Source organism: Equus przewalskii, chromosome 4 (assembly GCF_037783145.1).
Source record: "Equus przewalskii isolate Varuska chromosome 4, EquPr2, whole genome shotgun sequence".
NCBI classification, from domain to species: domain Eukaryota; kingdom Metazoa; phylum Chordata; class Mammalia; order Perissodactyla; family Equidae; genus Equus; species Equus przewalskii.
Genome location: NC_091834.1, coordinates 85,945,240 through 86,089,418, shown reverse-complemented (window position 1 = coordinate 86,089,418; position 144,179 = coordinate 85,945,240). Strand labels below are relative to the sequence as shown.

Below are 144,179 nucleotides of genomic sequence, written 5' to 3'. Positions count from 1 at the left end.
GGGAGCGAGAGAAATTGAATCTAGAGACATCACATGGATCATCTTAGCAGCATCTCCTATATTAAAAAGAAAGAAAGAAAAAAAAAACACCCCATCAAAGAGGCAGGGGCCAAATTAATTGTTTTTCTGATTAACAAAACACAATTAAGCCCCAAATGCTGCCGCTCGGGGGAAGGTTATCCACGGTTTTTTCTGGGGACCATTCAGGCCACGGAGTGATGACAGCTTCATTCTGACCCCTGTGAGAGCAGCCGAGAGAGAAATAACGCCACGGACTCATTACAGCCACGCTGTCTAATTTCTCTCCAGGGGAGTCAGACCCAGACCCAGCCTCAGCCAGAGGGACACAAAAGCAGAGGGGAGCACTGTCACTGGGCAGCAGAGACAGCAGTCAAGGGGCAGCCAGCGAGTGGCATCCCCACGAGGGGATGAGGTTGGTGACTCTTGGAGGACAGGGATCCTGAAAGTCAAATGGCCTAGAACTGCTTCCATGGAAACTAGCCTCTCAGTGAACACTTGCTCAATAGGGAAGGATAGGAGGAAGGGAGGGAGCAAGGGAGGAAGCGATGGGTGAGCCTTTGTGAAAATGCACAGTGGGGACGCTGAAGCATAATTTCCAGTTTTGAAGGTAGTAATCATCATCATCATAATACTTCTCATTTCTTGAGCACCTACTATGTGCCAGGCCCTCTGCTCGGCATCCATTGCCTCATTTCACCTTCCCAACAATCCTGCTCATTCTAAATGTAAGGAAACCTAAGTTCACAGAAGTTGAGACAACTTCTCCAAGGTAACATCTAGCAAGTAGATTTGCACCCAAATCTCTCAGACTCCAATTCCCATGTTGCCGGCCAGAGTGTTGGTGGCCATTTTCTCTGAGGCTCCCAGCCTGGGGCAGCACTACCACTCACAGGGGCATGGCTGAGGGCAGCAGATGAGGACTGCACCAGTCTCACCAGTCCCTTTCTGCTGGCCCAGGGTGTCCGCGGAGCTAAAGCACAGTGGCTGTGGAACTCCTTAGGGGACATGTCCTAAAGACACTCTCCACCCTCGTGCTGGTTTCTAATGCTGAAGGTGCTTCTCTCCCTATCGACGTGGAGCTGGTGGGATGAGAGGCAGGATGAAAGGGGGAGGTGACAGCCAAGGGCAGAGGAAAGCAAAGAAGCAATGTGAGCCAGACAGCAGACAGAGGGTGGGTTTTTTCATCAGCAGGCCCAGAACATGCCACCCAATCCTGCCACACCACATCCCCTCCAGCCTGGGCTCCAATCCCTTTGGTAGGAGGACCCAGTGGACAATATTGTCCCCGTGTGCTCCTCACCAATCCAGGGCTCACGTATCCAAAGTCCTCAGCCACACAGTGAACCTCTGAGAGCCAGATTTGGAGCAGGAAAAGCCTCAGGGAGGGAACTATGGAGGTTGAAATAGGCGATGACATGAAGCTAAGAGCTCCAGACTCCCAGCTGGAGCCTCATTTCAACAGTGAAGAAGCATCTTAAGTCACTTGACTTCATCTTAGTTCTTCAGATATTTTATGCATTAAATAACAGCTAGATCTTAATGAAAGCTAGTTACATAAATTTGGGGAAAACAGCAACAAAAGCACTTCTTATAACACAAGACATCGGCTCCTTTATTGTTTCATTGCTGTTGGCAGGAAAGCAAGTTACTGAGAGGAGGTACTTCAGAGGGATACATAAATTTGGTATTTTTCACCTCACTGTCAGGGGCCCTGACTACAAAGATCATTTACCACCAGTAAAGAACAGTCCATTTCCGATAACCCTTTCCTCCCCAGTCTCCTTTTTCACTGATTTGACACCCATCAGCTGCCAGGACGCATTTCTCACCTCTATCCACAGTTCTGGAAAACACACGCGCTGCAAAAATTCCTTGGGCCACCAGACTCTAGACTCATGAAAGTACCACTTAGAAAGTCATACGAGGCTTTGTACAAATTCCATCATAATGAAGTCCAAAAAGATGCACTAACATGCGGGGGTGGGGGGAGCAGTACAGCGTTACGACTAAAATCCATGATCTGGAATTGGACTGCTGGGCCTCAAACCCTGGTTCTGTCACTTACTGGTTGAGTTTGAACAGTAAAAAGCTTCTTAAGCCACTTGACTTCATCCCAGCTCTTCAGATATTTTATGCATCAGGGAACAGCCAGGTCTTAATGAGAGCTGTGAACCTGGGGCAAGCATCTTAACCCAAGCCTCAGTTTCCTCATCCACAAAGTGGGGAGAATGACGGGATCTACCTGAAGGAAGTGCACGGACATTAAATGAACCAACCACGGTGAAGTACTAGGCACAGACACCACTTGATTAAAGCAAGTCATCGTCACTAGATTTTGTTACAATAAAGACATTGAAAATAATTGGGATAATCAGTTAGGATTGCGCATGTTTCTTGTTACAATGAAATCTATGGCCGTGGTCAGTGGATAGGCATTGTCAAGAAGGTTGTAAAACTGACTTCTGCACCTAAGCCTCCCGTGACATCACCCAGAGTTGCCTCAATCACTCTCTCACTCCGGGCCCAGCTCTGTCCCTTCTCTGTGAGTGGATTAGACCACACGCTCTCGGAGGTCCCTTCCAGCTCTGACACGGCATCCACATGCGGGGAAGAATGACTCAGGGAGGATCTACGCCGTCTGCACTTTCTTGGGAGAGGGGAAAAGCTCTGCTCGTGCTTGGTCATCTTGCCCCTGCCTGGCCAGTTTTGCTCTGACTCACATTCTTCCCTCGTGCATGAGGCTGCCCAGCTCTCCTTGGTGGGATGTGAGGAGCTGGGATGATGGGGTGGGGACCCCATTGCCCCTTCACACACATGCACACACACATGTGCACAATGCACACACCTCCTCTTGTGCCCGATGCCTCCGTTGCCCAGGGCAGGATGATTTAAGTCTCCTCTGGGGGCAGGGTCTGCACCAGCTGGTGCATCCAGTGGAAGATGCTGTTAACCCTCCCGCAAATTGCCTGGAAATGGAGAACAGCTGGATTCCTGGCAGGACGAAGAAGAAGAAGGAAAGAGAAAGCAGATCTACTCCACCCCACCCCCACGCCAGTGGACCAATTCTCTTCTCAGCTTCCTCTCACCCAGGCACTCAGGCCAAATTCAGGCTGATGCTTGGGCCCAGCTGAATGGAGGCAGGCAGTGTGGGGCACAAGGGCCTCTGACCTCGGAAGCCCTATTCAGCCTTGTCGCCCTGAAGCAGAAGAAAATCCAAGAAGAGCTGCTCACTCAGGAAGGCAGGGAGAGTTGAGGGAATGTGCTTGGTGGCTGAGTCTTGACCTTGGGCTCACTATCATTTCAGCCAGCCTCTCTGAGCCTCGGTTTCCCTGGTTGGGCTTCACCCTGGCTGCTCAGGCCCTCCCACTGGGTGGTTAGGATTGAGATAACATCTGTGAAGTGTAAAGACAGTTTAGAGAACCAATCCCAAACCTCAAGATGAGATCGGGACCTGCCATTTCAGAACAGTAGCACTGGGGCTAATCCACCACATTCCGTTACAGGATTGGAAGGCAGATGCCTCCCCAAGGGACTCTGCTGGCCCTTCACTCCTCTGAGCTCCCTCAGATGGAACTTCAGAACTTCTCCACAAAGCCTACCAAGCAGCTAATGAGCATCTCCTTCTATTACAGACCTCCCAGGCCTGCATTTGCTGAATCCCCGCCCTCCCACTCCCCAACTCCCCAGGCGCTCAGCGGAGACTCAGGGGAGGGGCCTCTCCTACACAAGGTGACAAATTGCCTGGTTCTCTTCCCTCGCCTGATAAACAAGTATGGTTGGTTTGTCTCTCCGTGTCCACCGCAGCCTCTGGGAGCCCAGGGCGCTCAGAATCTCTCCCAGTCTCCAGCAACAGTGGAAGTCCGGAGCCCAGGGTTCCTGACTCTCAGGCCGCCATGTGATCTGGGGCCGATCAATTAATTCCTCTCTGCTTCAGTTTCCGCATCTGTAAACATGGACAATAATCTCTGTCCTGCCTAATTTCAAGGGGTGTTTTGAGAAGCAAAATGAAGGCACTTTGGATGGAAAGTCTTATTTAAATGTTAGCTATTTATAAAGGTTTTATAATTCTTTTCTCTTGCATTACTTTGTGCGTGATTTTTTTGGAGTGAGGAGAAGATCCCTTTGGGAGGGTCCCACTATCCTATTGGTGGAAGTTAATGAGCCAGAGAAAAGAAGTAGTAAGACTGGGGAAAACACAAAGAAAACAACAAAAGCCCCCTGGAATCCAGGGACCCAGAGTCTTCCTGCCTCCTCTTCTCTCAAATGTTACCTTCATCATAGGAGAGATGAGAAGGTATGAAGGGGAACATGCTGCCCAAATAACCCCCATAGGATCTGACCCCCACCCTGTTGTGGGACTCTGCCCACAGGTCTAGAACTTGAATAAAAAACCCAGAAAATAAGAATGTATAAAGTCAAGTCTATTTCCTCAGGTCGTAAGCATCCGACAAGAGCGCCTGGTCCCAGTTGTTGTTACAATCCTACACTCTTCTGAGTTGTGAGCCATATGTCTCTCAGTCTCAAAGGTCCTTTCAGGGAAGACATGATGGTGATGATGATGATGAGCCACTCTCACGACCATCACTTACTGAGCAGCTCATGTGTGCTGCAAACTTGACCTGTGTCAATGACAAGCTCTACAACATCCTCATAAGGCTGCTGGTGTTACTGGTTAGAGCAGCACTTCTCAGACTTAAGAATGAGCCAGAGGCACCCTGGGGGGCTTCTGAAACTCAGATTGCTGGGACCCACCTCCTGAGTTTATAATTCAGTCCATCTAGGGTAGGGCCCACGACTTTGTATTTCTAACAAATTACTAGATGGTGCTGATGTTGCTGCTCAGGAAACCACACTCAGAGAGCCACTGAGTTAATGTTCAGAAGAGATTCCATTCAAATGAAGTCATCTACCCAGGGTCATCTACCCACAGCCACACAATTTCAAAATGCGCGCGCTGAGATGCAAACCGAAGTCTGCTGATGCCAAATGTTGCATCAGTTCCTTAGGGTCCCATTGTCTCTTGGGGCTGAAGCCAGTGTGGGTGAAGTGTGCAGTGCTGGCCCTGAAGTTATCCAGTGTCTAAAGCTTTTTGAAGAAGGTCTGACGATAGAGCAAGGAAGGGAGGCAGGGCCAGAGGGGTGAAGATTGGAAGAGGCCTGGGGACCACTTGGGCCAAATTCTACAGGCAGGGAAGGTTTACAGAAGTCATCCTGGGTGCTTTATTTCTGTGCCCTGTACCACCGCTAGCCGGATGTGGTCCTCATGGACACCGTGTCTAAGATCCCAAGTTAAGCAGTCAACCAATAAATTTGCCATCAGGTCGACCTCTAAAACCCACGCCAATACTATGTGCCTGAATCCAAGCTTTAATGATGTCAGTCCAGCTGGTTGCTGTGACTCAGTGTCCTTGTTTATTAAAAAAGAGAATGATTTCTGTCACCTCAAAGTCCCAGCACCAGTGTGTAAACAAGTGGCACTTAAAAATAAATACCCAGCACTAACAGCTCTTTCACTATGGGTGTTCTATAAATACTGACCAACATCACCATGTTAGTGATGGGGCGCACTCTGTGAATTGGAAGGTCGCAAAGCACTTTCCAAATGCGCTCCTCGTTGATATTGGCAAGCACTTTAAAAGATTCTTGGATGGAAGCATTTCCTGTAGATGTTAACTCAATCCTCTCTCCTAAAAATTTGATTAAAAGAAAATAAAACAACAATTTTGCTTAGCGGTTCTCCCATTTCAATTGCTCCATCTCCTGGCCCCAGCACCCCTGTGCTGGCCACCACCAAATGCCATGTCAAGCATTCATTAAAAGCAAATTGGGTTTTTAAAAATAGTGAGACATCTGCATATAAGGTTGTTACATTGTTACAATTAGGCAAACTGGCTTCTAAAGCAAATGAAAAATCATTTCAGGAGGATTTACATTCAGCGTCAGAGAAACAGGGCAAAGCAGGCCCTTGGACACGTCCGCGCCCCCTGGCCCATCGTCCAGGAGGGCTATTGGAAAGGGAGGAGAAGGAGAACGTGACTCTGGGTGGGGTAATCCCTGGCTCTTAGAACCCAGCCTGCAGGAGATAAGATCCTTCCATCCGTATCCTTCCTGGGACCCTTCAAATCTCCCCCAACAGGGAGGCATCTATTTATCCACCTGTGGGAGGCACCAGCCCACTACCAAATCCGGGGAGGCAGGTGTCTCTCTTCATCCTGCCCCAGAGAAGCTTTCAAAACTCCAAAGGCAGTTTTCAGAGCCAATCACAGAGAAATAAGGGGAAAAGCCAGTATGCCCCTCAGTGATCCTGGTCTATAAGCACCTGATCGATGTCTCTCACACACATTGTTCCCTTAAACAGTTAATATGCCCTTACAAAGAGGCATCCTTCTTAAATCAGACAGTGGGATCTGTGTCATCCGTTCTATTCCCCTTTTTCACCATGGCTGCCAGTCATCTCAAAACTAAATCTAACATTCAATTGCAGTCACTTAAGTAGCCTAGATTTTCAGTACAATTATCTCTGCTTCTCCTTCTATGTGGTTTTGAGCTTTTATTTTCTGTCTTATTGAACACATGCCAGGCTCAGAGCTAACGGTAACCCCCCATTTAAGCAGGGGTGGAAAGGATCTTACGATGTTTTAGGGAGCTGGAAGTGGCCCGAGTTCATTAATGACTAAACCATAGACCAATATTCCTAATCAGGGTTCTTGTGTGTTAGAACTATCCTGAAAGGGGCATGAAAGAGAACTCTGATCCTGTTTACCGAGTGCCTTGTCTGTCCCAGCCACCTTAAGTATCTCATTTCATTTAACCCTCACGTGACCCTATGAAAGCGGCTCGCTCAGTCCCTATAACCCTCAGTTGCTCTTCTGTAATCTGAGAACAGATTTCTTAGGCAAGTTCCCATGGTTAATTAGGGGAGCTGAGATTAGACACGAAACGTCTCTGACTTCAGAGCATACAGCAGGCCACCACTAGCCTGCACAGTGCTTTTGTGTAAAACTGAGCAAGGCATACCCCCCGGGAGGAGACAGCCCTACAGCGACAGGGACAGAGGCCTCATGTAACCCATGCATAAGCCATAGCAAGGGCACGGTTACAAGCCCGTCTACTCCCTTCTCAGAAACAGCCCCAAGACAGGCAGAGGCTGCTAATTCTCACCCAGATCCTTCTCCTTCTCTGTCTGGGCCACAACTCAGGGCCAGACTCCCCAGTCCTCAGGCATCTAGTGGGGTCAAGTGACCGCTCCTGTTGAACGGAAGGAGGGCAGGCATTCCATACGTCACTTCCCGGCTTGGCCTGTGAACTCCTAACTGGGCTCTCTCCCCACCCACTGGAGGAATGGAAATGGAACACTTAGAGGGCAAGCAAAGGATGGAATCATGAGCGGCACGGAGTCTCGAGGCCCTGAAAGACTTTGTGGAGCTGAGCCCATTGCATCTCCTTCAAACTGCCTTGGGCTGGGATATGAATATAAAATAGAATTTTATTGTGTTTAGGCCCCTAAAATTTGGGGTTATTTGTTATGGAACTTGATTTACCCTAACGCAAGCCCAAACTATCTTGTTTCCTTTTAACAGGCTTGCCTGGAAAGAGTCGAATGACCTATGGTTGAAAGCAATGAGGTTCAGACTCAAGAGGGTAGAGGCTGTGGGAAGATGACTCCGTGTCCTCATTCCTCCAAGTACAATTCTCCATAAATCACTCCTCCTTAAAGCCCAATCTTCGAGGACATTTCAAGTTAATCTCACTTTCTGTTCAGAGCTTCAGTCTTCCTTATGAGTCATTGAACTGCAGGCTGTTCGAGCTGAAAGGTGCCTCTGAGATCATTATTACAAATTTTGGAGATGAGAAAACTAGGACCAAGATGTGCGGCTTGCCTGGGGTCTCGGAGCTCAGGTTAAAACCCAAGGCTGGTGGCTCCAGGGTTCTTTGCTCTCCCTGAGCGGATGGAAGCCATGCTCAAACCTCTGAACAGATGAAGGCAGCGCAGCCCTGCCCGCCTGTGAACCCTCGCTAGGACAGCAGGGAGGGCCACTGTTCACGCGGGGGCTGCTCTGGGGATGGAGGCCACTGGCGCCCTCCACCGGCTGGACAGGCTATGTCCTCCGCTGCCAGCCACGTCCAAATTGCAGGACTCCAAATAAAGAGTGATGGCGCTATGGCAACGCTCTCCAGGTGCCCATGGCCATAATCGCGCCTGTGTTAACACCCCTTTGAGATTGTGAGTTATTCCCTGGCACGTCCCCATGCTTTCCAGTCAATGGATCCTGCTTCCCATACAAATGTAATGTCACTTCGGGCAGGGACACGAGTCTACTTCTCTTTCTTGCCAAGAGTGGGGAGCACAGCTTCCCGAATCACAGCACTCGCTCTTCCTTCTTCTGGTTCACTGATGCTATGAAAATAAGGAATGTCCTCCCTCTAAGGTCTCTATCTCCTCTTTCAAAAATTTAGTCTCCAGTTCTCCATGAAATTAGCATTTGTCCTCTCTAATTGTCTTTGCAGCAGCAGCAGAATAGGAAAGAAAGGAATCCAAGAGAAAAAGAGATAATAAAAGCTTCCATCTAAATGACACCAGCGTGGAAAATGAGGAGCGGGACCGAGAGACCAGTGGGCTTGTTCTGGCCTCCTTGCGTGCTGCTGGGAACAAAAGCTTGCTGGGAACGGAGTATGGTCTGGCTGTGGCCAGCGCGCCGCACAGGGAACCAGACAGCAATTGTCATTCCATTCTCTATTCAAAAAGCAATTTTCTCTGTGACAGTGAGAAGCTTGTGCCTGACACTGAGCCTCAATTTCTCCAGCTCTATAAAGCAAATGACTAAATAATCACAGAAAGTCAGAAATGACATTTCATCTCACCAGTTCACCTTGCAGAGGAGCAAACCCAGGCCCAGAGAGGCACAGAACTGGCCTAAAATCACCCAGCTAAGAAATGCCAGGGGTAGGCTGGAGACTGGATCTCTGACCCTCCTTTTCCTTGAATAAGACATGCATCTCTGCACCTGCCTATGTGTGGTCCTGCCCATCAACAGAGGCAAAGAACAAGTGACAGTTTGGAGTACTTTAGCCACAAGGTTTTAGGAATCAGGAGTTTGCGTGTGCATTGGACACGGAGTACGAGGCTGATTCTAGATGTCTTGGCTGGGCCTGGGGCTGTGGGTCAGGGAACTTTGGATTCTAGACAACTCTACAATCAGTGCCCTTTGTGGATAATGAGCCTGGCCCACCGGCTTCATAAGATCATAATGAAGATTTGATGATATAATATCATCCAAATTTTTCTTTTACTTTATTTCCGGAGAAAGAGACTCATAGAGTTAATCTCATTCAACTCCTTTATTTTGTTTCAGAACAATTTTGGAAGTCAGAACTCAGAGAAGGTAAATGAGACGAACTTCAGAACTTGCTCCCTAAGCCAGCGCCACCCCAGGTGTGGGGGTCACACAGGAAGAGAAGCCCCACAGACTCCCCCCGACCTTGTCAGAGCAGAAAGGGGTCTCAGAGCTGAGCCGAAGGAGAGCTGGGGTAGGGGCTGCTGCCGAGAGCCACAGGTCTCCCTGTCTGCCCTTCAGCCAGGTATCTTGCACTGATTCCAACTCTAAACGACAGACATTTGGCTGAAGCTCTCGTGGTGGCCTCGCTAAGCCCTGCCACCAAGAATGGTTCCCAGACTTCCTGCTCCAGAAACACCTGGGGAGAGTTTTGCAGATTCCAAGGCTTTATACCTGACTCGCTGAATCAAATGTTCAGGAGGGAGGCCCAAGAAGTTACACATATTTATTTGTCCCAAACCAATAGCTTCCTATGCATTTAAAATAAAATCCAAATACCTTTGCACCACCTGCTGGGCCCCACGGGAGCTCCCCTCCCTCACTTCTCACCACCACCTCCGACCGCCATTGTGGACACACTGGCCTGCTTTGTTTTCCTCATGCCAAACTTATTCCTGCCTCAGGGCCTTTGCACTTATTTTTCCCTCTGCTTGGAGTAATTCTCTTCCTGATCTTCTCATGGCTGCCTCTTCTTCATGATTTATAAAACAATTATTCATTTGAGTATGATCGTCCTCATTATCTAGGTCCCAGGCAGCTCCTTTCTGGATGCCTGCCTCGATCAGCCTATCTAGTTCTGCACCCTGCCCGCCTGGTCCTCTTCTATCTTCAGAATGTCCTGGAAGACAGGATCTTTGTTTGGTTCCCTTCTGTGTCGTCAGCAATGAGAACAATGTCTAACATGTCACAGGTCCTCAATCATATCTATTGAATGACTGATGGAAGGACTTTACCCTGTTTTGTTCGAAAATTCTCTTGTTCATCTGTTTACCTGTTTATTACCTATCTCCTCCACTAGAGTGAGAGCTCCTGAGAGCAGACCCCTATCTGTCTTTTTCCCACCATGCCCTCAGTGCCTGGAATAGTATCTGACCCGTAGTAGGTGCTCAGTGAAGAGTTGTTGCATGAATGGATGAGTGAGCTAAGTTTGAGAATCCTTGAGCTGGGATCCCCATTGGGGCTGGGACAAGGTGACTATTTCACTCCACAAACATATCTCCAGTCACGTGCAAGGAGCTGGGAAAATTTTTAAAAGGCATAAGACGTGTACCTTCCCTCCAAATTGTCCAGATTGATGGAGGAGATAGAGGCACGAGCACACTATTGCAAGTGCCTCAATCAGGTGTGAGCAAGCTGTTTTAGAGGTACAAAGCAAGAAGCCACCTCTCATTCGGGCAACCAGGAAATCTTCAGAGAGAACGTGATGCTTGAATCTGGCCTTAAAGCAAAGATGAAGTAAAACCAGAGGGTGGAGAAGTGGAAAGAGACGTCCAAAGAAGGAATGGTTTGAAGGCAGATGGCACATCCAGGAAAGAGCTCAACGTGGGAAGTGGGGAGGTGAGAGGCTAGACTTGCTGGTTGAGGCAGGTCACGTTGAGAAGTGTAGTTCTGATCTATAGGCCAAGAGTTCCCAAACTGTTCAAGTGGGAACCATCTCTACTCCTTTTAAAGGCTCTTTATAAAGGAGCTGTATGAAGATCAAATATTCATTCACACGGAATAAATAAAACTTTAAAGTCCAAAACAGGGGCCAGCCCCAGTGGCCTAGTGGTTAAGTTTGGTACTCTCCACTTCAGCAGCCCGGGTTCAGTTCCCTTCCTGGGCATGGCCCTACACCACTCATCTGTTAGTGGCCATGCTGTGACAGTGGCTCACATACAAAACAAAAGGGGGAAGATTGGCAGCGGATGTTAGCTCAGGACAAATCTTCCTCAGCAAAAAAAAATAAAATAAAAATGAAGTCCAAAAAAATATGAAGTCTACGTCTTCACTCCAGAAACATGTAACAAAGATCAGCAATCACAATTTAAAAAGCAAATAATTTTTCTATGTTTCACTGGCCATCATTTGGTAAGTATATTTTTTAAGTTACTTGATTAGAAAACATAAGAAACGTGCAATTATACTACACATGCAAAGCTTTTAAACAAATTTATTTTGTGTTTTATTGATGGCAACAGCACTTGCCTGTGTTTAAAAATGACACACAAGTCAACTGGATGTACTGACAGTGCATGCAACACTTGTGGGCCACCAAGCCCAGTTCTCTGGGACGTCCTCTACAGAGCAGGAACCACTACTAAAGGTACTGGGCAGCTACAGAAGAATGGTGAGCAGGAGCTTATTTTGGTGGAATTTGGGTGTTAAGAAGTTAGCCAGCAGTTAACCTGTAGAGTGGAGAAGATGGAGACTAGAGTAGAGGGATCAGCAAGGAGGCCAAGTCATGTACGGGTGCCCCATGGTCCAGGGACAGAGATGTCCTCAGCTGCGGGAGACACGATTTTATGAACAGAGGCACAGAGCTCAGCCCCGTTCTACCTCCACACCCTGCAGGTGACAGGTAATGCCCCCTAGGTGAGGGTGATGCCCCATATATGAAGGTGAACCGAACTTCACTCTTTCATGCTGATTTTCAGCCATCAAGGCCTGACCATCAGAAAGGGAGAAATTCTTAAATGAATTACGTGCAGTCCTGCAGGCTGGACCCCACCCTCTTCCAAGCCCCTAACATTTCCTTCTAGACTTTTCCCTGGTTGCATTAGGATCACACTGCCGTGTATCTTTTTTTTACCCCTCTCTACGTTATTCATACCGTTGAGTCATAAAACATTTTTCTAAAAACACGATTTTTAGTTGTCATGTAATATTCCGCTCTGAGAATGTCCCATAATTTACCATTCTCCCTTTGTTGGGCACTTAGAGAGTTTCCAATATTTCACTATTATAAATAGCGCTGTGATGTACCTCCTTGCACATAAATCTCTGTGCACATCTCTGATTATTTCCTTGGGGCAGATTTCTAGAAGTGTGATTGCTGGAATGTTTGCCATTTTGATGGATTTCGTGTCGCACTGTCCGCCTGCCTGGTGTCCTAGTGGCAAAAGATAAATACCCATGAAGAGATGCGTGTGAAAAAAGCCGCTCTAAATGAGCACTAGCTGATGAATCCCGGTGAGAACACACGCATCCCAGGGGCCAATGTGGGTGAAAGGCCAGGCTATTTATTTATTCATGACATTTACCTGGCCCCTTCTGTCCAAAGGAGGCTGACCCAGAACAAGAAGAACTAATACATCATATGAAAATGTCAGAGGGAGTCAGGAAGAGGGTGCTGCCAACAGTGCAGACACTTAGCCACCCAGGACCCAAGGAGAATGAAAACAGGGAGAGCAAGGGGGCCTTCCCTTGTAAGTTCCCCGCCACCAGGATTGCCAGACCAAATACAAGATGCCCGGTCAAATTTGAATTTCTAATAAACAACAAATACTTATTTTAGTACAAGTGTGTGCCGTGAAATATCTGGGACATATTACAATAAAAAAATCATTGCTCTAAAATTCTCGCTTAACAGGCATGCTGGATTTTTATTTAGTAAGTTTGGTAACCTTACCCGCTGCACCATTATTGCAGAGCAGCTCTTAAGAAAAGGGCAGCAAGCACACAGTTTGAGGGGCAAGCGTGAGTTGAGAGGCCTAAACGCGGTGCCCAGGGACTTGAGAACACTGGGGAAAGGAGGCACAGCTGCGGCTTCTTGCTAACAAGGGGATTTATTTAGATTCTCAAGGATTCCAACCCTGGAGAAAGCCACAGAGAGATCCAGAGACGCTGAGGCGGCTCTGATCACAGCCTCTTCATCACCAGACGAAGAGATGGACGGAGCACACAGGCCTGTGTGAGGGAGGGCTGTACCCCCGCTGCAGTTTTTCCAGGTGCAACGTGAGCGGGACACCTGAAAACAGCTGATGCTACAGGCTCTGAAAAATGGTTCTCTCCCTGACCTCACTTCTGCCAGCAGACTGCTTTATTTAAAGAAGGAGAAGGAAAAGAAGGTTCTCTTTACACACACACACACACACACACGCACACACGCACACGCAGCATCTTGCTACGGTCGTGCCTCAGCAGTCCCTCGCACAATATGCTCTAAATTAATAGCTTCGGGGAGATAATGGTTTATAAAGCAGGAGTTTGTATGCAACCAGGGAAAATGTTCTGCTTCTTGTTATATAGCTATATATTTTTTTGCAGTCAGATTATGAGCAAACAAGGTTAAATGCACACCCAGACACACGCACGCTCAAGCAAATAGGCCTCAATTTTCTCCTCCATGACCCCCTGCCCCAAACTCCCTTCTCTGGCTTTGTTTTGACTGTTTCTCTTGCTTTTCTTTTACTCCCTGTCCTATCTTCCTCCTCTCTTTCTCCTACTCATTATGCTTCACCCTTGTTTATTTTCTCTTCCCTTTTTTCTATTTCTGTGCTGTCTGGTTTTCCTATTATGCATTCTTTGTCTTTCTCTTTGAGGAAGGAGAATGGCCCAATCAAAGATAAATTTAAAATTGGGCCGGCCCAGTGGTGTAGTGGTTAAGTTCACACGCTCTGCTTCGGCAGCCCGGGGTTCATGGGTTCAGATCCCAGGTACAGACCTAGCACGGCTCACCAAGCCATGCTATGGTAACATCCCACATACAAAATAAAGGGAGATTGGCACAGATGTTAGCTCAGGGACAATCTTCCTCGCTGAAAAATAAAATAAAACAAAATAAAATAAATTTAAAATCATAAAATGTTAGAACTGGAAGGTGCCTCAGAAATCATTTTGCAAATAAAGAGGCTGAGGCACATACAGATGAGGGAACCTGTCAAGATAACACAGTTTCCAGCACAGTTTCCAGCACCACTCCCAGTTGGGATTAGGGTCCAATTTCCTCTCTCCAAATTCAGTTCCCTTTCCACTGTTTCAAACTCCTTCTCATAAGATATGGCAGCATTTGACAGGCTGACTGACCTTCTGTTGTGGGGTGAATTGTGTCCCCCACAATGATTTGTCCATGTCCTAACTCTCCTCTGGTACCTATGAATGCGACCTTATTTGGAAATAGGGTTTTGGCAGATGTAATCAAGTTAAGAGGAGGTCATCTTGGAGTAGGGAGCGGCCTAAATCCAATGACTGGTGCCCTTATAGGAAGGCCATGTGAAGACACAGAGACACAAGAAGAAAGTGATGGAACAATGGAGGCAGAGACTGGAGCGAGGCAGCTGCAAGCCAAGCATTGCCAGCAGCCGCAGAAGCTGGGAGAGAGGCAGGGAACAGGTTCCCCTCAGAGCCTCCAGGAGGAGCCAACACTGCCCACACCTCAATGTCAGACTCCTAGGTTCCAGGGCTAGCAAAGAATACATTCCTGTTGTTTTCAGTCCCCCCGTTTGTGGTGCTTTGTCACAGCAGCTGCAGGAAACTAACAGCCCCCTTCTCACACTCACACGCTGGACCCGGCTGGAGCCTACAGTGCCGATCTGCAGATGGTCGGCTCCAGCTCGCTCCCCTCCCCCACGCAGCCTTGATCACCTAGAGACAAAGTACCGAATGGACATCCCACGTGGGTAAGAGCTTGGGCCTGAGATTTTCAAGATACAAAGCAGTAGAGAAACGGTCCCCAACTTCAAGGTGTTTCTGTAAGACTAAACTAAGGAAGGTCATGCTAAGAGATGGCTGCAGGGGTTCCAAAGAGGGGTGAGGCTGCCATTGCCCAAAATCAAAGGACTTCTCAAACTGAAGCTCCATCCGGAGGAAAAAAAAGGGCAGCTCCAGAGTACAGACGCCCCTCCGACTCTGCCTCTGAAGCGAAGCTGACTCTGCAGGGGTCGGCAGAGCACATTCCCTGTAGCCCACCATTCGGACATTTCTCCCAGCCGGCAGCAGCCCGACACCTGAAAATGCTGGCTCAGGGCTGTGTGTCCAAAGGCCCGAGGCCTGCCTTACCACCCACCCTAGGTGCCCCTGAGGAACCTGAACGCTCCCCAGAGGTGGCCTTTGCTTGACCTTGAGCAAGTGAGGAGGGTGGGAAGGGGCTTCGGGAGCCTTGAGGAAGGAGTCTCCGGGCTGGCTGAGACCCCTTCCTTGAAGGTCTCACACCCGAGCCCTGCATTTCGGCCCAGTCTCTGAGCCTTCTGGAGGTTGCTATCGGCCCCCAGAACTACCTCATGGGGGGTCTGCCTGACCTGAGCAGCGCCAAGTGGCTCCCCCAGGGCCCAGAGGGGAGCTCTCCTTCCTGGTGGGGGGAGGGGGCTCCTCCAACACTGACCATCGTGTCCCCAGAGCAGCAGAAAACAGGTGGCAGGGCCTGGAGTTCTGGAGTCCTGTTCAATTTTGACTGGATGATTTGCCTGTTCCTGGCTCCCAGAAAATTAAAATGTCCTTTATATTTATAACAGGGACAATAATCCGCCTTAGGTTTTGAAACCAAGGTGGAATAGCGTCAATTCTGCTTTCTCGCCAGATGCTAATCTGACTCACTGATAATGAAAAAAGGAGAAGGGAATCAGAGGGGAAAACCAGGTTGGTCTCGTAGTCAGAGGATTTGCAAGGGAAGGGGGGCTTTGAATTAAAATTAAATGTTAGGAGGTGGAGAAATCAAATGTGGAAAGACTGGCCTAAAACTGATACAGGAGTTAATGTAAAGAGAGACAGAGACAGAAGAAAATGACAGCTGGGCCGGCTTAGGCAGGAAAAGATTGGAAGGAACAGAATAATAATGGTGGGAGTACCTCTGAAATCAGATTATAGCTTCCCCTCCTGAATTAACTCTGGGAAAAGCGCTAAGCGGGTGGAGGCTGGTGATAACAGTGGGTTTTCCACCACCATTTATTTTTTGTTTTAGTTTCTCCTAGTTTGGTTCATGAGTTTGGGGTCTTCTGGGGGATAGGGGTAGGGGGGACATTGACAGCCTTTAAAGTTAAAAGGGAAAAGCAAGAGAAAGAATGGAAAAAAGGAAAGTTCTGCGTGTGGCTCAAGAGAAAGTTCAGAATCAGATTAGGTTACTTTGGCCTCATTTCTTGAATTAAAAGCTTAAACAAAAAAATAGTGTCTTGTTTTTCTTTTCATCCAGAAAATAAAGAGTACAAGAAAATGGTTAATTCCCGAAGTTTGAGTTTATCATGGCACGCCTCTCCCAATCAGTCCCATGGGTGTCTCTCTGTTCCTCAGGTTGGGGACGGTGCAAGTTCTTTGAGATGCTCTGGAGATTCCCCCAAAGTGAGATCCGAGGACGCCACCTCATCTACTTCAGGCAGACCATCCCAAACATGTCCTCCAAATTCAGTAAAAACTCATCTAGCTGTTTTCACATGATGTGGGGGACAAAAGAAGCTATTTATATGTATATAAAACTTGTGCCATTGTCAAATGATTCTAAATGTAAGAAAGCGATTCCTTCTGTCCACTGAACCTCAGCCAGCAGCCCTGTAACTTCCACCTGTTGAGTGTCTACTCCACCTTCGGAACAACAGCTGCTCCCAACTGGAAGGCAGCTGTCTTGCCTTATATTTTTCTGCACATTAAATGAAAATGAGTTCATTGACTCTTTGTCACTGTCCTAGTCAGCTTGGGCTGCTATAACAAACTACCATAAACTGCGTGGCTTATAAATAACAGAGATTTATTTTTCTTAGTTCTGGAGGCTGGAAGCTCAAGATCAGGGAGGCAGCGTGGTCAAGTTTGGGCGAACGCCTTCTTCCAAGCTGCAAACTGACATCTTGCTGTGTCTTCACATGATGGAAAGGGGGCAAGAGAGATCTCTGGGGTCCCTTTTATAAGGGCACTAATCTCATTCCTGTGGGCTCATGAACTAATTATTTCCCAAAGGCCCCATCTACTAACACCCTCACATTGGGGGTTAGGATTTCAACATATGAATTGGGAGGGAACACAAACATTCAGTCCGTTGCACTCATATAACGTGTTTCCCAGAGTTCTGGTCATCCCGGTCAGCTACAGTTTGTCCAGGTCCCCTTTAAAATATGGCCTCTATGACTTAATGAGAAATTAGTCTTCCTCCTTCCTTCCTCCCGTCCTCCAATCCATCCTCCACACTGCTACTAGATCAATCGTTACAAAATACACCCCATCAAGCTACTCCCCTACTGGTCAAAATCCTTCAAGGGCTCCCCACTGCCTACAAGAAAAATACTGCTTAGCACACCCTATCACCCCTACCATATCTCTGGTTACTCCAGTAGCCTCCTAGCTGGAGTCCCTGGTTCCATTCTTGTCCCTCATATTCCATGATCCATTCTCCACAACCGGGACAATAATTGTATAACCTCCATTAAATGACACCCCCTGGTTATAACTCACTAGTGAATTCGCATTGTACCCGGAATAAAATCCAAATTCCCCCCTAGATCCTACAAGTCCTGCACAGTCCAGGCCGTGCTGCCTCTTCGTCTCCTGCATCCCTCCTCCCACCCTCAGCTCTTCTTTCAGGTCCTCACACAGGTTGACCTTTTCGTTGCGCAAACTCTTCTCACTTACTGTTCCTCTGCCTGGAAGATCGTCCCTCACTCCTCACGTGGCCAGCTCCTTCTCCTTGTTCATGCATCAGCTTGGAGGCCATCTCCTCAGAGAGGACTTCCTTGACCACTAGATGGAAAGCAGTGCTCCACCCAACACACACCTACCCACATACATCCACACAGAGAGCCCTCTTTCAATCCACCGTCATTTTTCATTATAGTACTGTATCCAATTTGTAATTTGGGGGTTGGCTTCTTTCTTTGTCTATTTGTTGATTGTCTGACTCTCCCACTAGAATGTAACCTCCATGAGAATGGAAATCTTGATGGTTTGTTGATCACAGTATACCCAATGTCTACGTAATGTCTTTTACATAGAATATACCTGATAAATATTTGTTGAATCAATAAAGTTCTCAAATACTCTTAACTCCTGTCCTCCCCCTGCTCCTACTCATTCTCTAAGATCCACATCAAGAAGTCAATAAAGGTCATCCCTGACTTCGATGAACAGATGTTATCATCCCCCATGCCTTCAGGAAACAGTGAGTGGACACCCCCTGTGCCAAGCATGATGACAGGCACTGAGAACCCAAGGATAAATCCATATACATCCCTTGACCTCCAGGAGTCCAGAGCCTAGTGGAAGAGACATGCACCTAAAGAGATCATTACAACAAAATGTTGAAGAGATGTGGATGACACGGAGATGCATGGGATATCCAACAGAGCAAGACAAGGTGAGCATGCACAAGGTTTAGATAAATGAGAGCAGAGGACCAGGCAGCGGGTGCTTCCTGTCCCTCCTGTACCTTGCCAACATCACCCAGTATTAGCATTATTCATTTGCCTCTTGGTGTTCCCAGCTAGAGAGTGAGCCTCTGAGGACAGAGATGCTGTCAGGTATAGCCTTGGGTCCCCAGGACCTTCCATCACGTCCACTCCAAAGGCAGGAGTACCGTGGGAACACTCCCAGAACCTGCACTCCGCCTTAGGCTGCTTTCTGCCCTGCTGCTCTCTGACGTTTGCATACCCCTCATTCAAAAAGAAAGTCCTCCCTGGAGATAGCCTGGCTATTTATTGAGTGCCACCTGCCACATGGGTTAACCCAGCCCTAGATTTTTCCTTTACGGCCAACCCCATTTCAACCACAGCTGATGTCCTATCCGATTGTTCAGAATTGTGGAGAACTGAGGGGCAATAAATTGCTATCCCCTCGCTCAGCCCTGGCTCGCTGCCACCGCCACCGCCTCTGCCTCCACACCTCAGAAGACTTACGGGAGCCGCAGATGATGCCGAACTTCAATTAGGCCCTGCTGGCAAATTAGTCACGCAGGGTGACATTTTCCAATCACGGAACATTAGCATCCTCCCTAATTATGAAATTGTGGAACTAACACGTTTGGGAGCAAACAAGACCGGGGCCCTTAGCATCTTGAGTGTGTGTGTGCACACTCACACACACACGCACGCACGTGGGGCCACGGGACAGTGGGATTTACTTCTCCTCTAATGTTTAAAAGTTGACTTTGCATTTTGCTTAGAAGGAGAGAGGAAATCCCTAAATCTCAGGGAGCATTTCTAAGAATTTCACGGCTGAAGAGAATTGCAGAAAACAATGGCTGTAATGCCAAGATGATTACACCAGTCTGAGACAGAACTGTCTGCTCTTTCGATTCAGGCCTAGTAGCCGAGGGCACTCACTTGGTGGTGAGACACAGTGGAGTCACTTTACCACTCACGTCCTCTGTGACTTTGTGGGACTCATTGACCTGAACTTCTCTCCCTCAGCTATAATTCAGAAACACCTATTTCTCCTCGTGCCTTCATTCATTCAGCAAAGACATGGTGAGTGTCTACTCCACGCCAGGCACGGCTTGAAGGCCTGAAGACCATGGTGAACACGCAAGTGTAAATGCATCTGCCACTTTTGTCCATGGCTGACGCTCTCACAACTTTAACACAAGGATGCCCCTCATGGTGACAGGAACATTTGTTACCCAGTGACCAGCAGGTGGGGCTGCCAGAGGACCCAGGCTTGGGGTCTTCCCTGGTTGAAGAGGGAGCTCTCCCTAGGTCGAGAGTCTGTTCTTCGCAGGTCTCCCTGCTAGAACCTCCCAACAGTGGAATATTAGATACATTTTGTGTCACTAGAAAGGAATGAAGGTTTAGAGAGTGTAAAAAAATTTTTAAGTATATAAATGAGTATATATAGGGGTTTCCATATAAAAAGGAAGGGAAATAAAGAGAGCATAAATTATTTGCATGTTGTCTTATGTTATATATATAAATGTGTGTGTATGTACATATATATGTGTGTGTGTTTATATAAATATGCGTATGTGTGTTCATGTATTTCTATATCCACTTTCATATTCTGTTTGTCTCAGAGTCACTTTGAGGGATAAATCTGTATGTAAATTCCCTAGCAAAGGGTCTAGCAACACAGTGGACATCCAATAAGTATTATCTATCATTCCTCTGGCTGCCTTTGCTTTGTGACATTCTGAGTTGATGACAAGCCTGGCTCTTCCATGCTGTATCACCAGTATTGCATCTTTGAAGAACACATGTGTACTTATAGTTCTATTAAAATAAAGCCCCACCCCTACCCCACTTCTTCATAACACCACCGCCTGTTTCAGCCTGGAGATGCTACCTGTCTCTTTCACAGCAGGACCCATCATATCCCATCCTGGGGGTGCCGTGGCCGGGTCTCCATCAATAGGGCAGAAACATCCACCATCTGGCCAGCAAGCCCGGCACTGCCTTGTACCAAGCACATAAAATGTAGGTACTCATTTGGATTTACTCTGTCATGTCCGCCTTCCTCCTGTCTGACATCACTGCTCTACGCACACTGCATCAGGGCACAAGCAATTATAGGAGCTCTGCATGCTATGGAGCTGGCTCAGGCTGGGGAGCTATGTGGCATTAATCTCCTGTCTGCCCGCTCTCCATTGCTCCAAGCATGCTGGCTCTGGTTAGCAGCCAGAGGCGGGACTTCTAGGTCAGTGTTTGTTTGACTTATCACTCTCTCCCCTTCTGAGCAGCATCAGAACAAAGTATCCCAGACAGGGCTGGGCCCCCTCCCCGGGATGTGCTGCCAGTCATGAAGACATCAGTGGAATGTCTTGTCTTTTTTTTTTTTAATGCCACTCCTTGTCGCCACAGATTGATTCGCCAGTTAAATATTTAGACATGCTCATCCGCCTTTGTCATAAAACACCGCTTGACTTTGAGCGATGAGCAAGGAGGCACCGAGGCTGTAGCTATTCCCTGCCTGGGACACGGGGAGAGATGGAGGCAGTGACAAGAGGAGAACGCCACCTCCTGGGTCTGCATATCTTTGCCAAAATCCAACCAACTCAGCTTTAGCAGGTTCAGCACACCCAACCTCCAGAGCTTGAGGAGAGCTGGACAGGGGGAGCCAGTTTCTATCCTTAGATCACCAGGTTCATGGGCTCTGCTCAGTCAGACACACTGGCCTTTCCCAGCCAGTCTAGTCCTGCCCAGCCTTCCCAATTCTCAAATGGCTTTCACGTCAGTTAGCTCAAGTTATCTTCACGGTATTCCTCTAAAAGCTCAAAGCGCCAGCAACATGGCGTGACACATTATCTCATTTAATTGTTGCAATAATCCCTCGTGAGATGGGGATTATTGTCCCAATTTCCTAGTGAGGAAGCTGAGACTCACAGAGGTTAAATGAACAGTTGACCCAAGGTCACTTAGGAGAGAAAGAGGGGTCTGTGACTAGAACTCAGCTATCTCTACTCCCAAGAATGTGCTCTTTTCACCAGATATCCACAGAAGGTCCCCACCAACACAGACCCTCTGAACTCATGTTTGAACATCTCAGCCAAAAAACCTCTTTATTCCTCTGCTACTTCTGCAGATGCTCAAGATCTTTCCTGGGACATGTGGCTTGCTTCCTGATCACAGGAAGAAGTCAAAGGCCAAAGAGACTGAGCCACTCAACTCCCAGCTTGAAGGTTTAAACTAGAAGATACTTTACAGAGCAGTGGCCATCAAAGCCCTGGGACCCTGCTCTATGTGGACTGCAATAAAGTGAAGTTCAGAAGAGGGAGGGTCATTAGTAAAGCTTCCAGGGCAGTCCGGAGGGGCCTCGGGCAAGGTGGTCCCTCGGTGGGCCACAGAGAACAGCATGGTATGCAGGCTACTGAACGCCCCCGAGCCCACAGCGCCTCCAGGCCAGGATTTGCTCTGATGGCAAAAAAAGTTCGCAAAGAAACCCTTCCCTTCATTCCCTGGTTTCAGAAACAAGCAGGTGCTCTCTCATCTAAGCAGTTGGCAGGGAAGTGGCGGGCGGGGGAGGGAGGTTGGAACTATCGGAAAAGAAGGCTCAGGTGAGTACTGCCTGGGACCAAAGACTCAAAGAAGAGAAGCAGCCACTGCTGAGGGTGTTCACAGGCTCCGCCGTGGGTAGCCAGAGGGGAGGGAATGGTTACTGAATCATTCTCACTCTCACTGCTATCTCACTCTCCAGAAGGGGAAACTGAGGCTTCCAGAGACTAGTTAGTGCCTTACAGAGGGTCACACGCTTGTCAATAGTAAGAACTCAGATTTTTTTTTTAAAGATTGGCACCTGAGCCAACAGCTGTTGCCAATCTTCTTTTTTTTTCCCTTTTCCTTCTTCTTCTCCCCAAAGCCCCCCAGTACATAGTTGTATATTCTAGTTGTAGGTCCTCCTGGCTGTGCTGTGTGAGACGCCGCCTCAGCATGGCCTGACGAGTGATGCCATGTCCATGCCCAGGAGCTGAACCGGTGAAACCCTGAGCCACTGAAGCAGAGCGCGTGAACTTAACCACTCGGCCACGGGCCAGCCCAGAACTCAGATTTTCTAACTAATCCAGCTCACTTGCTCACTCACTCTCTCTCTCTGCCATCCTTTCATTTCTCAGCTCTGCCTCTCTTTGGGTTGACTTCTGTTTTCCTACTGCCTATGATCTTCTTCCATGGGCTGGCTAGGGGCCTCAGATGGCTACACAGTTAAATAACATCCACTGGTGACACTCAAGAAGGAGGAAGACATCCCTCTCCAGGCCGTAGATCAGCCTTGCTTGAGCCGCATCCACATTCATTGGCCCAATCAATGCATCCATGGTGGGGGAGGGATGCAGACACAGTAAGCAGCAGCCTCCACCAGAAAGGCAAGAAATGGAACAGAGGCAGTTTCCTAAAAGAAACGCAGTGCCACTTCCAGAAAGAAATAGAAGCAAATACAATAGATGCCCGCATATGAAGACAGCCTCGCCATCCTTATTTCATGAGACTGGTTTCAAAAAGTGAACTCAGAAGTTTCTACAGAATATTTTACATTCTAGATTCAAGGAATAGGGGATAGGAAGGCAGACCTGGGCCTCTTGTCCTAATTATTTTTCAATCATTTTTCCTAAATATTTTCTAAACGAGATTTTTCCAGAGAAGGCCCACCGTTGGAGTAATCAGGAGCTTGCCAAGCCAGTAATGAAGTGGAGCTTTCCAAGTTGACTACTGCTCGTTGTGAACAGCCTTCCTGAGTCAGGAAGCTTGGAGAAGAGCAATGGTGAAGAATAGGATTCAGAGACAACCTTCCATCCAAATCCCCCGACATTCCCTCAACCCTGCATGCCTCGCCGCCTGACAACAGCCAGTCAGCTCACTGCCCCCTGAACCAGCATTTGTAAAGTTCAAATGGAAGAGATCAAGGAGGAAACAGGGGAGAGAGAATAAAGCAGGATGGAGGCTGGCCCAGCGGCATAGTGGTTAAGTTTGTGTACTCTGCTTCGGCAGCCTGGGGTTCATGGGTTCAGATCCCAGGCGCGGACCTACGCATGGCTCATCAAGCCACACTGTGGCAGCATCCCCTATACAAAATAGAGGAAGATTGGCACAGATGTTAGCTCAAGGCCAATCTTCCTCACCAATTAAATAAATAAATAAATAAATGGAAAAAATAATAAAGCAGGATGTGCAATAAGAGAGGTTGGCACCTGCTGCCGCCTGGGAGGCAGACTTCAAAAGATGCTGACCAGAGCATTAGAGCTCTTCTCCACTGCACCTGCCTCCATGTTAGCTCCTTGGGAAGCTCCATATGGGAGATTCTCATAGACCACGGCTGATGATGTTGATGATAAGGGACAGCAGTGTCAGACCAATTGAGGCAACTATTCGTTCCATGACTTACCAGCTGAGTGACCTTGGGCAGGTTACTTAACATCTGTGATCCTCAGTTTCCTCATCAATAAAACAGAAATAGTGATCGTTACCTGTCTTACAGAGCTGTCTTGAGGAATGAATGAGATAATGTCTTTAAAATGCTTAGAACACAGTAGTCGAGATATGGCAAGCACTCAAAAAGTGTTAGGTGTGTCATTGTCATTAGCAGCCAGGTATATGCTGAGTCTATAAACTGAAGGAAAAGTATGACTCAATCGTATATGCACTATTTTTCAAGTATGCTGTTTTAATGTGTTAACTACAAACTCATTGAAAGCTGTTACTGAACACAGGGCACCTCGTAGTAATTGTATATTTTCTCAGTCAGTGAGCACTCTGAGTACAGTCACTCCCATGTTGAGTTTCTTTCTTTTTTCAATTAAAAGAATTCGCATACTCAAAAGAGATTGAGAAGCACCAATACATATCACAGTGTTGCTTTTACAGTGATTTAGATTCTGTAGCACTTACAACTCAAATCCAAAGTTTAGTCCTTGATCTCTAGCATTTTCAAAGAATGATGCTCTTTCTCTATTGTCCTTTGCCACTGTTACTTACAAAGAAATTAGGTAGAATTCACGGCATCAGCAAGCAGTAAATATCCCCATCTGTCCTGCTTACCAGAGGAGTTTTGCTCCCCTGGATTTTTCTCTCCTGCCCCTGATGGATGGCCAGGAGCCACACTGTCAGATTGACTTCCAATCCATAAATAGCTCTGCCATTTAGATGCCATGGGGATAACATTAATACCAAACACAAAGACTAAATAAAAAGCCTTTAGAAACTGAATGGCCCTTAGATTTCAGAGTTATCGATCCAGTGGAGCCTGCTAAGTTATTATGGCTACAGTTCTGCTCAGAGAACTCTGTGATCCTGAGAAAAGTTAGCAGAAGTCACAGTCACCTTTAACTACAAAGTACAGCACACGGGCTGTGGGGGCCAGGCAGCTGTCCCAACTATACTGCTGTATTCCAAGGGTGCACTCGGTCCTCCACATTCAGAGTTTGCCTGGGAATAGCTCTGTGGCTCAGTTTCTCAGACCGACAAGAGCTCGAAATTTACAGCGCATCTAACTTTTGTTTTTCATCTCACAAAAACTCTCTAGGATGGGGTAGATATTATTACACTTCTGTATAATAATGAAGACAGTAAGGTCGCGTGATCTGCCCAAGATTGGGCACTAAGTGACTGCTAGAGTTCAGGCATGAATGGCAGTCTCCCCCCAGCTGCAGAAGTCCCCAAAGTGGCTCTTGGAGCCTGCATCCCTTCCTTTGCATCATCTCCTAATCCTGCCCGGATTGAGGGCCCAGACTCCACTTGGCATCGAGAGTTGCTGTCACCTAGAATTATTTATGCCCCTTTCCCTTAATAATCCCCTCACACTCCAAGGTTTGGACCAACTTTATCATTCATACTACCCTAGCAAAAGGGTAGAGCAAAAGGCTTGGGGTGAGCACCTGCAAGCATTGATGGTGCCAGCTGGAGCTCATGGGCAGAAGGGGCTGAATTTGCACCCGTCCTCCATTCTCTATGCATCTTGCACAGAGGCATGCTGGGGTGAGGTTGCAGATTAATACAGGGAGGGATTGTGTATCAGCAGAGGGACCCCTACACCCTGGGGCTCTCCTTTTATGGGGCAAGCATGACAGTAGCCTTGAAAGTAAGGCAAAAGCCATCTGAGTTTGAGTGCCGAATGCTCGCATCTTGGGTACCAGCTATTTCCAGGAGTCTCTAGGAATGCTGGCTGTCCAGCACATGGAGAATATGGAGGCCAAGGAAGTTGAGTGCACACAGCTCCTCCTGCTGGATGAGGGTAGGGAGGCTTGGTACCAAGCTCCCTGAAGACACCTCGGGGACATTCAGTGGCCAATACTGCTTGCTCTCCACACTTGGGTTTTTGGACTGTTGGGCTCTCCCTCTGGTAGGGGGTAGTATATAGAGAAAAAAGACATGAAAAGCTTTCTAGGGCTCCAGTGAGCTTCTCTAACTGTCTCTTCTTCCCAGGAAAAGGTCTCCATTAGGTTGTGTGTTCTAGGGCATGCAATTCACCATCTAGGAAATGTAAAGAAACCACAATGGGGCAACACGCAAGGGAATGGTGACTCGCTCACAATGATTCTCCCTTCCATGGGAGCAGTCCTGAAACACGACAACTTGACCCTGCACCCTGGCCACGGCTGATGGATTTTCTTCCATCAGTCAACTGGAGATATCTTATGGGGTAGTCAGATCCCAAGCTGGGAAATGGAGAACTGAGTTGCACAGTGGCAGTGACCAGGGGTGGAGGTCCAGGTCCTTCCACTGTGGGGTCTCCAGACAGTCCCCAGTTTTTCCCCCTCTCTCAATCTTGGTTGTTTAACATGTTTCTTTGAGCCCATGAAATTCCCCAGTATCCCTCCCAGAAATTCCCCTTTTGCTTAAACCAGCCAGAATTGGTTTCTGCTATTTGAAAACAAACAAACAAACAAATTTCTTAATTACTGTGCATAGAATAACTGTTTTCAAACTCTTCTGTATTATTCTTAGATGTAAACTACTCTGGAGAACTAAAAAATTGGTTCCTTTCATAAGTCTCCAGGACAAACATTTTTTTAAAAAATCAAAGATCATTTTTACAATTTTCAGAGAGCCATGATTTTCTGTAATTTCCATTCATGTCAAAGACATGTTGGTAAAGAAGGTGAAGAAGATGGGGCTCAAGTGATTTAGTCTGCACGCTCTGCTTTGGCGGCCCCGGGTTTGCTGGTTCGGATCCTGGGCACAGACCTACACACTGCTCATCAGGCCATACTGTGGTGGCGTCCCACATAGAAGAACTAGAAGGACTTACAACTAGGATATACAACTATGTGCTGGGGCTTCAGGGAGAAAAAGAAAAAAGAAGAAGATTGGCAACAGATGTTAGCTCAGGGCCAATCTTCCTCACCAAAAAGCATACCTTAAAAAAAAAAAAAAAAGGGAAGAAGAGTTGCTCCAGAAAAGTTGTCATAAGCTCAACGACTCAGCTCAAAAACTCAGCCTTTGAGGGATTTCTCTCTCCGTTTGCAATAAGAGCGGAAGCAACCAAATGAAGGTTAGAGTAGAGCTCAGGAACAGAGCCCGTGGTTGCAGGCTGGGAGAGTAGGACTCGAATGCAAGCATTTCCCACCTCGCTTGACCTACGGGAGGCTGTGTGGGGCATGGCTCGGTCGACACTTCTCAGCTATAAGGTTCTGGGTGTCCTCGCTGGCTGGCTAGAACACATTCTGTATTTGTGCCTGCATGCCTGCGCAGTGCCTGACGTCGTCACCTGGTTAAGGACAGGTGCTGAGCCACACTGCCCACATGTGAATCCTGGCTCCGCGAGGACCTTGAGCCAGCTACTTAAACCATCTTAGCCTCAGTACCCTCATCTTTAAAAACGGAGTAACGGCAACATACCTCATGGGTATAAGAAATAAGATTAAGAATATAAAGTGCTTAGAAAAGTATTTGCCAATAAGTAAGTGCTCAAAAAAAATGTCGGCTGCTATTGTTACTACATTACATTCTAGCACCGCTCCCCGTTAGATAATTAGAGATAGGAGAGGCATTCTAGAAGCAAAACTTCTAGAATTTTTTTTGAAAAATGGTTTATTTTTGTGAAGGAGCTGTTATTATCCTCTAGAACTAATTAGAAAAGTGATGAAACACTTAACACTTTGCCTCCTCTGATAAATCCTAAGTAGGATTATTAGATGGATCAGCAGGAGAAGTTAGAAGTGATTTTCTGAAAAAACTGCATACCAGGCTAAGGGCATTTTTGACACTTGAACCACCAAAAGAAAGTTAAGTATTCTCCTTGGAGTTGAGTAGGGAGACCAAGATGAGGTTAAAGTGGTAATTAATGGCCTAAGAGGATGAGATGAAAAGGTACTTAATTTGTAGACAGACATTTTTATTTCTCTTAGTACTGTCTTAGATTGTTCCCCCTTGTTTTATCTCTTAATTAAAAACTGGTAGTTATATTGACAAAGAGTTATGCTTTCGTAGGAAAAAGTTTAAGAACCTTGATCAAACGGTACATTTCTATTTCATTCCGATAATTCATATGTGCATGATGCCAACTCTTTGGGGCGAGCTGCGCCATTCGCCTAGTGAAGGCTGATAACTTGAGATATTTTATCATTTATTTCATTTCATGCCTTATTTCACTTCATTAGTTCATTTAATATAAACAACTCTATATGGCAGGTATTGCTGTCCTCATTTTACAAGAAGTGGAGCTGCAAGAACTTGTTTCAATTTATACCAGTAGAGCAGTACTGATAATAAAAGTTAACATTTTATCGAGAGCTTTCCATGTGCTAAGCACTGTAGAAAGCATTTTTTCAAACATAATCTCTTTTCATCTTTAAAACAACATATTATTCTTATTCTTATGTTTTTCACAGAAAAGCAAAGTAAGGATTAGAGAGATTCTGTAATTTATCAACTTCACACAGAGACGCAGGGGCTGGATTGGAACGCGCCTCTTGCGTGACCTGATGCATCAGAGCAAGATCTGAGCCCAGGTCTTTAGAAAGGGACCCTGCTCCCCAGTTCCTCTGTGACTTTTAGGTCCCAACGGGAACAATCTGCCTGCATACTCTTGGTATTCAGAATGCTATTCTCCAAGTGATGGAAAACAAAGCTGTTTTCAAAGCATAGAAGCTTTCAGAGAGTTTTTTAAGCAGCTCATTCTGTTGCTTAGAGGACCTTGTGGGGCCGTGAGCAGAGCCTGGACAGCGACTGCACAAGGTCAGGGTACCGAGCATGAAGCCCAGGGTTTCCATAGCCATTGACTCCATGTATACACCCCATGGAGTTTGCACCCCATTTGCACCCCACTCACCTCGCCTGTCCAACAGCTGCAGCTGGAGCCAATCAGAGAACTCATGTAGATGTGGGCCTCAAGGAAAAGAGCTGAGACCTGTCTTTTCAGTTAACAAAAGTCTTCAAAGGAGGAATGTTGAGGCATAAGATTTATCACACTTTGAAGCTAAGACCACAGCAATACTGATGCTGATAAGGCCAGTCTAAAAGCTCAGGCTCGAGCAGAGCATTGAGTAGGGTCTCCCACCTGAGACCCCCATCCCTTCATTTGTATTTTCTCTTAACCTTGCTCATTATTCTGTCCCCTTATTGACTCTATGCCTAAACTAGCTTTATGTGACCTTCAACAAAGGAAATATGTTTTATTATCTTAATAGCATACAAATGTAAATAGAGAATTTGGAAATTGGGAGGAGGAAGCGAGCATATATTACCATGACAGCTAATGTAGGTGCTATTGTTATGCACTGGTGGGGGCTCTGAGCCTCTGAGAGCTAGAAAAGAGCCAACCTGTCACTCTGGCTGTCTCAGGCTGGAAACAGACACCCCTGAGAACTGGCTGCATGGACGGGAAGGGAAGGACCCAAGCTCCGAGCTGGCTCCAAAGAGAAGCTCTCATGTTGGGGACCTCATTCCTGCAAGGTCCTGAATGCTGGGTCCATAGCAATAGTCGTACCTCCTGGGTGGGATGGAGAGGGAGTTTTTTAAAACTTCTCACCTATCTGGCAGAAAAGTCTTTTAGCCTAAAGACCAAGGGCCAATTGTCGACTACAACTGAGGCTACCACCTACGTCCCAATAGAGCACTCAGAGCAAGAAAAATACGCCACCAAAGCTGAACAGAAGTTTACGGTGCTTCCTCCATCCTTATGCAAAAAGGCATAGGCCAATTAGTGCATCTGAAAAGGGAACTGAGCAGGGGAAGCTTGATTTTCTGGACTGGGTACTGTGTAGGTTCAGAGGACACTGAGGTGCAGAGTCAGAATTTCTCCAAGATCCTGAAAAGCCACCACTTGCAAACACAGCCTGCCCCAAAGCAAAAGCAACACATCATAGATTAGAGGGGGTGCTGACAGGTTAATGGCAGAGCTCTCCCCAGCACTCGACATACATACACCCACTCACTCTCGTCCCCTCCCCCCAGGGCCTCTTGCTAATGAGAACAGATTTATAAGGCTGCTCCTAGAAGAGAGCTGCTCAGCTGTCAACCTGGCTTTCCCCCAGGTTCTCAATGGGGCCTCCAGTTTCCAGGGCCAAGAAGCAGAGTTTGACTCACTTAACGCACAAGAAGTGCTGACAATGGCCAGATGCTGTGCAAAATTCCCGGGACACAAAGAAGGATTAGATCCAGCCCCTGGGGAGCTCACAGCCAGTGAGGAGTCAGACCTGCACATGAATAATCTTCTTACAAGTCACAGTTGACTTGCCTGCCCCAGGCAGGTCAGACTTTCCCAGGAGGCAAAGGCTATAGGTCCAAGTTCCAGGAAGGAGCGCCTCAAGATGGTACCACGTAAGCTAGCTCCACTCAACCCTTCTCTTAGCCCCAGTCAGATATGAACAATTTGTCCAGCAAGAAACTGGGAGCGCAATGTTTTATATCCGTCCCCAAAGCACGGCTTTTCAAGTTGACACTAAAGCAAAAATTATGTATCAAATAGAGACCTGGTGTAAATCATTTCAATCAATTTGAGCTAATTCAGATGGATGAGCCTCTGCTGGCACTGAAAAATGGGAGGCCTGTGTGAATGATGAAGTCAAAGCAGACTGGTTTCCATATGATTCTCCCCAGTTCTTAGACAGGAAACAAAGGATCAGAACTGGACCGTCCCTGCTTATCCCCGCTCCCCTCTCACAAACTACATTCCCCAAAGGATCTGCCCTTAGCCAGCTTCTGCTTCAGCTCCAGACTCACACTCAGTGTTGAGAGCACAAAGATTGTTCTGAGGACTGAGGCTGTGGCTTTGAGGAGAATGGAAAGAAAGGGATGATTGATGGGCGGTGTGTACATTTCCATGGGAGGTAGGGGGAAGGCACCCTGGAGCCCTCCCCAGGGCAGAGGTGGCAGGTAGAGCAGAGCGTTCAGGAAAGGCAAGCCATCAACAGAACTGACAGACAGGCCACCTGCCCGTTGGAAGGCAGATCCTCCTCCCCCGACTTCGAGCCCCACCTCGCCCAGGCCTCCCTCTACCTGTCGTGAAACCTCATCTATTCCCTGGAGACTTGTCATGCCACCCGGATCACTCACCTGCCACAGCCTTCTTCCAAATTAGGCCAATTAGTCTTCTACCCCATTATCAACTTCACAATGACTTTGCTTACATGAGCTTGTCAGGGAAGGACCACTTTCCTGAGGACATAGGTTATCTCATTTTATGGTTGCAGCCAACCTGGGAAATGGTGGGCCATGGGTAGGTTATTGTCCTCATCTGGCCGAAGGGGAAATTGAGGGACAAGGAGGTTTAAAAATAAAGCAAACAAAACAAAACAACAAAATAAAATAAAATAAAAACAACTTCATAGATGCAGGACTGGAACCTAGGTCTCCAGACTCCTAGCTTTTGTGCTGCCCGTGGCCAGCCATGCATGGCCCCTGCATGGAGATTATCTCCATTCCTTTGCCTCTGTCTTCCCCTTGCAGAACCCCAAAGACATCTGGAGATGTGCTCCATACACCCCTGTGCCAGTGCCCAGCTGTGTACGAAGACCTCCCGCTTTGTTCAAGCTTTTCACGTGGACTTGCTGATGCACGGTGGGCTATTCTGTGGGGTGAACAGACCAGAACAGAAACTAGCAGTAGAAATAGGACTCTGGGGAGAAGCCCAGATCCCAGAGGGCAGGACAGGCAAGGTCCTGAAAATGGGGCCGGGAGGGGTGTTCAACGGCACGTGTACGCCTCCAGACACACTTAGCCCTCCGGGCCAGAAGGACATTGGACAGCAGCCTGGAGGAGAGCAGTTGAGGTGGTGCAAGAGGAAGTCAGTGGTCCAGGACAGGCCCTGCCTCTTGAGTGTGTTTGTCTGCGAGCTGGGAAGCCTTTTGCCCAGAAATCCTGGGCTGATTTCTAGAAATATTTAGTTTAAACCCTCCTCTTTGATTTTAGTACCCTATTCTCCCCCAATCCTTAAATGGCCAAGCTCCCCAAGTGGGTGGATGTCATCCGTGTTGGGGGCAGAGACAGTCACTATGCGGGAGAAAAGACAGGAGAGGGAGGAGAGAGATGGACCTCATGGTGGCAACTGGCTGAGAGACCATCCTGTTCTGGCTCAAGCAGATGCCCCAGCTGGGCAGGACCAGGGTGGGATAGTAGTTTTATCTGACACTCTGGGACCAGGGATTGGGGACAGGACTGCTGTTCCCAGGAAGAAGAAGCAGGAGTCCAGGCAGGACCCCTAGCCTGAAAAGCCAGGATATCCATCAGGAGAACAGGCAGAAACTCAGCCCAGAGGCCAATGGTGGCGCTGGAAACTAGGTACAGGGAATAAGGAAAGGGTCCACTCCTGCCAGCAGAACAGAAAGTCACGTCAGGCGGACATGCTTAAATCTCTAAATTTCTGGCCCAGGCTCCTTTGGTCTCCTGGTGAGCAGCCCTGCCAATGCCGTCTCTGCACACGTCCCTCTGACCTGCCTGGGGCTCCTGGAGCCAGCTCCTGGACAGCTGCGGCCTCCTACATTTCCCTGCCGGGATCATCCTCTGGCTGCACATGCTTCTGCGACTCCTGTTGAAGCAGAAGAAGGACCAAGATTTCACGCTTTCTGAGTGACCCTCATCTGGGGGATAAACACCCCCACACCCTTGCCCTTGGGGACACAATTCCAAGGCAAGTTCCCACAGCCTCTTAGAGGGTTCCAGAGGGATCGAGCCCCAGTGGCCCACAGTGATTTTGTTGTTAGCGCTGTCGAGCTGATTGCGACTCCTAGTGACCTTGTGGACAGCAGAGCAGAACCCTGTCCAGTCTCTGCGCCATCCTCTCACCTTCCGGTGCTGTATCAGTGATATTCACCCTTCACTGTCCCCTCTCCTTCACCATTTTGGGGATCACCTCCCAAACAAACTAGTGGCACTGAGCTACTTGTCTCAGGGTGGATTTTGGACGGATTCCAAACTAAGACACCCGTTATGGATTGAATTGTGTCCCCAAAAGGGATCTGTTGAAGTCCCAACCCCCAGGAACTCAGAATGCGACGTTATTTGAAAATAGGGTCATTGCAGATGTAACTAGATAAGATGCGGTCGTAATGGAGTAGAGCGGTCCTTCGTCCAATATGAGTGGCATCCTTATAAGAAGAGGAGAGACATATACAGAGAAACAGTCATGTGATGACAGAAGAGAGATTGGAGAGAGGCATCTGCAAACCAAGGAACACTGACAAGCAGGGGATGCTAGAAGAGGCAAGGAATGGTTCTCCCCAACAGGTTTCAGAGTGAGTGTGGCCCTGCCGACACCTTGATTTTGGATGTCTGGCCTCCAGAACTGTGAGGCAAGAAATTTCTGTTGCGTGAGCCACCCAGTTTGTGGTCCTTTGTCACAGCACCCCTAGGTCACTCACACGGCACCTGATGACAGAGTTTGAGGGGAGGATCAACCTGAGTAAGGGGGTCTGTGGCTCTCACTGTGAAAGCTCAGAAGGGCATGTGAGCCCCTGAGATGGTCACCCGATCTCAGCAGCATGAGGCCAAAAGCTACATGGGCCAGCAACGAGCACCAAGAAGCAAACACAGCTGCTGCCATGGGCGGGGGGCTCTGCGGACTGTCTGCACCCCCTCCCCGCTCCCACTTTCATCCCCCTTAAACCTAATACCACAATCCCTTACTGATATTAAAAACTGACAAGGAATTTTGCCACTGGCACTGGCATTTTAATATTGAAAGGTTGTGAAATCTAATAAGAGCTACAAGGAGGTTGATGGGGGTGGCGTTATTTTTTCCCCCTTCCGAGCTTCAATAGAACTGGGATTCAATAAGCAAATGTGACAGAATGTGTAATTTCCCCTTGATCCGCCACGGCCGGGCATTTCCTGTTTAATAACCTTAAACCGGCTTTCCCCCCTTCCCGGAGCGCCCCCCTCCCCTGAGCATCGCTGCTCTCCATCTTATCAGACTAATCCTTCATTTGAACGCAGCTCAGACTGGCACTTTGGTGGCACCTTATCACCGCTTGAAGACACAAAGGGAACACGCTGAAATATTATTTTTCCCCTTTGTGGAAAGGTGTTAATGAGATCTTCCTGCCGTCGCCCCTGCCTGAGACGGCAGGAGATCCCTGATCCCAGCCCTTTCTGGTCAAATCTCAGCTTTAAAACCTGTCCATGAAAGGGGGTGTTCCTGGCCCATACCCTGCCCAGACGAGGGGAGGCCGACACAGAAACCTTCCAGGGAGAAAGTGACAAGCAGTGGGAGGAGCCCACCCCTGACCTGGGAGGCTGGGTGCTGAGCGTCGGTGTCAGATACACACGTGACAGTGACAACAAGCGCTCCCGCCTGAGCAGGAGAGGGCAGCAGAGAACTCAGGGGAGGCGTCCGGGCCGGCCGACAAGCACAGGGTGACAGACCCCAGGGGGGTGTCCAGCCTGCTGTGGCCACCTGCCCCCAGCCTCTGAGCGGGGCCCCAGCTCAGGAGAGCTGAGACAGGTGCTTTCCAAGAAGCTGAGTTTGCAGGGACAAAATGAGATCCTTGATTCCTGTTCCCGTTTTCTCTGGAGTGAGCCAGAGAGAGCTTTGCTAGTCCTCAGAAAAGAGATTTGCAGTCTGCAGAGTGAAGAGTCACTAAGGGTCTGTTATGGGCTGAATTGTGTCCCCCTCAAAATTCACATGTTGGAACACTAACCCCCAATGTGACGATCTTTGGAGACAGGGCTTCAAGAAGGTAACTAAGATTAAATGAGGTCATAAGGATGGGACCCTAATCCAATACGGCTGGTGTCTTTATATGAATAGGAAGGGACACCAGGATGCACACAGAGAAGAAAGGCCACGTGAGGACACAGTGAGAAGGCAGCCATCTGCAAGCCCAGAGAGAGGCTACAGAGAAAACGAAACCTGCCAATCCCTTGACATTTGACTTCCAACCTCCGGAACTTCAAGAAAATAAAATCCTGTTGCTCAAGTCACCCAGTGTGTGATGTTTTGCTATGGCAGCCCTAGCAAACTAATACACCATCCTTCATTCTGACCCAAATCCCCTCACTAAAGCCCAGAGAGGGTACATTACTTGTCCAAAGTCACACAGCTTGCTCATGGTAGAACCAGAATTAAAATCCAGGGCGCTGTTCTCAGTTTCATGCTAATTCTGCTACACTAGCTTCTCCACAAAAGAACAAAGAACTTGCACCCAAAAGTCAGCACTACCCATCAAATATGAATACACACACTCAAAAGCACCTTAATTTTTAATGAAGGAGTGAAACTTCCCGGATCTCCACTGCCCTGAGTTCTTTTAGGCGGGAATGACAGAGCTTCTTCATTCCCTGCTGCTCGAGCCACCGTCGGGAGGACTTGGCATTTACTCAGATGCACGGTAATCTCCCCAGAATGGCAGCCAGCCTCTGAGGGTCACCTGACTGAGAACAGTTGCAGTTGCTGTGTTACTTCAGCTCCTAATTTGCCATCATTTGTTACTCGGAGTTTCCAGAATTCCCTGCAAAGCTAACGGAGGCTGACCGAGAACCACGCTGGCACTACTGGATTCCCAGCCAGTTATGTGAGCGTCCGAGCCAGGGTCCCCAGTGCTGATGGACAGCAAACTTCCCCTAGACTTTCCTTGCTGGGTCCCTTCTCCTTGGGCCACAGGGAAAAGGACGGTAACAGGGGTTGGCGAGCCACGGAGACTACCCAGGTACGTGGAACAAGGAGGGAGGCAGACCAGCAGGCGCTCATTAAGGGTCATTAATGTTTACCATCTGTGCCAGAAATCATAGACCGCGTGGCGTCGCGGAAGAGAGCACTAGCTTTGGAGCCGAGAGACCCGGGTTTGAAAGTCCGGCTGTTTGCCTTGGGGAACTGCTGAGGCCTCTCAGAGCTCTGGTTTCCCCACCTATCAGGAGGATATGGAAGGCTGTAGGCCCAAGTGAGCTCTGAGCAGCGCCTGGGGCCTGGTGGCGCAGTGGAAACACTTGGTCCCTCTTTGGTCCTCTCTGCAGGTGTGCCTTGGATGAGGGTTTGGCCTTCAGCTCGCAGAAGGCTGGGAGTGAAAAGCTAGGAAGACAGTAACGACAGGCGAAAGCAAGAGAGAGAACCACACTGGAGTCAAGTAAAGAGAAAACAGCAGGCCACATCCTGGGAACCCCAGGCCCTGGACACTCTGCTCCCTCTGCTCCATTAAGTCATGGAAGACTCTTTTGGGGAAAAGAGTGCTCAGATAAGAGAGTAACTGCTGGCAGATACAATGACAAATCTAAGTGTGGGAGGTTGATAGAAAAGTGGCAAGGGACAAGCTGGGAGGGGCACGGGCATGCTCAGTTCCCTTGGGCACTTTAACTCCATGCCAGGTGAAATCTCAGTAGTGGCTCCTCTGGCCATGTCTTCCTCATCCATCCTCTTCTGAAAACAGCCCCAAGAAGCGAGGGGGGGCTCTAAGAGCAAGGTTGGGGATTGGCATGGAGAACCTTCTTGATCCTATCCCGCAGCTCTATAGACCAAAACTTGTACCAATGATATAAACTGGCCCAAAAAGGCTCTGTGCAATTCTGATAAAGTTGATTACACAGAGCTTTCTGGTAGGAGTCTCTATATATCCACACTCTTCTACAGAGCCTGTGGGACTTCTGGTTGTGTACGTCTGTCACAATATTTGGGAGCAAGTTCAAGGAAAAGACTCTCCTCCAAGAAGAGTGTTACATTGTTTATGAGGTTATTTACTTTAAATACTTCAGTATAAATGAGATGGGATGTCTGTAAAATGATCTTTTACATACACTTTAGACAGAATTAGCATTTGAGATGCCCTAAAATTAACACTCCAGGGTGGTCAACCAGCACAGAGAGTCCCTAATCAGAAACCCTCCCTTCAGAGGTGATCATCAGCATTTAAAACTTACAGTTTCTCAAAAATCCGCTAGGTCATTTTGCCCCATGAAGATCGGCATAAATTGGACGAGCCTAACCATCAGCGTGAGAACAATGGCCTGGACACAGGGGAACAGCCAGGTCTGCTCAAGGCGACCAGAGCAAGCCTCAGGATGCGGATGTGGCTGAGGCTGATGAAGCCTTCAGTCTAATCAACGGCTTAGCAGGAAAACTCCATGACGAAGCCATGCTCCCTCTTCGAGATTCTCCATGCAGGACCACATTTCTGTGGCTGCATCCCTCCTTCAAGGCTTCTGCCAGCACTGCCCAGGGAAGAGGGGTTCTGACCACCCCCAGGTCTTCTGGTCCGTGTGGTGGGAAGACTTGGGTAGCTGGAGATGCCATAGAGCGTGGTTGTTAGGGGCAAACCTGGCAATCGGATTGGCTGCTTTGAATTCCACCCTCCTTGTTTACTAGCTGTGGGCCCTGGGCATGTTGCTTAACCTCTCTGTGCCTCAGTTAATACAGGTAAATGGCTAGAATCCTGCTCAGCCAATAGTAAGTGCGTTATTAGTCAGCATTATTATCACCCCATAAAGGACAGTTGAGCACCAGGCCATCAGAGCTCCGAGACACCAGGTTTTATCATGATAATGAAAACTACCTTTTAATGAGAACTTCATCACCACAAGCACACTCTACAGCTCCTTTCCACACATTAGCTGCCTGAATCCTCACAACTCTTTGGGCGTAGTTATTATTATCCATATTTTGTGGATGACGCAGGTGAAGCTTGGAAAGGTGAAGTACCTTGCTCCCTGCCATGTAGCTTAAAGCAAGGGAACCAGGACATAAACTGAGGCCCGTGTGACCGCAGAGCCTGGGATCCTAACCACAGGCAAACCCACCTCTCCCTAGATTGCCACGCCACTTTCTGGGAGTGGTTGGCGCTCCATGCTGACTTTGCTACCAGAGAGAGACCTCACGGACATTGGAATGGCTCGCCCCCTTGGCAATTCTACTTCTCACTTTGTATTAATAAACCAAAGTTTGGTTTATGTGTCAGTCTCTTATGACCTGGCTTGGGGCCTTGGCGGCCCATTAGATTCACCTTTAAAATTCCCAGCGCCAAGGCCACACTGGACCAATTAAATCCCAATCTGAAGGATTGTGACCCAAGCATCTGTATTTTTTACAGCTCCCCAAGCGATGACAAAGCTCCCCAAGGTTACGAACCACCCAATAAGGGTGAACAAGCAAGGCTGCACTGAACAGACCCCTGCAACGTTCACACCTGATCCTACAACCTCTAGGGCTCCGAGTCCCATCATCACGGCCAGGCACACTCCCAGTGACAACAGCATCACCCTCCCAATTCTCAGAGGGGCAAAACTGGGATGAAATGAACACTGGGCTCAAAACCAAGGCTTTGTCTCCCTCCCAGCAGAGAAAAGAAGGGTCAGTGGGAGCCTGGGCTCTCCCTTCACAGCCCTCACATCCTCCCCAGCGCCAGTGCAAGTGCTGCTCCTCCAGGCGGCTCATAATCAGCCTCCCCAGCTCGGCCTCAGACAACACATTTGAATCTGGACATTTGGTTATTATTCTCAACATGAAAGATCAGCCTTTGCCTGGGACATAATGAGTTGAATAAAATTTTACTGGTCTCTCTGGGAAGACTGCGTGGGGGGCTGGGGGCAGTAGGGGAGAGGACAGGGGAGGGCAGATGGGTAACTGCTCCCGGGTCTCTCTCTAGGGGCAGATAGGAAGGCTAAAGCAGCATCCTCAGAAGACGCAGGCAATCAGCGACATTAGCATACAAACTGCCTGCTCCAGACATCAGCTCCTGGCAGCCAAGGACCCATCAGGGGCAGCAGGCTCTTATCCTGCAATAAATACTCGTAAAAGCTTGCTGTGCCAAACCTCTTGGGAGGCCAGTGAGGAGGAGAGAGCTGCCCGGAGCTGGTGGCTCAGGCTTTGGAAATGGTCAGAGAGGGGGTGATGGGCTGAGGGTAGAGGGTAGATGGATGGTCATGGGGGAGCTCAGGCAGATACAGGAACCACTTTAGCACCAGAGAGAACCTGGGCAAGAAGTGAAGGCACCAGCTCCCCGACTGGCATGCAGTGGGACACGGAGCCTGGTGCTATCTATATCTCTCAGGGCAGCATCTGCTCTATAGAGTCGGGGGAGAAAAGCCACTTCCCAAAAGATGCTGTAGCCATGCTCCATAGGGTCCTCACCTCCAATAGCACGTGACCAAGACAGCCTTAACGTTCCTCAACATTCCCTCAGCTGGACTAAACTTCAGACAGGTTTTTTTCCTGACCTTAGCCCCGAGCTCCCCTCTCTCTCTCCTTTTCCTTTTAGCTAACATCTGTTGCCAATCTTCCTATTTTTCTTTTTTTGCTTGAGGAAGATTAGCCCTAAGCTAACATCTGTGCCAATCTTCTTCCACTTTATATGTCAGTCGCCACCACAGCATGGCTGACAAGTGGAGTAGGTCCACACGTGGGATCAGAACCCGCAAACCCAGGCATACGGAAGCAGAGTGCACTGAACTTAACCACTGTGCCCCAGGGTGAGCTCCCTTCTCTTAAAGCAGTTACACTAGAAAACTTGCCATTGTCAAATTCTTCTCTGCCTCTTTGAAATGTAAATCTCCCATCCTCTTGCCAGTTTTACAACCAAGTATGTCTTTCTTGTGGGCCTGGGAGGCACCCCTTTGAAATGTAATCACTGAAGGAGAGAGCACCCCCTCTCCCCATGTCTGTGGGAGCGGGGAACCTACCTTCCACAAGTGACAATTAGCAAACACAGAGGCCTAACCGCATTGACCCGTCTCCCCACTAACGTCCTCCAGTTCTTCTTCACTAGTTCACTCCAGCGCTTAGAATCTCTCCTCCTTTCATCTCAGCAGAGTTGAGTTCCATCTCTCTCCTCTATTGCAATAGTCATGAATAAGGTCTTCCTTGCCTGTTTAACTCTGTCTGGTGCAGTTTTTCTTTGACGTGAAGCAAGAACTACCAAAATAGACCAGAGGCCTCCAAGGTCTGGCCAGTTAACCTCTACAGATGACCATTGGGGAAATGTGATAGGACTTGGATGTCCCTTCAGCAGGGGGATGAGTGCCAGAATATGAGCCCTGGAAGGCACCTCAGGCACCATCTGATTCAAACCCCACCTTGTTACAAAGGAGAAAGCTGGAGTTCAGAGACAGACCAGCGACATGATTTGCAGGGCCCAGGGCAAAATGAAAATATGGGTCCCCTTGTTCAAAAAGCAGGAAAAAGAATCATTTTCCTTTGTTCTACAGTCTCTTTCTCAATCTATCTTGCTGTTTTTATGTGCTATTTTATGTCACACTCCCTTGGGCATGAGACACTCACTGGATGAGCATACACACCCCCAGTGTGTGGGGTGTACACACCCAATGACAACTCTTACTGCACCTGCCAGGAGGAGAGGGCAGCAGAGGTCACTGGGCTGGAGGGGGAGCAGCCACTGAGACCCCATCCCAGGGAGGAAGTGAGAAGGTGGCAAGAGGTGGGCCTATGCATGAGCAAAGGCTCCCAGCCACCAGTGCACACTCCATTGTCCATGGATTTCACTTAGAAAACACAAATTCAAAGAGAAAATTCTTAAGGATTTCAAGAGAGTGGCCACAGAGCATTAAACTCCAAACACAGAGCCCCCTTCTGAGCACAGGGCCCTATGCTGCTACACTTGTCACTCATCCATGCAGCCAGTCCTGCAGGGACCTTCAGTAGTCCACTCGTGGTCACAAAGCTGCTTGTCAACAGAGTAAAGAATAGAACCAGGTCCCTGACTTCCAGTTCATCACTGCCAGATCCTTCCCACTGTAGCAGGCAGTACCTCACATAGTCCTGGGCAAACAGGAGCCCTTTCCCAAGACCACATGCCCAGGGAACCCCCACTCTGAAGTGACTTCCTCAACATTTTCTAAGTACCTGCCTGGTGCCTAGGACTTGTCGAGCCACCAGTGCAGCTGGCCAGGACACCCCAAGCCCAAACCAGGACCCATGTGGGCTCCCTTCCCCACTGGAGCCCTGGGACTCTTGCCTATGGGTTGTCCTCTGACCAGGCCCCGGTTCCAGGAACCTCCCATGAGGAAGGGCTGGCAAGTGGACCACTCCTGCTGACAGGGTTGGCAATTCTTTCACATGATTGTGCGAGATTAGGAAGCCAGAATGGCACTGATTTTGAGTGGACTGTCCCTCATATCACCACACAATGAGTTCAGGACTCAGGGCTACCCAGAATCTACCACCAAGCTTTGGGCTTGAGCTGCGCATGGGGTCTGTGCATCTCCAGTCTGCCCCAGTGGGATGGGGTGGCAGCAGGCATCCTTTACCCTGTGTACCCCCCGACACTGGTGAAGTCAATGGGGGACCCAGTCTGGTCCCTCCCCCTCTGCAGGCTCCACATCATGCGTCAGGCAGTCCTCAGGCAATGGCTGTGCTTATCCCCTCCCAGGGATTTCAAGAACCCTACTTTGCAATACCAACAGGCCCTTCCTAATGGAAGTACTGATATCATGCTCTGCCTGGTCAGCATTAAGCCACACCAAAGCAAGGATGGACATTCTTTGCACGAATGGGAATATGGCTAGAGGCAAACTAGGGATGGTCATGAGAAATAGGGGTTACCACGACACCAGAGCCTCAGCTTCAGCCACACAAATCCTACCACGTGGACTTAACTCTCTGCTCTTGTCAACTCTAATTTAATGAAATTGATTCTGGGTGCAGCTTACAGATTTGATCATATGACTTCATTAGCATAAATCTCTCAGGCGATTATCGTAGACTATCTTTGTCCTTGTTGAGCTTGGAGTTTTACATATCCAGGAGTTCAATATTTTATTTAAAAAATAAATACCTAGTTAGTTAAGATATTTAATGAGAAGTTGAGAGACCAATAATGATTAAAATAACAAAGTTTATTTAGCCCTTTCTATGTTCCAGTCACTGTGCTAAACACCTTACATGGATTGTCTCATTCAGTGTTTTCAACAACCCTCTGAGGAAAGTACTAACAAAATGTCTCTGTTATGGAAAAGAGGACCGAGAGAAGTTGAACAATTTGCCCAAGATCACACAATTCGGTGCTGAAGTCTAGACATGAACTCAGATAGCCTGAACACATAATCAGTACGCCCTCCCACCTCCTCACTACAATGCTTTAACGTTCCTTTCCCCTAGACTTTTGTTGGTGTTCTTTATTTTCCAGTTTTATTGAGAAATAATTGATATACATCACTGTATAATTTTAAGGCGTATAGCATGATGGTTTGATTTATATATATTGTGAAATGTGATAACCACAATAGGTTCAGCTAATATCCATCTTCTCATGTAGATACAATAACAAGAAAAGAAATAAAAAAGGAAGAAGGTTTTGATGAGAACTCATAGGACTTACTCTCTTAACCTTCCTGTACATCATACAGCAGTGTGAGCTGTAGGCTTCACGTGGTACATTACTCTCCTAGTACTTATTTATCTTATAACTAGAAGTTTATACCTTTTGATCACCTTCCTCCAGTTCCTGCTCTCCCCACCCTCCACCTCTGGTTACCACAGTCTGATCTCTTTTTCTATGAGTTGGGTTCATTGTCGTTGTTTTCAGATTCCACGTATAAGTGAGATGACGCAGTATTTGTCTTTCTCTGTCTCACTTATTTCACTTAGCATAATGCTTTCAAGGTCCATCCATGTTGTTGTAAATGGTAGGATTTCCTCTTTTTTATAGCTGGATAATACTTCATTTTATATCTCACAACTTCTTCATCCATTCATCCGTTGATGGGCACTTAGGTTGTTTCCATGTCTTAACTATTGTAAATACTGCTGCTATCAACAGGAGGTGCGGACATCTTTTCAAGTTAGTGTTTTCGTTTCTTTTGGATATATTCCCAGAAGTGGAAATGCCGGATCATATGGTAGTTCCACATTTAATTTTTTGAGGATCCTCCATACTATTTTCCATTGTGACTGCACCAATTTACAATCCCACCAACAGTGCACAAGGGCTCCCTTTTCTCCAGGTCCATGCCAACATTTTTTATCTCTTGTCTTTTTGATGATGGACATTTTAACAGGCGTGATGTGACATCTCATCATGGTTTTGATTTGCATTTCCCTAATGACTAGTGATGTTGCGCATCTTTTCATGTGCCTGTTGGTCTTTCACATATCTTCTCTGGAGAAACGTCTGTTTAGGTCCTTTGCCCACTTTTTAATTGGGTTATTTGTTTTTTTGCTATTGAGTTGTATGAGTTCTTTATATATTTTGGATATTAACCCCTTATCAGATATACAGTTTGCAAATTTTTCCCTTTCTGTAGGTTGTCTTTTCACTTTGTTGATGGTTTCTTTTGCTGTGAGAAACGTTTTAGTTTGATGTAGCCCCACTTGTTTATTTTTTATTGTGTTGCTTGTGTTTTAGGTGTCATATCCAAAAAATCATTACCAAGACCCACGTCAAGGAGATTTTTTCCTATGTTTTATTCTAGGAATTTCATGGTTTCAGGTCTTACAGTTAAGTCTTTAATCCATTTCGAGTTAATTTTTGTGAGTGGTGTAAGATAGGGGTCCAGTTTCATTCTTTTACGTGTGAATATCCAGTTGTCCCAGCACCATTTAGTGAAGATGCTGTCTCTTCTCCATTGAGTGTTCTTGGCTTCCTTGTGAAATATTAGTTGACCATTTATGCTTGAATTTATTTCTGGGCTCTTGACGTTGTTCCATTGGTCTATTTGTCTGTTTTTATGCCAGTACCATACTGTTTTGATGACCATAGCTTTATAATACAGCTCAAAATCAGGAAGTGTGATGCCTCCTGCTTTTTTCTTCTTTCTCAGGATTTCTTTGGCAATTCAGGGTCTTTTGTGGTTCCATATAAATTTTAAGAATGTTTTTCCTACTTCTGTAAAAAATGCCATTGGAACCTTCATAGGGATTGCATTGAATCTATAGATGGCTTGTGACAGTGTTGACATTTTAACAATATTAATTCTTCCAATCCATGAACATGGGATACTTTTCCATTTATTTGTGCCTTGTTTGATTTCTTTCACTAACGTCTTGTAGTTTTCAGAGTAGAGATCTTTCACCTCGTTAGTCAAATTTATTCCTAAGTGTTTTAGTGTTTTTGATGCTACTGCAAGTGAGATCAATTTCTCTATTTCTTTTTCAGGAAATTTGTTATTAGTGTCCCCTAGATTTAATTCATCTCTCAGAGTCAAAACATATCTTCTTGGGATGTTTCTGCTGAGAGAACCAGCAACATCAAAAAAATCCATTGTTTAACTGGACTCATCAAACAGCAGATCATTGGTCTGTTGCTGGCATTTTATTGATATATTATTACCACTCTAACCCAAAACATCTTATATCAACTGTTTTGCAGTACTATAGTGCCCACACGTCCTAATTTTCCGAAGTAATCTTGATTTCAATATTGTGATCTATTTTTTACATCCGTAACAATCTTTAGAGAAATTATAGTACTTTCACATCCAAAATAGATTCCCCACTTTGTTTCTTGCATCCAAAAGGATCCCAAATTCCTTTGTCAGATTTCCTTTGTCCAAATTCCTTGGGCTCTGAAAATGCAGTCATGGTATCATATTGATGAAGGACTTTAGCTCACTTCCCACTCAAGGCTGAGGCTAATTTACACTGTAGCAAAGCCATTGTGCCACATGGTGTAATCACCACAGCTGATTCAGAGCAGTTCCCAGTCACAGGCTCTGGTGTTTAATTAGCCTCCTTATACCTATTGACTGTAACCATCATCACTGAGCCAATACTTATTCACATGGACTTCTGGTAGTAGTGCTCCTATTTTCCAGTAGCCTGATTTTCTCCCCTAGAGAACAGACAGCAGATTGTCATAAAGCACTGAAGCAAGTCCATACTACTCCCCATGTCATGCTGCTGTGTCATGGCACCAAGCCCTGTACAAACCTAGCCAGGTCACACAGACTGGAGGCCTAATTGGTGCCAGGAACACATGTGGCCAGGCATTCTGTTGGTCCTGGAGTTTATAGACTGCACACAGCCTCACTCACCCACCCATGCCATACACATATGTTCACACAATCCTCCTCTGTGTCATGTCCCAGAAACATGGAAAATATCTTTGGCCAAGAGCTACAGAGACCAGTGGTTCCAAATGATTTATTCTCAATTGAAGGCAGGTGGGAAGCAGATATTTGCATCTTCTATCAATATCTGCCCTCCAGGTAACTTCTTGGCCATTGAGCCTGTAATTGATGTCACCAGCTTCCTGAAAGCTGTCTAACTCTGTTGGATGGAGCATGGTGTTCACGGCCCAAGGGTCATGGGATGTGTGCCCTTGGAGTACCAGGCTCTCTCACCACCTCTCCAATAACTCATATGTAATTTGAAATATATGAAATTACTTAGCTCTTTGCTTTTGAAGTAAAAGAAAGTTTATATTAAAATATATCAGCACATGTCAAGGTATCAAAACTCAAAGGCTCTCTGTGTTGGAGTTAGAGGAAAAGAAAAGACAAACAGGGTTCTTGCCCTCCAGAGCAAGAGCTTCAAACCTGGGGAGAGCAGGTGCAGAGCAGACAAACGGTCTGGGGAGACAACAGATTGAGGCAAACATGACTTTATTTGGCCACCGCTGATCCATCACACAATTTCAAGCAGGTCCGTCTTCTACACATCAGTTGACCTGTATGGCCGTGTAGTGGAGCAAGACCACAACAAGCTGTCAGCAAAGAGCTGGGAGTAATGAAGGAAAGACCAGAAGGTGAGCAGTGTGGTCAGAAACTCCGAAAGCAATAGCAAGATGTCAAAGCCAAGTCTGTGTGGCAGAGTGGAGTTGGGGGCATGACCATGGTTAGACACCCAGAGAGCAAAACAAGAGATGATAAACCCAGTAAGGGTATAAGAGTCAAAGCTAGCACTTCTAAGATCAGATTGTCAGGATCAGGGAGGAAGGCAAGGTATTGAGAATGAATAAAAAGGCAGTCCAAGTAAACTCCCTTGGAGTCACTATTTTGGGGGGTAGTCTCTCTCACTCCCCCATAAGCAACTACTCTAATGTATTAACATGCCTCCTTTAATTTGCATATGTTCCTGAAAAATGCATAACGTGGTTCTGTGTGCGTGCATTTTTCATTTACATAAGCATTATTGTGCTATAGATCTCATTCTCCTTTTCTTAACTCTCTTCAATCAGTACTCTGTTTTTAAGATCCTCCTGCATTACTGTGTGTATATCCAGTCCTCTCTTTCTAACCACTGCACCGTAGTCCACGGCAAGCACTCACCATCCTGTGTTATGCACTTCCTTGGTGATGGTAACCCAGATTGCCTCCAACTCTCCACCACCATGAAACGATGGAGTTACGAGCACCCTCACACATGCCACTATGGTCCTGTGAAAGAATTTCTTTGGAGTATGTGCCCAGGAGTGAAATTGCTGGGTCGTATGGAAAAAAATGCATTGGTTTTTTTAAAAATATTTTTTTTGAGAGGAAGATTCTCCCTGAGCTAACATCTGTGCAAATCTTCCTCTATTTTGTATGTGGGATGCCTCCACAGCACTCACAGCTGATGAGTGGAGTAAGTCCACACCTGGATCCAAACCTGTGAACCCGGTCCCTGCAGTGGAGCGCATGGAACTTTAACCACTCAGCCAAGGGGGCCGGCCCCTGGAAAATGCATTCTTAATTCAATTAGATAGTGTGAGATGGCTCTCTAGAACAGTTGCACGCACCCACCAGGTTTATATACAGGGTGGGCATTTGCATATCTGGGCAAAGCAAGGCAAGGCGTTTCCACATCTGAGGGTTCTCTTTTGAAGGTCTGGGGTTCTGGCTCCCTCAACTCATCTCTTTCTGTACCAGGCACCTAGCATCAGTCAGACAGAAACCCCAGAAGAGAGTAGCTCTCAACTTCTTCCAAGAGACAAGACACGTTTGCCCACCGCTGTGAGATTCTTCTCACTCCTACCTAAATATTTCCTTTTTATTATCAGGACTTCAAAGCACTAAATAGCCAATGTATATTTTTAGGCAGTGTGTTTCTAACCTGTCCCAAGCCCCTTGACCTATTGGCTCCAATTGCCAATATTAATAGACACCCATAGTAAAGTGACTGATCAAAAATCTATACTGCATTATATAGAGTTCTTAGTCCAATAAGATTCTGTGCCAAACACTGTGCTTTATATTGGCGTTTCACTCAGCATATGTTGTTGTCTCTCTTACAGTGAATTATCTTCTCCTGTCCCTCCTATTCTGCCTCTGATACTTTCCTCTTATTATTTTACTCTTCTAACTAAACATATGTCTATATGTATATGAATAATTGCAATATACATAGATTTGGCTGCAGGCCTTAAGGTATAAAACTGTCTTGAATCTCTAGTCCTGGGGCTCCCAGCTCTTTTCCTGACCTCTTTTTATTGTACCTCTCTCTGATTGCATTCCTTCCTGCCTAAAAGTGACCACCATCCTGCTAAAGATGGAGAACCAGTCAATGTTCCTTTTCATGTCTTTACTACAAATAAGCTTACTGCCGAAGCCTCTGGTTGTTCCCCAACAGCCATTCTTCCCACTCTCATAGTAATAGGACTTTTAGCAAGCACATCATAGCCCAGGTGAAGTGTCTATTTCCTAGCTTTCTTGAGGGTGGGCATAGCCCTGTGAAAAAATTCTTACTAGTGGGACGTGGATAACTTCTAGGTCACATGCTCAAAATGAAGATGCCTGTTACTGCCCTCACACTGCCTGGAAGGGGGATGTGACGATGAGAGATGGGCACCATCGTGGATCATGAGATGCACATGGCATACTGAGGGCGACAATAACCCACAGGGAAGGATCTTGGGTCTCTGATGATTGTTGAGCTAGCCTAAAAGCCCTGAAACGTTTACCTAGCCTTTCAAACAGGAAAAGTAAACTTTTCTCTTATGTAAGTCACTAATGTTACATATTAGGCTAACCAATACACATATGTGCCGGGCGCCAGCAAACTTTTTCTGTAGAGGGCCAGATAGTAAATATTTTAGACTTTGCAAGCCATCCTACCTCTGTTGCAACTGTTCACCTCTGCCTTTGTAGCACAAAAGCAGCCAGAGATAACAAATGCATGTGGCTGTGCTCCAATAAAATTTGACAAAAATAGGCATTCTTTACCTCAGATTTGGCCCACAGGCTACAGTTTGCCACCCCTGATATATAGTATCATTTTCATGATTTTAGACTTTATGTAAATAGCATCACACTGTATCTATCTTTCTGCTACTTGCTCTCTTTGCTTAACATTATGTTTTTGAGATGTATCCATTATACATGTAGACTTAGTTCAATCATTTCCATCGCCAGAAACTACAGCATTGAACGAATGTTTCATAATTTATTCATTCATTCTTCTGTTGATGATCATTCAGGTTGTTTCTATTTATATCATCTCACTAAAAATGTTACAACCCATGCTCATGTAAATGCCTCCTAACGTATATGTGAGTTTCTCTAGAATTCACACCAGGGAATGAAATTACTGTGTCCACAAGGTATGTGCGTCTTCAGCTCTTCAGCTTTACTAGATGTTTCCAAACTTTCTCTCCATGACAGTGCCAGTGAAACCCTCCATCAGTGTATGATGGTTCCCCTTGCTCCACATTCTTACTGTTACTTGCTCCTATCAGACTTTCTAAATTTTGTCAATCTGATCAGTCCAAAATGTATCTCACTGTGATTTTAATTTGCATTTGCCTGCTTACTAATGAGGTTGAGAATTTTTTCATATATTCACTGGTCATTTAGACTTCCTTTCTATAAAACTCCCTGGTCACACCCTTTGTCTCTTTTTCTGTTACATTGTTCGTATTTTTCATATTAGTTTGAAAAAAATTTTCTCATTCTGGTTACTAATTACTTACCTATTTTAAGCTTTACAAACATCTTCTCCAAGTCTATAACTTGATTTTTAACTTGTATTTTGATACATGAATATTTTTAATTTTAATATAGTCAAATCTATCAAACTTCTCATTTTGCTTATGCTTTCGTCATCTTGTTTAAGAAACCCTTCTTACTTCCAAGGTCATGAAGATATGTCCTTACACCCAATATTTTGAAGTTTTCCCTTTCACATTTAGGTCTTTAAACATCCTGGAATCTATTTTAGTAGAGGTTTGAAATAGAGATAGAACTTTCTTCCATTATGAATTACCAAGTATTCCAGTATCATTTTTAAAGTAGCCTGTGCATTGCTAACAGATTTGTAGTGTACCTTGCCACATATCAAATTCCCATATATTTTTTATTTTATCTCTGGGATTTCTTTTCTGTTCCTTTGATCTCTTTTTCTTTTTCTGTGCCAATATCAAACTGCCCTAATCATTATAGCTTTATAATAAGCCTTGATTTCTGGTAGGTCAATTCTCCCAATTCTTGTCCTTTTTCCTCAAAATTATCTCGTCTGTTCCTGGTCTTTCCTTTACTCTCCCAAATAAATCTTAGAATCAGCTTACCAGGTTCTATGGAAAACGTTGTGGTGATTTTATCTTGAACTGCATTCAATTTATGGATTCATCTGGAGATAATTGACATCTTTACAATACTGAGTCTTCCTAACCACTCTATCTCTTGCACTCCCACAGCATCAGATGGTAATAATTTGAGGCAGATTTATGGCCAATTGAACTGCTGTAACCAAAGATTGCTGATTAATGGTTCCGTGTCAATCCAGAGAAACATTTTCATTGCCTTGCTACAGGCTTCTGTCCTTGGCCCCGTCCTTTTGAAAATATGCCAGTCAGTTATTCAGATGACACTAACCTGGTGGGGAGAGTACATGCCACAGAAGACAGAATCAAAATTCAGAATGATCTCAATTCTAGAATGTATGGTCGAAGCCAAGAAGATAAAATTTAACAAGTATAAATGCACAGCCCAGCAGCAATCTCTGAAATTCACTCGCACAAATGCAGAACGGCTGCAGAGGGAGTAGTGATTTGACAGCAATTTATGTGAAAAGGATTTTGTGGCACAAGAGAGGCAGTTAGGCGGTCATTGATCACAAACCTAATATGAGGCAATAATATGATGTGGCCATTTAAGAGCTAATGCAAACTTATTAAGGTACAATTTCCAGTTCCCATGAATTACCGACTCCCTGTGCTCTGATGTAATCTGATCACATCCTCTGCACGTGCTTCACCCTCGGACGCCGCACAGCCCCATCTCAGAGCATCTAAAGAAAGATAAACAAAATGGTGAGAGGTTCTCCCTCTTCATCCAGGGTCTGGACAAAGAGGCATCCATGCTATTATCCCTCTAATGGCGAAGGAACAGCTAGCCAGCCTACATGGGAGAGAACTCTCTAGCTTCCCCTGAAGATGTCCCCGACAATGGAATAGGTGTGCAGGAAGTAGTGACTGTTCTGCTGCTAGAGTTATTCTGGCAGATGGCTTGTGGCTATCTCCTAGCCAAGGCGGAGACAGGAATCCTGCACTGGGTCCCTTTTCACTTCCGCTTCATGGTCACTGACCGTGGCTTCTAGACCACGCTCTCTCTGCCTAGCCCAAAACAAGCTTCTTCAATCACATATTTGAGGAAGAGACAACACACGTGTAAGCAAGTACAGGAACAGAGAGTAACTACAAAATCCAGTTTTTCCTAGATTAAGAGGGATTTCATTATCTTTTTTATTTAAAATAATGCGTTTATGAAATATTTCAAACATACGAAAGGCACAGGAATAATAAAACAAATACCCATGTAACCACCACAGAGAATGAACAAGTGTTAAACTTTTCCATGTTGCTTAAGATTTTTTTAAGAGAAGTAAAACATGACAGGTCTGGTTAAAGTCCTCACTCCTGCCCTCCCCCCCTTCCTGAAAGAGACAATGCTCCTGCAGTCGGTGTTCATCCTTCTCCTCTGCATATTTGAGTCTTACCACACGTTTCCATAAAACTATATAGTATTGTTTTACATGTTTTTTAAATTTATAGAAATTGTTTCATGCTATTTGTAACATTCTGCAACTATGAACCCGGCTGCAATAATCATCTTTGCAACATCTCCTTTCCTATACGTGGCTGTCTCTAGAGTCTATATACCTAGAGTGGAATTGCTGCATCACAGAGTCTGCGAATCTTAAATTTTAGTGGATATTGCCGAATCGGCTGTACTCATGAGCGTTATAAGAGAGTTCCCATTATCCCACATTCTCGCTGCTACTTGATATTATCAAACTTGAAAATTTTGCTAACCTGATAGATAAAAAAAGGCATCTCATCGTGGAATTTTTCGTGTTTTCTGGATCCTAGTATGGTTGAAGGTTTTTCATATATTTATTGGCTATTCAGGATTCCTCATCTGTGAATTGCTTCATCTTTATCCTTTGACCATTTTTAGGGGCTTGTTTATCTTTTCTTATTAATTTGTGGAATTCTTCATATGTTCTGGGTATCTATCCTTGATGGGTTATATACAGGCAAGTATCTTCTCCCCCCTATGACTTTGTTTTTGTTCCAGCTCTGCTCTGATGCTATTCTAACTCCAAACTGAGCCACTCTTCCAAAGTCACCTATAACATTTGCTGTCACTTATAAGGCATAGTTTTACCAAGCAAGTCTTCTGGTGGTTGCTTGTTTCTATCTTTTGCGTGAATCTTGCAATTCTGGTAACTTTTAGGGGGTGGCTTTGCTTATGGTGTGGACATTCAACACTTAAGTCATTGAGGGGTTTTTTTCCCCATGCCAACCAATTCTAACTCTTCAACACCAACTGGGTGTCCTACAATTCAGTTCACTTCTGGCATTAACTGCGTCGGACTCCGCAGGTTTAGGGGCTCAGTCCCACAAGACTGTCCCCGCTTCAGACACCAGTCATAAGTATCGGGTCCCCAGGATACCCACACTTCTGTCTGACTTGGCTACAAATTCAAGGGTCCCACAAAACCCCTCTCAGATTCCGTAATTTGCTAGAACAACTCACAGAACTCAGGAAAGCACTTTACTTACTATTACCAGTTTATTATAAGGGACATAATCGAGGAAAAGCCAAATGGACATGATGCACAGGGCGCAGCATGGCAGGGGGAGAGGAGCAGGGAGCTTCCTCGCCCTCTCTGGGCACATCGTCCTCCCAGCATCTCAATGTGCTCATCAACCCAGAAGTTCCCCAAACGCTGTTATTTAGGGTTTTATGGAGGCTCCATTGTGTAGGCATGATTAATTAAATCATTGGCAATTGGTGACTGAAAATTTCCAGCTCCCCTCCCCTGGAAGCCTGGTCAGGCAACCGAATGGCATGGGGGACTTAGGAATGTGCTCCCTATTCCTCCCAGGACTGGGGAATGTTGGGCCAGGCCAGCCTCATCCACGTGGCTGGTTGGCTAAGCCCACAAGGCTCTGAGTTAAATGTTTTACAAGCATTACTTGAATCTGCACAATGGAAATAAGCCATTGTTTCTCAAATGCCAGACTACAAAGGAAACTTTTCACCACCACGCTCTGTTCTCCAGCTCCTGACCCTCTCTTGAGCCAGGGCAACTGCTGCTCCCTTCTCTGTGTCCCCAACTCCTACTGTCTCTCACTCCTGGAGACCCAGGAGCAAATTTAAATTGTTCACCACTCTTCGGTGCCATTTGTTTAGGAATTGCTGTCCTGAATCACAGGTTCTGGCGAATATAACTATTTAGCCTGACCCAGATGCTGTCTTTCAGGAATGCTTGGTCCTAAGATGCAGAGCCAGGCCCAGGGGGCACAGGGGCCTCCTGGAATCATGAGGGGTGGTCCCTTCTCTACTTCTCTATTGTTATGCATTGGATGCCTTGTGTGACAGGCAGCTTTGTAATTTTTCATGGCTCTGCATATGTGTTGTTTTTACATTATTCAGACATTTTAAAAAGGTCCATGTCCTTGGAATCTTATTCAGCCTTAAAAAGGAAGGGAATTCTGGTACCTGCTCCAACATGGATGAACCTTGAGGACATTATGCTAACGAAATAAGTCAGACACAAACCGACAAATATGGTATGATTCACGTACATGAGGTGAGTAGTTGGATTTCCAAAGACAGAAAGTAGAAGGGTGGTGGCCAAGGGCTGGGGGAGGGAGCAGAGGGGAGTCGTCTGATGGGTGCAGAGTTTCAGATTTGTAAGATAAAAAAGATCTGGAGATTGGCTGCACAACAACATGGATATACTTAACATTACTGAATGGTACACTTAAAAATGGTTAAGACAGCAAATTTTATGTTATGTGTGTTTTGCTACAATTTAAAAATAAAAGGTCCATGTCTTCTATTACTTTTGTAGATTCGCAGTAATGCCTGGCACCACGCACACAAATGGCACCCCAAGTCTTCCTCAAGACATTTTTATTGGTCATTGTAGACATTTCCACAACCATTACCTTACTTAATGTCACTTAATCCTCACAGTAACCTTACGAGATAAGCATTTTAGCTCAATAAATAGATGAGGACAAGGAGGCTCACTGGCAGGAGGTGACTTGCCCACAGCTAGTTGGAAACAAAACCGGGGGAACCCAGGTCTCCAGCTCTAAGTAAGTGCTATTTCCACACTTGTACCTCAGTTTCTTTATTAACCTGGAGATCCAGAATTGGAGATCCAGAATTCCTCAGGCTCAGACTCCCAGGAGGTGTTCCAGAAGCTCCTCCAACAGCTGAGAATACATATTCATGTGTTTGGGAAGTGACTGCTTGTGTGTTCGTGGGTGTGTGTGTGCGTGTGTGTGAATATTGCCAGAAAAGAAAATGACCACTTCATGTGCAAGGAAGGAAAACCCACAAACCCTTAAACCCCAAAGAAAGTGCAAGAGTTCTCAAACACAGTCGTGACCAAGCCAGAGGATAGCCGGCCTCAGAGTCGGTTGCCATGGGCAACATAATGCAATTGTCTCCGTGTCCTTGGCGCAGATGCGGCTTGCTGTCCTCAGGCCTCCCAGCTGGAAGAATCTGAGCAAGGACCAGGGACTCAGGAAGGGAGGACAATCCCTCCTCAGGGAGCGCAGTCACCTCCTTCCTTTGAGCTCCAGGATGCAGCTGACTCTGAAGAGAAAGCTCTGGGGAGAGCCCTTCTCCAGGAAAGCAGAGGGGAGGGGTTGGGACGTGAGAGGGAAACGGTGGACGTGGGCCATCAGAACGTGCCAGGATGGGCTGGAGCAGAGGTAGAAGGGATTCTTCTATGGCAGACAATCGGGATGGGAACCCTGAGCTACTGTTGCTGACACAGAGGGTCACTCAGTCATGCTCTGGGGCTCAGGTAGGAAATCCCAAAATTCTTCATGAATGATCTCTATTTTAGCATCTTAGTTTTCTCTAAACAGACAATATGACTCACTGCCCTCCCCCTTTCTCCTGGGCTCTCTCCTCCTCACCTCCCCACTCTGACCTTCTCTCCTGTCTGCTTCCCTGACCTCCTGTTCCCTGAGAAGAAACCATGGATGTGAGCTGCAGAGGGGAAAGGATATGGGCCCCATAGAATGACAGAAGAATGAGGTTCAACTTGTCCTGGAATCTTCCAGACCTTCTCCAGAGCCTTTCTTAGATGGGAAAAAGTCAAGCAAAATCTCAAGCTTTTCAGTTTCCAGTAAAACTCGCTAACTTTATAACCCAATGCGTGTCTTCTGCTCTCTCGTTCCACAGATAAACATATAAAATTAGGAAAATGTAAGAGAATAGCAAAGCTTGAATATTCAATCAATAAGCAAGTATCTTTGAAACCCCTAGTCCAGCCATGAGGTACTTACACCAAACTTGGGTAGACAGGGCTGATGCACAGGAAATATACATTGTCTTGGTAAGCATATTATTAATGAGTTGTATCAGTCAGGATCCAACTGGTGACCTTAGGTAAGTCCCTTGACCTCTATAAGCCTCAGTTTCCCCATATATAAAATTGGAAGGGGTGTGGAAGAGGAAGAGAACACCTCTCCTCCCTCCCAGGGTCATACAAGATCACAGGCCTCTGCAAAAGCCATTGGAAAGGGCAAACGGAGACCTGTCACTTGTTTCTAAGCCCCGTTTCATCCCCATCCCACCCTCCAGGATCCCAGAACAGTGTGTGCGGGATTAGTGTTAGATGGAGAGCAGAGGGAAGGGAGGCAGGGTGGAGGGAGCCAACTAAAATGATGACAGCAACCACAGAGCAGACACCAATGAGCTCTGCGGATGCTCGAGCATGTTCTGGGTTTGTGATGAGTGCAGGGGACGTGCCATGTGTGTGTGCACCTGCCTCCTTCAGATACCAGCTCCCACCCGGTGCCTCCTGCTGCCTGCATTACATGCCTGTTCCCCTTGGCTTCCTGTCCTACACAGGACGTCCTGGGTGCCTGGCAGACAATAATAACATCATCTTTGAAGCTGATTGGAACAGACCTCAGAGGGCAGCTTTGGAGCCACGGGGCCAGCTTTGAAAAGCGCAAGCAGAAGCCTGGCTGGTGGTCCTTTGAGTTCCACAGTGGCAGTTTAGGAAGCCCCGTTTCACTGCAGACACACCTGGGGGCTATAATTTGTCCCTTCTGCTTCATCACGCTTTATTAAGGAGACTTCGACTGAACCCTCAAAAATGGCTCTAAGGCTATTATTCCATCCAGAGGCCTTGGGCTGTGTCATAAGGGACCACCCCAAGCAATTGCAAGCCGCGTGCAATCCCACGGAGCTGTCTGGGGCTAATCTGCAGGGGGTCCTTGTAATTCAGGCCAACAGTGTGTCATTTCTGTTCATCTGTCGGATAAGACTCCTACTCAAGCCCACGTTACCATGTTAGGTACCTTTTTGTAGACGACAGGGACGTCGGAGTCCCTCCCTCCTAGGGAAGGAAGGGTGTTATTTAATCACCCCTTCTCCCTGCACTTAGCTCCTTTATCATCAGAACGGCTTGGGAACTGTGGGCCTCGGCTGTCTACCTGGTGGTTTAGCAATGATCTAGAAGAAAAGCAGGTAATGCTCCTTCCCCAAAAAAGATATCCACTTGTTACCTTACCTGGTGATAATGACACCGACAGCAACTAACCCTTACACAGGCCTTTACTCCGTAACCCGCTTTCCTCCAGCTGCCTTTCTGTTTGCATATTAACTGCTTCATCCTCACCCTGGTCTTAATGAGGGTCATTTTAGAGGTGAGGAACAGCTCAGGCATATTGATATTTTAGATTTTCAGAGAGGATTCTGTGATCGAGAAGCCCATGAGAGCCAAAGGAGTAAGCAGCCAAGGGCATGGTTCCGAGCTCCTCGCTAGGTGGCCGGGGTGACATGTTTGAGGAGGGGTGGATGCAGACGCTGGGGATGAGGTTATTCCTGGGCCCCGGCTGCGTACTGTGTCGGTCCTGCCCATCCCAGGGCAACAGGACTGCAGTGCCTCCAGGAGCACGGGTTCAAGGACATTTGTGGGTTCTGTGGCAGAACCAGCCTAAATCGCCCCAGACTAGTAGCTGCCTACCTATGAAGAACCCGCTTCCAGGCCTGCGCATGACCCAAGTGAATGTATTGCTTCCTCACGTTGACCTGGAACCCACCTCTTTGGGTTGCCATTGTTCTGTGCCCAGTCAGCTAAAACAGCTAGCTACCACCTGTCTCATACAGCATACTGTACATCCAGGAGGGTGTTGCCAGCTCTAACCTACCGGCCTGTGGGTTGGCTGGAGGTGGCTGGGTCAGTGAGGTGGTTGGGCAGACAGGACAGTCACCATGAATCCAAAGAGGGAAGGAGAGTTATATTTCTAGCCGCAGGGCCCAAGGTGTGTGGACAGGACAGTATCCTGGACTAGGAGATTAATGCAGCTCTGCTCCCTGCAGCCTGTGGACATAGCAAGATGTGGTTCTTAGCTGGAGATGCGCTGACAGCAGCCTGAGGACCTCTGCTGCTGGTTTCTTCTTTTAAGCTGCAACACCAAAGGCCTGCTGTCCTGACCCTGCCTGACACAGCTGGCTGGCTGGCCAGCCCTGCGGGTTGAAAGCAGCTTGCTGGGAGAAGACCAGGAGCCATCAGGACGAGGCCCCTCAGAGGATCAGGCCCTTTGGGAACACAGGTTCTCAAACTTCCTAGGACGTTTAAACAATCCCCTTTGGTGTTTGCACTGCCCAATCCCATCCTCAGAGATTAGCATTCAGTAGGTCTGGAGAGGAGCCCAGGAATTTGCATGTTGATAAGCATCCCAGGGGATTCTGACGAAGGGAGCTGGGGACTCTGGAGGCAGCCTGGCAGTGGAGCGGAGCTCCCTCGCTCCTCAGATGTCACCGATGCACAGGAAGCATCTGCATCACCAATTCAAAAGCTCCAGCCCCACCCCAGACCTACAGAATCAGTGTCTACATTTTAGAAGGATCCCTGGGTGATTCGTAGGCACACTACAGTTTGAGAAGCTCTGCTCTGGAGTTCTCAGATGAGCATGAACCAGAATCACCTGCAGAGCCTGCTAACATACAGACTGCTTGGTCCCACCCCAGAGTTGCTGAGTCAGAAGAGTGGTGGGCGGGGGGGAGGGAGAATTTGCATTTCTCACAAGTTCCCAGGGGATGCTGGTGCTGCTGGTTCAGGGACCACCCTCTGAGGACCACTGCTCTAGCCTAGAGAAGTTTCTCTCTGCCTTGCTACACATTGTCATCACCTGGGGAACTTTAAAAGCTACTGCTGCCTGGGTCCCACCCCCAGAGGCTCTGGTTTAATTGGGCTGGGACCCAGCCTGGGCATCTGGTCATTTAGAAGCTCCCCAGGTGACTTTCACGTGCAGATGATGTTGAGAACCAATGTCCTGGAGTCAGACAACTTGGATACAAATTCCAGCTCCACCACCTACCAGCTGGTGACCTGGGAAAGTTACGTAGCCTCTTCTGCTGCCCAATCGCCCCACTCACTGGTCTGCCTGGAGAAGGGCCTCAATACTCTGTCCTTGAACCTAGTGGATGGGGATGCCACGGAGATTTAATTCACCTGCTTCAACGGGTGTCAAACAAGATGTCAGCAGGTGAGCCCTTCTCCACGTCCGTGGTTTATAAATATTTGCCACCCTGCCTTCTAAGTAGAATTACCCACTTCTGTTTCTCTCACCATATTTTAACTCTGCAGATCAAGATGAGAAAAATGGCCCTTAATTAAGTGCTCATGATGTGGCAAGTGCCTTAAGTACATCTCCATCATCTCATTTAATCTTCACAACAACTGTATAGGGTAGATATTATTATGCCCATTTTCCTGGTAAGGAAATCGAAGCTCAAAGAGGTCAAGTGACTTGCCCAAGCTAACACATCTAGAAAGTGGAGAGTCAGAACTGGAATTTCAGACAGATTCTAGAATTGTCTCTGCTAACCATTTACCACACTGCCTCCTTCTCTTGGTGGGTTTGTCCCTTCTCCACCTAGAAGCTTCTGCAAGGTGGTGTGCCTAGGGAGGTGGAGCTCACCCCAAGGGCACATCCTCCCCTCCCAGGTGAACTTGACGACATTTTGAGCACCGCCAGTCTGCTTGAAACTTGAGTTGATTTATCATCATTACCAGCCCAGAGACACAGCTCCAGACGCAAATAAGGTTCCATTTCCCGACAGATACAAATGGATTTTTTTAAAAGACATCAGAACAAAGCTGCTCGGCTAGCCCTCTACGAAGGTGCAAATTGCTAATCTGATCTGAATGTGTCACTGTTTTGCTTGGGCTTCGTCAAAAGGTTTTGATGCAAGAGTCTAGAATAATAAATAAAAGTTTCCGATATGAGTTCTACTCATATTTGAGCCTGAAATGAATTGTTAGTTGTCTGTTGTGGGAGCCAGTTTCTGTATTTTAAAACGGTGTTGGCAAGGAAGACAAGGACGAGACAGAAATGAACCAATAGAATCAAGAGCAGGGATTAATTAAGGTCCTGGAGTTTGCCGCAGAACAGGACAAAGGAAAGATGGGAATAGCACTTCCTCCAAGAAAGACAAGTTGAATTTTTTTATATATATATAAGTTTCTGGAGAAATAATTTAATTTTGACACCATCTCCACAAATTGACTGGGCTTATCTTTCTCCCACGGAGAGTGAAGATTGCCCTTTTTCTGGCCAGAGGGGAATCTCATTTCCCCTCTCCTTATCATTTATTAGAAATCAAAATATTGTTTCAAATAGATGAGTTCAATATTTCAGACTATATAATGTGTCCAGCACAAAAGGGCAACATCAGTAGGCAGATGACTAAGGGTAGACAGGAGATGAAAAGGGATCCCGAATCGCACGACCAAAGATTTCTCTCCAATCCACCCTCCTTGTTCTCCGAGGCCTGGCTTACTGGCCATCTCCTCATTCTTGAAGTTCCTCAATCCTGAAGATGGAGAATAATAGCATGAGGATCCCCTGCCTATCTTCAGCATAGATGTGGTCGAACAAGATTGATTTCAGCATCCCCTGTATAAAGCAAATTCCTTTTTCCAAGTGATTTTGGTCAGATAGAAACTAAGATATTTCCCACTGAAAACACCATTCCATAAAACAGGTTGAAAATTCTGACGACAAAAACTCAATGACCTTAGTCATGTCTATTAGCAATATGGTCCAAATTAGTGGCTTATTTTTCCTTTGTGGCCTTTTCTATATCTCAGAGGTCGCCTTTACCCTTGGCTGCCACCTTCTCTCCTGGCTAAAGATCTGACGGCACGTCACCTAGGCCTCAGCTCCCCCGTCTGTTCCTTCTGGGTATTTAAAATGCCTGACGGAGCAAACCTGCAATATTGTGCTTCACAGGCAGCTATCTCCATCGCACACCTCATGAACCCCAGTCCCCAAATACCTTTCACTCTAGACCCTGAGATAAGTAAAATGTAATTCCTCCGTGTCAGCAATTTGGCGAGTTTAAAACTTGTGTGTCAAGTTTACCTATAATGAGGGAAACCTCTACTAACACGTATGACGGGATCAACATGAGGAATAGTGACAATGCCTCTAACTCAATTACCAAGTGTTCTGAGCGTGTGAAGCGCTATGTGAATGCTAAGTAATAATGTTATGGTTTCGTCTGAAAGATGTGTGTGTCACCCAGGAGCGTCAGTAAGTCAGTAACATAATTTGCAATAAGTCATCATTAATTAACACTAAATTACTAGGCCCTTCCTGGGGAAGCAGCATATTAAACTGACATCAGTATGTGAAGAGTTCATTATGGTTAGTGTTATGAGAACACAAACTGAAGGACTTAATAGTGGATTAGAAGATGTTTATGTCCAAACACCTCAACGTGGGCTCCATGGCTGCCACACACCGGCAAAGATATTGGCTTGTTGCTAAGGAGGATGATGGGAGACTTGAAAACTTAAGAAGGGCTCTCCCAGCATGGGATAATGAGGTATTTGGAAGCACTAAAAAAAGAACAGGAGAGGGAGAGAGCTCACCCACCCCTCCTCCTCATTCTTCCTCTCTTTCACACCATTTCTACCAGAGCCTGAGAAAAAGGGATGGAAGCAATGAGCAAAGAGATGGAAGTGGCAGTTGTCACATAGGGGACAGGGAAGGATCAGATTCCCCTGGGGAACAAGGTAGGAATGGGTACAGGTGAAGGTGGGAGATGGGATATTTGGAAAGCTCCTCGGGTGAATCAGTTTTGCCCCTTACATTCTCCCCTCTCCCCTGCCCCCACCTACTGTCATACAGTGCGCCTGCCATGTTTAGTTATTGCTACAAATTTAAATGCAAAATGATCCTAACTAACGTAAATTTGTGAGGCAGATGATCCTAAATCAACATTGCCTCATCTAATATAATCACTAGTCTATACATACATTATTAGAAAATAAAACAAGGGGCCAGCCTGGTGGCATAGTGGCTAAGTGCATGTGCTCCACTTCAGTGGCCCAGGGTTTGAGGGTTTGGATCCCAGGTGTGGACCTAGAACCACTCATCAAGCCGTGCTGTGGTGGCATCCCACATAGAAAACAGAGGAAGATGGGCACAGATATTAGTTCAGGGACAATTTTCCTTGGGCAAAAAGAGGAGGTTTGGCAACAGATGTTAGCTTAGGGAAATCTTCCTCTGCAGAAAAAAGAAAGAAAGAAAGAAAAGAAAATGAAAGGTTGTACACAGCGTAAATGCTGCTTCTCCACCACCTGCACTTCAGTAGCCATAAGACTGGTTGCAGGAGAAGAGCAAGACCTCCCGAAGCACACACGGGGAATACTGCAGACTGCAGCGGCAGCCCCATGTGCCCCCTTCAGTCCCTCGAAGTGGGAGGACCTAGTGACAAGTGCACTTTATTCCCAAGTCTCTTGACTCAGTCAAGATCAGTGCTTCTTAAAAAGCAGGATCGTTTCTTCTGTTGCTAACAGAATATTTGTGTAAAGACAAGACGTTGCAAAGGCTTTGTTTGATGAGATCTATTGTTCCTCATACATTCATTCACTCAACAGATTTGCTGGGCACTATGCTAGCTTTCAAGATACAAAAACAAGGTAGACCAAAAGCCTTGCCCTATCATGCCAGTTCACGGAGTCAAGGACACAAATAGGCAAATAGTGACAAGATAATGGAGGAGTAGGGGGATTAATAGGTTGTGCAGAGTGGGTTGGAGAGAAAAGGAAGGTGGCTGGGGATGGGCTCTCAGAGAAAGACACATGTGGGCTGAGGATCCTCTGGGGAATCAAGGCTAAGGCCATTCCAAATAAAGGGAGAAACCCCAGTGGAGACACAAAGGCACAAATCCTTCTACACCCTGGAGGAAGAAGCCCTTCCTGCTGCCAGGCCTGCCCCTCCACCAGAAATAACTGGACCAGAAGTGGACACCAGTCTAAGCAATAAGCTGAGCCAATTGGTTTCCTCTTATTGGATAACCAGACTAAATGAAGTGCCCACCCTGAGCCTGAAACTCAAGTGTCAAGGCTGCCATTTGGGGCCATAGATCAGAGAGGCAAGCAGAGAAAGGGGTTTCTAGAGAGAAGCAATAGAAGGAAATCAGTACACAGAAAGAGGCAGCCCCAGGAAACTGAGTGATCCCAAAGCAAAAAGGAGAGAAAGAATGATGGCTTTCCAGCACCCAGTTCTAGACCTTCATAAGGCTCAGCTATTCCTATGGGTCTTGAATTGGGTAAATACTCTCAATTTCTTTGAATCAAGTATCCTGAATTTCAGACTGCTGGAGTGGGATTCTGGCCACAGTGTTCGTGAACAAGAGATACTGAAGAGTCTTCGGCAGAACTGGGCTATCCTGCTCTGGACCCACTCATGTCAATCATCATAATCAGAAGGAAGGCAGGGGACCGGAGACAAAGCGATTGGATTAGGGACAGAGGGGCTGAGATCACCAGAAGGTCTTCACACCTACTCACCTGCTTTTCATAAAGATAAAATCTCTGAAGCACTTGCAGCTTCTCTGGAGAAAGACGTGAGAGAAATACAAGGTATTACAAAAGGGTCTTTATTCTTTATGATAAAGCTATCGCTATAGGAAAGGAATTGCTTTCCCAGGCCACAAGGCAGCTGCAGTCCTATCTCAACAGGTAACCTTGAAAATCAGATGCAATGGCTGTCCCTCTTCTTCCCTTGCCCACCATGCCTCCGAAAGCACCCTTCTCCGTTACTCGCCTCTTTTCACACCTCCTCCTCTGCATACGGAGCATCACGCCTGCTGGCGAGGCTGGACCCTGCCCTGCTGTCAGCTCAGCCGCCATCACGGCTTGTCCCCAGACGCTGCTGAATTCTGGGTAGGAGCATGTGTCGCAGAGAAAGGGAGATTTCTTGCCTTCTCTTCCAAAAGGACCAGCCTCCCAAGCTAAAGTTTACATACAACAGCTTAAGGAATTCCACTTTTGAAAGAACAAAGGAAGAGTCCTCTCCTGTGTTGTGTGATTTCTTCACAATTCTCTCTGTGGAGACAGGATGTTTGTGTCAATAAAACTATACTTAAATATTTCAAATGCATATTGTCATTGGAATGCAACCTGTAGACCTACAAAAGGACACAGATGAAGAATAGGGAAACTTCTGGTGTAAGGCAGATGAAAGTGCCTAAGAGGAAAGAGATACATTGGTTTCGTAGAAGCTGAGGCCAAGAAGACTAGGAGGCTGGGGATGAGAACTGAAGAGCCCAGCTTGCATTTTCTTGGTATTCAAGGATGCTTAAGGAAAACCTGCCCTGGGGACAGAACCAGAAAGAAACTCTTTTCTCTGAACACATTCTCTGACCGTGAGCTTCCTCTCCAACAAAAGAACGTCCTAACAGGTCTATGGAATCTATTGGAGAATACAGGATTTTGAGTAGGCCTTTCCTGGAGACCTCCTGAAATGCCCTCTCTGTGAAATCGTTTGTCAGAGTGGAGGACTGCTTGAGCACTCTCCATGATACCAGCTCAACACAAGGTTGACATAAGGGAAGCCATACTGTAGAAAAGAGACCATATTGTAACTTTGAATGACTTCTGATTAACTAACCCTGACCGCCAGCCCCTTTGAATCCTTGCTTTAGTTTGCCTAAATAGGTAAGGGTCTGTCTCTGGGGGATTTGCAGGCTCTGTAGATGTTGTGGCCCCTCCCAGCTGTGACAAGATGATAACTTTGTTCTTTTGAATTTTTTAGGACTGTGATGACCCCCGGGCAGAGAGTCTATGCTGATAGCCATCATCAATGACAACTGAAGGATCAGGGTACAGGGCCTTCGTTCTGGTCTCTGATGCATATCCAGTAAAATAAAAAACTATCGGGAACTAAGACTAGATGTCTGGCCCCACCCAGAGACCAGCCCCCTATATACTGGCCTGTAATCTTTGTTCTGTAAGATGGTTCTTTTGGACATTAGTCAGCCGTCTTCCCCCTTGCTAACAAGCTGTCATAAAAAACCCTTTCTCTCCTACCACCTTGCCTCTTCACTATTGGCGTGTCTTGTGGTGGGCAGATAACCCCCCTTGGGCCCACTGAGCCCACTCATGCCTGCAGAGAGACTCTGAGATGTAAAAGTCTCCATGTCTGACCTTCCATCTCAGGGATGTTCCAGAAGACTGAGGCTTCTCATATGGTCCACACCAACCATATGGGCACTGGCCATAGGCGCTTGGCATCCACAGGCACATTATTCAGATTCATTGTCATTTGGAATTGAAAAAGACACTAGAATTCACCAAGCGCAACCCTTTACGCATCTCAAATATTACAGCACAGGTTGAAACATTTGGCTGTCACCCAGGTTCTCTAAAATGAAATCCTTCCAGTTTGCATTTTATACTTCTATGTTGTCACTATTAGAACATAACTTCTGTCCAGCTGGTCACATGGGAGACATGGCACGGCTGTACTTGAACTTGCCCACCGTGCTGGAGGAGACTGGTACTTTGGTCTAAACAAGTTCTCCAGAAGAGCTCCTTCGGTCACATCACCTCTTACAATTTGTTCTGAGGTAAGCCTGGGTCTTGTGCTCCAAAAACAGCATTATTTAGGGGACCATGTGTTCGTTATCTATTGCTGTATAACAAATTACCCCAAAACTTTGCTGCTTAAAACAGTATCTCACAGTTTCTGTGGATCAGGAATCCAGGCATGGCTTAGCTGGGTGTGTCCCACAGTCCACAGTCAAGGTGTCGCCAGGACTGCAGCCATCACAAGGCACAGGTGAGGAGTGTCCCCAGCTTCCGGTGTGGCTGTGGTGGGACTCACTTCCTCCAGGCTGTTGGCCGAAGTCAGTTCCTTGACACAAAGTCCTCACCACAGGACAGCTCACAACATGGCATTTTTTTCCATTAAAGCAAACAAGTGAGAGAGTAAGAGAGGGCCCAAAAGATGGAAACCACAGTCTCTTGGCAACCTAACGGGGGAGTGACATCTCAGTGAATCCTAAATCCAGCGCACACTCACTGGGAGGAGATTACACATAGACATAAATTCCAGGAGATGGGATCATTATGCAGCCATAGTAGAGGCTGCCTACCACCGACTACTTTACTTATTAGCTTCTTCATTTACATGTCTCTATTGTGGGGATTGGCAAAAACAACAACCACCTCTGTCTAGATTCTGTCTGTCCTTGCAGTAGTCAATCACCTCCTTAAGTCTGTGCTAAAGGGGCCCAGGGGGCCATGTTTTTGTATTAGACCTCCCTTCACACCACGTCTGCTAGGAAATCTGACCAGAGCTGGGCCAGTCAGATCCCTCTCCAGGGAATGAGTTGTTTAGACATACAAAGTGAAACTAAATGGTCATGCAAAAGCAAGGCCAGAGCTATCACGATGTACTGAGCAAAGTCATGCTCAAGCTGGAATGACGAGAGCAGAAACCACCTGTAAGCAGAAGGAACCAACCTTCAGAGAAGAGCCTGGGAGAGGTGTGAACAGAGAGACACGAGGACAAGCGATCCTAAGGCCTGAGACAGAGAGACAGAAACAGAAGCTGCCTCCAGCCTCGCCTCTTGTTATTTTTCCTGCTTATTCAGTCCTTTCAGTGCCCCTTACCCCCTCTATCTGAGCTAGCCTTAGTGGGTTTTGTTCCTTTGCAGCTAATCTCTGAGTCAGCCAAGTCCTCCCCAATCTGTTTCTTCTTCTGGAAAATGGTTAATATCAGTTCAATTTCACCCAGAAAGTGACCTACAAGCTGTGAAATACTTTGCAGACTCCAAGCAAAGCACATTTCTGTTCAAAGCCCAGATGTGATGCAATTCATTTCCATAGGCCTATATGGAGATAGGGTTTTCCTTGCCTCCATGAGCCAAGGGGGAAATGTAATTAAAGGAATAAGAATTTGACTTATCCTAAATCAAACTGCAGGATGGTCATTAAACTAGAACTAGAGGGCCAGTACACTTAGTCCTGTACACCCACAGTAGCTTACAACATGGAAATAGATATTACCGACTCATACAAATGTGCATTCACACACTCACATACATACGTGGCCCCAAACACACTTCACAAACTGGAAAAAGGAGGTTCCAAGCAAAGAGCAACCTCTCTTCATTTCTCTTGATGTATCACAAGACAACGTGTCCCCTTTGAGTCGACTTCGTTATGGAGTTGGTTTCCAGAGCACATTTTCTGAGCACTGATCAGTCTGTCAATAGAGAAACCAACGCATAGAGCAGTTTACAAGACTCCTCCAGGCGGTTCACGTAAATATTGCAAACAGCAAGTGTATACTGCCAGCTCACTGCACAAACTCAGAAGAATCAGATTTTACAAGTTCTCTTCCCAAGGGAAATCAGACTGAAAACACAGAGCGGTAGTAGCTGAGATGGTGCTGCCCCCTCAATAGAAGCAGCCTGAAGAAATGTCTTTTTTTTCATACAAATAATGATTATTTTTAATTACACAGGTGATATGTGTTCACTGTGGAGAATTTTGAAATTCCAAAAAGTACAGAGGAGAAAATAAAGCCACTTATAAATGCTACCACCAAGAGAACACTGAGGTTTGTGTTTGACATAGTTCCTTCTAATCTTTTTTCCTTATATAGCTATATTTGGAATAATACTTTTTGTTTTGCTTTTTTTAACCTAATATTATATTGCATGGGAGTCACGGAGAGAAACTGCTAATGGGCACAAGATTTCTTCTGGTGACATATAAATATTCTAAAGTTAGATTATGTTGATGGTTGCACAAGTCTCTAAGTATTCTAAAACTCATCGAACTACAGTCATGCACCACAGAACAATGCTTCAGTTAATGACAGACCGCATATATGACGGTGGTCCCATAGGATTAGAACCATATAGGCTAGGTGTGCAGTAGGCTGTACCATCTAGGTTTGTGCAAGTGCGCTCTGTGATGTTCACACCATGGCGAAATTGCCTAACAATGCGTTTCTCAGAACGTATCCCTGTCACCGGACCACGCACGACCGTGCACACTTTAAACAGGTGAACTTTATGGTCTGTAAATGTTACATCAATAAAGCTGTTTTTTAAAAAACGTAATGAGATACCGCTACATACCTATTAGAATAGCTAAAATTGAAAACAAAAACAAAACAACCTGATTAAAAAGAATCTGACAATTCTAAATGCTAACAAGGCTGTGAAGTAACTGGAATTCTGATGGGAATATAAACTGGTGCAGCCATTTTGGAAAAGAGTTTGGCAATTTCTTACAAAGTTAAACATACACCTACCATACAACCCTACTCCCAGGTATTCACCCAGGAGAAGCAAAACCCAACGTCCATACAAAAACCCATTCAAAACAGCTTCGTTTGTGTTAACCCAACACCAATAACAGCACAAATCTCCATCAACAGGAGAATGGATGAACAGATTGGGGATATTTATTCAATGGAACACTATGTGGCAATATAAAAGAGCTACCAATCCAGGCAACAATATAGATGAATCTTAAAACCATTATGTTGAGTGAAAAAACCTGTACAGAAAAAACAAAATACTGTATTGTTCCATTTATATGACGTCCTAGAAAAGACAAATCTAATCTGTTGAAACAGTGGTTGCCTGGGGCAAAGAGTGGAGAAAAGCAATGGAGAACAATGGAGTATAATGGAGAAAGTGGGGAAAATAAAGTGGGGAAAAGCAATGGAGGACAATGGAGTACGATGGAGCAGGAGGGCATTTTGGGGAGCATAGAAATATTCTCCGTCGTGATTGTGGTGGTGGTTAAGTGATTGTATACATTTTTCCAAACTCATCAAATTGTACACTTAAAATTGTTAAACTTTACTGTACTCTACAAATTATACCTCAATAACATGTATTTTAAAAAGTAAAGAGAAAACTCATCAAACTGTACACTTAAAGTGGATGCATTTTTCTATGTAAATTGTACCTCAATAAAGTTGAGTTTTTAAAATGGAAAAAATATATATTGTGCTCATTTTCACGGGCCATTAAATACTTTTCAAAAGTACCTTAATTTGAATATTATGCAGTTCTACTATTCAATGTTATAGATGTGCCACAACTTAATTAGCCAGTCCATTATAGCAGAATACTTAGGTTATTTTCTTTTCTTTTTGCCACTGAAAATAACATTGCAATGAATATCTGTGCATATGAAACTTTGTCTACGTCTTAGATTCTAGAGAAGGAACAATTGGGTCAAAGTGTAGGAATATTTTCAAGGTTCTCAGTGTATGTGGAACAACCTCTTAAAGCTGACTCCTTTTAACTGTGGGGACAGGAAGTCGCAGTGATGGAAAGAGGATGGTTGCTTTTTCTACAGCACCCCTATAATGAAGGGAACCGTGTGGATTCTCCGTGAGAGGGACATGGGGCTAAAGAGGCTGTGGGTCCTTGTCTTGGTCCTGTCACTTGCTGTGTAACCTTGAACCATTTTTCCCTCTTTGGATTCGGCTTTTTAATCTCCAAAATGAGAGTCATAATTTATGATAGGTAATATTTTCTAAACAGAAAAACCACTAACCATAAAATAAACAATTGATAATTGAAAATAAAAACTTGCATTTATCAAAAGACATTATTACGAGAAAAGATCAAGCATGGACTAGAAGAAGGAATCCATAAAACATACATTCAGCTGAGGACTTGTATCCAGAATTCCTAAAAACAATAGGGAAAGAAACGAAAATTTACAAAGTGGGCAAAGACTTCAATATGCACTTCACACACACACAGAGACGCAGGTATTCAAACAGCCAGAAGGCAGATGAAGAAGTGCTCAGTACCATAAGTCACATGGGAGTGCAAATTAACACCACATGAGATACCACTATACATCCCCCAAAATGGCTAAAATTTGAAAAACTGACAACACCAACGTCTAGTGAGAAGGAGGAAGAACTAGCACTCTTTTACATGGCTGGGGCGTGGGGGGAGTGTGAAATGGCACAGTCACTTTGGAAAACTGGAAGTATCTGCTAAAATTAAATTTACGTACCCTTGGACTCACAATTCCACTCCTAGGTATGTATATATTCCAGAGGAATTAGTAAAGATGTCACTAAAAGACATATACCAGAAATTTCATAGCAGTTTTATTCATAATAGCCCAAAACTTGAAAAACCCAAATGTCCATTAACAGGATAATAGATAAATCACGGCATAGCTATGTAATAGAATACTACGCAGCAAGAACAAACAAACTTCTGCTTATTGTAATAACATGGATAAATCTCTCAGATATAATGTCAAGCAAAAGAAGCCAGACTCAAAAGAACACATATTGAATGATAAGATTTGTATGAAGTTCAAGAACAGGCAGAACTAAGCTATGGTGGTAACAGGCAGAATAGTGATGACTTCTGCTGAGGATAGTGGAGGTATTGACCAAGAAGGGGCACGGGGAACCTTCTGGGGTCATGGAAATGTTCTGCATCCTGTTCTTGGTGGTTGGTACACAGGTATAGACATGTGTAAGACTTCACTGGGCTGCTACTTACGAGGTGTGCACTTTCCTGGGTGTGTGCTCTACCTCAATAAAAGTAAATAAATGGGAATTAGAGAAAATGTAATCATTGGACTAGATGACAGCTTAGGTCTTTCCAACCTTGTAGAGTCTCTTCACACACTACTTGCTTTCTCTCTTTCCTGCTGTTTTCCTCTTTCCCAAGCTCCTCTCCTCTAAAAGCTTTAATTATCCCTCCACCTGGTGTGCTCACACATCTGCGTCTCTCTAGCCCAAGCCCACTGAAGTTCATTCTGTCTGGACGTGCTCTTCCTGCACCACACCTACCCTACAACTTCTCCAAACAAAACTCACCTTCTTCCACCTCCTCTCCACCCACCAGAGTAATACCAGTCGGTGTGCTCCCTGGCACACAACGCTGTCCCCTTCTCCAGGAACAGCCCTAACACTCAGGGCTGAGCCACTGGAAAGCAAGACTGTATGTCGTGAATCTAACTCCAGCCCATCGCTGACCAGCCCAGAAGGAGGCACCCCCACCAAGCTGCACCAGATTTTCTCTCCCGTGAATTTAGAATCTGCACCAACAGATTTTATTGAGATTCATGTTGGCTTTACCATTCCATTCTTCTTTCTTTTATTTCCATCCTTTCCTTCTCTGCCAGGGTTGGCCACACCATGGAAGGATCTGTCTTTCTGCTTTATTCTGCCGATTTTTAAAAGAGTTAGTTGATGAGCCCCTGGGCGTAGGAGAACAAACCAGTCCCTCAGAACAGGTAGCAGCTGAAGTCATTGAAGGCAAAGTCACAAAAAAAGTCCACAAATTCCTTCCTCTGAAGTTTCGGAAGCTTCCCTAGGTTGTCCTGTTGGGTGTTCAGCTCTTCCTTTTAGTTTGAAGGATTCCTACTCTACATTCTTGCATTAAATATCCATTTTTACTTCAACTAGGTAGAGTCAGTTTCTGTTGCTTGCAATCAGAATAATTTAACTGTATACCCTCCCCAAGGCCAGCCCTCGTCCTCTCTACTGCTCTGTTCCCAGGATTTGTTTATGACTTTACCCTCTTCCTTTGCACCTAGTTGTCTTCAACTTGACTTCCTTCTGTTTTTATGGAATCCTGTCTGACCCACGCCTAAAACCCTTCTCAGATCAGTCTTCTCCTTTCCGACCCTCAAGACCAATGCCTGTGTTCAGATCCTGTCATCACTACTCTGAGCCACTGAAACGGGCTCCTCTTTGATCTCCCACCAAACTCTTGCCTCTCCAATTCGTCCCTCACAGTTCTGTTAGAGGGAGCTTCCTAAAGCCCAGCTCTGAGCATGCCATTTCCTGTTCATTGTCCTTGCTGGCTCACCATTGTCTACTAGACTATGAGTGTAGGCTCCTTAGTGTGGCATCAAGGCCCTCCACAATGGCCCCAACTTGCCTTTCTAGTCTCATCTCTGGCTCTGCTATTCCTCCCAAGCCACACGTGCTGCCTTCCAATTGAACTAGACAGTTCACATGCTCCCAACACACAAGCTCACACCTCAGGGCCTTTGCTAACTTTGTTCCCTTAGTTTCAATGTCCTACCCCACCCCTCCTACCCTCACATCCTCTGTGATTGTTGAAACCTCACCCATTCTTTGAGGCCCAGATAAAATGCCAGCATATGTATGAAACTTGCCCTTGTTAGAATTCATCATCAGCAGTGCTATATTCATAACTCTGTTATGAGTGTGTAATTCCTGACCTTGAGCAACAGGTATTTGCATCTGTGTATGTCTGTCTCCTCCAGTAGACTTGCTTCCTGTGACCAGAGACCAGATCCTGTTTCCTACTGTATCCCTCCTGCCCGCCACAGTCCCTGGCAGAGAGTCAGTGCTGAATAACTGGGTGTGGAATTAATTTTCTGAAATGCCATGGGAAAAAAATGAAAATGGGAGAGGAGGAACGTGGGCAGAGGGGACACAGACACCGAGGGAATGAAAGAACAAAGAGCAGAGGGAGAAAATCGTTAGGAACTGGATCTCTCCTCCAGGACAATTTTATGATCAAAAGGGACAAATGCTTCCCAACTAATCTAGCTCCACCTGGCACTGGTACTACTGGGAGATGGAACAAGGTGCAGATGCCAGGGCTGAAAACAAGAGCATGGAAGCAAAGCAAGGGACACCTGTTTCCCTGAGCCTGGTTCAGAAGCACCAGCGCCCTGTGGCTAGAAGCACGACCTCGGCTGCTAGCTGTCCCGAGGGACGGGTTCACTCTCCTATGCCCAGGGCCACATCAACCTGCTCTTTTCAAAATTAGCAGAAGAAAGCAGAAAGACAAATCGTTCCATGGTGTTGCCACCCCTGGCAGAGAAATGACGGAGATAAAAGAAAGAAAAATGGGATGATGAAGCCAGTCTGAATCTCGATAAAATGCCCATGAGCTCTACGATTTCCAGGTGATGGAGAGTCAGCCAGCGTGGCACCAATCTCCCTGGGAAAGGGGGTTACAAAGTGAGAGTAAGGAGGGGAGGGAATGACATGGCTTTTTATAGCCCCTAATATCTGTTCTGACAGCAGCTTGCACGGCTTCCACGTGCCAGGGTGCTAGGAAGATGAATAGATTTGCCTTTCTGCTAACTATCAGTACCCAGAGCACTGGGGAGAATGAAGAATGGGTTGCAGACCCATATCCCAGCTTCCATCTCTTTTCTCCTGGTTAAGAAAAAGGCTAAATAACAACTCTTATATGTCCTAACCAGCCCATCCCAACCACAGACAACATATATAACCTCAGGGGCAATAGGTAGCCCACTGAGCTACGGCGTTCACCTCCCAGCACCAATGCCCAGCACACAGCCAGTCCTGAGGAGCTGCGGTTCAAATCCAGCCCATCAGCACGGTCAGGTCCACACTAGGTCAATAACATACTTCCAGATCCATTAAGTCCCTTGCAGGAGCCTCTCATCTAAAGCCCTATAGCACTTTCCATTAAGAGGAATCACAGGCTCGCTCTTTGCCACAGGTGCAGATGATTCTGCTTGTTGCTGGGACTCGCAGGTGCTTGAGCGAGCTGAACCGTCCACACACATTGCAACAAAGGAAGAAGAAAATACAGTGAGTGGTCCCACCTCCAGCAGAGTTTACGATCAGAGTCTTGAGGTCAGTGGTTCTCAGCTTCGACTACACAATCGGACCACCTCAAGAGCTTAAGAAATCCTGGTGCCTGAGAAGAGAAAACAGTTGGAAAATGAAATGATGCAAACAGATCATCCACAGCAGCACCTCCAAAGAAAAAAAACTCTTTAGGATAGATTTAAAATAGGTGCAAGATCTGTACATTGAAAACTATAAACACTGCCGTGAGAAACGGAGAGATGTCTCACGTCAAGTAATGGAACTGATATGTGAACTTAGCAAGGCCATTAAATGCAAGGTTCATAGACAGAAACCAATGGTACTCTTTTATATCAGCAGCAACCAATTGGAAAATGAAATTTAAATTTCCATTGGAAATGAAAAATAATCCCATGTAAGTAGCACCAAAATCAAAATATTAGGAATAAATCTAGTAGTAGTTGTCTCCTCAACCCCTGCACTGAAAATTACAAAACATTGATGAAATTAATAAGACTTAAATAAATGGAGATGACCCATGTTCAGTTTGGAATGCTTAATGTTGTTAATATATCAATTCTCCCCAAACTAATCTGTAACATCAATACAATTTCAATCAAAATCCCAGCGGGCTTATTTTGTGGAAATTGACAAGCTGATTTTAAAGTCCACATGGAAATGCAAAGGATCTAAAATAGCCAAAACAATCGTGAAAAAGAAGAAGAAAGGCAGAGATTTTATGCTGACTGACTTCAAGATTTCCCAGAAGGCTCCAATAATCAAAGCAATGTTTATTAGTGTAAAGATAGATACGTGGATTGATGGACCAGAATAGCAAGTCCAGAAATAGATCCACAGCTATACGGTCAATATATTTTTTACAAAGGTAACAATATAATTCAATAGAGAAAGGGTACTCTTTTCATACGTGGTTTTGGGATAATTGGATATCCATATGAAAAAAAATAAACCTTGAACTGTCCTTCACATCATACACAGACATTGACCTGAAATTGATTATAGACCTAAACATAAAAGTTAAACTATAAAACATCTAGAAGAAAATTTAGGATAAAATCTTTGTGGTTTGGGATAGGCAAAAATTTCTTCAGTCACAAAACAATATGAATTTCAAAAGAAAAAAATTGATAAATTGAACATCATCAAGATGTTTAACTTCTGCTCTTTGAAAGACATTGTTCAGAAAATGAAAATACAGGCCACAGGAGAAAACACGTGTGTGGGGGGGGTGCGTAAGTGTAAATATAAACATGTACCAGACAAAGAATCACCAGTGATATGAAAAGAACTCTTAGAACTCAATAATAACAAAACAATTCAACTAAAAGAAAGACATGCCACAAAGGAAGATGTATAAATAGGCAATAAGCACATTAAAAGATGCTCAGTATCATTAGTCATCAGACAAACGCAAATTAAAACCAAAATGAGATACCACTACACATCCACTAGAATGGCTAAAATTAAAAAGCCTGAAAATATCAACTGTTGACAAAAATGTGGAGTAACCAGTACTCTCAGACATGACCAGTGAGAATGTAAAATGGATTGGCCACTCTGGAAAATAATTAGGCAGTTTCTTACACAGTCAAACATGCAATTTACTATATGACCTATCAATTCCATTCCAAAATATTTACCCAAGAAAATGAAAATCTATGTTTCCACAAAGTCTACAGAAATGTTTATAGGAGTATATTCATAATAGCTAAAAACTGGGGAAAGCCCCAAATGTCCAACAACGGGTAACTAGCAAACGCATTGTAATATCCCACACAGTGAATACTACTCAGCAATAAAAAGCAATGAACACAGATGAATCTCAAAAACATTTTTCTGTGCAAAAGAAATCAAAGTAAGATTTAATTTGTGTGGAATTGTAGCAAAGGCAAAACCTATCTAAGTGACAGAAAGCAGATCAGTGGCTTCCTGGGAGACGAAGAAGAGGCTGCAAAGGGGCACAAAGGAATTTTCTGGGGTGATAGAAATCTTCTTCTTCTTCTTCTTCTTCTTCTTCTTCTTCTTCTTCTTCTTCTTCCTCTTCCTCTTCCTCTTCCTCTTCCTCTTCTTCTTCTTCTTCTTCTTCTTCTTCCTCTTCCTCCTCCTCTTCCTCCTCCTCTTCCTCCTCCTCTTCCTCCTCCTCTTCCTCCTCCTCCTCCTCCTCCTCTTCCTCCTCCTCTTCTTCTTCTTCTTCTTTTTTTTGCCGAGGAAGATTGGCCATGAGCTAACATCTGCACCAATCTTCCTCTTTTTTTTTTCCTCCCCAAAGCCCCAGTACACATCATAGTTGTAAGTCCTTGTAGTTCTTCTGTGAGGATGCTGCCTCAGCGTGGCTTGATGAGTGGTGCATAGGTCTGCGCCCAGGATCCAAACTGGTGAACCCCAGGCTGCCTACATAGAGCCTGCAAACTTAATCACTCAGCCATGGAGCTGGCCCCAGAAATGTTCTTTCTTGACTACAGCAGCAATGGTTTCACAGATGTATATATTTGTCAAGACTCATCAAATCATACACTTAAAAGGGTACACTATATTGTATATAAATTATACCTCAATGAATTACATATTTAAAAATACTGCTTTGTGAGTGCCAGCCCCATAGAAACTATTTAATGGGTCTGAGATGTGTCTTAGGCAACCAAGATTTCTGAAACTTTTCCCAAAGATTCTAACATATAACCAAAGTTGAGAACCACTACTCTCGGGGTTAAGGAGAAAAATGAATGACCCAGTGTCCTGGGACACCACAGAGGGCTACGGGCTCTCTTGGTGTGAGCACGAGCCAATACTGGAAGTCACCTCTCTTTCTGTCTGTGTTTCTCTCTCTCTCTCTCTGTCTCTGCCATGTGAGAACACGGTGACAAGGTGGCCGTCTGCAAGCCGGAAGTGGAGAGCTCTCACTAGAAACTGAATCAGCCAGTACCTTAATCTTGTACTTCCCAGGCTCCAGAAGTGTGATAAATAAATGTCTGTGGTTAAAGCCACCCTGTCTGTGGCATTTTGTTCCGGAGGTCATGGCTGACTAAGACAGGCCCTAAGATGAAAGAAGGAAGAAGCTCCATCAATGGGAGGATGGCAGAAGATTACATCAGAGGTTTGCAAAGTTGACGTGATTTCACAAGTGACACACTGTTGAGTGGCAGGGCCAGGGCTCAAATCCTGGTGTGCCTGACTCGTCTCTTCCTTCCGAACTGTGGGGCTGAGGTGTGGGTCAGGGGTCAGGTCAGAGCTGCAGCTGGCAGACGTAACACAAGCCCCGAGCTGGGCTCTGCCCACGGAGGTTTGGAGGTCATGAGGACAGAGCAACCCCTTGAGAGCTGTGGGAGGCCTTGCTTACCAGGGACTCCCATGAGACCTTCAGAGCATCACACCTGGTAGCCAGGGACCCACATCCCTTGGGTAACATCCTCCAGCAGGACGGGTATCCCGAGGGAGGCCTGGACCTCAACCAGGGAGGCCCAAGCAGCAGCAGGTGGGCATCAGGCGGGCAGAGCAAGGCCCCTGGGGGGGGAGGGCATTCAGGAACAGACCTACTCAGATCAACACAGGCCACCAGACAGGCACCATCAGGGAGTTCTGTCACTGAGGGGCCAGTCCCCAGCCTCAGAGATGGGTGGGTGACCAGGAACCAGGCAGGACCTCAGTCTGGAGGGCTCAGAGTTCCTGGACCACTTAAGAACACTCAGACCCAAAGAATAAGCCAGAACAGGATACACAGCGGGAACTGGGTTCCAGGGCAAGGCCGAAGCCCACTTGTTAGAACTGCCCAGTGTTGACGACTCCTACCTGCAGACAGACCATGTCAAAGCTGGAGGGGAGGCTGGCCTCCTGCAGCCCTGGTGGAGGGAGAAGGGGCCTGTGAGGAAGCACCCGGCCAGACGTGCCACACAAGTCGCAATGCTGCTCTGACCCATGTTCTCTCAGGGCACTGCCAGCCACACTGGGGGCCAGTTAGAACCCAGAACATCAGACCGGCCTGCCCCAGACCTACTGAAGCAGAACCTGCATTGGAGCCAGACCCCTGAATGATTCCAGGAAAATCTGAGCAGCACTGCCCCCTTGGTTACTAATTACGAACCTCCTATGGCTTGTTAGCACCACAGGAGGTGCTCAGTTAAAAAATCACTGAATTGGGGCCGGCTGGGTGGTGTAGTGGTTAAGTTTGTGTGCTCCGCTTCTGCGGCCTGGGGTTTGCAGGTTTGGATCCCGGGTGTGGACGTAGCACCGCTCATCAAGCCATGCTGTGGTGGCATCCCTCATAAAATAGAGGAAGACTGGCACAGATGTTAGCTCAGTGACAATCTTCCTCAAGCAAAAAGAGGAAGACTGGCAACAGATGTTAGCTCAGAGCCAATCTTCCTCACATACACATACAAAAATCACTGAATAAATTGGGAGAAAAAAAGGAAAACTGTTTCCTTTCAGAGAAGTTATTACTCACCATCTTCAATGAACCAAAAACTCAAGTAGCATATCACCGTCTGAGTTTCAAGTATTTCCTCTCTGGGTGAATGGTGGTGGCTTATTCTCCCTGTCTTTTATCATCAGATAGAAACGTGTATACTGACTCGAAGTTGTTTTTTAAAGATTTTATTATTTCCTTTTTCTCCCCAAAGCCCTCCGGTACATAGTTGTATATTCTTCGTTGTGGGTTCTTCTAGTTGTGGCATGTGGGACGCTGCCTCAGCGTGGTCTGATTTTATTATTTCCTTTTTCTCCCCAAAGCCCCCCAGTACATACTTGTATATTCTTCCTTGTGGGTCCTTCTAGTTGTGGCCTGTGGGACGCTGCCTCAGCGTGGTCTGATGAGCAGTGCCATGTCCCCGCCCAGGATTCGAACCAACGAAACACTGGGCTGCCGGCAGCAGAGCGCGTGAACTTAACCACTCGGCCACGGGGCCAGCCCCTCGAAGTTGTTTTTTAAACCTTTCATTCCCAAAGATCATTATAACCAAGGAGACAGGAAATTTCCAGAAGACTCCATAAAAGGATGAATTGATGGGAAGAAACCCAACACGGCTGCCACACATGAAGACCTACAGCTCCCGCATTTCCCCAGCAAGGAGAGGCCGTAGGAGCCTGCAGCCCCTTCCCCCACTCTCCAGATCACAGAAGGTGTGGCCCGGACTGCTCCGCCCCTGCCCCTGGGATTGGTGCTCGCCCTGCCACCACCCTGGGAGAATTCCATCCCCTCCCCCATCTCCCGGAGGATTAGCTGATGCAAAGGCTTTGATAAGCATTTGTTGATTTCAGTCACTTTAATTAATTACTCAACAAATGAAAGGACGAGAATAAGCCTGAGATCCAGGTCATGAAGAAAAGTGTTCTTTTACCCATGTAGGGAGGAAAGGACCAAGAAGAGGGGTCGCGGGACCACAGGCTCCCAGAGGGAGGCAGGAGGGACAGGGAGGAGCGAGTGGGGCTTCCAGCCCCCAGACCCCTAACACCAAAGAAAGAAAGACCAGGTGAGGGTTGCAGCAGGCAGTGCAGAGAGTGGGCAGAGCACAGGCCTGAGTGCAGCACAGGTCAGCACTGGGTGACAGCAAAACTGAGCTAGCCGCTTGCCCTTTCCCATCTCTGTTCAAAGTCAGAATGGAACTGTGGTTAAGGGACAGCATCAGCAATCACATTACCTGGGCACAGATCCACCTTTGCCATCTGCAAGCTGTGTGATCTTAGGAATGTCACTTAACCTCTCTGTTGCCCAGTCGTCTCATCTGTGAAATGAGGATAAAATAATGTTACCTCATAGGATCATCATGAGGAATAAATAAGTCAATATACGCAAAGTACTTAGGTCAGTGCCCAGGGTAAAGAAGTGCTCATTAGTTCCTCTTATCTGTGACATGCAAATAAAATGTACCTAGCAGAGTCGTTTCAAAAATATTTTAATGCAAGTACTATGCTAAGATATCACCTTACACCCATTAGAATGGCAAAAATAACCAAAACAAAAAGTAGCAAATGTTGGCGAGGTTGTGGAGAAAAAGGAGCCCTCATACACTGCAGGTAGGAATGCAAACTGGTGCAGCCACTATGGAAAATAGTATGGAGATTTCTCAAAAAATTAAAAATAGAAATACCATATGATCCAGCTATCCCACTACTGGGTATCTATCCAAAGAACTTGAAATCAGCAATTCCAAAAGACCCAAGCACCCCTACGTTCGTTGCAGCATTATTTACAATAGCCAAGATGTGGAAGCAACCTAAGTGCCCATCAACTGATGATTGGATAAAGAAGATATGTGTTTTATATATATATACACACACACGCACACATACACACACACACAAACACAAACACACACACACACAATGGAATACTACTCAGCCATAAAAAAGGATAAAATCGTCCCATTCACAACAACATGGATGGACCTCGAGGGTATTATGTTAAGTGAAATGAGCCAGATAGAGAAAGACAATCACTGTATGACTCCACTCATATGTGTAAGTTAAACATGCAAAAAAGAGAACAGATTAGTGGTTACCAGGGGAAGGGGGGTGGGCACGAAGGGTGAAGTGGTGCACCGACAACACTACTGACAATAATGTACAACTGAAATTTCAGAAGGTTATAAACTATCATAATCTCAATAAAAAGTTAAAAAAAAATATGTTTTCAAATAACAGTGATGCCATCATGTATTTTGTTAGCTGAAAATATTGTCATATTAATATCTCATTTGATCTTCCCAGTAAACATATGAGCTAGACATAGCAGGTCCCCCCAGGGAACACGGTGAAACTTTAGGCATAGGAATTGTAGGACATTTGGAATTGTAGGAAACTTGTCAAGTCACTTCTGAGGAAAACTGGTTGAGACCTGCCTGTGGCGGCCACTGAGGGAGGGAGCCTTATACCACCTGAGCCCACCCCCACCTCCCACGGATGACCCAGCGACAGCCAATCCATAGGCTGCACAGTGGTCTTCATAGCAGCCTGGAGAAAAAAATCTATTCAGTAGAGTCACACTAGGTTTATCATAACCTCAAGTCTTAGATATCTGAATTAAAAAATGAAGACTGAGGGGTGGCCCAGTGGCATAGTGATTAAGTTCACCCTCTCCCCCTCAGTGGCCCAGGATTCATGGGTTCGGATCCCAGGTGCGACCTTACACAACACTCATCAAGCCATACTATGGCAGCATCCCACATACAAAACAGAGGAAGACTGGCACAGATGTTAGCTCAGAGACAATATTCTTCGGCAAAAAAAAAAAAAAAAATCAACAACAAAATGAAGACTGACATCATAAACTGGTACAACCACAAGAGCAATTTGGCAACATCTAATCAAATTCTAAAATGTACATAATCTGTGACCCAACAATGTTCTCCTTGATATGTACTCTAAAGAAACATAGATCACAAAAAGACTTATCCAAGGATGTTTATTGCTTACCATAACAAAAATTTGGAATCTGGAAATAACCTAAATATCCATTGGTAAATGGCCAAATGAAATGTGACGTATCATTCAATAGAATGCTAAACAGCAGTTAAAAGGGTTAAATTAGAACTATATGCATCAAGGTGGGTGTATTTTAAAACTTACTATGAATGAAAAGACAAGTTTCAGAATCATACATAAAGAATTTTAATATTTCTGTATAAAGAATATAATAGGGGACTTCCATTTCTGACAGTATGGCAATTTAGGTGTCCTGGCCAACCGTTCCACTAGAAACAACTGAAAATTGCTGATGAATGTTTTTAAATGTCTTTTTAAGCACACCAGTGAGCTGACAGGGCTAGAAAGGAACCCTAGGTTGTAAGTAAAAGCAGAGTCCAGAGAGGCTGGGGGAGCCCGGAACCTGACTCAGGCTGGAGAACCTCTGCCTCATCAAGTGAACCTGAGCCTCGATCCCCATGGCTCCACAGGGCAGGAGAGAAGACATAGCCAGGGACCATACTTTACTGAAAAATATTGGTCCTCTAGGTGACAGATTCTCTCTGGACTCTCTATTCAAGTCCATTGATACATATGTCTAGATTTCACCCATAAAGTTTTTTTAATGAGTCTCAAAATCAGGCACTATAATGCCTCCAACGTTTTTCTTTTTTTCAAAATGTTTTGGCTGTTATAAGTTCTTTGCATTTCCACATAAACTTGAGAGTCAGAAACAGGATCAAGTCAGACTGTCGATGACCCAGGAAGACGAGAGCTGGGAACACAAGGCTGAGTGGCAGCATGGAGGGAGGTGAGTGATGGGGCCACCATCTTAGTCAACCCCAGTCCGTGGCATGATGTGCTGGCTCCCCAGCTGTTATAGAGCAGAAAATGGAGCACGAGTTGGCCTAGAAAAGGAAACGTAAGATATCTCTTGCATGAGAGAAGGATGCACCCAGGAGCAGGTGCTCAGGGCCCTTTTCCCAGTAAGTTCCCATAGCCCTCCACCTGGCTCTCCCTGGGAACAGTGATCCCCATTCCACATCCCAGAATTTCAGAGGGCGCACAGGCCTGAGAGATCATCCAGCCCAGTTCCTTCCTCTCGTAGATGAGAATCTTGAGGCACAGAGCTGATGGAAAGCAAAGCCTGTACTTAAACACATGGCTCCTAAATTCTGGTCCCTTACTGTTCCACCAGAACACATGGCTTCTTTTTTCTCCTTTTTAACATTTTTTTAATCGTGGTAAAATATACATAACATAAAATTTACCACCTTAACAGGTTTTTTTTTTTGAGGCAGATTGACCCAGAGCTAATGTCTGTTGCCGATCTTCCTCTTTTTTTTTCTCCCCAAAGCCCCAACACATACTTGTATACCCTAGTCATAAGTCATTCTAATTCTTCTATGTGGGATGCTGCCACAGCATGGCTTGATGAGCAGTTTGTAGGTTCCACGCCCAGAATCCAAACCAGCAAACCCCAGGCCGCCACAGTGGAGCACATGAACTTAACCACTCAGCCATGGAGCCGGGCCCATATCTTAACCATTTTTAAGTGTACAGTTCAGCAGTATTACGTACGTTCATATTGTTGTGCAACCATCACCACCATCCATCTCCAGAACTCTTTTTGTTTCACAAAACAGAAACTCTGTACCCATTAAACAGTAACTTCTCATTCCTCCCTATCTCTGGTCCCTGGAAACCATCATTCTACTCTCTGTTTCTATGATTTTCACTACTCTAGATACTTCATATAAATACAATCATACAGTATTTACCTTTTTGTGACTGGCTTATTTTGCTTACCATAATGTCCTCAAAGTTGAGGACATGTTGTAGCATGTGTCAGAATTGCCTTCCTTTTTAGGGCTGAGTAATATTCCATTGTTTGTATGTACCACATTTTGTTTATCCACTCATCAATTAATGGACACTTGGGTTGCTTCCACCTTTGGCTATTGTAAATCATGCTGCTATGAATATGGGTACCAAAAATTAAAAATAGAATTACCATATGATCCAGGAATTCCACTTCTGGGTACTTTTGAGCAACTTCATACTGTTTTCTACAGTGGCTGCAGCATTTTACATTCCCACCAACAGAGTACAAGTGTTCCAATGTCTCCACATTCTCACCAACACTTGTTTTCTATTGTTTTTTTTTTAATAGTAGCCATCCTAATGTATGTGCGGTAGTATCTGATTGCAGTTTTGAGTTGCGCTTTCCTAATGATTAGTGATGCTGAGCATCTTTTCATGTGTTTATTATCCATTTGTATATCTTCCTTGGAGAAATGTCTGTTCAAGTCCTTTGCCCATTCTTTAATCAAGCTGTTTTCATTGTTGTTGCTGTTATTGCTGTTGAGTTATAGGAGTTCTTTATATATTCTAGATATTAACCCCCTATCAGATATATGCTTCACAAATATTTTCTCCCCTTTCATATATTGCCTTTGCACTCTGTTGATTGTGGCCCTTGATGCACAAAATAGAAAACGTGGCTTCTTTTGTGAGAAGATTTCATGGAATTTTGGGAGGTGGGGGAGTCAGTGGCTAGATAACAGAGGATTTTTACTATGCAGAGCTAAACGGCACACATGCATATCAAGTAGAATTCTGCTTTTGATACAGAGGTCACGGTGAGGGTGAAAGTATCAGGGAACTAGCACCATGGACAGCACCCAGAGACTTCTGTCCTGGTTTCTTGTGCTAAACCCTTTGATTGTTGAGCATTTGTTTAGTGCGCACTCCTGTACCTAAATCTGAGTTGTGCAGGCGGCATAACACAGAGTCTCTGTCCTCAGGGATCTTGTGGTCAAGTTGGAAATATAGGAAACAAAGGCCACAACACTGAGGGACTACACCTAAAGATGCCATGGAACTCTTAAAGCACATGATCAGATAGATGATCATGTTGGTCCTAAAAAAATCTTAAACAGAATGCACTGAGGAGGAGAGGGGGTGACAGCAAGACTTGGAAAGGGGTGGTGGATGTGATGCTATTACAAGAGTCCAAGTAAGAAATTCCAGGCGCTTGATCTCTTCCAAGAGCAGTAGAGAAGATAGAAAAGAAGATTTGAGAGAAATCAACATGATTTCATAATTGAATGGGATAGAGTAATAGGACATAACTCCCATTTTTCTGGCTAAGTTTGTTTACTAGTTGTCACAAACCAAGGCCATGAATGTAGGAAGTGGAGCTGATTTAAAAGGAAAGACGGTGAGTCTGATTTTAGATGTTTAGAGTCTGAGGTGCGTTTAAGACATTCAGAGGGAGATACGCAATAGGCAATTAGAAGTATGGGTCTGGAGCTAAGGAAGAAAAATAAATTAGAAAAATTAACACGATAGTAAAAGATATGGGAGCAGATAAGCTCACTCAAAGGGACTTGTTTGAATGAGAAGGAAGAAAAGCTAAGAGAAGAGCCTACATTTAAAAGGGGAAGGGGAGAGGAGGAAGAGGCCTCACTCAAGAAGGAAGATTTTGAATTTTTTTTAAAAGATTAGCACCTGAGCTAACACTTGCTGTCAATCTTCTTTTTTCTTCTTCTTCTTCTCCCTAAAGCCCCCCAGTACATTGTTGTATATTCTAGTTGTAGGTCCTTCTGGTTGTGCTACATGGGACGCCACCTCAGCATGGCCTGTGGAGCAGTGCAATGTCCACGCCCGGGACCCAAACCAGTGAAACTCTGGGCCGCCGAATTGGAGCGTGCGAACTTAACCACTCAGCCTCAGGGCATGCCCCAAGACTGAGTTTTTTATGGCTAGAGGTTTACCCAAAGTATGCCAACATTTAGTTGAAATGATCAGACAGGGATTGAGCAACAAGACCCTTGGGGTCCAAGACTTTCAGGAGAACACTAAACTAGAATTTCCTTTACACTTTCTGTAAAGGTAGAAGATTCAGGAGTTTCAATTCTTCAGCTCCTGGGGATTTTGTGAACATGAAGCAAGTCTCATGAAGCTCTTTAGAGAAGGATCGATATGCAATAGAGATGGGTGATCCCAGGAGACGCGAGTCGAGAGGACCCCCACTGTCTACATTTGAATACAAGACCTAGGAGACTTCTTAAACACAGAAATGTTCCCACTCTGATTCAGGATCAATACTCACTTTTCTCCCATGGGCCAAATTTCTGTGTATTTTTATTAAAAGGGAAGAAAATTCAGCCCTGAGAGTCGTTGATTCACCTAAGCGTGAGCTTGGAAGCTTCACGATGAGGAAGTTACCACCTCACACGTCTTCAGCTTTGATTATTGGGGCCTCACAGAGTCACTTTTACTGTGACAACTGAGGACCCCTGATGGCCTCTAAGGTGTTAAATGAATCAAAGTGCACCCCACAGTCTGTTATTTTATCTCCTGAATTGAGGGGCAACACGGTTAAAGTTTCTAGGAAAGGGTAAGCAGGCCATTTTTCAAATGAATGACAGAGCTTCTCTTCTGAACAACTCAATTAAGGGGATCAGAAAAAGTGGATGGGAAGGACAACGAGCAACAACCTCTCAGTGGTCCTGATCCAGGCCCTTGAAGGTATTGAGAAATCCTGCCATGCACACATCACCAACGACCGATCTGTCAGAAACACCAGAAGCTGAAATGAGGCAGAACAGATGGGTTTCCAAATAAATAAATAAATAATGATAAGCATCTCACACTTTATGGATCTGTAGTTATGCTTTCAAGGAACAATGTATGGAGATGATTATTTCACTGAAAAAATACACATGGCAAATAGCTGGCCAGACCAGGATTGACATGGAAGTGAGGTAGGCTTACATATTTATTTGCAAAGTACAATGTAATAGAAATGGACATCATACTTTGCATTTATATAGCAACTATTTCTCCAAGGACCTCAAAGGATTCTGCAGCCATTACTGGATTCATCCTTGTTACAAGCTTATAAAATGAAGGAGAGGCAAGGATTACTCATCCCATTTTATTAAGGAGGAAGCAGACGCCCCAAGAGGATACGTGGATTGGCCAAGGGCGTATTGTGAGCCATTTATTTGCTCAAAATCATGTAGGGACTGAAATTAGTCCCAAATTGTCCTTATACTTGCTGATTTCTACCTGCAGATTTCTGAAAAGGAAATGATTCTCTTTCTCAGCCATATGTTTGTGATTCAGACCACCAGATGGACAGTGTCCAGGGTGGGGTACGAACTGGGAAACGGAAGAGGTTAGCAAGCGTCTGCATTTCACTTTTCCTTCATTGGGCTGCTGCTGCCCATGTTCCTGTGGACAGACATGGCGTTCTTGACAACAAAGATGGGAAAATCGTCCTGCCGCCATTGCACCAGAACCAAAAGACAGGGCTCTATGTTAACAACTGACGTTTAATGACTTCCCACAATGCATATTTTCAATGTACACATCAATACACTTCATCATTTCTCTTACAATTACTATATGAGCTAGGTATTATTTCTCTGTAAAGATAAGGAGAAGCAGGCTTGAAGAGACTGGATGACTTGCCCATGGTCATATAACTAACGAGTTTAGGCTCAGGATCTAAGTGCCTTTTTGCTGATTTGAATAGCTGTGCACATCTACCATGTTTTGCCAACATGACTTCACTCCCCCACATGACGGGGAGCCCAAAGTCACAGCCTAGAGAACTTTAAGAAAGGTAGAGGGTGGTCCAGTCCATTGGCATAGTGGTTAGGTTCGCATGCTTCATTTCAGCAGCCCACAGTTCACCGGTTCAGATCCTGGGTGCAGACCTACACACTACTCATCAAGCCAGGCTGTGGTGGTGTCCCACATACAAAGTAGAGGAAGATTGACACAGATGTTAGCTCAAGGCCAATCTTTTTACTTTTTTATTTTTTAAAGATTGGCACCTGAGCTAACATCTGTTGCCAACCTTCTTCTTCTTTCTCTTTCCCTTCTTCTTCTTCTTATTCTCCTTCTCCTTCTTCTTCTTCTTCTCCCCATATCGCCCCAGTATATGTTTGTATATTCTAGTTGTAGGTCCTTCTGGTTGTGCTATGTGGGATGCCACCTCAGCACAGCCCGAGGAAGAGTGCCATGTCCGAACCAGTGAAACCCTGGGCTGCCGAAGCAGAGTGCATGAACTTAACCACTCAGCCATGGGGCTGACCTCAAGGCCAATCTTCCTCACCAAGAAAAAAACACCCAACCTGGGCCTCCACCCCCTCGCACAAATATTTCAAATGATGGCCCAGGGTGAGTGCTAATTCACTCCATTCTCCCTGAGCAGATCCATTGGATATGGCTCTACCTCAGGACACCCTGAGCCCCAGGATAGTTTGAGCCTTCTTGGTCCCGGATTCACACTGTGTGTATGACCCAGGACAGAGCCCATGGCAGAGCCAGTTGGGTTCCAGGAGCAGAGAAGGATGGGAAGATGATAACCCAGAAGCTGCCCCAGTGCACTCCACTCCCACACACTCTGAACACCACTAGCTGGCATCTGAGTGCCAACTATCACTGGGCAGCATGGGCAGGGTCTGTCTTCCAGGGGCCTCACGTTCCTTATAGACAGAGAAACTGAGATGCAGGCTTGTCCCAAGGAAATCAGAGTACGAAAAAGCAGCAGGGACTATATTCCCTGGTGTTTTCTCTAGTTTAGATTTTGGTCACCAGGACGTGACGTTGCAAATGGTAGAGAAAGCCATCTTCCGAAAATGGGGTTTGGAAGGGAGAGGACCAGTGTCTTTAGCAGGACCTCACTCTGCTTTCAGTGCTGCATATACAACATCCCATTTATCTCTACAACTCAGAGGTGTAGGTATTATTAGTCCCATTCTCCAGATAAGGAAGTGAAGCTCAGGGTTTAAATAGCAGAGCTAATATGAAATAAAGCCAGGATTCAAACATAGATCTGTGGGGCTCATGCCCTTTCCATTAAGCCTCATTAACCTCCACTGAAGAGTTTGCCACTGTGCCCTCCTCCTGAAGACATCGTCCCAGTGAGGGCAGGAAGGTTTCCAGCTCATCATCAGAGCAGAGATGTAGTCACAGGTGCAGACAAGGCAAGTGCAGGTGAGATGCCCTCTTTGCAAGGCCCTGTAGTCACCGGGGCTGTGACTGAGATGCAACCTCAACAGCACTGGGACTCCCAGGTTTTGCTTTCCACCAGCAACCAATGGGATGGCAGAGTGCTGTCCACAAATACAAGTCACATAATAATGTTAAACGTAATGTGAGGCGCAGGAGCAAGCCACTTAGGTCATCTTCAAATGCCTAGCAGTTACAGAAAATAAAAAGAAACAGGTAAAATTAATTATAATAATGCATTTTATTTTAACCAAAACATCCAATAGATTATCATTTCAACATGTAATCAATATAAAAAATATTAATGAGGTATCTTTTTTTGGTGCCAAGTCTTTGAAACCCAGAGAGTGTTTTATACTTACGATGCATCTCTATTCAGACAAGTTACCTTTCAAGTGCTCAATAGCCACATGTGGCTGGTAGCTACCATATTGGATGGTGTGGATCTAGAAGAAGAATACACGGATGGAGGTTTGGAAAGCTTGGATTGTGGGTCCTGACTCAGACCAGTTGACAAGGTGACTTAGCGTGGTGGTTGAGAAGCTGGACCCTGGAGCCAGCCTCGCCTGCCTTTGGATTCCAGTTCTACCACGTGCCCACTCGGGCAAGGTACTCAGCCTCTGCTGCCTTATTCCTCATCTGTAAAACGGAGATAATAGCAATACCTGCCTTGTGGGGTTTTGTGAGGATGAAATGAGGCAGTGCTTCGAACAGTCGTGGGCACACAGTAGGCAACATAAAGGCATTTGCTATTATTATTATCATCATTCCCACTGGGACTCAGTTTCCTTATCTGTAAAATAAGGATGCTGAAAACAGATGATTATCGAGATCCCTTCTTGCTCTGCTGTTTAATGGAAAACTGGAGTGGGAATCTAATTCTAGTGCTATGTCTTATCTCTGAGCATTAGTTCTGAAGGGCGCGCTGAGCAGGGCCGCTGAGCCCTCCTGTTTCTATAGAGGAGGTTGTGAGATGCTCCTGTGGCTGGCGTGGGTCGGAGTGGATCGAAGGACCGCGGCCTCATTTGTCATCAGTGTTAGAAACTTGTTCCCTCCATCCTGGGCTCATGGTGCCTTGTTCCCTGGACAGCCTCCACACTCTCCTGGTTGTCCTCCACAGACACTCACAGAGGCCCTGGTTATGAGCCCTCAGCTATTTGAAACTCTGAGCTAGAAGAAACCCAAGCTGGGCTGGCAGTTTGGAGCAAAACCCATCCTTTTCCAAGTGCCTCCAGCAGCAGCTAATAGAAAAACATCCCCTCAGGGCTGATGACCCTGCAGCTTTGCCCCCCAGCTGTCCTGAGGGCTGAGAGATGAACGGGAAGCTGGGTGATCAAAAGCCCAACGCTTGAAAAGCTGTGAATGAAGACGCCAGCATTGTAGCAATAGCTATCCCAGGGGCCGCAGCGCAGAGAATCCTAGCTGTCTGGCTTCCTTCCCCTAGAGACCAAACTGACGAGTTGTAGAAATTCAAGGTGGAAACAGCCCAGTGGGTCAGGCACCTCATCTCCAGGGATGCTGACTGGGAAAGCACATCTCTGCTCATCCCTGGGGATTGCTCCAGTCCCTCTTTGAACGACTCGAAAGCTGAAGCTTCTGCTACTTCTCGTGGAGGGCAGGAATCTGCAGTTGAATATGTCTCCACACCAGAAATTCTTCCTCCCCAGGATACCAAACAGAAGGATGACGGGGCTGCCCATCTCAGAAAAAAGCGCAGCAGCCAAACCACGGCCCCTCCTGCAGTGCAGCAGTTTCCTCCCAGCTGTTCATGTAGATTTGCTGAGAGCTATGCTCTCCCGCATCAGCAAGCCCTGACCCGGAGCCCACCCCAGAAACAGAGAGGCCAAAGAACTGGGAGTCCCAGGCCCACGCATGAGAAAGGACTCAAGCCCAATTACTGGACAATGAAAGGAGAATGAGGCACCAGCCTCAGCCCTGGAGGAGGCAGAAATAACTCGGAGACCCTCACACTCCAGCATATTGGGAACACCAGGTCCTGAGTCCTCTTCTTTCTCTAGGCTGAACCAGAGGGATGTTTTTGCACCTGCCAGAAACTTTGACTGAACCTGAAATATTTCAATATTCTGGCTTGGTCGAGTGCCCTCAACGCCCATTGCTAAGGGGCTGCATTCTCCCTTTGTGACTCACTGAGTGCCCCTTGGCAGCTGAGCTGCACCCGTCAAGAACTCCAGAATCCCATCTAAATCTAAGGGGCTGGTTCTGAGTGAATAGAGGGGCGTTGCCACCCCACCTGCACTGTTGGCACCGCCACCTCACACCCATCTGCTTCACCCCACCCACAGCCCCCACAGCACCTCCCAGATGAGCCAGAGGCACAGGTCTTCCTAATTGCAGCAGCCAAACAATGTCCCCCCAACCCAGGCAAGCCCCAAAGGGAGTTTCCCGTTTGCCCCATGAAGGGAAATGAGAGTCCTACAAGACCTGGACCAAGGAGAACTGGAACGTGGAGAAAGAGGGCAGAATTTGTCCACACTGCAAACAGAGCAAGAGTTTCCCACTCTGAGGCCCCTTGTGGTCCCCGTTTCAGTGCCTTTCCCGGCCTGTGCCTTCTGCTCATTAGGTAAATGTGCCAACGCAAGGAAAGAAATCAAGGTCTGCTTAGCTTCCCCACCGGCCCTGTCAATCGTTCCGAGGAAGACAGTGCCTGCCACACAGCTCAGGAAATGGACCCCAGAGGGCCACGGAACAGCTCCATCCCATAAATGTATTTACACAGCGCAGAGGTTGTTCTTCACGTTTTGCCAGCAGCCCACCTCTCCCAAGTGCCCCCGGGAAGTTTTATCACCTGGGAGGGCTCTCGACTGCTGCTCTCACCAAGTCCCTCCTTGATCATCAGAACAGACAGACTGTCTGGCTGTGAGGAGATGCGGCTCCCCCAGTGAGCCGGCTCAGTGGCTGACAGAAGGTTCTCCAGCCGGCTGGAGCAGGCTGGGGCACGCGGCCCCTGCGGAACATCCTCTGAACACCCGCTGTGCTCCCCAGCTGGGGCCGCTTCCTCGGGCTGTCTAATGAGACGCTCTTCTCAAGATGGAGGAAGCAGACAAAGCTTAGATTCCAGCATCTCTGACAAAGGGACCATTTGGAAATGTAGGGAATGGAGAGAGGTACTAGGGACATCAAGGTCAAGCTCAGATGGCAAGACTGAACAAAAAGGACTAGATATATTCCAGGGAGTTCCTGGGCTGAAAAGGGAGTTCAAACACCATCCAGTCCTACTACCCATTGTACAGATGATAAAACTGAGGTCCAAAGAAAATGAATAGGAGTATTACACAGTAGTTAAGAACCAGGCTTTGGACTTGCTTGTAACCCAGCTCTACAACTTGCTTGCTCTATAGTCTTTGACCTAATCTCCACGAATCTCTCTTTCCATCTTTAAAATGCATGTAATAAAACCTATCCCATCTCATGGTTTGTGAGGCTCACATGGGATAATGAATTAAAGGCGGCACTCAGCATAGTAAGTAATTGCACAATTAATGCTAACTGTTATCACTATTATTAAGTAATTTGGCCAAAATCATCCAGAGAATTCACCTGAAACATAAGACTCAAATTCAGTTCCTTATATTTCTGCATCCGTGTTCATCTTCGGGTGATCAAAAGCACTTCAAAGCTAAGTCACTTTCTCTGTCAGTTAGGACTTCCATTCCTCTACTAATAACAGTGGTTTAAAGAAATTAGGGGTGTATTCTCTGATATGAGTAAGACCAAGTGTGAGAAGCACAGTGCTGATAAGGGGGCCCCATGAACCCAGACCCCTATTTTTCTGCCATCTTGAGCTCTTGGCTTTCATCCTCAAGATCACAAGATAGCTGTAGGGGCTCCAGTCATCAGAGTAAATGAAGTGGGAACAAGGGGCAACAAGGCACTCCTTCCGGCAGAGTCAGCCCTCTTTCAAAAGATTTCCTGGAAGCCCCATTCTGTGACTTTTGCTTATAATTGGACATGCCCCTGGCTGCAAGGGAAGTTAGACAACACCTGAAAAAACCAAGGTTTTGTTTACAAAGAAGGGGAGAGTGGACATTGCAAGGGTGAGGAGCAGTCTCAGTCTTTCAGCTACACTCTTTGAGACAGCAAATTAAGTCACCCCTCACCCCTGCTTCCCATCCAGGAGCCCTGAGAGCATCTCCAGATGCTCCCCATCTATGGCTGCGCTGCCCCAGGGCCCAGCCCGGTCCAGCATGGCTATCTTCCCACCCCTCAGCGCTTGGCCCATGCCTTGCTGCTAAGAGCTGACAAAGACTTTGTGGAAGGAAAGAGAGGGTGAAGGAGGAGCTGCTCTGGGAGGGCCCCACATTGCCTGCAGCTTCCCTCAGTGCCTGTGGGTTTAGGTTGAATTCCTTTTCCTCTCTGATTAGAGCAGATCTGAGCAACACTGAGATGGGCACCTTTGTAAATCAATGTGTAAGTCAAATTGTGTCTCTTCTGCTCCAAACCCTCCAAAGATGCCCCATTTCTTTCATAGTAAAAGCCAAAGTCCTTCACATTGACCTGCTGGGCCCTACACAATCACCCTTTAGCATGACTTCCCCTCGCCCTTTCCCCCTTGCTCAATTCTGCTCCTACCACAACAGCCTCCTTGCAGCTCCTCAAACAGGCCAGCTACATTTCAACCTCAGGGCCTTTGCACTTGCTGTTCTCTTGCCTGAAATGCTCTTTCCCAAATATCCAAATGGTTCCTCCCTCATCTCCTACAAGGCTTTGTTTAAATACCACCTTCTCAGTGAGGCCTACTTTTACCACTCTATTTAAAATTGTATCCACCTTGGCACTCCCAACCTTGTCACCTCCTCTGACTTCCCACAGCACTTGTCACCTTCTTGCTTACCATGCACTCTATTTATTTATTATGTTTGTCAGTCGCGAGGCTATTTATCCATTTCTTGTGTTTATTTATTTACGTGTCATGAGGGCAGGAATTCAAGTTTGTTTTTGTTCACAGCTGTACCCTCAGCACCTAGAACGGAGCCCGACACACACAGCAAATGCTTCATAAATATTTGTTGAGTCAACTACATATTAATGTCGCTCTGTCTCATGGAAAATTAGAATTGCTAATTAGGAAAAGCAGTTGACAGAAAGGCATAGAGAAGAGTCTGAAGTAACCAGGAATAAAGACAGAAGCATCCATATAAAGTCAGATCTAGAAAACGGGCATTCTGAGAGAAGACACAGAAAATCACTGCTCTCAATTCATCCTAGACCTTTCCCAGCCAGATGAGAAGCTCATTCTCGAGCTGTTCTACAGACAAGAGTTATCACACCCATCAGGGGGTGAGGGAACTAATTCCCAGCACTTGTGAGTCCAACACCTCATACGGTCCTAGTGAATGACCCCAGTCTTAGCCCTGGCTCAAGGTCCCGTAGCCTAAAAGAACGCAGGCTCGTCTTCCAAACCAGCCGCCACTGGAGTAATTATTCCTTTTCTTCATCTTACAACTTTCTGCTGACCATGACCCTCCCCATGAGCTGCTCTTTCACTGTGTGGATCTCAAAGCACCGCTCCATCTATGGATGTGCACTTTTCAAAATAAGACCACTGTGCTGTTGAAAGCAAAAGAAAGGACTTAATCTGAAAGTGAACAGACAGTCGGGTCCAGGTGATGTTCCCTTCCATTTATATGCCTCAACATCACACTCAGGGGATGGCTGGGTGACAACAGAATCAATTCTCTGTCCCTAAATCACTGGAAATGTTTTTCCTCTCCTGCTGAATAATGTGGAAGTGATTTTGAAAATGCAATGCAAAAAGAGCAGTCTTTTTTCTTTCTTTCAGCCATGAAAATACACACTGCTTCCCAGAGGCTGATGAATGTTAAATATGACCTTTTGCAAAGTTTCTTGGCAGGTTAATTTATGGTACCTCCAGATTCTAATGTATCAGGCAGTGGCTGTTTATGTGTTTGATGAAGTATTCTTTGTCCGGAGTTGATATGTTTTACCAGAACTTCTCCGGCTCACTCCCCGTTTCTCTCTCTTGCTCTTTCAATCTCTCTTTTACTAGAACTTTGTGCTTGGGTATTTAATCAATCTTACTGGGAAGAAAACATGAATATATTTACGAACGCTCGGTCCCTAAGTTGTCATGCACGCTGCATTAGCTTATTACTGTATCTCCAAGATAATTCTTCCCTCTCATCTGTCGACACCTGTGCTCTTGAGTCCAGGGAGATCTCAGCTCAACCAAAATTACTTTCAATGTTTGGTTTGCTACAAGAGCTGCTTTGAGGGTCTCTGTCTTGAGCAGGTGTATCTTCTCCTTGCATCCTTATTGCCTTTGCCTTTGTTCTTCCTTGTCTCAGAAAGAGAAATCTAGTGAACTAGACTTGAGCCCCAAGAGCTTGTTTCAGCCCAAGAATATAAGTAAGCTTAATGAGCATGTCGATACATTGATGCAAGAAAGGCCAACAAATACATATCAGGGATGTAGGGGACTCGGGAGGAACCCTAAGAAGGGATGTTGCAGAAGTCAACTATTACTTACATGGAAGTTCCAGGCTATCAATGACTTTAGCTTTCCTTCTACAGAGGCTAGAACAGTGTTTGACACACAGTAGGCACTTGATTCCCATTGAAAGAAAGAAGGAAGATGAGATAGCAAGGAAAGGATGGAGGCAAGAAGACGATTCTCTCAACACAATGACCCTCAAATCCTTTATCAGAGTCATAGGGACAGGAGTTTGAGTCCACAAGGTGAGTTTTAGGTTTTTATAATGCAGGCCTGGGGAGCTGCCAGCACCTCCTTGACTATCACTACCTGTTAGAGAGAAGCTGTTACAGGGCTGAGAAACCTTTCCCCAGACCTACAGCTCCCTCTGTGCTGTCCAACCAGGCATGTGCATTTGGGTGGGTATTGGGGAATGCATCACGGATGGCTCCACTACAACAGGGAGGATGGGAAGGAGCTGGTGACCACAGCAGAGCAAAAGGATTGCTGAGCCTCATGGAAGGCCCACTGAACATGAATTGTGTCAAGGCCAGTCAGGAGAACTATGTGGTTCCTCCAGAAATATTCTGCTGCCTGGAGAAAGAGCAAGAGAAAGGAGATGGCTGAGTTTGTCCAAGGTCAGGAGGCAGCCAAGTAAGTGCAGCACCAGCCCCAGAGGACAGAGAGTGGGTGGAGCCAGGACAAACAGGAGTGAACAGATGGGGGACGAACCAGGGGCTCATGAGCTCTGTTATCACTCAGCCCACGAGTTCTGTATCTGGGAATGTATAAATCATTGACACGATAGTTTATTTTCTAGCCGTTTGGGCATCAGTTACATTCATCCCAACTTTCTTTGTCCTCTCATGGAGAAAAGAGAGTGGAGCCGAGCAGGCAAAGAGAGAGATGTCACCTCTCTAGTGTGATTTGAAGGGAAAAGGGAGCCTCATAGCCTCCTTACCCCATGCCTTCTGTCAGCCTTCCCTAGTGCCTGAAATTTCCCTCTTATTCACTACTTAGGGTTACTGTACAGAAGTACTAACAAAGTGCAAATGCTGTCTGAAGGGGGGTACAAAACATTTGAAAGTCAGACCAAGCTGGTTCAGATCCCAACTCTTGCTCTGGAGCACTGTGATACCTGGCAAGTTACTTAGAACCCCAAAGACTCTGTATCCTTGTTTATACAAGTGTGAATTCTATGAGCCTTGTAGGGTTATCATAAGGATAGACTGACTGATATGTAGAGAGTAACTAGCATGGAGATTGACACATAGTGTGGACTCAAGAAATGCTCATTCTTCTTACCTATACTGTTACAAAGGTATGGTAGGAAACGCACTGAACAAGAGTCAAGAACTACAGGTTCCAGCCCTTGCCCTTCCATTAATGAACTATGTGACCTTTTTAAGGTCACTTTAAATCTCTGGGCTTCAGTTTCCAGAGGGACTTGAACTGGATTCATTCATTCAACAAAAGTTATTGATTTCCTGATATGTGCAAGGTGGTACTCCTCTGCTTGCATGATCAATAAGTTAATAAACACATATATGAAATGAGCAGATAAAGTGTATGTAGTCTTATGATGGAGAGGTACTGGGTGGCCACTTTAGACTGAGTACTCAGGGAAGACCTATGTGAGAAGGTGACTTTTATACTGAGGCGTCCAACAAGAAGAAGAAGCCAGCCATAAAAAGATCAAGGGGAGATGCTGTACAAGCAGAAGAAACAGAAAAATTCAAAGGCTCCCCCAAAGAAGCAAGTTTGGATGTCTTCTAAAGTTCTTTCTAGGTCCAACAGTTTTCACCTTACGTTCTTTATGACTTTTGTGTATGACCCTGGAATAAGTCAAATGACAGTTCCTCGATGGGCTGGTAACTGTCACTAAGAGGCAGAAAGTCATGTAGTTAGACTAGTTCTGCTAGGGACCAATTGAGCAATGGAAAACTCAGAACCAAGACTGGAAAAAGAAAACTATAGCTAAAAAGGCAAAGAAATAATTGGGTAGTGGGCTAAAAGGGGGAATTTTGGAGACTAGGGCCAGCTTCCTTCCAAAGCAGCCAGCAGGTCCTTATCCTAAGACCTGGAGAAACAATGACAGAAGCTGGTTTCTTGGACAATTGGAAGCTTCTTTTTTGTAGCCCCTTCACGAAAGCTGAAGAAAGGTAGAACTGAGTCAGGAAGAAAATCCTTGGATGAATGTAGAAGGAAGGGTCTAGGCTAGGAAAATTCTGGTCTCGGTTGACAGAATAGAGAGATTCCTTCATTCACCTGCTCATTCACTCATTCAACAAATGTTTATTGTGGGCTCACTCTTCTGGGCCTTGTTCTAGTTGTGGGGCTATCTCCTTGAACAAAGCAAACAAAAATCCCTAGCTTACATTCCATAGGGGGAGATAGATGGGTACTGAGAGGCTAAGGTCTTTAACCTGGACAAATTTAGATCCTTTATCTGCTAAATATTGAGTAACCAACATGTGCCTAGTGCTGGGTTCATTGCTGGGCTCTTGGCTTCCCATATCTGAACACACAAACACATAATAACATACGTTTATGGAGAGTTTTAGAGCTTTCAAAGCCCTGGTCTCCTTTCATCCTCATGCTACCCTACAAGCTCACAAAGGTAAAGAGAACTGCTCAGGCTCACCTCGCTGAGAGTCTGAACTCTATCCCTAGTCATCTTGTAGCCTAGTGGTCTTCCGGTTACATCCCTGTAACAAAGTGCAGCAGATGCTGTCATTTGGTTGAACTACCCTACATGAACCCTCTCAGACTTTATATTGGAAGCAAGACTGTGAAGAGGGAGGAGCTGAGAGAACCCATTCTGTCCATGTGTGGCAGCACCTACTTTCAGTTTCCCAAGGCAGCATCCAGTGCTGGCGGTTGGCTGGTGCAGAGCAACCTGCAGTGTTAGTGCCCCGCGGCAGCAACAGTGATGTCTTTGCTGTCTTAGTTTTGTTGCACGATTTGGAAGACTGTTGTCAGGTGGGTAGCCTACAATCCAGGTACTCCAGGCCTCCTGAAGTTATTTTGAACTACCCAATATTCCTTTTAATAAATTCCCTTTCTGCTTAAATTAACCAGATTTGATCTCTGTAGCTGAAAATTAAGAACCATAACTGCTACACTCACAAAATCCTTTGTCCCCATTTACCAATAGGATAGGCTAGTTTTTCCATAGTTATAAACATCGTTAGTGGCTTAAAGCAACAATGATTCTTTCTTGCTCATGCTTCATGTCCATGCCAGGATGGTTACCTTTTCCTCACTGGGGACAGCCTGGTTGATGGAACCTCCCCATCTTGAATATCACCTAGTACCATGCCAGAAATAATGTAGAAAACCATGCCGTAGTCCTTAAAGCTTTCCCCCAGAATGAGTGCATTACTTCTGCTCTCATTTCACTGTGAGCAAGTCATTCAGCCACACAAACCTTTAAGGAGGTAGGTAATGAACTCTTACCATGTGCCCAGAAAAAAAATCAGAATACCAGTCATTACTTCTAATGACTACCACTCCTTGCTTCCTAGTTCCTCCCCCCGGCCCAACATCATCACAAGGATACAGGGCAAGACAGTTGTGCACAGGGAACTTCAGGGCCAGTGTGTAAGGAAACACTGCTGCTCTGAGACAGAGGCTCTGTGAGTGGCATGGCTCTACTTCCAGCAAGCCCCATCTACTTAATTGCTTCTTCACTCTGAAATCCCTCCTGAAAAACTTAGCTCTTTTATGAAGATCTCCCTTGGCTTCATACCCTCAGTATCAATTTACAAGAGGGAAATAATCCAAAGTGAGACAGAAGGAATGCTGAGAGAAGTGTGTGTTTCAAAAAGCCTCTGTAGGTAAGGAGATCAAGGACCTCAGTAGCAGATTTCACTCCATTGAGTATTGCTCAGCAAGCTGCTTGACCTGTCTCTTCACCTGCCGCCACCAAAGCAGATGGCAGGCTACAAAAGGACACGTTCCTTGTAAAGAATTATAAAGTTTTGTTCTGTTCAGGGTGGCCAAGAATGCCTTAAGCATCCTAAAGCTGAGTTAAGTGGAAGAAAAGGTATTCCTAAGGACTACTTGATGTGCGTGTGAGAAAATTTAACTCCAACCAGCTTAAACCAAAAAAAAGAAAAAAAAAAGAATGAGCTGATCTGTATAACCAGGAAGTCCAAAGGGCGGGGCACGTTTCAGAAATGTCTAGATTCAGGGATTGATTTGAACAATGTCATCAGATGTCTCTCTCTCTGTCTCCGTCTATTGACTTTGCTTTTCAATGTTGACTTAATTCTCAGGTAATTTTCCCTCACATGCTACAAAATTGACCACCTGCACCTGTAAACATAGTGAGTTCAACCCATCTCAGATAGTTAGTTCTTGCAGGAAAAGAGAGTGACAGAGACACAGAGAATACTTCTGCCACTGGTTCTAGCAAAAGTACAAAAGGATGCTGATTGATCCTGCCTAGGTCACATGGGAATCCTTGAACAAATCACCATGATCACTGTATTCTGATCTCACTGGATCGACATGAAATAAGCTTGTTGTTAGAAAAGGGATTTATGTTTCCATAGGAGAGAAGAAGGGGAAGAGACTAATGCTACACCTACCAGAGCCTACCATGGTGGGGAGATAGGCTCAAGCAACACACAAACACATGCATGCACATGCCCATTCAGATAGCCCTTCCATCCTCAAACTGCCCATCTTGAAAATGGGTTACGGCTCCAAGATCATCTAAGGCTGAAGAAGATAGAATCGCTCCTCCAGTGTACAGCTCTTCTCCTATCCTCCAGGAAGGGGAGACTTGCTGAGGACATTCAGCCTCTCCTTGGTTGAACACCTTTGTAACATGCATACCCACCCCATTCTCCACCAAGAGTCCATGAGTATCTTGAGGAAAATGCTGGTCTGTGCTTTTTTTTTTTTGCATTCCATCATGTGGCTCAGGAATAGTCATTCAACCATTGGTGAATGGATGCCTGGATCTAAGGATCCATGGACAGACATAATAAGGAATCTTTAAGAAAGTAGAAGACACAGTCTCTGACTCCAGGATCTTTTTACTTTGTCAAGGACAATCAGAATGCCTTTTAAAACAACAGAACAGATTTACAAATAAAAGCAGCAATAAGTGTGAATTAACTCCATATGATTTGAATCCGATTGTGATCAGACAATGCCAAGTAACCAAGTAAACAAAGTCAGGTTTCCACAGTTATGGAGTTCACTTAGAGACAGCTTTTGCTTCTTGTCATTTGTGCTCAAATCTTAATCACCATCAGTAACGTGATCCTCAAATGAGAGGGACACATGGCAGAGGCGGAGAGCAGCTTGGATTGGAAGGGCCCATGGTGCTTTGTTTAGTACCGAGGAACAAGCCCTGGGGCTCTAATTCCTGTGCAGGTCTAGAAAAGTCTACGGCTGCCTCCCTTCCCTGGCCACCAGTGCCCCTCTCATCTCAACCGTCTTCCATCTGTGAATAGGGAATTTCTCCAACTGCAGAGAGGAAAAGTCCCTCCAATCCTTCCTCCTCTGACATATGCAGACTGCACATTAGCACTGTAATGTCTCGTGCCATTAGTGAGTAACGTGCTGAATAATTAGGCTATGAAAACCTAACGGCAGGGATTTTTGTTTTATTAGCAATTTTCCATCCTATTGTGTTAATGTCTTCTCGTGTCAGCCGGCTTTCTAAGTAAACAATGATCACAGGCGGACATCATTTCCCAGCACATTGTGGTGCCGCGGGTGACTTAACAGACCAGAAAATGGCTTAAGTTGTCTTTTATCTTGCAGTCTCTGCCTTCTGTTGATGTCACAATATCTGTAGTCCTTGGTTTCCTTTGGCCCTGGAATATTCATTTCATTTTTGTCTGCGTATGTCTGCCTCTGCCTGTCTGTTCTCAGTCTATCTCCACGTCCATCCTTGTTTTTCTTCTTTCTCCACTCTTTCTGCCGTCCCCTCTCCCATACCTCTGTACGCCTACCTGTAACAATACTGCACGTGTCCAGAACCTTATTCTATTCAAAGAATTTTCACATCTATCTTGCATTCTCTCCCAACCCCCTTCATTTTTCATACACTTCTTTCATTTCTTTCACATTCCTCTCCAATTCATCTGCTTCTCTTCCCACTCGGCTATCTTCTCATCATTCCTTCCTCCTCCCTTGCCTTCTACGCCTCATTCTACCCAGCTCCTGAAGTGCTCTCTCTCAGCCTCTCACTCCACCCCCAACTCATCTCTCTTTCCTGCTCACTGAGATTCCTGGCTGCCAGATGATTAATATTTGGCCCAGCCATGCTGGAAAGTTTAATGATTTTTCTGTGATATCCCCACAGTCATCAAACATCTGCAAGTTTCTCCCAGAGCTGAGAAAAACTTCTGTTACTTAGGACATCGATGCTGTCCAAGTTACAAAAGGAGCTGCCAAGTCCCTGAGAAAGATGGTGGAGGAAGAGATTAGCAGCATTTACCTGGGTCACCATGTGGGACAGCTGTGGTGGGGGAGGGGTCACGCTGATCAGTCACCTTTTTCCATTCTGCTCCTTTCTCTCTGGCTCCAAGAGAGTATAAATCTGGATTCTTCCAAGGCAGGATAGTGCTTGCAGGCTCTACTCAAATATCCAGGCCAAAGAACTACAAGAATGAGGTAGTATCCACTTTAAAAAAAGATATGGCCAAATGCCAATAACTCAAGTGATTGATCTATGCATCATAGAAGACCAATAACCTGGCAGGCTGCCATCTGGGGCAGCAGTTTGAAACAAGCCAAAGCAATCCATAGTTTTCGTAATTATCCCACAAAAGGCAGCGTATTACTCTCCTTACTAAGAAGCATAAATACTCTCTCTTTTATTTTACTCACCGTTGACTCTGCATCATTCAGCCACATTTCTCTACCCCTCCTCTACAATATATGGCTATCTGACTTCTTAAAAAATAAACTGGCTTAACAGATGAGATTTTAGCCCTACAAAGCCGGGCACGACTCTTGTGCGAAAGAGATCCAGGAAAGGTACAAGGAGATTTTGAAATGCACTGAGACCCAAAAGGGTCTGATATTTTTGTGAGTCTATCATATATTCAGAACTGTGCAGTGGAAAGTACAAAAGGAGGAAAGAATAACTTCTGTGACCTCAAGAAAATATTGATTAGACGATAGAATAAGAATAGGTGACTGTTAGGTTGTGTGAAATAAGCTACATATACAATTGTACTTCAAAAGAAAACTAGTTAATATGATTTCAAGAAGTCAATGGCAATTTATATCAGGTTTGGAACATTTTTAGATAGAGAAACAAAACTGAAGCACACAGGTGGAAATGTACGTGGTCTGGGATCACAGAAAAGGCAGCCTTGCTTATACAAACAGTAATCACCACTGGGCAGTAGGAGGCTCGTGGGTGCTCCCAGCTGCCATCCTGGGGCAGCCACCTAGCAAGCATCACCCCAGGATTGGACCACTAAGACCATTATGTATAGTTCACCATGGACCAATCTTAGAATCAGAAATGGGCTAGCCAACCCTCACTTCTGCCACACATTCTTTCTTTCAGCTCTCATCACCTGTCCACATCAATATCCTGCATGAGGCACACAAACACCTCCCATGCTGACTGCTGCACTAGCTAAAATCACCAGCCACAGATGACTTCTCTCCGCATTCGGTGTATCAGCATTCAGCACCACGGCCAGCGCCCGAGGCTGCAGAAGGGAGAGAAACCCAGGAGGGACAGACGGGAAAATATAATCATTCTCTCCATACTCAGCCGTGGGGCCCCTGGTTCTTTCTCTTGTCTCTAATGCTTCTTCCCTAAGGTCCACTGAGGACCACCGTGTCTGGGTGTCCATAAAGATTGACTGTATTATACTAACATATTCACTGATGAGCCAGTAGAGAAAGAGAAGGGAAAGCACCCCATCCCTCCACTACACGTCTACACAGCTCCCTGCCCTCTCTAAGAAGCTGATTGCATTTGGCAACAACTGCAAACTCTTCCCAGCCTCTGCCATTTGATGACTAAGAGAGCAGGCCCTGAAGTCAAGCAGTCTGTGCTAAGCTCCCCCACATAGTAGCCGTATAACCTTGGGCAAGTTATGTAACCTTCCTAAACTTCAGATCCCTCATCTGAAAAAAAAAAAAAAAGATGATAATAGTATCTACCTCATTGGATTAGTGAGGACTGAAAAATAGGACATCTACAAACCACTTAGCACAGCACTAGGAACATAGAAAGTAGCCCATAAATGGTTTGGTTGTTATTATTGTTGCTCTCATTACTATTATCTGACCACACTGGCATCTTTGCTTTGGTGAGCATACTCATGCCTCAGGGCTGCTTCATTTGCTATTTCCTAACCTTGGAAGCTTTCTCCCAGATAACCGCATGGCTGGCTTCCTCACTCTCTTCAGGTTACCAAGGAGGCCTTCCCTGACCACAATCTATGAAATAGCACCTCCCTCTCTGCTATGCCCTACCTCCATTCCTGCTTCATTTCTCTTCCTAAAATAGATCAAGTTCTGATGCACTAAATATTATTTCTATGTTTTTATTTTCTCTTTCTCTTTTTAGAATATAAGCTCCATGAGGACAAGATTTTGTTCACTTCTACATCCCTAGAGCCATTAAACAGTACCTGGCATGTCATCGGTGCTCACAACTACTTGTTGGATGCATTATTGTTATTATTATTATTATTATCATCAGGATAATTATTCAGGGATGGTTTTTTCCTGTTTTATACAGGAGCAAACTGAGACATAAAAAAATGTGGCCCACCCATAAAATGCAAGTCAGTAGACATCCAGAAAATAATGAATTGAGAGCCAACCCTTCAATCTGTTTCATTAGAACAACACGCAAGCTGATGGGTTCAGACACAGCCTGAGAGGGAGGTCCTCAGACCTCAGGGAGAATCCTTGGGTAACAGTCCTTCAACTTCTCCACTCCCACCCAGAGGCCAGCCCACAGCTCTGGGGAGATTGCTGAAGGCTGGCAAAGCTCTAAGGCTTCCTTGTCCAGTGGATATCCCAGAGGGCACACTTAAGAATCCTGCCTCCCGTGGACCTGCCTGGCTTCAGACCTGTGACATGAGGTCTTGGCTAATGCTAAACAAGGCTCAGCACTGAGAAGGCTGCCGCCAAGGTCCTGATACATCAGGGTTCATCTCAGCTTTGTCTCCTATAGCAAACAGTGTCTCCACAAACCACCCTGCCCATGAATCTCGTGTTGCCCTTCTGCCCGCTGAGGGAGGGACAGTGGACATAAGACCCATGCTCCTCCCTCAGCCAGCAGGTCATCAATGTGAAGGGCATAGGGTATGGATCATTCTGAATCTCCTCCAAAGGAATTTGCTTCCCAAATGGCCAGTCTCCAATCTAACCTGTTTATGAATGCCCTTGTCTCAGAGCCAACATGAGGGAGGAGATGGGCCCAACCTCCTCACAAGGGGAAAGGGTGAGCTCTCATGAAAACCTCCTGTGCTATGACTGTCCTAGTGGAGAAGGGGCTCACTAGGGACAGAAAACTCCAAACTTTGGCTGCTACAGCCAACCCGAGCAGTTATTCTTTCCAAATACTGAGCCTGGGGGGTGAGATACTTAGGACAGGACAGGTTAGGGAATAGATGAGTGACAGGAGGCCCTGGTTCCGCTACAGGAGAGCCTTTAAAATCAGGCTCAGTCCAGTACAATGGAGTCCCGGGAGAAGCGGGAAGACAGAGTCACAACCCAGGTCCCTACTCTCATGCCAGGCATGCAGGAGCACCTTCCACTAATGAATAAGTTAGAGGAGAATCTCCATGGTCCAAAAGTCATGGCTTCCATATCACACAAAAGAATGGCATGCTATGATTTGTATGGAACCAACTGGAAAGCTTGTTAAAAATGTGGAATCTCTGGGTCCCACTCCAGATGTGCTGGATCACAATCTCTGTAGATGGGCCCAGGAATGTGCATTTTAACACCCTGCCCAGATGATTCTCATGCCCACTAAATTTTGGAAGCATTGCCATAAATGATTTGCCCTGTTGAGGCAGAGCAATTCAAATCATTCTGGCAAACCTTTTGTGAGGTCTTCCATGCTCTGGACTCTGTGCTAGCAGCTGACCTCCGGGGCATATGCAGTTTTGGAGGGCAGAGGGATGACTCATGTGGCCTTCTATCTATATAATGGTGGAGAGCAGACCCAAGGGGAGGTTGGCTGCATCCGCTGAGAAGCTTCAGGGATTAGGGCGAAAGAAGAGAGGAACTGTTGCTTGGTCTGCAGAGCTGCCTCCAGAGTTGGAAACTGGTAAGGTATCTGGCCTTGGCCTTTGCATCAAACTGGAGCTGATCCTCAGTGCACTGTTGGGGGGGCAGGCAGGTGAGATGGAGAAGCCAGGTCACCCTGGGAAATTGGTACTGGCCCACTTCTACATCTCCCCACACACATCACTTTCATATTTATCTCTTTTTTCCTTTCTACTCAATTATTTACAGAAGCACAGACACTCATGTGTGGAAGGAACTTTAGAGGTTGTCCAGCTCAGGCCCCACCCAATACAGTCCTGTTGTTCATTTTTCTGTTGTCTTCTTCTCCCCAGCTAAATGTGAGGTCTGCCCAGGATCATCCAAAGAAGGCAGGCTCTTGTCTGCATTATTTAGCAGCAAAAGGTTGTTGATCCATATTCTAGAGCCACTAAAACCCACAGTAAGGATCTGGTATATCCAAAGTCTGACACCTAAATATCTAGTAGAGCTGCCTCCACTTCCCCAGGAAGGACTTAAAGACTATTTGGAAGTCAAGCCTCCCCCAGAGAATATTGGGGGCATGCTGTATTCCCTTATACTATTTTGATGTCCTTCAATCTTTCCTCCAAACTTTGCTTCCCAAAAGGCAGTAATACCAGAAGCGGAGTCACTTCTGATTTTAGCTCATCACTCTCAGGAACCGCCATCTCATAAAAAAGTCACTGCTCATATGCTTGTTGAAGGGAGGGGCGTAGAAAGGGAGTGGTCAAAGAGCAAATCTCTTCAACCTTGGCCTTCATCACTGCAGATATGTCTGATGTCCAAGTCGTGTGTTCTTTTATTCAGAATACCCACTCATCAAGGGCAGGGCCATGACTGTTTAGATGTATCAACCATGTCTGTTTAGGCCATAGTTAGATCCTTTACAAATACTCGGTGAAAACAATATGCAAGAGCCTAAGAGGCAGGACTTGGCAGTCAAGCTTGGCAAACAGTGTAGAGGCCATAGCTTACACAAATTTCCCATCTGAGCCATGGAGGAAAGACTGTGGGCCACCAGAGTTGCCTCAACCACCCTCCAGAAAACATCAACTGCCACAGCCAGCAGTTTAGCCACCAGGAATAACCATCTGTTGAGCATGCCAAGCAATCCTGGACACAGGGCCTCTTAAAGGAGGTTTAAATTCAAGATCCTATTGAGTTAAAGAATTTTAATGAAGGAGCAATGGCTAGGGACTGTAAACCTGATTTTTTTTTTTCTTAAAAAAAATTTTTTTTATTAAGATTGCTTTTTTAGAGCAGTTTTAGATTCACAGCAAAATTGAGGGGAAAGTACAGAGATTTCCCATATACCTTTCTGTCCCCACATGTGCATAGCCTCCCCATTATCAACATTCCCCCCCAGTGTGGCATATTTGTTACAATTGATTAACCTACATTGCCATATCATGATCACCCAAAGTCCATAGTTTATGTTATGGTTCACTCTTAGTGGTGTCAGAAACCTGATTTAGCCATTAACGTAACATTAGCTGTGATCTTCCTGGGCTCTGTATCTGAATCTGGAAAATGGGGGTGTGTAGCAGTGAGAATAAATGAAATCATGCCTTTGCTACTCTCAGAGCTCCCTGAAGAAAGTATGATATGCACACAAGGTTGTGTCACCAATGACATACTTGGATGCTTTCTAAAGTTTGGAACTCATGTTAAAGGGTAGTGCTTAACTGTTTTATCTCCTCAAGACTACATCAAGCAGAATGTTCTGGCGTTAAACGAATGATCTGCTCTCATCTTTATCTGAATTTTCACTATTTGCCTTGGCTTCCTGATGGCAGGACATATTGCTAAGTTAGTTGGACCCAAGGATATAAATTGACTTCCCTGTTTGGTGATGCTCACTTGCTCTTCTCTGTCTCTCTCTCTGTCTGTCTGTCTGTCTCTCTCTCTCTCTCTCTCTCTCTCTCTGCCCTTCCTCTTTGTGGGGTTGATACAGGCAACACTTCAACAGCTGTTGCCCCAAGAGCCAGAGCAGCAACAGGCAGCAGCAGCAGCAGCAGAAGAGACAGCAGTGAGCACAGCATCAGAAGCTTTCCCTTCTCTTCATTTCAGGAAATGGGAGAAGCTACGCCAAGTGATGGGGAGGGGACTGGCTGCTCTAGAAGCTCAGCTCACCTCCAGGAGCCTGGCTTTGGGAACAGACGTTGTCATGAGCACACGCACTAACAGGGCAGCTTCCAGCTGGCGCAGGGAGTGGCACCCTGAACACTGTTGGGAGGAGCTGGGAAGGAAGGGGCCAGAGCCAGCTTCTGGCTAGAGCTGAGAAGCAGCCACAACAAGAGCAGGGGATCTCAAAGCCATAAGGTAGCACCATGGAGTTGGACACAGTCTCTAGTAAGGAAATCCATCTGTCCTCGAGACTCAGGGAGGGAGAATCCTTTCCTGAAGGTCACATCGTGATGGAAAGGAAAGGCCAAACTTTTCCAAGGGACTCGGGCTCTGCTTCAGAGAGCTAGAAAGGGAGACAGTTGGTGAACAAACACGGGACACAAGGGAAACAGACTCTCTCAGCCCTCTGGGCACTGCCAACCTGAGCCCTGCTTCTTCACGAAGCACCACACCAACGTTACGTGTCCTGGTAGGACGCGACATTAAGATAATGCATTAGATTTGGAAAAGCCTCCTAGAAAGTCTTTAAGTGTTGGTACCTTGGCCCAAGATTGCAGATCCAGCTCCCCACTAAAGCATCTCCTATTGGTGCAAGCCCTGGCATATCTTTGGATCAGGCTGCTCTTCCACACCTTTCCCCAACACCACATCCCCAGGGACTTTGGGCTCCAGGAGAGGGGTCCCAACCCCTCCCCTAACCCAGACCTGACCAAGACACCCCCTCCCCTCTCCTCTGCTAAAACATCTGAGAGGCAAGCACCCAGAGCAAGGTGCAGGAAGCAGAACAGTGAAAGTGTCTCTGAGGAATGAGCAGGGAGACCAAGGCAGGCAGGGGTTAACAGTGAGCTCTGGGACCAGACAGCCTGGGTTCAAGAGCTGGCTCCATTGCTACCAGCTGTGCATTCTTGCATAGGCCATTTAACCTCTGTGCCTCAACTTCCGCATCCAGAAAACAAAGATGATGACAGCAGCCCTGATGCCCTGGGAATGCTGAGGGGCTCAAGTGAGAAAGGGCAGGGCAGTACTTAGTGGACACACAACCCCCACTGACTTGGGGCTCCCACTCTCTCACTGAAATGCCCCTTCTTCCTCTGGTCACCTCTTTAAAAGTCCCCGAATCCCAGGCCAGAGGGGCCCTCGGTGTTCCCATAACCCCTCGGCTCCTTGGTGAAATCAGACTCTAAGAAGAGCAGGCAGGAGAGGCAGGTGGGTCTCCCCTTTCCCTCACCCCTCCTTCTCCTGCCCTGCGACTCTAAGCAGAGCCAGGCATCTTCCTCCCCCAGGTCCCCGACACCTGTTGGGGTGAGTGCCAAGTCTTCTCCCACGCCCGCCCCTCCCTCCATCCTGGGATCCCCCTCCCGCGTCCCGCACCTGTATTTGTTAATCAAGCCGCAGAGGATTCAGTAATTGCCCAGCAGAAAACACGGGTGCAGATGTTAGGGAGCGCCGGGGCAAAAGCACTAAATGAGATTCTTGTTTTCCAAACAGAGCCCGAGATTTAATTACAGCCTTTCCAAGTGCTTATTAAAAACCCTTATTTTTTTCCTTATTGTTTTCCTGCATGGCGCATATTGAATCAGCCACTGCTGTTGTCTTGTTTGTGGAGCGTTCATAAAAAGAACCGATGTGGAAAATTGCAAACACAGATTGTACCCAAACAATATCTTTTCCCGTTGCTTTTCTTTCTGGTCCTTCTTGCTGCTGAATAACAACATCGGAGATTGTATTCAGTGCACATCCGGGCTGTTTCCCAACAGCCAAAGGGGGTCTTTTTGACACGCAGGGACCGCCCCTCCACCTGCCTGACAAAAGAGCGTGGAGGTGACTGAGCTTTGCTCTCAGGCCAGGAGGAGCAGCAACACACTCCCTGTGAGAAAGGGGAGGGGACAGGTGAGCGGGAGAGCTGGAACCACGGAGCCCAGGGGCCCTCAGCAGGCCTGGCCATTACCTCCCGTGACAGGTGAGGAAATCGCTGGCCCAAAGGGGTGAAGTGATGGAGCCAAGACTAGTCCCAACTGGACTGGAGAACTTTCCACTAAAATACACAGCACCCACTTGATGCTGAGGGCACTTGTACCCAGAAAGACCCATGGGCTCTTCTTTGTAGCCCAGAAAGTTCCTCCTCATAAACGGAAGCTGGTCTCAGGTTGCCTTCTCGAGTGGAATATCTCGTGTTGATAACCGTCTGTGCTCCCTGCAAGTTGCATTCTTGTTCCAAGGGGACCAGGGCCAGGTCACCACCAGGTATGGCGCTCAAAATTTTAATTGTCCACTTCGGTTTGAATGGTGCTACCTTTTAAGAAACTAACCAGTTTCCCTGGTCTTTCTCAGGCAGTTTCCATGGAACAAAGTCCTAAGGAGGCATCGGAGGGAAGAGATTAGACCCCTCCGTGTGTCCCCAGGTCTCCACAGAGCCACCTCTGCCACCCTCTCCTGCTTTCCCCACTCAGTGCCACCGCTGTGCCACTTGGATCTGGCGCCCAGCTTTTGAAGGAGAGGCATCTCTTCACTCCATGGCATCTTCCCTCCCCGTTGCTCTGCTGACAGGAATCGGGGGCGTGCAATTAGTGTCAGTTTAGAGGTGCGATGCAGGCACAGGGGAAGTTTCTCATCAAACAATGTGTAAAATTCTATTCCTTCTTTCTGTCCTCTGCTCCTGGTAGTCCACCGCCAGCAGCCAGCCTCCCACCCTCCATCCTGCTCATTATCCGAAGTTGGCTTGTCAGGAAAGCAGGGGAGAGGAGAGAAATGGAGATGGTTCCCTCTGTCTCTGTTTCACGTCGGAACCCCACTGAACTCAGACTCTGCCACACTCTGCCCAGCGCCCTCCTGTCTGAGGAGGGGGCCATCTGTGCTTAGATAAGGGGGCCCAGGCCTTGGTCATGTGACTCCAGAGAATTCATGGTTTTCTCCTGAAGTTTCTCCCGAACTTCTCTATCCTCCACACTCTATTTTTCAACCTCACATGAGGACAGGAGTTGGGGTGGGAGGGACCATGGGAAGAGGCGGTGTGACAGCTACATCTTAAGTTAGCATGAGGGAAGCCATCTTAGGGAAAAGAAGCCATATTGTAACTCTGACCCTCACTCGCTAGTCTCTGTGAAGACGTTCCAGCGTGCATGTAGCCTAGATGACTAAGCACCGCTCGCTTTTACAAAATACAGGATCTGCTAGTTCTACGACTCTTGCTGACATATATCTCCCAGCTGTGACAAAACAACTTTGTCCTCTGAGTTCTCCAGGAACATGACGACCTCCAGAAAGAAAAATTCTGCACTGTACCCATCACGAATGACAGAAGAAAGAGGTAATGTGGCGCCTTGAAGTTTATCACACGGGATAGTCAACATCCCTAAACCCCCTCCTTCCCGGCCCATTTCCCCTATAAAACTGCCCCAAGGTTCTGTGGGATTTGAAGATGGTTCTTCAGGACGCTAGTGCACCATCTTCCGATTATGCTGGCTCATCGTGTAAACTTTCCTTTCTCAACCACCGACTCATTTGCAATTGATTAGCACCGGATTGCAGCGAGCAGAACCAGCCCCTTTTCGCTCAGTTACAAAGGCAATTGGCAGATTCCTTCATGACCCTCCCACCCCCACAGAGAGCAGAGGTTAGAAGTGGACTTGAGGGCCATCTACACCCACTGCACCAGCATGCGGGGCACCCCATCTCTTGGGGGCTGTGGGCCACTCAGGAACCTGAGTGAAGTGTGGCGAGACCAACAACAACTTTGAAAATCTGGTGTTTCTGCGGAAACTTCCCAGCGCCGATCTCCCCAGCAGAATCATGGAACTTTGGAGCAAAAAGACTGTGCCAGATGCTCAGATTGATTCTCCATTTCCATTTCACCCTTCTATCTCCAGCGCTTGCAAAGCTAAAAGTGACACTTCCCACGCCATTTCGTAGCTCAGCTCATGTTCTGCCGACTAGATGCATTTCTGCCAGATTTAGAGAGTGGAGCCCCAGGGGACACCGCGTCTCTGCACAGGTGTGATCAGACAAGCAGGGGGAGGTAGACACAAGTGTTGGTGGTGGCTGGACCCCAGGGTCCACAGTCACATCACCAGCTGCAAGGGTGTGGGGGCAGCTGTGATAGTGACAGTAGAGGCATCCCTGATCTAGCTGTTTCCTGACCCGGTGACCTTCAACTTCATCCTTCTAGCTCGTCCAATGATTTTGTTAGGTCCTAATTCTCTGTATACAACTGCTATATGCTTCAAATACCTAGAGTGGTTTCTGCTCCCTGCCTCAAATGCTGACTGATACAGGGTCTCTGGAGGTCTTCATATCCCTTTTGCAGATGAAGCTCAGAGAAGTGAAGTGACTTCCCTGAGGTCCCACAGCAACTTAGAGGCAGTGCTGGGACCAGACTCAACCTTCCTCACTCTAACCCAGAGCTCATTTCAATGGGGGATGATGAGGAAAGTAGCTGCCCCTTTAAAGCTCCCTTCCCTTTCTCCCTCAAGCCCTGCCCTCCCGGCCCTGCCCAGCGGGAGATGTGTGCCTATGAGTGAGTGTGTAAATACAAGGTCATAGCCATGTGTGTGCCCTGGCACACATCAACGCAGGACATGCCAACATCAAGGTGTTTTGTCCCTGGCGCCACCAAAAGTCCGAGTGGCTCAGCTGCAACCTTTGTGCTGTGGTTCTGTTCAAGTTCTCTTTCCAGGGAACAAGCTTTCATTTCATGGACAATTCAGAATCTCCGTTCAGAGGAAATTGATGTTTTGCTAGACATTTCCCACTTGAGGGATGGGCAGAACTCACAGTAAGAGCAGATAAAGACAATGTAAGTCAGCAGCTTCAAAGAACAAATAAAAAAGCTGAACAGACGAGAAAAGTGTCTGAAGGTGATGCACTTAAAACCTGTGTCTCCCCGGGGAAGCTGCTGACAGCCTGTCACCTGGGCCCAGGGGAGACCGTCAGCCAAGACAAACTCACAGACAGGGTTCACATCCAGCAGGTCTCCAGGGGCTCTGGACGTGGGTTCTCCTCTGGGCTCCTCTTGGACTTTAGGAAATTGTGGCCAAGCCTTGGCTTGGGCAGAGCTTCCTTCCAAGAATGGAAAACTCAGTCCACCTTAGGGAGGTGACAATGGCCATTGGAACACCAAACATGGGAAGGGGATGTGGAGGAGGAGGGGGAATGAAAGAGACCCCATGGGGCAGCGGTGTATTTGAACTTCAGAGGGTCCATTGTTATTTTCCCCTCCACCAGTTCTCCTCTTCTGGGTCTGAGATGTGTTGCACTACAAGAATCAGCCTGGGCTGCTTCCAGAAGATTCTCCAGCTCCATCCAGCAGGCCCTGGGGCCGGGGCAGGCTGAAGGGTGCCTTCCTGTTTGAGCCCTCCCCAATCCTTCTCCACTCCACAGATGAGCCCCAGGGTGACCTGTCCCTAAGGCCCATCCACAGACCAGTCTCATCCACCGGAATGTTTTCATGAGGCTTTATCAAGATGAAAGAATAAAAATCAGGACAAGGCAGGATGTCTGTGTGTGTGTGTGTGTGTGTGTGTGTGCGCGCGCGCGCGCACGTATGTAAGGTCACCAAGTGTCCTTTCTTGGGAAGAACTATCCTTTATTCTGAGATTATTCCCTTCCTGGGAATAGTCCCTTTTTCATGTTAAAATACCCTTTCTGTTATGAATTGGTAATACTATTAAGTGGGGTTTTGCTGTTGTTGTTTTAAGGTGAGGAGCAGAATTATTTCTTTTCTTTTTCTTTTTAACGTTCTTAGTTGACAAAAGAATCAGCTCCCTCAGGTTAGGCCCAGTTGGTTAGTTGGTTTTTATTTTTTCCTGGTCTGTTCAGCATAGAGCCCAACAACTGGCCCTCCCCACCCCCGTCCCCGTCAGCTTTGCAAGACTGACGCAGAGCCCAGGGTGGGTTCCACTGGCAGGAACCTGAGACCCAGCACATTCAGGGAGAGCCCCACCTTCCTGCCCGTGTATGCTACCTCCTTCCAGACTAAACCAGCAGTTTTGACAGAGCCCCTTAAAAATACATCAGTCATGGCCCCAGGGAAGCTTCACATTATTGCAAAGGGCTATGGTGAGTGCGTGGGAGTTGAGTTCCATCTCAAAACCAAACTTGTCCTCCCTTAGGAAGCCTCTGGGCTGTAAGTGAGTGGGCACCAGCCCGCAGACAAAACATACGTATGGCTGGCCTCACTGTTGCCTCCACCCAAGCTCCCCAGTGCCTGCAGGCTTCCCTCCGCTCCTCCCATCTGCCTCCAGCTTTATCCCTGCTTGCGATTCAAATGCAAAGTCAGCCAAGGAGAGGACCACTCTGAGAGCTGCTCTCCCTGAGGACCACCTCTGCCCCAGAAAAGCCCAGAGTCCTCACTGCTGCCCCGTCATGTACAAGCTGCGGCCCCAATCCCCGCAGCCCTCTCCTCCAAGACTGAGCTCCTCCATCACCCCAGAGGCCCAGCCCCAGGCAACTCAAGTTACAGAAATGGGCTCCCGGTGTATGAAAGGCCCTGATAACTGAGGGAGTTTTTCCCACCCTCTCCCCGCAGCCAACCATACCAGTAAGCTGCAGGGCCAACCACCATATTCTTTTGTGCTTTCCCAGGGGGTGAATTGGGCTACTAGGTCTTCTGACCCCAATTTTTTTATGTTGATTACATATTAACTCATTTAATGAATGCTATTATTCTTCTCTCTCTTTCTCTCTCTCTCTTTTTTTTTTGCTGAGGAAGATTGGCCCTGAGCTAACATCCGTTGCCAATCTTCCTCTTTTTGCTTGAGGAAGATTGTCACTGAGCTAACATCTGTGCTAATCTTCCTCTATTTTGTATGTCGGACGCCACCACAGCATGGCCTGATGAGCAGCGTGTAGGTCCACGCCCGGGATCTGAACTGGCGAAGCCTGGGCTTCTGAAGTGGAGCACGTGACCTTAACCACTATGCCACCAGGCTGGCCCCCATTCCCATTTTTTAGCTAGGAAACCGGCACAGAGAGATAGGTAGCTTGTCCAAGGTAGATAGAGAAGGCTGAATTTGAACCCAGGAGTTTGGCTCAAGAGTCCATGCTCTTAGCCTCACAGTGGCACCTCTGTCCTTGGCACACAAGGAGCCTTCAGGAACCCAGAGGCTTGGAGAAAGGGAGGACTGAGGAAAGACAGATCAAGGACCTATTTCATGCGAAGCTCTATGCAGCTTTTGCCAAGGGACCACTGAGATTCTCAGTATGTGGAAGTGACTCTGAAGCTCTATGAAAGCTGTTAACCTCCTCCGGGAAGCACTGATGGAGCCCTGTTCATTTAACCCCTCTGTAGACAGTGAGCACTCCAGGGGACGCCAGGAAAACCTCCAAAGGCACTGCGAAGTTTCCAGCAGATCTTGGCAGGATCCACACCCCTCTCTACTGTCCAGGCCCCCTTTCCAGACCCACCCCAGCCTTTACTCACTGTCTAGGGCATCCACATGTCTCTGACGCCCCCCGAGTTTAGGGGACCACTGACAGCCAGTGGCCCCTAGCAAGACTCTGCAAATTAGAAAACAGAGCCCCTGAGAGTGGATCAAGCCCGGTGGGGGCCCCCCAAGCAGAACATAGGATGTGTTTCAGCCCCCATGTGCACCCCCAAGACAGGTTCCCTTGTGCAGTAAACAACTACACACTTATTCAGGGGAAGAACATTGCAGGTGGAGGGAACGCCAAGAGCAAAGGCCCTGAAGAGGGGAGATGCTGGACACATCCGAGCAGCAGCAGCCAGCGAGCTGGGGAGAGCAGGAAACAGTAAGGTCCAAGGGGTGCAGGGCCCAATCGCAATGACCTTGGAGGCCACCATGGAGGTGTCAGCTTTTACCTGAGTGAGATGGGCCCCTGGGAAGTTCTGAACCGAGAAATAATGTGACCTGAGTTATGTGTAAAATGATTACTCAGGCTCCTGTGTTGGAAATAGATGCTGGGAAGGTGGGAACGCTGGAGAGATCTACCTAATCAGATGTGGAGAATGAGCAAAGGAGTCAAGGAAGACAATGATTTCTGCCATTTCTTGTGATGAGGAAATTGCAGGAGGAGCTGATTTGGAATGGAAGATGCAGAATTTGAGTTTGTCATGTTAACTTTGGGATGCCTATTAGATATCTAAGTGGAGGTGTCAAAGAGTCCATTGGATGAAAGCATACACCCAGTGAAATATGGGAGCGGTCAGCACAGAGATGGTACTTAAAATCATGAGACTAAACTAGGTCACCAAGTCAGTGAGCACAGGGAGAGAAGAGAACAAGAACTGAGCCTTCAATGGCTGGAGGTCAGAAAGATAAGGAGAAACCATCAAGACAGTCTGAAGAGGAGCAGCCAGCGAGCTAGGAGATGTCCAGAAGCCAAGCCAAGTGTTTCAAAGAGGAGGAGCGGTCAGCAGTGCCAATGCTGCTGATCAGTCAGGATGCAGAGGAAGTCCTGGCCATCGGACCAGCCGGTGCTCTGCCACTGACTCACTGGCTGGTCTTGGATGAGTTCCCTTAACTCTCTAGGCGCCATTTGACCAACAAGGATAATGGAGTACCTACCTCATTGGGTGCTTGTGATGAGTTAGTCTGTTGAAAATAGAAAAGAATTTAAAGTGCCCATCACGGTGCCTAGCACATGGCATACACTATGAGTAGCCCTTCAATTCTTCAGATGTCCAAAGGAGGAACCAAGGAAGAAGGTAGGTTCCCTGTGGGTAGGAAGTGAGAAGAAGATGCGGAGGCCTTTTGAGGGTTCTAGCCATGTCTGCTTCTTTTTCTCAGGCTTTGACACGTTGCTTGGGATCCTTCCCACCAGGATGTCACCAAAGCCCTACAAAGAGCTGACCATCAGGGGGACGAGGGGAGAATTCCAGCAATGCCCTGGAACCTCAGGCATTGAGGCATTGAGGCATTGAGCAGAGCGGAGTCATGAGTAAGAATAAAGGGAGATATGGAGGGTGTGGAGGGATGAGGCTCCCCGGACTCTGTCCTGGAAGTTCATTACAGAAGCAGATGATGCAAAAAGACCTCACAGGGCCAAGGCCCAGTGTATTACAATGACAGAGTCAGTGGACAGTAGTGGGGTGCCCCTCACAAACTCCCCAGCCCCTCCTAGAAAACTCTCTCCTGGTCTGTCATCTGCCTGCTGCCCACCCCTCGGCACCTTCAGCACCTTCCTTACCTGTCAGACCTCAGATCACAGGCCGCCGTATAGATCCCACAGGGCTGGCAGGGCCCAGGCCCATTCTCCATGCTTTCACCACACTTCTGATTTCCATAGTCACTGCAACCCCTCCCAATGGCTCCCATCAGGTGGGAACTCAGGCCTGCCTTCTCCTAGGGTTGCCTGTCGCCCTGCCCAGCCCGGGGGAATGCTGCTAGGCATCCAGGAACAACCACCTTTCCTCAGCCCCGGGTTAGGGCAGACTGAGAGCCAAACTCCTTTGCTCCTCACAACATTTTTGCTTCTACCACCTCCAATCTGCCAGGCCAAACCTGAACTTGCTCTGGGTTGCCATGGCAACTCATCTCGCAATCGCAAATGCCTTGACCTTAGAGCTAAGGGACTAGGGTCTGTGCTTTTAAATCTTTGGGGTGGCCATTGATGAGGCTGTGGATGTGCTGGACACTGAGGTGAGAGCACAGATGGAGGGGAGTTTTGCCCTGTCAGGGACTTCTTCACTATTTCTACAATAAAGAGTCAGCATAAGCAAAGAAGCAGCAAGACGTTTCTCAAATCTGCCTGCTTTTCTCCGGTCCCCTGTCTGGCACTAGCCTAGTCCAGGCCACCAACCTCTCTCCCCTGGACCAGGCTAGTGGCAGAGAGACAAGAAAAACGTGGGAGCAGGCTCCTGCCTAGTCTCCCCGATCCAGGAGTGACCCTGCCATCCGTTCTCCACCACAGCCAAGGGCTGCTTTGTAACCAGACACAGGTTCTATCAACCCCTGCTGGACATTCTCCAGGAACTGCCTTTGGCCCTTAGGATAAAGTCACCTCCTGGGGCCAGGCCCTTCCTGATTAGGCTCCAGCCACTGCTCCGGTCTCAGCTATCCCTTCATCCCTGACCCCTCGAACCCTGCCCTGCTCTCTGTGATCCAGTCACCCTGGACTTGCTGTAATTCCCTAAATTCACCTTTCTTTGTGCTCTGGGCCTTTGCACATGCTGTTCCCTTTGTCTAGAATTCTCATCCCCTTTGTCTAGCTGATCTCTAGTCAGCCTTCAGGGCTCAGCTTAGTTACCACTTACTCCAGAAAGTCCTCCATGATACCCCCCACCAACTAGGCTGGGCACCCCTGCGTGCTCTCCCACGGCCCTTTATCCTTCCCCTCTTTGAGGATGTATCACATGTACGAGCTGGTCTACCTCCCCGCCTGACTGTAAGCTCCCTGGAGGCGGGGATGATGCCTTTATTCACATCTGTGTCCTCAACACTAAGCCCCTTGCAGGACACAACAGCCAAGGAATTCAATATGTGAATGAATGAATGAACAAATGAATGACAATACATGAAAATGGAAGAGGAATCACTGCATGTGTGACTGTCAGTATATATATCATTTCTATTACAGGAAGTTCATGTAAGAGTTTGATGAATGATCCTTCTCCCATTGCCTCAGCTTGCAGAATTGCAGCTAAGGCGTCAAACCTGAAAATAACAGGCATGAAGTGCCCCCTCCATTCTTACAGAAGCTTCCAGGAACTGATGAGAAGGCCCTATGTCCACTTCTATCACATCCCCATCCCTAAACCCAGTTTCTGTAAGCAGACGACAAGAGAGAGGGCAACACCATTTTCAGAAATAGAGTTATAGGGCTGGGCAGGGAGAGAACACTGTCGATTTCCCCTCCCTTCCCCGTAGGCAGCCCTGAATCTGAGTCCAGTGAAGGGGGCTCCAGCAGAATCGATGCAGAGACTGGAAGTGCCTGCAAGAAGGAGCTGCTGGAGCTCATTCACCCCCAGCAGGAGGAGAGGAGTTGGGTCTGCCTCTGGTCTGTTTGGACATCTCCTACTGCTCTCCCCCTCCACCCCAGGCACACACAGCCAAGAGCACGCCCACAGCACCACTAAGTAAAAAGTGTCCAGCAGGGGCTCATATACCCTGTGTCCCAGTTACAAAGCAGCCTTTGGCTGTGGTGGAGAATGGATGACAGGGCCGCCTGGATCAAGGAGACCAGTTAGGAGCCTAGTCCCATGTTTTTCTGGTCCTCTCTGCCACTAGCCTGGTCCAGGAGACAGAAGTTGGTGGTCTGTATGAGGCTAGTGCCAGATAGGACCAGAGAAAAGTAGGCAGACTTTGGAAATGTCTTGTTTCTCATTTGCTTATGCTGATTCATGCCCAGCACCACTGCAGCAAGGCGCTCTGAGAGGAGGGTGTGCGGAGCGCTGACCTGGACGGGTCAAGGAGATGTGAGCTGTGCACCGGACTAGACCAGGCTGCCTTTTAATTCCTCAAGGGGGCTGGAAGCCAGGGCTCTGTCTGAGATGTCATTAGGGGATGGGAGAGGAGACTGGTCCTGGTTTCTTTGTATCCCTCTCAGTTCAGACTGTTCCATAAACCAGACCCAGCAGGAGAGAGGGTACTCTGTGCACGTTCAGGTCTGGAGAAGCAAGGGTGTTGGGAAGCATAACCAAGGAAAAGTTCTTCCTGAAGGCTGGAGATGAGCTTCTGGGCTCCTCCCCTCCTCTCTCTGCCCCATTGCGCACCCTCCCCATGTTATTTCAATTATATAATATTCAGTATCTGGATGAAGATTCAGCATTAAGGCCACACATGCAAATACTGGATCTACACCAATGCCGCTTCCAGATAACCAGAGAAGAAGATAGAATGCATGCAACATCTGGCTGGGACGTTTTCCTCCATTATTCATTAAAATGTGGCTTTGGCATCCTGAAGGCACAGCATGCACTCGAATGCAAAACAAGTCTGACTTAGCCAGCACACCCAGCCCCCAGCTCTACTCAGCTTTGGACAAGAATGCAGCTCACAGCTCTGAATCTTGAAATCGTATTTCTGGCCAACTAGCCCCAATCCAAGACGAAAATTTCATTCCCCTTTGGTTCCTAAAATGATCTGTTTCTCTCTCTCTCCCTTCTTTCCTCTTCCCAGCCTCCAGCCTTCATTCTAAATATTTATGACGTCATGACTCATTAACATTCCTCCCAGGACATCTTTAATAAATATGCTGAGGGAGGAAAGCCTCTGCTTGAATATTAAATATTAAATTTATAAGATGTATAATCCTCCTAATTAAGTCAAATTTCGTCTTGTGCATTAGATTAAGAGAAAGAGAAAGAGCCGAAGAGGGAGCAGTGGCCACCAAAAAGCCCAGGGACCCAGCAGCAGAGCTTGGCCATTTTAAAATTCCAGCAGTTCCGCCCTCTGCTCCTTGGGACATACAGCCCAACAGCATCTCTGGGGCCAAAGCCAGGTAACCAGTCAGGGCTCAGAAAGGATTCCCTCTTCCACGTTATCCAGGTTCCCTGCACACAGGCCAGACTCCCATGCTTGATGTCCAGCCAGGGAAATAGGACCTCCAACATTGAGAACATTCTAGGGGGCCTGACCTTGCAACTTCCAGCCCAAAGGTGATGCTCCCAGCCCCTGGGCGAAGTCATACTACCCCAGAGACCCCCTCCAGGACACTCATTCTCCATGCCTCCTTCCCACAGGGATACCCAGTGCCCTGGAGTTTCCGTCATTCTGGGTTGCAGCATTTCATGAAGGAATTTGTCCAAAGCATTTTCACTATTGTTAAGGCCTGCTCCTCCCTGGCCTGTTTATTATCCTCTAGAGGAATATCCTTCCCGTGGTACCCTTCCCGCCCCTCACACACACCTCCTGGGACAGTCTGTGCCACCTACTCTTCCCCCTAGAGTCTTGCCTTGTGTCATCAGTCTCTTATTTATTCATCCAGTGTTCACTGAGGCCTCACTACATGCCCAGTCATCTTTCCAATGCTCCGAGGAATGCCAGAATAAAATGGGCCCTGCCCTTTGAGAGCCGGTGTCCACAGGCTGCCTCTGGAGGTGAGAAAGGGGTGGCCAGTTACACCAGGACTATGCACTACTGTGCCCTGTGGGAACAATCACAGCGGGAGGAGGGCCAGAGAGAAGGCTGTTAAAGCTCAGGCCCAGAGCAGAGGCCCTGGCTGGCTGGTTCCCAGGGTGGTGCTGATGGGGACAGTATGTGTGGAAGGAGTTCTGAGCAAAGGGCCAGGAGGAGTTCGAAGAAGGCTTCCAGGTGGAGGGAGAATTGAGCGAGGCGTGCATGGGTGGGTAGGACCTGCAGAGACAGAGACATTCCAAACAGGCTCAGCTGGTACAAAGGGAGCAAGCTTAAGCAGGCCTGACACAATGGGCTCGCTCAGGGGTAAGGTCATGTCCCCTGTGAGCAAGGCTCGTGGGGCCAAGCAGTAGGGCCGTAAGGACAGGAGCAGGCTTCCATCTTGCATCTTCAAATGCTCCAGTCACTGCTGGAGAACAGACTCTGACTTTATAAAGAAAAACCCTTGCCTACCTGTACCCTGGTGTGACATTGCCGGTCTGGCGGCTGCCTTCGTGGTAATCGATGGGAAGCGGCTGCTTGCTTATGCTAGCTTTCACTGGTAATGGAGAGTAAACAGCCTCTGGCTCTTTCTGCAAAGGAGAAAAGCCGAAAAGTGCTCTGAATTCCAAATGGAAAAACAGATCAAAAAAAGGATGGGGCATCCGTGAGACAGAGAAGGGGTGGTCAGCTGCCTCAGCTCCCCGGGACCTGGGATCCAGGAGGTCCTTGTTGCTCAAAGGCAGGTCAGGGGGCAACGCTGCTGTGCTTGGAATAAAACCAAGGAACTGAGGAACTACTGCCCTCTCAGGGAGCAAGTGAGTGCGGGGAGAGCTCAGTTTCAGTGAGGGCTTGAAGCAGATGAAATCCAAAGAAAATATAGATTTCTCAGAGCTGCAGAGTAAGCAGGATCTGGTCTGGGATCAGACTGGCCTTGGGTAGCTGGACCAATGCTCCGGGATCTGAGGCTCCTCCACAGAAGGCTTACAGAACGATGCCTCTTTTTCACGCACCTGCAATGCCCACCCAGAAGAAGACTGGCGAAAAGTGGAACCCACAGTGGGATCACAGCAATGCTTTATCAATATGCCTGAGAAAAACCGGAGGGAAACATACCTCAGTGTCTACCGTGGTTCTCTCCAGGTCATGGAATCGTGGGTGATTTTTATGTGTCTTCCCCATCAGCTCTCCCCCTTAATTACTTTATTGTTCTTAAGAGTCTGTGTGCTATAAATCCTTAAGCCTGCAGGCTCTTGTTGCATTTTAAATGACCAGTCTGAAAGCATGTTGTCAGTTACTTCCTACGAGACAGACACAGGCTGTGACCACAGGAAGCAGCTCCAGACAGACCCGCAGGAGACAGCAGGCTGGTTGTTGGACTCAGGGGCAGCTGGTCAATACCCTTGGAGCTGGGCCCAGCACTCTACACCTGGAAGACTGCGGGTGGAAGTCAAACCAAGACAGGAAGCTTTTGCTGAGAACAGGGAAGAGCCAAAAAGACCGAGAAAGCAAACCACCCATCTCAAGAGATTCCACAGAGGAGCTGATGCCCTGTCTAGGAAGGGAATCTGATATATATGGGGGAGGGAAGCAGGAGGGTTCAGAATTAAAGGGGCACATGCAGAAGAGTGGGATATGCCTGAGTCTAGTGGAGGACACAGCCATTAGCCCTTGGAAAGGAGATCAGAATATGGGGGTGGGAAGCCCTGAGGCAGAGCTGAGCCTTTCCCGGTTCATCCATCAGGGATGCGCTCATTTGAACCAGGCTCCACGGGGAGCTGGCGAAGACACCCAAGGCCTTCTGGCATTTCCTCTGATGTCTACATCCATTATGTTTGCCAATGTTCTCCGGGAATCGGATTTTAGACTCCTGGGTGGGAAAGGACAGGGATAACAGGATTACAGCATTTCCTGTGCCTTCAGACACACACATACAGAGAATCACAGCAGGAAGATGAGCTCCTGAAGGAGCCATCTCTGAGCAGCAGCAGGGTCCTCTTCCCCTACAGCCACTCCACGGGGGACATTGAGCAGCCACTCACACGTGGCCCCTGCAGTCATCCTACAGGGCTTCTGGCTCCTCTAAGCAGCCCCTCCCTCAACTTCCTACCCTCAAGAAGCAGCTTCAAGGGACAATGGAGAGCGGCAGGAATGGGGGGACGCCAGAGCTCTCCCCCACCACCTATGCCAACTTGTGACCCTAGAGGTGACTCGGCTTGAATCAGTGGCACCCAAGCAGACAAGCTTGCCAACATCCCCCCTTCACCATCGGAGATCACGTGGGTTGTATAAAGCTTTGCATTCATTCATCTTACAGGTTTTTATTGAGTAGCCAGAGCTGGGCCACAGACATAAAATGTCACTGCCCTCGCCAGGCTTACACTCTAGTAGGAGTCAGAAAAAACAAAATAAGTACAGAAATGAACAAAATCTTATCTCCCCGACCTCTCAAGGTTAGGATGTCCCAGGCTGCCCTTGGACTTCTTCTGTCCTCTCCTCTCCTGTCCTGTCCTCTTCTCCATCTATACCCACTGACAATTCTCATATGTTCATCTCTAGCCTCCGTATCTCCTCTGAACTCAGACTTACATCCCAATGTCTACTCAATATCTCCACTTGGATATATATATAAGTAATCTTAAGTTTAATATTTTCAAAACTGAACTCCTTATCTTCCCCTCCCCAAGCCCAAACTGGCTCCCCACATAAACTCCCCATCCCAGTTCATAACAACACAATCCTTCCGGTTGCCCAGGCCGAGAACCTTGAAGCCATCCTTGACTACTCTCTTTTTCTCACACCCCGTATACAGTTTGGCAAGAAATCTCGTCGGCTCTACCTACAGAATGTCGTCAGAATCCAGCCACTTCTCGCCGCTTCCCCACTATGATTCTGAGATGAGCCACCACCTTGTCTCACCTGGATCATTGCAGTGGACTCCCAGATGGCCTCTCTGCTTCCAGCCCTGCCCCTAGAGTCAGCTCTCAACTCAGCAGCCAGAGGGATCCTAGATGGTCGGTGTCACATCTCAGGAATTCCCCAGGCACAGAGAGTCATTTGCAGATAGGCAGGCAAACTGGGAGGGCCCAGGATTTAAGACTAAATTCGTCTAATGGGGCAGAATAGGCCTTGGAGAAAGTGCTCCTGCTTTAGGCACCAGCAGAAAGAGCCCTGTCCAGAGGGCACGATCCGTATCTCAGGGACACAACAGTCCCTGGCAGAAGTCCAAATACCAGTAAGCCTAGGAGAGTCTGAGGCAGAGGAAAGGGATGTTCTAGGGAAATGAAGGGCACAGCAGTGGGACACTCCCCCATCTGACTCTCAGCAAGCAGGAAAGCAACACGGAGAGGAAAGGGGTCTTAGAGAAAATCGTTAGCCCACCTGAGGTTGGAGGTCCTAAGGAAATTCTCCGGGTCTCCTCAATATTGACTTACTCTAACCTGGAAGGGAACCAAGACTCCCCTTCTGCCTCTGCCTCAAGGAGCCATAAGCTAGACTGAGCCCAAAGACACTATCAGGCCGAGGGGCTGGAGGAAGGATGTGAGGCGGGAGGAGGTAAAGACTGACACCTGAAATTCTGACACTCATTTCTAGAGAATGCGAGGGCCTGGGCCTCTTGGCCTTTCCTTGAAGATGGTTCTCTGCACCCTCTCACGTCCCAGCCCTAGTTTTCTCTGGGCCTGGTGGAGAAGGTGTCTACAGTCTCTTATTGTCTGACAGTCAAGGCCACATCCATTTGCATTGGTTTAAACTCCCCTCTGAAGCACCAAATGCAAATATACAGACACTGGAAACCACAGCTCCCAGGAGTCTGTCTCTGAGTGAGAAGTAGCTTCCCCATGTCCACTCCCAACCCTGTCCACACCAAGACACTATGTCACTCTGCTCTGACTCTCTGCTCTAAGGTTCCCCCCACCTCCCAGCCCTCCCCTTCCCATCTCACCATCCTCCACATTGACATCATCTCATCCAGAAGCTGCCTTAAAATCTTCGTCTCTTGAGCATCCTGGAGAGGACATGTGGGTAGGGGATTTGTCTGGCGGCTGCTCGCTCTGTTTTCTCCCAAATCTCCACTCTAGCTGCCTTGGAAATCTCTGATATACTCCCACATTAGTTGGTAATTAATCAGGGAGGCCTGGCAGAGCCTGAGTACTGGAAGCTCTGGGAAATAGCCTCCTCTGCTCGGCAGGGATGGGAACCCAATAGGAGGGGCTGCAAGAGGGCAGGAAATTACTCAAGTGCCCACTTCCCAAGGTCTGTGTAGCCAGCAATGCCTTCCTTTTGAGCATGCAAATTTTTAAAAATAGCCATAATTATTTACCCAGAGGAGTAGTGCACTTCTAATATACCGTGTGTGTGTGCACGCGCACGTGTGTGTGTGTGTTTCTGCATGTGGACATTCCATAGGGGTGGGGGGATGCAGAACTGTTATCAATATCATCTGATGTAATCATGCCGCATTGGAGGTATCCAATCTACAAACAATTGTGGGATAAAAATATCCACATTGTAGATTTAGCCCAGGACGTAAGTCACCAAAAAAGAGGAAAACAGCCTTGCTAGCCACCTGATTTTTATCATCTATGCCAACATTAGTTTGGATGTAGGGAAAGCCTTAATACTCACAAAGTCAGAAAAAAACTTTCTCTGGAGAAACAAAAGCACTCTAATCAGATGTCTGCTTGAGAACAATTTTCAGATTGGGTGAGACATTTTATTTATCGTTGTTTAGAAGTGAGTGCAGTCTTGAGAGAATAGCAAATGACATGCTCTAGAAAAACTTCCTATTTCCGCATTTTTTTAAACAATTATTGGTACTTTGTATCCAGGTATGAGAAATACAAAGATAAATATGGTAAGGTCCTTGCCTTCACCATTTTCAATCTTCAAACACATCAGTCAAAACTTTTTTAAAAGAGTATTTGAATCAGATATTGGACACCATTTGGATGTTCCCTAAAAAATAAATGAAATGACATCAATTTCCACCAAAGAAGCAGATGAGATATCTAAAAAACCTTCTGTTAACCAAACATTTAGAGATGCTGGATAAAATAAAACAAACGTCCTTTAAACGCTTGGCTGATCTCATAAGGAAGCAAGGAGCCTCTCTGGAGATGCGAAGAAGAAGAGGGGGAGGGGGAGGAAGAGGAAGAGGAAGCTGAAAACCAGAGTCATAAGTGATGCTGAGGCTGTGGCCACACCTGGAGCATTTGCTGGTCTTGATCAAAAGAAAAATGAAGAAGCTTGGGTCTGAATAACCATCTAGGGAGAAGAGACAAAGCTCTCCTGGATGAAATGGCGAATCACATCTGAAAAATCATGAGCCTTGGAGGGCTATGGGTTCCATGCAGGGTGGACTAGAAAAAATATCTATGCACTGGCAAAGGGAGGTGGCACAGAAGCCCATCTATCAGGGTCTGGGTTCTAGGTAGCCAAAATGTGTCATCTTAAGATTCATAACCACAGGCCCACTCTGCACTGTCTGCATAGCCTCAGAACCTCCCTACTGAGAAAGTCACAGAGAAGTGGCCCCTTCTGGTAAGGCCCTGAGCACATGACCGAAACTAATATAAACTATCTCTAGGAGGCTACACTCTAACATGTTGCACAGAATCCCAATGATAAAGCTCTATTAAATAAAAGCTGATCGGCCCAAATTGTAAAACACGTGAGGAAACAAGACAGAGCAAGCAGGAATGATCAGAAACAACAAACAGCAGAATCTGACCCACAGGAGTTTTAGTTCATAGAATTATTTGATACAAACTATAAAATCAAAAATTAAAATTCATTTATAATATAAAAGAAAGTCCCAAACAAGAAAGGAACAAGATAATGAGAAAGATTGGTGTGGAATTTCTATGAATAACTAAATAACACAGTCATTAAATTTTAAAACTCAATGAAGTCTACTGCTTCCAGTACAAGAAATTGCAAGATAGTTGGATAGATTTTCCTTCAAAAAAGAAACAAATTAAATGCTAGATAAAATTTTTTTTAATTTTCTTTAAAAATCTTGAAGAGCTGACAGCTCAAAAATTATCAGGTCAAAATCTACACGACGGAGGAAATCAGGAATCCTGAAGTTACATTTGCTCTGAGGGCATTTGCTGAAGTAAGAACTTGGGACCTTAAGTTGACTCAGCCTCATGGGGTTTGGGAGATAAAAGAGGAAGTCCAGGACTAGCCCAACATGAGGCATCCAGCAGTGCACCTCTTCCCATAAGGTTGGGAACCCAAAAAGCTATACCCTCAAGATAAATATTCAATAGACATGGCACAGCGCACCCTCACACACCCAGGGACCACATGCAAAGCTGCGTTGGCACAGAGGAGAACAGGAGGAAAAAACCAACTCTATCACTAAAAAATGGTAATGGGTCAGATTTGCAGCCCACTTGGATGGTCCAAATAACCTCAAATGATTAATTCAGCTTAAAGAGGTTATTACCAGGAGTGTCCCCAAGCATGTGGAAGAAGTAACAAAATTGTCTCTGGAAGAACGGACCTTTATCCTAGGCCTCAAAGAAATACCACAAATTATTACCCTAAAAAAATGGGCAGTTTATAGCCAAAAACAACCAGCCATGTATCATGAATAAAAATAAGCAGAAACAACAAGCAGCAGAAACAGACCTGCAAAGGCACCATATGTCGAAATTATAGTGTTAAAGAATAATGTCTTAAATTATTTTTAATTATTATTTAATTAAATTCAATATATTTAATATAATTAGATTAATTACATTATATTATATAAATATATTATATAAATAAATATTTAATATAGTTTAATTAAATTATTTAAATAATTAAAGCATAATGTTAGATAAAAGAAATGTATATTCTTTAAATAAATAAAAGCCAGCTTGAAAAAAATCTGAAGGCTAACAAAAAGCTATTTTCCAATGACAGAGCAGTTTGAAAAAGAACCAAATTGGAATTCAAAAATTAAATATAAATTACAACTGAAAACCCAGTGGATGGATTTAAACAGCAGTTTAGACAATCTGAAGAAAGAATGAGTAAAGTAGAAGATATATTAGAAGAAAGCAACTCCATGGAAAAATGGGATAGAGACACGAACGGTTTACAGAAAAAGAAATGGAAGGACTTCAGGCTTCTGCTTAGGATACAGGAAGGTGGAAAGCACATCATTCCCACACTTACAATAAAAAATCAGCAAGCAATCTGAAAACTGACTATTTTTGTTGAGTGCATCAAAGAGGTGAGGTCACAAGGCACTGGAGGCTGGGGGAAAGGGAGGGAGCCTGGGAAAAGGGTGCAGCTTTCAGTTATAAGATGAATAAGGTCTGAGGATCTAAGGCATACCATGGTGACTTTAATTGGTATCACTATATGGCATAATTGAAATTTGCTAAGAGAGTAGAACTGAGGTGTTCTCACCAAAAAAAAAGTATGTGAGGTGATGGATGTGTTAATTGACCCAAATGTGGGGATCTTTTCACAATGTAGACATATATCAAATTGTTACACTGTACACTTTAAATATATTACAATTTTACTTGTCAATTATACGTCAATAAAGCTGAAAAAAAGAAAATGTTTTTAAATAAAATAATTTTAAATGAAAAAATTTTGACAACCAGAACACTATAAATGCCCAAGGAACATTTCTAGTCTTAAGTGCATGTATTGGGTAAGAAGAAAGGATGAAAACTTTGTAACCACAAAATTGAAAGCCTAAATAAAATGGACAATTTTCTAGCAAAAATTGCAAAAATTGACCCAAGTAATATAAAATATACAATCATGTACTACATAATAACGTTTCTGTCAACGATGGACCATATACATGATGGTGGTCTCATAAAATTAGTACCATAGAGCCTAGGTGTGTAGGAGGGTATATCACCTAGGTTTGTGTAAGTACAATTTACGATGTTCACACAACGACAAAATCACCTAATGACGCATTTCTCAGAACGTGTCCCCATCGTTAGGCAGCATATGGCTGTTTGCTAATCATTAAAATAATTGAATCACTGGTTGAAACTCATTTTGGGGGTGGGTGAATCCCTGGTCCAGGTTGTTTTATAAGCATATTCTACCAAACCCTCAAGAAATAAATAACTTCAGTCTTATTCAAATTGTTCAAAGAGGAGAAAAAGGAATAAAACTCATCAACTTATGAAGCTTCCAAAATTTTGATTCCAAAATCAAACAAGAGTAATATAAGAAGGAAACATCTCAAGCCAAACTCATTCATGAAAAGAGATGAAAAAACATTAAATAAAATTTTAACAGGCTGAATCAAATAATGTTTAAAATCATAACACATCACAACCATGTAAGATTTTTATCTCATGAGGGCAAGGAAAGTTTAATACTAGAATATCTACCAACATAAAAAGTCACATTAAGAGAAGAAAGTAGAAAAACCACATAATCAGCTCAATAGACTCAGAAAATCTTTTGATTAAAAAAACATTAGGGACTTTACAAATCTGATCAAGCTAGAAATAGAAGGGATCTTCTTAATAGCTATCAAAAACTTTATCATATGTTGTACTTACGGTGAAATAGAAGTATTTTTTCTAAAATCAGAAACAAGAACATCACTTTCATTGTCTCTATTGAGCATTTTACCAGAAGTATAAAATTGCAATGATTCACAAATAATATGATTTCCATATGAAGTCCCAAGACTAAATTAAAATAATTAAAATTGATAGAATTCAGCAAAGTTGTGGGATATAAAATTATTATACAAAAATCATTCATAATCCTATGCATCAACATCAAACAGAACATTTAATTCTAAAAATACAACCTATGATAGCAAATAAAACTATAAAGTATCTAAGAATAAATCTAGTAGGTGCACAAGATGTTTATAGATAAATTATAGAACACCGCTTAATTCCGTTAAAGATGACCTAAAAAATCTGAAAAATATTCAGTGTTAAAGGATAGGAAGACTAAATACTACAAAGATATTGATTTTCCCCAAGCAAAAGTATAATTTAGTGAAATTCCAATAGAAGTCCAAAAGGGTTTTTTTTCATAGAAATTGATAACTTCTATAGAAAAGCAAACGGCCAACAATAGCCAAGACAATTTGACAAAGAGGAGTCAGGTGGGTGGACTTGCCCCCCGAATTCAAGACCCCCAGTAAGGGTATAGTAATCAAGACGCTGTGGTATTGTCATCAGGAGAAACATTAGCTTAATTAGGGAGAATCAACAGTCCAAAAGGAGACCCAGGCATATAAAAATAACTTATATGAGAGAGGCAGCATCGTAGATCAGTGGGGGGAAGGACGGAACAGTCAATAAATAGTGCTGGGGCAATTATCTATATAGAAATATAATTGATTTGCTCCCTACCACACACCACGTACAAAAAATCAATTGCAAGTGAATTAAGATCTATATGTGAAAAGCAAAACTTCAAAACTTTTAGAAATATTTAAACTATAGGAAAACATCTTATAACTTTAGGCAAGAAAGAAATTTCTTAGCAAGACACAAAAAGCACAGACTAAAAGAAAGGACTGATAAATTCACCCAGATTAAAATTAAAACTTTTGGTGCATCAAAAGGCATGATAAATATGGTGAACATACAAGTTACAGTCTTAGAGAAATTACTTGCAATGAGTATAATCAATACAGAAATTGTGTCTATAATATATAAGGAACTCCTACAGATAAGAAAAGACAAACCACTCAACAGACAAATGGACAAAGAATATGAATAGAGATTCATTAACGAATATACCAGAATGCTCAAAAAGCATATTTTTTAGAAGCTCAAGAACAGCAGAAGACAAGGAATCCAAATTCAAACCACGATATAATTCTATTTCATGCCCAATAGATTGGCAAAAATTATGACACTACCGGATGCTGGCAATGATGTTACAATATAAATTCTCTTATGGTGTTCGGAAGATCACTTTGAAGAGTAATTGGACAATACCTAGAAGTGCTGACCATGCATACAAACCATGACCCAACAATTCCACTGCAAAATATACCCCCTAAAACTCTCCTGCATATGGTCAAGAAGATGTTTATAAAAGTGATTATTGCAGCATTGTTTATAATAAGGAAAAATTGGAAATACTCTAAATTTCCGTCAAAGAAATCGATAATTGTGGCAGGTTAATTCAGTGGGATACTAAACTATTGAAAATTGTTAAACGAAAGCTATGTGCATCAATTTGACAAATCTCAAGAGCATAATTTTGAGCGAAAAAAGATAAGTTACAGAAGGATAAGCACAATTTGATAGCATGATACCATTTATATAGTTTTAAAATATGCAGAACAATACCATACAATATTTAAGGAAACATACATTTATAGTGGAGGTGTAAATATGAGGATGATGAACACCAAAATTAGGGTAGTGGTGACTTTCATGGAACGAGTGGAGGAAGGGCAAAGTGATCTAGGGGTGGAGGGTGTCCACAGGGAGCTTTGTAATATGTTTTTTTCTCTTATGGTGGGTAGTAGACACACAGTGTTTTCTGTATTATTCTCTATATCTTTTGGTATGGCTGAAATATTGTTTAGCTTTGCTTTTCTTTAACTTTCAATTTTTGCAATCCTCTCAGATTCACAGGAAGCTGCAAACATAGCACAGATTGGTCCCCATATTCTACACCCAGTTTCCCCCAATGGTTACATGTTACATAATTATAGTATAATATGAAAATAAGGATATTGACATTGGTACACGTGTGTTACAGTTCTATGTCAATCTAGCACTTGTAGATTCACGTAACCACCACCACAATCAAGATACAGAACTATTTCATAATCACAAAGATCTCCCTCGTGCTACCCCTTTAGAATCACACCTTCTCTCTCCCCTGGTCCCCACCATCCCTAACCCTGGCAACATTAATTTGTTCTCCAACTCTATATTTTGTCACTTTGAAACGTGATATAAACATAATATGTGACCTTTTGAGATTAGCTTTTTTCACTCAGAATAATGCCCTTGAGATCCACTCAAGTTGTTGCACGTATGAATAGTTCCTTTTCATTTCTGAGTACTATGCCATGGTATACGTGTACCACAATTAATTTAACCATTAGCTTATTGTAGCACATTTTGGTTGTTTCCAGTTTGGGGCTATTACAAACAAAGCTGATATAAGCAATCATGTAGAGGGTGTGTGTGGACAGAAGTTTTTCATTTCTCTGGGATAAATGCCTAGGAACGTAATTGCTGGGTTATATGGTAAGTGTATATTTATTTTTTTAAAACAATTGCCAAATTATAACCCAGAGTGGCTGTGCCATTTTCCTTTCCCATTAGCAATGTACGACAGATCCAGTTTCTCCACAACCTCACCAGCATTTGGCATTGCCATTATTTGTTATTTTAGCTGTTCTGATGGGTGTATAGTGACATCTCATCATGGTTGTAATTGCTTTTCCCTGACAACTATTGATGGTGAACATTTTTTCATGTGCTTACTTGCCATCTACGCTCTTTGGTGAAATGTCACTCCATGTCTTTTGTCCATTTCCTGATTAGATTGTTCTTTTTTTTAGCGTTGAGTTTTGAGAGTTCTGTATAAAGAACTAGTCTAGATATGAGTTCTTTGTCAGATACGTGATTTGCAAATATTTTCTCCCAGTCTATAGCTTTCATCTCTTAACAGGGTCTTATAGAGAGCAAAAGATTTTAATTTTGATGAAGTTCCATTTATCAGTTTTTCTCTTTTTACTTTTGGTGCCATGTCTAAGAACTCCTATATTTTCTTCTAAACATTTTATAGTTTTATATTTTACATTTAAACCTATAGTCCATTTTTAGTCAATTTTTGTATAGGTGCAAAGTTAAGTCAAGTTTCTCTTTTTTTTTTTTGCCTATGGACATCCAGTTGCCCAGCACCATTTGTTGAAAAGACCATACTTGCTCCATTTAATGATTTTCCCACCTTTGTCAAAAGTCAGTTGGCCAGGGGCCGGCCCTGTGGCCAAGTGGTTAAGTCTGCTCACTCTGCTTTGGCACCCCAGGGTTCGGATCCTGGGTGCGGACATGGCACCTCTCATTAGGCCACATTGAGGTGGCATCCCACATGCCACAACTAGAAGGACCCACACTAAAATATACAACTATGTACTTGGGGGCTTTGGGGAGAAAAAAGCAGGGGAGAAAAAAAGAACATTGGCAACAGTTCTTAGCTCAGGTGCCAATCTTTAAAAAGTCAGTTGGCCATATTTATGTGGGACTATTTCTTGGTTCTCTATTCTATTCCATTGATCTACATGTCTGTTCCTCTACCAAACCACACCACCTTGGTTACTGTAGCTGCACAGTAAGTCTCAATATTTGTAAGACTGGTTCAATACTTAAAAATCAATCTATGCGATCCACACACCACAAGCTAAAGAAGAAAAACCACACGATCATTTGATAAATTGATTCAGAAACAGCATTTGACAAATTCAACACTCGTTTATGATTAAAAACTTTCAGAAGGGGCCAGACCAGTGGCGTGGTTGTTAAGTTCACGCACTCCACTTTGGTGGCCCACTGTTCATAGGTTTGGATCCCAGGCGCAGACCTAGGACCATTCGTCAAGCCACGGTGGCAGCATCCCACATAAAGTAGAGGAAGATTGGCAAGGATGTTAACTCAGTGACAATCTTCCTCAAGCAAAAAGAGGAAGATTGACAGCAAATATTAGCTCAGAGGCAGTCTTCCTCACCAAAAAAACAAAAATTTTCAGAAAATTAGGAATAGAGGAGAATTTCCTCAATTTAATAAGTGACATCTACAAAAAAGATACAAGTAACATCATACTTAATAGTAAAAGATTGAATACTTTCGCCCTGAGATCAGGAACAAAGCAAGGCTGTCCCCTCTCCCCACTGTTACTCCACATAATACTGGAAGTTTTAGCCAGCACACAAAGGCAAGAAAAGAACGTAAAAGGCATACAGATCAGAAAGAAAGAAATTAATCTGTCCCTGTTTGCAGATAACACGATCATCTGGGCAGAATCTACACAAAGAAAAAAAATCCTCCTAGAACGAATGGGTGAGTTCAACAAGGTCAGAGGATACAAGATCAACATATGAGAAATCAGTTGCATTTCTATACACGAGCAGGGAACACATGGAAACCCAAGTTAAAGTTACAATGCCATTTACAATCACTCAAAAAGAAATGAAATACTTAGGTATAAATCTTTGTTAAAACATACAGAACTAGTATGCTGAAAACTACAGAACACTAGTAAAAGAAATCAAAGAAGATCTAATTAAGTGGAGAGACAGACTGTGTTCACCGACTGGAAGACTCAACATCGTCAAGACGTCAACTCTCTCCCAACTGACAGCAGGTTTAACACAACTCCTAGCAAAATCCCAGCAAGACTTTCATCAATGTTTTATAATTTTAAAAAATTTCTTAGATCAACCAGTTTTAACAGATTTCAACTGAAAGCATGAATGTCTGTGTGCATGTGTGTATACATATGTGTATGTGTGTAGGATTGGTCCTTAATCCGATTCAGTGAAATGCAACCCATTGTCGTGCTTGGCTATTCGTAGAGGGAAAGGTTGAAAACCTCCACCTCTGCAATTAAGGTCAGTTTGTATGAAAGACAAAAGAGAAGCACAGGGGGAACAAAGTGTGTGGACCACCACGTGTTACATCTTGCTCCCAGAAACACTTCTGCTTTGCCTTGTCTTGCTTCACCCTCATCTGAGGCCAACGTGGGAGATATTCCTCTCCCTCATGGCCGCCTCTCAGTGCAAAGCCGAGCGTGATGAGGTCCTCAATAAATTCCAGAATTGACTCTTCATCTGGTCACTTTACCACATCACTTTCCTCTTGGCCTCTGCGGAGGTGAGAAAGATCCAATATCTACTTGAGTCATTTTAGATCCACGCAGACCGCTTCCCTGGATCTCACCCATCCAGGAATGCCATTTATTCTTTTATCTTCCTCAAACAGTTGTTCTCTGCCTCTGCTCTCCCACTGGCACACAGGTGTCCTGGTCTTATTATGGAACACTCATTAATATTCACCATGGGTACCCTTGTGGGTGTCCTCTCTACCCACAGATATGTCTAGACTTCCATGAATACCAGCACTGAGCAAAACAGATTAAAAATCCGTGGTAAATCAACAGGGAGGGCACAGAGCTCTGAGGTGGGGCCCAGAGTGATGGGGCTCAGGGAGGCATCTGGTGTGGTTTGTCTGTGATGCCGCTCACAAATCAGTTTGACAGAAGATCCTATGGGAAAGTCAAACTCCATTCAACCACAGCTCTTGGTGGTGCATGGGAATTTGGTTGGTTGATAATCCAAATACAACTCAGTAGACTTTATTGCTCACACTTCAAGCCAGAGGTCTTGACGCTGTGTAAATATAGCCATGATTGGACCCCACTGAGTTCTATGACTCTGCTAAATTCAGGGCAACTTGAAATGCTCTACATTGTTCACACAGTACTCATGGCCGAAACACTGGCTTTTGACTGCCAGTGGCAGATACCATGAACAGTAATTAACGAATCAATGAGTCTGTACCACCTGAGCACCCTGTGAGTGCCAGGTGCCATACCAAGCACATTAGTAGGTAAAATATCAAACAAGTTATGGCCTCTGCTCTCCAAGATCTTACAATCTAATGACAAGGAAGAGGAGCCATCACATAAAAAACAACTGAGAACTCTTCAATAATGTACTGATGTCTACATTTGCAGGTAAGTTAAAAGGGAAGTGATCAGGGGGCTGGCCCCATGGCCAAGTGGTTAAGTTTACGCGCTCCGCTGCAGGCGGCCCAGTGTTTCGTTGGTTCGAATCTTGGGCACAGACATGGCACTGCTCATCAAACCACACTGAGGCAGCGTCCCACATGCCACAACTAGAAGAACTCACAACGAAGACTATACAACTATGTACTGGGGGGCTTTGGGGAGAAAAAGGAAAAAAATAAAATCTTTAAAAAAAGAAAAAAGGGAAGTGATTAGAATAAATGGAAATGTCAAGAAAGACATCATGGCCAGGGAAAGGTTTTTTCCGGATCTTGCAGGATGGCTAGTGATTCAGTAGGTGGAGAGAACAGAAGCTATTTGAAGAAGGAACTCACCAGCCGCACAGACTGAGGAAGCAGTCCAACTCCAACCAGCCGCTGTGCCCACATCCACAGCTACTTTGGGTTACTCTTCCACCGTGAGTGGGAAGCACATGGAAATGACAGCCACCCCAGCTGACCCAGATGGATCCCCACCTCACCAGTTCTGCCTGGAACTTAAGGAGACTAGCCTCTGACGCTTGAGAAAAGCACGACTACCTAGTAAGAGAAACACAGACTTGGCAGTAAGACCGACTCAAGTTCACTCCTTAGGTGACCTCAGTCAAGCTACGTCTACTCTCTAAGCCTCAGTTTCCTTGTATTCCAAATGGGACTAATAATGATACCAAACTCCGGATTGTTGTGAAGAATAAATAAAATAACGATGCGCATTGCCTGGAACATAATACAGACTTAATAAAAAGTAACACTTGTTATTGTTTTATACAATCAATATTCGTGGAGGTTTACCCACATAGTCACCCTCACTCTTCATTTCTTCCTGCATCCTTGTGCTTCCATCTGTGATGCTTTTCCTTCTGTCTGAAGAATTAGATAGGTCTGCTGGTGAAGAATTCTGTTTTTATTTGCCCAAAAATGCTTTATTTCATCTTTACTTTTGAAGGATATCTTCACTGGGTCTAGAATTCTAGATTAGCAATATTTTCTTTTAGCTTTTTGAAGGTATTATTACATGTCTTCTGGCTACCATCATTTCTGCTGAGAAGCCAGCTGTTGATTTTATTGCTGTTGGTTTGAAAATAATATATTTTCCCCCATTTGGCTGCTTTTAAGACTTTTTCTCTTTGTCTTTTGTTTCTGGCCATTTGACTATGATGAGCCTAGATATACGGTTTTCTTTATGTTTATCCTGCCTAAGGTTCATGGTGTTTCTTGAACACAAAGCGTGATGTCTTTCAACTCCTTTGTAAAATTCTTGGTTATTAGTTCCTCAGTTATTGTTTCTGCCCCACGGTCTCTCTCCTCTCTTTCTGGGATTCCCATTGCCTACATGTCAGACCTTTTCATCATGTCCTTTCTACCTCTTGTACTCTTGTCTGAATTTCGTATTTTTTTCTTTAGTCTGGATATTTTATCCTATCCTCCAGACCACTATTCTCTTCAGCTGTGTCAAACCTACCGTTAGGCCCATTTTGTGTTACATTTTTCAGTTCTAGAATTTTCTTCTTTTTTGTTTATAGATTCCAGTTCTCTGTTGAAATTCTCCATCTTCTCACAGAACTTCCTGAATATGCAAATTTTGTTTTAAAATCCATTTCTGCTCATTCTAAGATCTCTATCTTCTATGGGTTTATTTCTATGATCTGTTTTTTCTCCATATTTTTGGCCATATGGTCTTGTTTCTTGAGACAACTTACATACATGAAGCCCAATAACAATGCAATTATTTTCCAAACTAGATCCTTAACTCCACCCACCTCTCTGAATTTAGTTATCTTAAACTCTCTCATTCCCTACCAAGTGATGCTTTTCCAGAATTCTAACAAGTTTATATCCTGATCCGTTAAACATAGAAAAACATTGCTCTATTTATTTCCTCATAGCATCCAAAATGGCAGTGGAGGACCTTATGAGTGGAACTCAACCTTTCCACCCTTCCCCTCACACATCCCACAATCCAGTGAAGCTGAACTAGTTACCATTGCTTATTACTCTCTTTTTCTACCCCACACACATTTCAGAGTTACCTCCCACATGTGGGATGCCCCTTCTCTCATATCTACCTGTCTAAATCCTATTATCTCAGTCCCAGATTTCACTTGAATCCTCAGAATTTTTATTAATCCCACCCTTCTCTGAGCTCCCAGAGCTTTTTATTGGCATGTTATTTATGTCCAGGTCCTATTTCCACCGCCAGCTGGTTGAGGATGGTGGTGGACAGCCACTGTTCCACTGTTCCTGTCTTCCAAGGGTCCATTCTCCCTTCTAGTGGCATGGTCCCATGCTCATCCGACTTCTTTCAGGACCCACCTCTCCCATTCTCGACAAGGTGGTTCTAGGAGAACTGACTCCCGGCCCTGGCTCACAGAACTGAGAGCCTCAGTGTGGAACTTACGTGGAATTTGGGGGGTGGCTAAGCTTTGAAGGATGTCACATTATGTCATTTCTTTACCTAAAATCCTGAAAAGGCCCCCATTTCACTTAGAGGAGAAGCCTCTAAGGAGGCTCTAGATAGATCTTGCCCTCCACCCTCTTCCTCTTTGATCTTTTCTCCTGTTATTCATCTCCTCGTGTCCACTTCAGCCACACTGGCTGCTGTGATATTCCTCAGACATGCCGGCACAATCCTGCCTTACTGCCTTTGCTCTGTCTGGTCCCTCTGCCGGACACCCTTCCCTGAGACATCCATCTGACTGACTCCCGATGGAGACCTGAGGAGTCTGTGCAAATCTCACCTTCTCAGCAAGGCTCTCCTCTGAGCACCCATTTACTCCTGGCACCCAACACCACCCGCCACTTCTCATGCCCCTCACGTGGCTCAACTCACTCCTTTTTCCAAACCATTTCTTTCCTTCTAATAGACTCCATAATTTGCTTATTCATACTTTACTCAAGTTTACATCTAGCATACATATGCACTGGAGTCTAAGCTCCCAAGGGCAAGAATCTGTCTGCTGGGCTCACTGACATCTCTCAAGCCCTGGGACAGTCCCTGGCTCAGGGCAGGCACAGCATCAATTCCCACTGACTGTTGCATCAACTGGGAACTAGCTCTTGTTTCTATAAGCAGCATCCCTGCATCGCACCCTTCATTTGGGTACTTGAAAGATGCCGATGCTCAGGGAGGGTGAGGGTTCTGTGAAAGTTCCAACTTTAGGGCTGCCACGGCCCCAGCGCGTGTCTGCTGTCATGGGTGGGGACATCCCCTTGCCCTTAGTCACTCACGCCCGCTTCCTCACTTGAAGGGAAATTCTATTAATCAGGCAGAGAGATCAAGTCAGGGAAACACAGGCTTCAATAGGACCCTGGGAAATCGAGGTTGAGCTAGAGAAACTCTATGTAAAATAAATGTGTGCAAATGCAGTAAAATAAATCTGGGGCCATAGTAAATCAGAAGCTCAGTGTGGGTCAAATGGCCTCCTGATGTCAGACGCACCTGTGAATCAAAAATCTCATGTGTTTGCACTTCGAAGACCCTTTCATGTCTATTATTTCATGTTATTTTCAAAACAACTCCAAGAAACAAATCATTCGCATCTTAGAAGATGAGAACTCGTGCTCCAGGAAAGAAAAGATGCACACAAAGCCCACAGCTACGTGGTGACGATGGACAGACAGATCTCATGACTCACAGAACAGAAATTGTCCCCCTTGGATGTCTGAAGCCCAGGGGTGTGCGGGGTGTGCCCAGGGGACCTGAGGTCACAGTGTAGACACGGCATGTCTCCCCAGAGCATCAACTTATCCCCAGCTTCATAGAAATAAAAGTTACATTCTTACATTAAAACAAATGTGGGTTCTGTGTAAAGCACAGTGCAAGAAATATTTGCGTGGATTATTAATATTTAAAAAATTAGGCTCAAACAAATTTGCATATTTACAGAAGTCAGTTTAGTGCTCTGTAGCAACCCTTCCCCCTACCCCCCACCCGCCGACCCCTACTTGGTTCTTACGTTAACTAGCATGTGACTTAGGACAAATTACTTAACTTCTCTGAGCCTAATTTTTCTCACCTGCAAAATGGATAATAATGCCTTCCTGATAGGCTTGTTGTTACGAAGATTAAATTAAGATACATAACAGAAGCCCCGAAAACAGAGCCTGACACACAAAAAAGAAAGAAAACATTTATTTCTTATCATTACTATGTTGAAATATTAAAAAACACATGGGAACGACAAAGCAATCATCCCATTAACTCCCAGTGTGTCCAATTTAAGGTTTCACTTGAAAAGCAAGAACTGGAAAAGATTTAGAGGATAGAAATTTCAAAAATGATTAGGGATTAAAGAGCAAGTTGCTTGAGGAAAGGCCAAAGGAACGGGATTTTCTTTGAACTTGAGGAAGAAAGCTGAAAGAGAGACTTACAAAGAAGCTTCAGGGGCCAGCCTGGTGGCGTAGTGGTTAAGTTTGCATGCTTTGCTTTGGCAGCCTGGGGTTTGTTTGCGGGTTCGGATTCTGGGCACAGACCTACACATCACTCATCAGCCATGCTGTGGCAGCATCCCACATACCAAAAAGAGGAAGACTGGCACAGAAGTTAGCTCAGGGACAATCTTCCTCACCAAAAAAATAAAAGAAAGAACCTTCACAAGATAAAGAAAAGGGCTCGGCTGTTGTCCACCTCCACCAGGGCTGGAAGGAGACACCACCCTGACCTCAGCTGGGGAGGGTGAGGGTCAACGGGGCGTCAGGGCATCTGTGTGACTATCAGGAATCTGAAAACCAATGAGAGGGGAGTGGAACCCATTCCTCTGGAGATTTCCTCCAAAATCCTAGAAAAAGGATACCAGTGCATGAATGAGGAGGAGCTGGCCTTCTAAGCAGAAAGCATGGCCAACTACAAGGTGGGGACTGACACACCATGAATCCAAATTTCCACATTCCCTTCTCCAATGGCCGTGCCTGGCTGCCCCACCGTCCTGTTTTACTTATTATGTAGTGTTAAGCTATTTGCGGTTCCAGAGGACAAACGTCACCTGGAAGATGTTATCTGCTGAGTCATTAGGAGTCTTTAACACTGTAACTCATTCAACGAGCTCCTGTCAACCAGTGGAACACTCAGGAAATGGACACAGAACAGGCATGTCTTGAAACTTAGACAAGAAAAGGGCCAAGCGGGACACTGACCAGCTGAGGACCACCAGAGGAGGGGCTGGTGACATTGGAGGGGCCAGAAGACAAACCTCATTTCCTCCCCCATCCTCCACTCTTTCTGCATTTGGCGGCTCTGTCCACTCAAGGGGGAGCTCCCTGAAGGCAGGGACGTAGCCTTGTTGATGACTATACTCCCAGGACCTGAAAGAGCGCCAGGTCACCCGCCCCCACACACCCAATAAACCAATGAGTGAACCAACGAATGCCACTGAATGAATAATTTAATATCAGAGACACTGGAAGGCTTAAGAATGGGGAGAATGAGACACCCCGACATCCTCCTCACGGAATATTCTGCAGCATAGAGTACTTCCCGGGTGTGAGTAAATACTGTGTGTGATTCTTGCTTGCTGGGGAGAAGGATCCTGTGAGAAAGATCCTGCCATAACCCGTGGGAAAACAGAGTGATTGCCAAGGTTCAGTATGTGACTGGCTGTTGTTTCAATGGCGGAGAGAATGACAACACTGAGGGGCTCCACATGCCTTAAGGTTCCCCGCACCCCCAAAAACTTCCTCTGAGTAAAACACAACAGAAATGCAAGATCCTGTTAGTCCATCTTCCTCAGGGGGCTGTAAGTCCCTAGACACCCTGGGCCAGTGCCTGTGGTCCATAAGCTTCATCCTGCACCATCATCCTGCATCACAGCCAGAGGTCAGGCCAGGGGGGAGTAACCGTTGTGAAGGGAACCTGCTTCAGTCTCAATCCAATGGCACCCAGGAATCCAGAGAAGGGGACATGGCTAAGTGCTGGTAGCTGAGGCTTCCAAAAGCTGGGCCAGGAGGGGGCTTGGGTTCATGTCAGGAGTGGAGATTGAGGGCAGGGTTCTGTGCAAGAGTCAGGGGTCCAGGCTAGGGAACCTGCCTCAAGGCTGCTGGGGTGGGTGCATCCTTGCTGTTGTCACCACCCGGCCTCACCAGGGTACCCTGGAGGGCCTGGCCAGGTGAGATCCACCTGCCTGCCCTCCATCCCCATCTTCAGTGCTCATCTGAGCCACTTCCATGGGTCTCTTCCTCTGGGTGGGAGGCTCTCGGGACACAAGCAGCCCCTGAGTGTGTCATCAGGGGCCTCACCATTAGTCAGCGTCATCTAGGACATCTCCCCCCTCAATCCCCACTCCCCAAAGAAAATCAGCACTTGTTGCCAGGCCTGGCTCCTAAGGCGGCCCTGCCACATCAGGCCCTCGGCTAATCCATCCACGCAGCCCAGGTCATTAAGACATTCTCGACCTGCCTGGTGCATGCACACCCGCGCACTGAGGTGGCCTTCTGGTCATGGCAGGAAGCACAGGGGAGGGGTTGAGCTGTGGGGTGCTACTGCCCCCTGCTGGCATCTTCCAGAATATTCCAGGCTGATGTCAAAGAGAAGACAGAACAGGCTGGAAGGGCATCCTCCTTCCTTCACTCATCCTTACATGGGGGAACACACAGGGTCGGTGGCTCTCACTGGGGCCGCGGAACTGACCGTACCCAGGAGAGTGGGACAGCTTGCAAAGAGGGCACAGGCAGCACAGAAAACAGGAGGGGGGAAAGGAGAGCAGAGAGAATGGAGCTCACGAAGCTCCCCATAGCATAACCATAACAACCACTTCCACTTACCCTGTCCTTCACAGGACACGGAGAGCACTTACATACAATGAACGTCACGTTGAATCCAGACAACCCCAAAAGGCATGGGTTCCTTCCATTTTGCAGGTGAGAAAGATGGAGACCCAAACGGTTTATATCCCTCACATGCAGTCACACAGCTGCGTAGGGAATGAAGCCCACAACACAGGGGCTGCCTCCCTTGTCCAGGGCTCTGACGTAGAATGCTGAACAAGTGTGTCTGTGCCCCTGTGACAGTCCCAGAACATCCACAGTCACGAGACCTTGTCCTGACAAAAGCATATGCCCCACCACCACCGTGAGACCCCACTTGTCATCTGGGATGGCCAGGCGTAGACTGGGAGAGGCTGGTCTGGCCACTGTCTGTTTTCTGTATTAGGCTAAAAAGTACATTAAACAGAGATGAGCAAAGGTCTGAGAAGACAGAAGCATCTTAGAGCATGGAGTCCCCCTCCCACAATGTAGCAGGTAGACGGCCCCTAGGGTGATCACATGCCAAGCTAGGCACCACAAGGCTGCAGTTCGAACGGTTTACTGCTTAACATCATGCTCCTGTTGCTTCTAACAAGTGACCAGCATGGTCCTCACTAAGGAGGAGCCCAGGTCCTTAGACAAAGGCCGCCAGCGGCTCTGGGCTCACCGAGTGCCCGCATCCTCTTCGGTTTGGGAAACTTCTTCCTTTTCTCCCCTGCTCATCCTCGATCCTCCCTGTTTTTGTCTGGTCTCCTACGGCCCCTGCCTGAGCCACTGCCCAATGCTGCCCTCCTCCTTCTCCCGCCCTGCCCCCAGGCTGTGGCCAGGCCAGCGTCAAGGGCAGGCCTGGCCCTTCCAAACGGGATTAAACTGATCGGAAAGAAGTGAGCACATCCCTCACCCCTGCTTCTCCCAGTCGGCCACAAGCAACAGCAAAATGCATCCCTGCTCCGGACTGAGGAGCAGGTGACAAATGGGCAACTTGTTCTTCCTCCGGATTTTTTTAATGCTTAGAGAGGAGAGGAGGAATATTTATTAGTAAGGAAATGGGACTTGTCGGAGCCTATGAACGCCCCCACACACGTCTGCTCTCAAGGAAGAAGAAAGACAAGTTAAGGAATCCAAGACCCTTGTGAGCTATGGAGTAGTCTCGCTGGAAATAAAATGTGCACCCAAGCAGGGGCTCCAATCAAACGCCTTCACCAGCGCGAAAGGGGAGCTACCGGAGGAGAAAATGAAGCCCAGCTCCCACTGCCCCCAGCCCCGGCTGCACCAGACTCATTTCCAGCCCTAGTCTTTGCCCACCTAGTCTTTGTTCCACCAGTCCTGACCCCTCCCTGCCGCCCTGGGCCAATTTGGCTATGTCAGCCTGCAAATGGGCCAGATCTGCCCCTGGGAAAGCTTCCTGCAGGAGGCACCACCTCTATGGGGATGCTGGGATCTTTATCCTTGCTCTGGGAACATCTATGGACTCAGGACAAGTCAGGCCTGCACAGCTTGGATGCTCGTGGCCTCATCCACGGGCTGCCCTGTCCTGCAAGTAGTCAGTGCTGACCCAGATGGCACTCCCTCAGGGACCACTCTCCATCCAAAACAGTGCTCAGCCCCCTGGGGGCAGAGGGAGGAATAAGACCTCATCCTTGCCCTCACAGAACCTTCATGCCTGAAAGGGATCATCAATGACCAAAAGTCACATTTCTGTCTCACTCAACCATTCAGAAGAGCGTTTATGCACTGATCTCATTTTAGATTCCCGTCAGCCCTGGGTAAGAGCTGGTTTTCAAATCTCTGCATCACGGAAGAGGAAACTGAGGCTCAGAGATGAGTGGAGGTGCTAGCTGGAATCTGACCCAAGTCTTCCACTCAAATCTCTTCCACTCTACTCACAACTGGACAGCAAGGCAGGGCCGTTTCCAGGACGGGGGAGGGTTTTATTGATCCCTGAGACAGAGACATGACCGCAGGTTGGGGTCCCCAGATCTGAGGGTGTGGGGTGGAACCACAGGGTGTGGCACTCTCTTCCTACACAAGCTCCTCACAAACCCGATGTCCTCTCGGAAGAGAATCCCAGACCAAGGAGAAGGAACAGAGGAGCCCTGTTTCTGAATGATGGGCTAGAAGAGAGTGGAGAAGTAAGGTGGCCAGAACCAGAAGTCCAGAACTGGGTCCTCCCTGGTGCTGCCCAGATCACCTTCTAAATGCCACCCTCTGCAAGGGCAACCCCGTGCCACGACTTCCACGGTGCTCTGTATAATCCAGTGGCAAGGAAATGTCCATCTAGAGAGTCTTTCTAGGGGAAAATAAGAAGACTGGAGCCTAGCTTTTCCTCCCTGATCCTCTTGGCATCTTCCTGACCACCCAGCCCCCCCAGTCAAGGCCAGTGACCTTCCCGGAAGCGCTGCAACTGGTCCTGAGCCTCATGTGTGGGTCTCTCCTGCCCTCTGGTGGACGACCACAGCAGTGCAACTGAATCCCTGCACAACCCAAACGCAGAAATCTCCCTTCCTCCCACCACCTCTCCAGTCTTTGCTCTTTGCCCCACAGGATGATGGATCTGGGCCCTTAGGCTACAGCCAGACTGATGCAGGGGAGGAGGCTTGCTCTCTGCTCCCTCGCTCCCTCTCCTTTACTGCCTTCCATGGATGAGGACCCCTCCTCTCTGACCCCAGCACTCAGGGACTACCTGGCTTAGTTTCTAGTTCCTTCCTCATGGCTGGCACCCTGCCCCCATGCTAGCAGGCCTCCCCTGCACCATGACCCCTTATCCTCGGGTCTCCTTGCCCATATTTCATCCCTGCCATCTGCCTGACACTCTGATCTCCTTGCCCACTAAAGTCTCCCATCTCAGTAAGGGCCAACCTGCCGCAGTCGCCCAGGGGTGACCACCAGATTCAAGGCCCTGGGATGCTCGTCTCGGAGCCTCTGCTCCTCTGGGTCTGCTTGACTTGCTTCTTGGCCCCGGCTCAACCCACTTCAGTTTAGCCAACACTGACCTCTGCTTTCACAGGCTCTGCACTAGAAGCAGTGGGAACCACAGACGTGAGTCTACCAGGGAAGGTGGACGAGGGTAAAATTCATCTCAGTAGAGTGCCCTGGGCACTGAACCCAGACCTCACGAGGATGGCGACCTGGGAGTTCCTAGAGGGACGCATCATGGGGACAGTGAGCAGAGTCAGACACTGATGGGCGAGCAGTTTCACCCCAGGGGGGACAGTGCGAAGAGCTGGCTGTAATGGCTGCCATCCATCAAGCACCGTCTCCCCTACGTTATCTTCTACCCTCGCCCTAGCCCTGGGGTTAAATTATTTTCCAGATTTGACAGATGCTAGAGCCAAAACGTTAAAGCAGGCAGCTTGCCTCAGATGCCATAGCCAGAGAGCTATCTGAACCTGTCCTCGGGTTCCCTGAGCCACATTCTGTTGCTTCTCCAGCAGCAGAAGGCAGAGCATGAGCAAGCGGTGGAGGCAGGGCGGTGTCGGCACACTCGGGAACGGTGGGTGTCTCCAGACAGCCTGAGACGGAGCCATGTGAGCATGGCTCTACAGTGAGGGGACGGGGACGGCAGGAGCCACACTTTGAGAGCTTTGTGGATGGTGGATGAAGAGGGTAAGACTAAGAGTGGGTGACCAGACGTCCCTCAGTCACCCTTCTCTCCTTCTGTGCTAAAAGAACCCTTGGTTTTTATCTTAGTTCTTGGTCACTCTAAATAAAAACTGCACTCCCCAGCCCTCCTTGCTGACGGCTGCGACCATATGGCTGGGGGATGGGAGCAGAGCCGATGTAAACAACTTCTAGGGGATGCTTTTGAAGAAAGGAGCTTCCTCTTCCCACCAACTGGACTGCAGAGGCGCTGGCAGGACGTGCGGGATCATGGGAACGTAGGAGCAGCAGAGCGGCAGCACAGGAGATGCCTGTGTCCTGGCCACCACGGAGCTGGTGTGCCATCTCTAACACTGCTTATAGCCGAACTGCTGCTTGGGAAAGAGAAGTGCACTTCTCGCATGTTTAAGCCGTGTATTGGTGATCTCTCTATTGGTGGGGTCTTGGCCAGAGAGGATGAAGACTGAGACCACGGCAGTGAGGATGAAGG

General features: G+C 46.3%; 1 long non-coding RNA gene across 1 annotated transcript; it reads right to left on the bottom strand.

The window, feature by feature from the left end:
• Nucleotides 1-45,565: 45,565 nt before the first annotated feature.
• On the bottom strand, nucleotides 45,566-119,199 carry LOC139083071 (uncharacterized). Its single transcript, XR_011539581.1, has 4 exons — nucleotides 119,070-119,199; nucleotides 77,954-78,037; nucleotides 72,314-72,408; nucleotides 45,566-50,182 (listed from the first exon to the last, which is right to left on the bottom strand). It is a non-coding gene; the product is annotated as an uncharacterized lncRNA (long non-coding RNA).
• Nucleotides 119,200-144,179: the final 24,980 nt, after the last annotated feature.